This window comes from Pseudorca crassidens, chromosome 15 (genome assembly GCF_039906515.1).
Source record: "Pseudorca crassidens isolate mPseCra1 chromosome 15, mPseCra1.hap1, whole genome shotgun sequence".
Lineage (NCBI taxonomy): Eukaryota > Metazoa > Chordata > Mammalia > Artiodactyla > Delphinidae > Pseudorca > Pseudorca crassidens.
The window spans coordinates 53,170,115-53,314,293 of record NC_090310.1 but is presented as its reverse complement, the minus strand read 5'-3'; the positions used below and the strand labels follow the sequence as shown (position 1 = coordinate 53,314,293).

The following is a 144,179-nucleotide window of genomic DNA, read 5'->3' as shown; positions in this document are numbered from 1 at the left end:
CCTGACCCACAAAAGGATTACCGAAATAAAAATTGTTTTTACTCTCTAAGTTAGGGGGTAATTTTTTATACAATGATAAATAACTTGTATGCCATCTGACCCCAAACTCCACTCTAGCATAAAGATTTTGGTTTAAATGACCCTAGTAAAAGGGGTCTTCCCTCACTTGTTAGCCTTGTTTTGGATAACTCTATTTTTTCCTCCTATTGGACCAAAGTCTTCATCTCTCTAACTTCAAACTAATATTTTAGACTAACTGTCTAGTTCAGCATCAAACAAATTTTCCCTGGCTTCTTCATCATGAAAGCTTGCCACGTAGACAAAAGTACTCTGAAAATATCTCTTTAGACTTTTCTCCTGCAGAAAAACAATACTCTGTTCTTTCAGACTTGTCTCAAAAGATATGATTTTCAGAATTCTGTGTCCCTTCCTCTGAACATACTCTGATTGGAGAAGTCTGCCTTAAAGTATAATGCAAAGAGTTTGACACTTTACTCCATAAGTCATCTCACCAGAACAGTATTTGGTAGAATTTTGGTTTTCTTCTATTCCTTTTATTGTCCTAGACACAATATTTCATTAATGCAACTTAACTATTATGCTGGTCTATTTTTCTAATGGCTACCTAACACTATTTGCTTATTTTATGGTTGTCATCAAAGGGAAGTCCCAGAACCTTGCCATCTGTACTGTAGCCAAGCCAGCTCACTCTCATGCAGCTGACATTCTGAATCTAAACAGAACTTGAAATTTGTTTCTGCTTCCTTTCATTTCATTTCATTTCTTTTGGACCAGTGTGTCTCTGTCAGTTGACATCACCTTTATCATTGGCTTTGCCATTTATTTTTAGTTATGCACCCCACCTATGTATCCTTACTTCAAAAATCCTATCAGAATTATCAGTGGAAATGTTGAGCCAACAGGGCTAAGATTATAGACTAGCTAGTCACATTCTATTAGAAAATTACAGAATTATTTTTAAAAAGAAAGAAAATTACAGAATTATTTACAACTTGTAGCAGGCATACATTTAAAAGGCAGTAAATATCAACAGCTCTATCATTTAATGCACTTCCTAACCACCATGTTTTTGCAAAAGATATTGTCAGATGTGTTGATGTAATATAAATAATTGAAATGCATTTTATCCATGGAATTTTCTGTTCTCTAGAGATTCTAACAAAATGGGAAATCATGTGAATTTAGCATGATTTGTCTTGAGTGAATATATGCTAACTTCTAGAGATTATCTATAGTAACTTCCGAAGGTTCATAAACTACATGCATGGTTATCCATTCAAGAAGAGTATATTAAGCTTAAAAAGGAAAGGCAATAATTCACATGATAAGTCTTTACCACCATTTTGAAAATGATAAGTCTTTACCACCATTTTAAAAATGAAAATATAATGTTCCTAGTTCAGATTGCTGTCAGAAATCTTGTTCTCTTATATTTCTTAAAAATTAGAATGTAGCTATCTTACATAGCAGATAATGTTTACTATATGAATGAACTAATTAATAATGACTGAAAATATAAATGAATTATTTAATTATTTGGGGTTTTTCTTCATAAAACATCAATTATGAAGTTAACTTGTTCACTTATTGTTTATTTTATCTACAGCTCTCTGTCTACCCCTTGCTCATGGGTACAGATCGATCTACCCTTCTCAGTATTCACAATGTTTAAAATAGTCCCCAAGAAGATAGCTTCAAGATGGTGGAGGAGTAAGACATGGAGATCACCTGCCTTCCCACAAATGTATCAAAAATACATCTACATGTGGAACAGCTCCTACAGAACACCTATGGAATGCTGGCAGAAAACCTCAGGCTTCCCAAAAGGCAAGAAACTCCACACGTACCTGGGTAGGGCAAAAGAAAAAAGAAAAAACAGAGACAAAAAAATAGGGATGGGACTTGCCCCTCTGGGAGGGAACTGTGAAGGAGGAAAAGCTTCCACACACTAGGAAGCTCCTTCACTAGCAGAGATGGCGGGTGGGCAGGAAGGAAGCATTGGAGCCATGGAGAATAGCACAGCAACAGGGGTACAGAGGGCAAAGTGGAGATTCCCACACAGATGATCAGTGCTGACCAGCTCTCACCAGCCTGAGAGGCTTGTCTGCTCACCTGCCAGAGTGGACTGGGAGCTCAGGCTCCGCTTAGGAGGTCATATCCCAGGGAGAGGACTGCGGTTGGCTGCATGATCACAGCCTGAAGGGGGCTAGTGTGCCACAGCTAGCTGGGAGGGAGTCCAGGAAAATGTCTGGAACTGCCTAAGAGGCACAAAACCATTGTTTTGGGGTGCACGAGGAGAAGGGATTCAGGGTACCACCTAAACAAGCTCCAGAGATGGATGCAAGCCATGGCTATCAGTGTGGATACCAGAGACGGGCATGAGATGCTAAGCCTGCTGCTGCAGCCACCAAGAAGCCTGTGTGCAAGCACAGGTCACTATCCACACCTCCCCTCCCGGGAGCCTGTGCAGCCCGCCACTGCCAGGGTCCTGTGAACCAGGGACAACTTCCCTGGGAGAGCACACGGTGTGCCTCAGGCTGTTGCAACGTCACGCTGGCCTCTGCCACCGCAGGCTGGCCCCGCATTCTGTACCCCTCCTTCCCCCTCCAGCCTGAGTGAGCCAGAGCCCTCTAATCAGCTGCTACTTTAACCCCGTCCTGTCTGGGCAGGGAACAGGTGCCCTCAGTTGACCTACATGCAGAGGCAGAGCCAAATCCAAAGCTGAACACCAGGAGCTGTGTGAACAAAGAAGAGAAAGGGAAATCTCTCCATGCAGCCTCAGGAGCAGTGGATTAAATCTCCACAATGAAATTGATGTACCCTGCATCTGTGGAATACCTGAATAGACAACGAACCATCCCAAAATTGAGGCAATGGACTTTGGGGTCAACTGTAGACTTGGGATTTGCTTTCTGCATCTAATTTGTTTCTTGTTTTATGTTTATCAAAGTTTACTATTTAGAGCTTATTATCATTGGTAGATTTGTTTATTGATTTGCTTGCTCTCTTCCTTTTTTAAAAAAAATATATATTTTTTTCTCCTTTTGTGGGTGGGTATGTATATGATTCTTTCTGTAATTTTGTCTGTATATATATCTTTGCTTTTACCATTTGTCCTACAGTCCTGTCTGTCTGTTTTTCTTTTTTAGTATAGTTTTTAGAGCTTCTTATCATTGGTGGATTTGTTTTTTGGTTTGACTGCTCTCTCTTTCTTTCTCTTTCTTTTATTACTATTTTATTTTTCTATTTTTAATATTTTTTAAAAAAAATTTAATAACTTTATTTTATTTATTTATTTCTCTTTTTCTCTCCCTTTTCTTCTGAGCCAGGTGGCTGACAGAGTCTTGGTGCTCCAGCCAGGTGTCAGGCCTGAGCGTCTGAAGTAGGAGAGGTGAGTTCAGGACATTGTCCCACCAGAGACCTCCAAGCCCCATGTGATATCAAACAGCGAAAGCTCCTTCAGAGATCTCCATCTCAACGCTAAGACCCAGCTCCACTCAAAGACCAGTAAGCTACAGTGCTGGACAACCTATGCCAAAAAACTAGCCAGACAGGAACACAACCCGACCCATTAGCAGAGAGGATGTCTAATATCATATTAAGTTCACAGACATCCCAAAACACACCACCAGACATGGTCCTGCCCACCAGAAAGACAAGATCCAGCCTCATCTACCAGAACACAAGTACCAGTCCCATTCACCAGGAAGGCTACACAACCCACTGAAGCAACCTTAACCACTGGAGGCAGAAACCAAAAACAACAGGAACAATGAACATGCAGCCTGCAGAAAGGAGACCCAAACACAGTAAGTTAAGTAAAATAAGAAGAGAGAGACATACACAGCAGATGAAGGAGCAAGGTAAAAGCCCACCAGACCAAACAAATGAAGAGGAAATAAGCAGTCTACCTGAAAAAGAATTCAGAGTAGTGATAGTAAAGATGATACAAAATCTTGGAAATAGAATGGAGAAAATACAAGAAACGTTTAACAAGGACCTAGAAGAACTAAAGAGCAAACAAACAATGATGAAAAACACAATAAATGAATTTAAAATGCTCAAGAAGGAATCAATTGCAGAATAACTTAGGCAGAAGAGCAGATAAGTGACCTGGAAGATAAAATAGTGGAAATAACTACTGCAGAGCAGAATAAAAGAAAAAGAATGAAAAGAATTGAGGACAGTCTCAGAGACCTCTGGGACAACATTAAATGCACCAACATTCAAACAATTGGAGTCCCAGAAGAAGAGAAAAAGAAAGGGTATGAGAAAATATTTGAAGAGATTATAGTTGAAAACTTCACTATAATGGGAAAGGAAATAGTCAATCAAGTCCAGGAAGCACAGAGAGTCCAATACAGGAGAAATCCAAGAAGAAACATGCCAAGACACATATTAATCAAAATATCAAAAATTAAATATAAAGAAAAAATATTAAAAGCAGCAAGGGAAAAGCAACAAATAACATAAAAGGGAATCCCCATAAGGTTAACAGCTGATCTTTCCGCAGAAACTATGCAAGCTGGAAGGGAGTGGCAGGACATATTTAAAGAGGTGAAAGGGAAAAACCACAACCAAGATGACTCTACCCAGCAAGGATCTCATTCAGATTTGATGGAGAAATTAAAACCTTTACACACAAGCAAAAGCTAACAGAATTCAGCACCACCAAACCAACTTTACAACAAATCATAAAGGAACTTCCCTAGGCAGAAAACACAAGAGAAGGAAAAGACCTACAAAACAAACCCATTTCAAATTAGAAAATGGTAATAGGAATACACATATTGATAACTTCCTTAAAAATAAATGGATTAAATGCTCCAACCAAAAGACATAGACTGGCTGAATGGATACAAAAACAAGACCTGTATATGTGCTGTCTACAAGAGACCCACCCACATCAGACCTAGGGACACATACAGACTGAAAGTGAGGGGATGGAAAAAGATATTCCATGCAAATGGAAATCAAAAGAAAGCTGGAATAGCAATTCTCATATCAGACAAAATAGACTTTAAAATAAAGACTATTAGAAGAGACAAAGAAGGACACTACATAATGATCAAGGGATCAATCCAAGAAGAAGATATAACAATTAAAAATATTTATGTACCTAACATAGGAGTGCCTCAACACATAAGGCAAATACCAACAGCAATAAAAGCGGAAATCGACAGTAACACCATCATAGTATGGGACTTTAACAGCCCACTTCCACCAATGGACAGATCATCCATAATGAAAAGAAATAAGGAAACACAAGCTTTAAATGATACATTAAATGAGACAGAATTAATTGATATTTATAAGACATTCCATCCAAAAACAGCAGAATACACTTTCTTCTCAAGTGCTCATGGAACATTCTCCAGGATAGACTGTATCGTGGGTCACCAACCAAGCCTTGATAAATTTAAGAAAATTGAAATCATATCAAGTATCTTTTCCGACCACAATGCTTTGAGACTAGATATCAATTACAGGAAATACCTGTAAAAAATACAAACACATGGAGGCTAAACAATACACTACTAAATAACCAAGAGATCACTGAAGAAATCAAAGAGGAAATTAAAAAATACCCAGAAACAAATGACAATGAACACACGACCTAAAACCTATGGGTTGCAGAAAACACTTCTAAGAGGGAATATTACAGCAATGCAATCCGACCTCAAGAAACAAGAAACATCTCAAATAAAGAACCTAACCTTACACCTAAAGCAATTAGAGAAATAAAAACAAAAAAGCCCCAAAGTTAGCAGAACGAAAGAAATCATAAAGACCAGGTCAGAAATAAATGAAAAAGAAATGAAGGAAACAATAGCTAAGATCAATAAAACTAAAAGCTGGTTCTTTGAGAAACTAAACAAAATTGATAAACCACTAGCCAGACTAATCAAGAAAAAAAGGGAGAAGATTAAAATCAATAGAATTAGAAATGAAAAAGGAGAAGTAACAACTGACACTACCGAAAGAAAAAGGATCATGAGAGATTACTAGAAGCAACTATATGTCAATAAAATAGACAACCTGGAAGAAATGGACAAATTCTTAGAAAAGCACAACCTCTGAGACTGAAAAAAGAAGAAATAGAAATTATAAACAGATCAATCACAAGCCCTGAAATTGAAGTTGTGATTTAAAGATCTTCCAAAAAACAAAAGCCCAGGACCAGAGGGATCACAGGTGAATTCCATCAAACACTTAGAGAAGAGCTAACACCTATCCTTCTCAAACTCTTCCAAAATATAGCAGAGGGAGGAACACTCCCAAACTCATTCTATAAGGCCATCATCACCATGATACCAAAACCAGACAAAGATGTCATGAAAAAAGAAAACTACAGACCAATATCACTGATGAGCATAGATTCAAAAACCTTCAACAAAATACAAGCAAACGGAATCCAACAGCACATTAAAAGGATCATACACCTTGCATTTGTCCCAGTAATGCAAGGATTCTTCAATATACACAAATGAATCAATGGGATAAACCATATCAACAAAATGAAAGATAAAAACCATATGATCATCTCAATAGATGTAGAGAAAGCTTTTTACAAAATTCAACACTGAATTATGATAAAAACCCTCCAGAAAGTGGGCATAGAGGGAACCTACCTCAACATATTAAAGGCCATATATGACAAACCCAAAGCCAGCATCATTCTCAATGGTGAAAAACTGAAAGCATTTCCACAAAAATCAGGAAACAGACAAGGTTACCCACTCTCAACACTATTATTCAACATACTTTTGGAAGTTTTGGCCACAGCATTCAGAGAAGAAAAAGAAATAAAAGGAATCTAAATTGGAAAAGAAGGACTAAAAGTGTCACTGTTTGCAGATGACATGATATTATATGTAGAGAATCCCAAAGATGCTACCAGAAAACTACTAGAGCTAATCAATGAATTTGGTATAGTAGCAGGATATAAAACTAATGCACAGAAATCTCTTGGATTCCCATATACTAATGATGAGAAATTAAGGAAACACTCCCATTTACCATTGCAACAAAATGAATAAAATACCTAGGAAGAAACCTACCTAAGGAGACAAAAGACCTGTATGCAGAAACCTATAAGACACTGATGAAAGAAATTAAAGATGATACAAAGAGATGGAGAGGTATACCATGTTCTTGGATTGGAAGAACAAACATTATGAAAATGAGTATAATACCCAAAGCAATCTACAGATTCAATGCAATACCTATCAAACTAGCACTGGCATTTTTCACAGAAGTAGAACAAAAAATTTCACAATTTGTATGGAAATACAAAAGACCCTGAATAGCCAAAGCAATCTTGAGAAAGAAAAATGGAGCTGGAGAAATCAGCTCCCTGACTTCAGACTATACTACAAAGCTACACTAATCAAGACATTATGGTACTGGCACAAAAACAGAAATATAGATCAATGGAACAGGATAGAAAGCCCAGAGATAAACCCACACACATATGGTCACCTTATTTTGATAAAGAAGGCAAGAATATACAATTGAGAAAAGACAGCCTCTTCAATAATTAGGGCTGGGAAACTGGACAGCTACATGTAAAAGAATGAAATTAGAACACTCCCTAACACCATACACAACAATAAACTCAAAATGGATTAAAGACCTAAATATAGGGCCAGACACTGTAAAACTCTTAGAGGAAAACATAGGCAAAACACTCTATGACATACATCACAGCAAGATCCTTTTTGACCCACCTCCTAGAGAAATAGAGATAAAAATAAAAAAACAAATGAGATCTAATGAAACTTAAAATCTTTTGCACTGTAAAGGAAACCATAAACAAGACAAAAAGACAAACCTCAGAATGGCAGAAAATAGTTGCAAATGAAGCAATTGACAAAGGATTAATCTCCAAAATATACAGGCAGCTCATGCAGCTCAATATCAAAACAACAAACCAATCCAAAAATGGGCAGAAGACCCAAAGAGACATTTCTCCAAAGAAGATAGACAGGTTGCCAACAAACACATGAATGAATGCTCAACATCACTAATGGTTAGAGAAATGCAAATCAAAACTGCAATGCGGTATCACCTCACACGGGTCAGAATGGCCATCATCAAAAAATCTACAAACAATAAATGCTGGAGAAGGTGTGGAGAAATGGGAACCTTCTTGTACTGTTGGTGGGAATGTAAATTTATACAGCCACTATGGAGAATAGTATGGGAGTTCCTTAAAAAACTAAAAATAGAACTACCATACGACCCAGCAATCCCACTGAGCATATACTCTGAGAAAACTATAGTTCAAAAAGAGTCATACACCACAATGTTCATTGTAGCTCTATTTAAAATAGCCAGGACATGGAAGCAACCTAAGAGTCTATCAACAGATGAATGGATAAAGATGTGGCACATATATACAATGGAATATTACTCAGCCATAAAAATAAACGAAATTGAGTTACTGGTAGTGAGGTGGATGGACCTAGAGTGTGTCATACAGTTTGAAGTAAGTTAGAAAGAGAAAAACAAATACTGTATGCTAACACATATATATGGACTCTAAAAATAAAAATAAGGTTCTGAAGAACCTAGTGGCAGGACAGGAATAAAGATGCAGACTTGAGGACATGGGAGGGGGAATGGTAAGGCGGGACAAAGTGAGAGAGTGGCATGGACATATATTCACTACCAAATGTAAAATAGATAACTGGTGGGAAGCAGCCACATAGCACAGGGAGATCATCTCGTTCTTTGTGTCCACCTAGAGGGGTGGGATAGGGAAGGTGGGAGGGAGACACAAGAGGGAGGAGATATGGGAATATATGTTTATGTATAGCTGATTCACTTTGTTATACCACAGAAATGAACACACCATTGTAAAGCAGTTATACTCCAATAAAGATTTTTAAAGATATAATAAAGTAAAATAAAATAGGACCCAAGGCACAATATACTCACTACATATAGACGCAGTGAATGATGGAATAAGATTGTATCAATTGTGGCCTTAGTTCTCAAATTCAGTCATGTACATACTCACTTTGACAATATTCAGTCTACTCCTCCCAGTTAGAAAAATCTTTTCCTCAAAGAAGAAGACCGATATACAATCGAAGGTCAGTTTTTCACTGTCACTTATAAGTTTATTTTTAAGAAACACCAAATTTGTTCTTATTCTTCTGCCAATATTCTTTCAAAACTGTTTTACAAAAAAATAAAATAAGAATTTGAAGGAAGAAATAAAACTGTTATGTATGGATGACATGATTGTGTCAGTAGAAAAAACAAAGTAATAGAGTTAAAATTTCTTAGAAATTAATAAATGAATTAAAAATTTTAGACTTAAGGTTGAATATTGAAGATAAATTTTTATAAGAAAAAAAGTGATTTAATTTAGGTTCTTCACGAGGCAACATTCCAATGCAAGCAGTTTATTTTGAAGGTGACACCATGAAACACTGGGAGGGAAGCTGGGGCAGTAAGAGAGGCAAAGGAACGATTGAAGCAGTCATTCAGCTAGACCTCAAAAGTTCAGTGGAGTAACAGTGTTTCAGTGACTTCACATTTCAAAAATTTTCCCCACTTTTCAAACAAAATCCTGCCCTGTCCTTCAGCACTCTGGGGAAGACCAACTGTCTCCAGCCATGGCAGTAGGTTGACATAGCTTTAAATGGAAAATCTGCATATATCTGATATTTACATCTATTATTTTTCCCATTTTGCCTCATAATTTGCTGAAGAAGTAGTAGATATGATTCTGGAATTACTGTATTAAAAATTGGATGTTAATATACACACAAATGTATATCAAAGACTTTAAAAAACTTGAAAATTATTCTTATAACTACCCATTTCAGTAACTATAAGACATATAATGTCATGAAACTATGCTATTCCTCATTGTAAAATGAAAAGCAATATCAAAGCAGTACATATAATATGAACTCATTTTTGTAAAAATGTGTGTATATAAACATAACTGAGAGCTTTTTTCTATAAAAATGTGTGTGTATATGTATAAACAATTCAGAGTGGTATAAGTGGTAGGATTTGGGGTGTTTATTTAATTACCTATATGTCTGATTTTCTTTTTCAAAAATAAAATCACCTTTTATTTTGTAATAATAGCCAAGCAAAAAAAGTTTGGTAACTGATATAAACAAATATCCAAAATCAGAAAGCAGATAAATTAAATATATAATTCATAGATACCTATATGACAAAAAAAATCCTTACTTTATCAAAGAGCATGTCATCGACCACTGATTACTTCAAAAATAAGTTTTCATCATTTTTTTTCTGTTAGAATATAATTAGCTGATCATTAAATAGAACAATTTCATAGGTATTTTAAATAAAACTCAGGTTGCAAAATTTAGTCTACCCATAATTTTCCACGTATAACATGTTTAAAAATCTTGGATAAAGCAGAGAACAAAAAGGTGCTAGGAATTTCTATTAATTTATCTCTGGTCCTCCGATTAAATAAAAAAAAAATACAGGATACTAGGTAAACTTAATAAATCAATTTGATCCAAAAATAATCATTAATAGTTAATAATCATAATAGTCAACATCATCACACTATCATAAATAAACAACAAAATCTCTAGATATTAGAAACTATAGATTGTGTTGACCTTACACTGCTTGGAAATCTTCTTGAGCTTGCCTTGTAGTGTGTAGTCACCCAATAAAATTCAGCAAAAGAAATAAGATGGCAGCTGGCCAGGGCCAGTAGCTTTCTAGAAAGCAGTTCAGCAGGCACCATGCAGAAAACTGTCTTTGAAAAAATCTCAAAATTCCCCTCAAATTCCAGTATAACTTCTTTCATTGTCACAGAGCCTGAAATCAATTACAACTTGGCTATACACAATTCCTTATGATCTGCTTCTTTGTGGTTTGTCATCATTTACTCCAAGAGACACATATTTAGGGGTTAAAAGGAAAAAAAAGCATATTAATTGAATATACCACAGATAAACTTCTTCCCTTACTGGGTCTTCCACCTATTCTCAATTCACAACTTACAAACTGTGGCAGAATATTTTTGTGATCTCTATATTCTGCCCAGAAATTATATAGAATTCTCTGTCAATATGGTAGCCACAAGTTAAAATTTAATACAATTTAAGATTCAGCCCCCCAGTTGCAGTAGTCTGACATCAAGTGCTCAACAGCCAACAGTAGCATATTGGACAGTGCAGGGATAAAGCATTTCCATAATTGTAGAAAGTTTTATTCAACAATGCTGACTGTATATCAAATTCTGTCTCACTACATGTTAAGACCTAATGAAAAGCTAAGGCTTTGATGATATCACTAGTTTTGCCAAAAACTTTAATATTTGGCTTATGTATAAAATAGTCAGTTTAATTTAAAGTAGAATCGAATACAACTTGTTGCTAAAATATTCAACTCTGTTGCTGTGCTCTAGAATCATCTACAAATATGTGCCCAAACTGACTCCTTTACTGGGTAGCCAACGTTTACATGAGTCCTGCTGGGTTAATTATTTATTGCTGTATAATAAATTATTCCAAAATTTCGTAGCCTAAAAATCAATAATCACTTTTTATCTTTCATGGTTTCTATAGACCAGGATTTGGGGAGCAGCCAAATGATGCAGTTCTGGCTCAGGGTCTCGCATGACATTGCACTCAAATGTCAGCTGGGACTGCAGTAATCTGAAGGCTCATTGTGTTGGGTGATTTATTTCTAAGGCAACTCAGTCAAGTAGCTGGCAAGTTGGTTCATCTCCATGGGACCTCTTTAGTGTCCTCAGAACATGGCAGCTGGCTTTCAGTAGAGCTAGAGGTCCAAGATACTAAAGCAAAAGCTGTAATACATTTTACGAACCAGGCTTGGATGTCTCACACCACCACTTCTACCGTATTCTGTTGGTCACACAGGTTAGCCTTGAGTGATTCAATGTGGGCGGGGACCACATAAGAGCATGACTATTAGGAGACAAAGATCAGTGGACCATCTTAGAGGCTGGCTACCACACTCAGCCAGCAGTGAGTGTTTCTTGGTAGATTGTAAGGATTGAGAAAAGGAAGCAGAGAACAGATTTTACCAAGACGAATTTAGTCACACTGTTTCCAGAGCCTGAGCATAGATTTACCCAGTGGTCTCCAAAAGAGGCTTCATGTCTCATTTGTTCCTTGAGCTTTCCGCCAATATTCAAGATGCTGGAACTCTTCCTGCCTACTAGATTTCCCCACACAAAACATATTTAACACATAAGTGAAGGAAACTTTAGAAATTTAGACCTTCAATGGTTCTGAACCTTAATCACAAAATAGAATGATCTGGAGATCTTGGAAGAAAGAAAGAAAAAGAGAGAAAGAAAGAAAGAAAGAGAAAGAAAGAAAGAAAGAAAGAAAGAAAGAAAGAAAGAAAGAAAGAAAGAAAGAAAGAAAGAAAGAAAGAAAGAAAGAAAGAAAGAAAGAAAGAAAGGAAGGAAGAAGGGAGGGAGGGAGGGAGGAAAGAAGGAAGGAAGGAAGGAAGGAAGGAAGGAAGAAAGGAAGGAAGGAAGGAAGAAAGGAAGGAAGGAAACAAAAACTGATACCTAGGTCCCACTAGAGATTCTAATGTTATTGGTCTAGGTGCAGCTCCCAAAGCAGACCTTTTTATAGCTTCCCAGTGATTCTAGTATGCAGCAAAAGTTGAAAACCACCAAATAGAGGAAGATCCTTCTGAATGTTCTCTCCCATGATCTCTCTCCTTCCTTAATATCTCCATCCTGTTCTCACAATCATTATTTTAAAACTCAGACTCCTTGTTTCTCAACCCAATCCCTGAAAAGAACTCACCTCTTCCCACAAAAGTTGGGAGAATGTCTTAGTCCCTTTCAGGGTCTTTTTCATGCCATTAAACCCAAAATGATGGCCCATACAGACCCTTAAATGGTAGGAATGGGCTCTAGTCTCAGGACCAGGGAAGGAAGGAGAATGTGTGAATCCACTTCCAGCTCTTGACTGTGGATGGGTGCCATTGGTTTCCTCACTAATTACCTAAGACGAAAGCACACGTTGTCAAAGGGAAAATTATTTGCCAGAAACAACACAGTCTAATCGACCATGAAGAATCTAATTCCTCCTATGAACGTGACCTTGATTCTGCACGATGGTGTTAATGGCACATCTGACCCCTTCAAGATGTGGCTTATGTTATAAAAACCTCCACGATAGTAGAGAAGAACTCTGGTGCTACCAGTGCTACCATGATGATTTTAGTCTCTCTGTCTCTCCTCCTATAGGAAGGAGAGGCATGTCTCACTTTACCACATCATCAAGCAAACTCCATATGTTTACCTCCATAGATAGTTACAGAAAAAAAAAGCAGCTCCATATCTCAGCAAGTCTGAAATTTTAGCATGCATATGAATTACCTGGGGATCTTGTTAAACTGTAATTCTGAATCTATGGTGGGGCCTAAGATTCTGCACTTATTCCTAACAAGTTCCTAGGGGATGTGGATGTTGACAGTTTATGGCCACAAAATGAGTATCAGGGATGTAGATATTACAGAAAAATAAGAGTAATGACTGCAAAGCATTTTCATCTCTCCCCTTTGATCTCATGCTTCTCTGAAGGACTAAAATAGTTTGCTCTCACGTTTATTTTTTACGGGCATATTCTATAATATACAGAGAATTCTATTATTCTTATATTTTCAATTTCATCTGCTTTTGTTATGGAAAAAAGTCTTCTAAACATCTTGTATTATAAGATTATAGATCATTTTGTGAAAAAAGAACTGATAGGAAACAAATTTATATCATATAAAACTTACTCTGTTTCTAACAAGCATCACTATACTTATTGCTGCAGTTACACTTACCAACCCCAAGTCCTTTCTCTTTACTCTTCAAGAAGGAAAAAAAAGTCCCACAAAATATAATTAAATCTACTTTACCACCCAGACTAAATATTGCACAAATATGTGTTCTCTTAGAATTGTAATCATAAAACACACAGGACATAATACAATACCGAAATGATTCATACCCGGTGGTATTGTGGTTACATGTTAGTCGGAAGTTCATTGAGCTGTAATATTTTTTTTCTGTTTTTACTTTATCCTATTAGCCAATCTACTATTCAGGTCTTTAGGGGAAAAAATATATTCATTGGAAACTTAGTACTTCTTAACTTTGGGAGAAAAGAAATCTCTGTGTAGTCTAATTAGCTATGGTCACTTAGAAGAATTATCCTCATTGTTCTACTATTTCTTGACAAATGAACCCATGGCCATTTGATGTGTTATCCTCAATGATAAAGCTGATTAAAAGATCTTCTTCACCTTCCATAAAATAATGCCAGTTCAAGGTTAAAATTACTAACATACTTCGAATACTCTTTTCCCAGGGTTAATAACAGGAGAGTGAATAAGATTATGGCTCCCTTTTGTATTTTTTTTAACATCTTTATTGCAGTATAATTGTTTTACAATGGTGTGTTAGTTTCTGCTTTATAAAAAAGTGAATCAGTTACACATATATATATGTTCCCATATCTCTTCCCTCTTGTGACTCCCTCCCTCCCACCCTCCCTATCCAACCCCTCTAGGTGGTCACAAACCACCGAGCTGATCTCCCTGGGCTATGGGGCTGCTTCCCACTAGCTATCTATTTTATGTTTGGTAGTGTATATATGTCCATGCCACTCTCTCACTTTGTTCCACCTTACCATTCCCCCTCCCCATATTCTACAGTCCATACTCTAGTAGGACTGTGTCTTTATTCCTCTCTTACCCCTAGGATCTTCATGACCTTTTTTTTTTTCTTAGATTCCATATATATGTGTTAGCATACAGTATTTGTTTTTCTCCTTCTGACTTACTTCACTCTGTATGACAGACTATAAGTCCATCCACCTCACTACAAATATCTCAATTTCATTCCTTTTTGTGGCTGAGTAATATTCCATTGTATATATGTGCCACATCTTCTTTATCCATTCATCTGATGATGGACACTTAGGTTGTTTCCATGTCCTGGCTATTGTAAATAGAGCTGCAATGAACATTTTGGTACATGACTCTTTTTGAATTATGGTTTTTCTCAGGGTATATGCCCAGTAGTGGGATTACTGGGTCATATGGTAGTTCTATTTGTAGCTTTCTAAGCAACCTCCATACTGTTCTCCATAGTGACTGTATCAATTTACATTCCCACTAACAGTGCAAGAGTGTTCCCTTTTCTCCACACCCTCTCCAGCATTTATTGTTTCTAGATTTTTTTGATGATGACCATTCCGACCGGTGTGAGATGATATTTCACTGTAGGTTTGATTTGCATTTCTCTAATGATTAATGATGCTGAGCATCCTTTCATGTGTTTGTTGGCAGTCTGTATATCTTCTTTGGAGAAATGTCTATTTAGATCTTCTGCCCATTTTTGGATTGGGTTTTTTGTTTTTTTTTTTTTGTTATTGAGCTGCATGAGCTGCTTGTAAATCTTAGAGATTAATCCTTTGTCAGTTGCTTCATTTGCAAATTTTTTCTCCCATTCAGAGGGTTGTCTTTTGGTCTTTTTTATGGTTGCCTATGCTGTGCAAAAGCTTTGAAGTTTCATTAGGTCCCATTTGTTTATTTTTGTTTTTATTTCCATTTCTCTAAAAGGTGGGTCAAACAGGATTTTGCTGTGATATATGTCATAGAGTGTTCTGCTTATGTTTTGCTCTAAAAGTTTGAAAGTGTCTGGCCTTACATTTTGGTCTTTAATCCACTTTGAGTTTATTTTTGTGCATGGTGTTAGGGAGTGTTCTAATTTCATACTTTTACATGTACCTATCCAGTTTTCCAAGCACCACTTATTTAAGAGGCTGTCTTTTCTCCACTGTATATCCTTGCCTTCTTTATCAAAGATAAGGTGACCATATGTGTGTGGGTTTATCTCTGGGCTTTCTATCCTGTTCCACTGATCTATCTTTTTTGTTTCTGTGCCAGTACCATACTGTCTTGATTACTGTAGCTTTGTAGTATAGTCTGAAGTCAGGGAGCCTGATTCCTCCAGCTCCATTTTTCATTCTCAAGATGCTTTGACTATTCGGGGTCTTTTGTGTCTCCATACAAATTGTGAAATTGTTTGTTCTAGTTCTGTGAAATATACCAGTGGTAGTTTGATAGGGATTGCATTGAATCTGTAGATTGCTTTGGGTAGTAGAGTCATTTTCACAATGTTGATTCTTCCAATCCAAGAACATGGTATATCTCTCCATCTATTTGTATCATCTTTAATTCCTTTCATCAGTGTCTTATAATTTTCTGCATACAGGTCTTTTGTCTCCTTATGTAGGATTATTCCTAGATATTATATTCTTTTTGTTGCAATGGTAAATGGGAGTGTTTTCTTAATTTCGCGTTCAGATTTTTCTTCATTAGTGTATAGGAATGCCAGACTTCTGTGCAGTAATTTGTATCCTGCTACTTTACCAAATTCCTTGATTAGCTCCAGTAATTTTCTGGTAGCATCTTTAGGATTCTCTATGTACAGTATCATGTCATCTGCAAACAGTGATAGCTTTACTTCTTCTTTTCCAATTTGGATTCCTTTTATTTCTTTTTCTTCTCTGATTGTTGTGGCTATAGCCTCCAAAACTATGCTGAATAATAGTGGTGACAGTGGGCAACCTTGCCTTTTTCCTGATCTTAGTGGAAATGCTTTCAGTTTTTCACCATTGAGGATGATGTTGGCTTTCAGTTTGTCATATATGGCCTTTATTATGTTGAGGAAAGTTCCCTCCATGCCTACTTTCTGCAGGATTTTAATCATAAATTGGTGTTGAATTTTGTCGAAAGCTTTCTCTGCATCTATTGAGATGATCATATGGTTTTTCTCCTTCAATTTGTTAATATGGTGTATCACGTTGATTGGTTTGCGCATATTGAAGAATCCTTGCATTCCTGGAATGAACCACACTTGATCATGGTGTATGATCCTTTTAATGTGCTGTTGGATTCTGTTTGCTAGTATTTTGTTGAGGATTTGTGCATCTATGTTCATCAGTGATATTGGCTTGTAGTTTTCTTTCTTTGTGCTTTGAATGAGTTTGAGAGTGTTCCTCCCTCTGCTATATTTTGCAAGAGTTTGAGAAGGATGGATGTGAGCTCTTCTCTAAATGTTTGATAGAATTCGCCTGTGAAGCCATCTGGTCCTGGGCTTTTGTTTGTTGGAAGATTTTTAATCACAGTTTCAATTTCAGTGCTTGTGATTGGTCTGTTCATATTTTCTATTTCTTCCTGATTCAATTTTGGCAGGTTCTGCATTTCTAAGAATTTGTCCATTTCTTCCAGGTTGTCCATTTTATTGGCATAGAGTTGCTTGTAGTAATCTCTCATAATCCTTTGTATTTCTGCAGTGTCAGTTGTTACTTCTCCTTTTTCATTTCTAATTCTATTGATTTGAGTCTTCTCTCTTTTTTTCTTGACGATTCTGGCTAATGGTTTATCAATTTTTGTCTTCTCAAAGAACCAGCTTTTAGTTTTATTGATCTTTGCTATTGTTTCCTTCATTTCTTTTTCACTTATTTCTGATCTGATCTTTATGGTTTCTTTCCTTCTGCTAACTTTGCATTTTCTTTATTCTTCTTTCTCTAATTGCTTTTTGTGCAAGGTTAGGCTGTATATTTGAGTTGTTTCCTGTTTCTTAAGATAGGATTTTATTGCTATAAACTTCCCTCTTAGAACTGCTTTTCTGCATCCCATAGGTTTTGGGTCATCGTGTCTCCATTTTCATTTGTTTCTAGGTATTTTTTTGATTTCCTCAGTGATCACTTGGTTATTAAGTAGTGTATTGTTTAGCCTCCATGTGTTTGTATTTTTTACAGATCTTTTCCTGTAATTGATATCTAGTCTCATAGTATTGTGGTCAGAAAAGATACTTTATACAATTTCAATTTTCTTAAATTTACCAAGGCTTGATTTGTGCCCCAAGACATGATCTATCCTGGAGAATGTTCCATGCACACTTGAGAAGAAAGTGTATTCTGTTGTTTTTGGATGGAATGTCCTATAAATATCAATTAAGTCCATCTTGTTTAATGTATCATTTAAAGCTTGTGTTTCCTTATTTATTTTCATTTTGGATGACCTGTCCATTGGTGGAAGTGGGCTGCTAAAATCCCCTACTATGATTGTGTTACAGTCAATTTCCCTTTTTATGGCTGTTAGTATTTGCCTTATGTATTGAGGTGCTCCTCTGCTGGGTGCATAAATACTTACAATTGTTATATCTTCTTCTTGGATCAATCCCTTGATCATTATGTAGTGTCCTTCTTTGTCTCTTGTAATAGTCTTTATTTTAAAGTCTAATTTTCTCTGATATGAGAATTGTTTCTACAGCTTTCTTTGATATCCATTTGCATGGAATGTCTTTTTCCATCCCCTCACTTTCAGGTCTGTACGTGTCCCTAGGTCTGAAGTGGGTCTCTTTTTGACAGTGTATATATGGGTCTTGTTTTTGTATCCATTCAGCCAGTCTGTGTCTTTTGCTGGGAGAATTTAGTCCATTTACATTTAAGGTAATTATCAATATGTATGTATATATTATCATTTTCTTAATTGTTTTGGGTTTGTTATTTTAGGTCTTTCCCTTCTCTTGTGTTTCTTGCCTAGAGAATTTCCTTTAGCATTTGTTGTAAAGCTGGTTTGGTGGTGCTGAACTCTCTCAGCTTTTGCTTGCCTGTAAAGGTTTTAATTTCTCCATCAGATCTGAATTAGATCCTTGCTTGGTAGAGTAATATTGGTTGTAGATTTTTTTCCTTCATCACTTTAAATATGTCCTGCCATTCCCTTCTGGCTTGCAGAGTTTCTGCTGAAAGATCAGATGTTAACCTTATGGGGATTCCCTTGTGTGTTATTTTTCCCTTGCTGCTTTTAATATGTTTTCTTTGTATTTCATGTTTGATAGTTTGCTTATATGTGTCTTGGTGTGTTTCTCCTTGGATTTATCCTGTATGGGACTCTGTGTTCTTCCTGGACTTGATTATCTATTTCCTTTCCCATATTAGGGAAGTTTTCAACTATAATCTCTTCAAATATTTTCTCAGTACCCTTCTTTTTCTCTTCTTCTTCTGGGACCCTTATAATTCGAATGTTGATGCATTTAATGTTGTCCCAGAGGTCTCTGAGACTGTCCTCAGTTCTTTTCATTCTTTATTCTGCTCTGCAGTAGTTATTTCCACTATTTTATCTTCCAGGTCACTTATCCGTTCTTCTGCCTCAGTTATTCTGCTATTGATCCCATCTAGAGTATTTTTAATTTCATTTATTGTGTTGTTCATCATTGCTTGTTTCATCTTTAGTTCTTCTAGGTCCTTATTAAATGTTTCTTGCATTCTCCCTATTCTATTTTCAAGATTTTGGATCATCTTTACTATCATTATTCTGAATTCTTTTTCAGGGAGACTGCCTATTTCCTCTTTATTTGTTAGGTCTGATGGGTTTTTACCTTGCTCCTTCATCTGCTGTGTGTTTTTCTGTCTTCTCATTTGCTTATATTACTGTGTTTGAGGTCTTCTTTTTGCAGGCTGCAGGTTCATAGTTTCCGTTGTTTTTGGTGTCTGTCCCCAGTGGCTATGGTTGGTTCAGTGTGTTGTGTAGGCTTCCTGGTGAAGGGGACTAGTGCCTGTGTTCTAGTGGATGAGGCTGGATCTTGTCTTTCTGGTGGGCAGGTCCACATCTGGTGGTGTGTTTTGGGGTGTCTGTGGCCTTATTATGATTTTAGGAAACGTCTGTGCTAATGGGTGGGGCTGTGTTCCTGTCTTGCTAGTTGTTTGGCATAGGGTGTCGTGCACTGTAGCTTGCTGGTCGTTGAGTGAAGCTCGGTGCTGGTGTTGAGATGGAGATCTCTGGGAGATTTTCACCATTTGATATTATGTGGAGCCAGGAAGTCTCTTGTGGACCAGTGTCCTGAAGTTGGCTCTCCCACCTCAGAAGCACAGCACTGACTCCTGGCTGGAGCACCAAAAGCCTTTCTTCCACATGGCTTAGAATAAAAGGGAGAAAAAATGAAAGAAAGAAAAAAGAAAGAAAGAAGATAAATAAAATAAAGTAAGATAAAATAAAGTCATTAAAATAAAAACTAATTATTAAGAAAAAATTATTTTTAAAAAAGAAAAAAAGAAAAAACAAACAAGCAAAACACCACAGACGGACAGAACCCTAGGACAAATGGTGAAAGCAAAGCTATACAGACAAAATCTCACACAGAAGCATACACATACTCACAAAAAGAGGAAAACGGGATAAAATAATATATCTTGCTCCCAAAGTCCACCTCCTCGATTTGGGATGATTTGTTGTCTATTCAGGTATTCCACAGATGCAGGGTACATCAAGTTGATTGTGGAGCTTTATTCCACTGCTCCTGAGGCTGCTGGGAGAGATTTCCCTTTCTCTTATTTGTTCGCACAACTCCCGGGGTTCAGCTTTGGATTTGGCCCCGCCTTTGCGTGTAGGTCGCCTGAGGGCGTCTGTTTTTCGCTCAGACAGGATGGGGTTAAAGGAGCCGCTGATTCAGGGGCTTTGGCTCACTCAGGCCGTGGGTTGAGATGCAGGGTGAGCCTGCGGCGACAGAGGCCAGCGTGACGTTGCACCAGCCTGAGGCCTGCCGTGCGTTTTCCCTGGGAATTTTCCCTGGATCATTGGACCCTGGCAGTGGCAGGCTGCACAGGATCCAGGGAGGGGAGATGTGGATAGTGACCTGTGTTTGCACACAGGCTTCTTGGTGGTGGCAGCAGCAGCCTTAGCGTCTCGTGCCCGTCTCTGGGGTCCACGCTGATAACCGCAGTTCGTGCCCATCTCTGGAGCTCCTTTAAGCAGCACTCTTGATACCCTCTCCTCGTGCACCAGGAAACAAAGAGGGAAGAAAAAGTCTCGAAACAAAGAGGGAAGAAAAAGTCTCTTGCCTCTTCGGCAGGTCCAGACATTTTCCGGGACTCCCTCCCGGCTAGCCGTGGCGCACTAACCCCTTCAGACTCTGTTCACGCCGCCAACTCCCGTCCTCTCCCTGCATCCAACCGAAGCCCGCACCTCAGCTCCCAGCCCTCACCCATCCCAGCGGGTGAGCTGACAAGCCTCTTGGGCTAGTTAGTGCCGGTCAGCACTGATCCTCTGTGCGGGAATCTCTCCGCTTTGCTCTCCGCACCCGTGTTGCTGCACTCTCCTCTGCGGTTGAGGTTCCGAAGCTCCCCACTCCACCACCCGCAGTCTCTGCCCACGAAGGGGCTTCTAGTGTGTGGAAACCTTTCCTCCTTCACAGCTCCCTCCCACTGGCGCAGGTCCCATCCCTATTCTTTTGTCTCTGTTTTTTTATTTCTTTTTTCTTTTGCCCTACCCAGGTACGTGGGGAGTTTCTTGCCTTTTGGGAGGTCTGAGGTCTTCTGCCAGCATTCAGTGGGTGTTCTATAGGAGCAGTTCCACGTGTAGATGTATTTCTGATGTATCTGTGGGGAGGAAGGTGATCTCCATGTCTTATTCTTCCACCATCTTCCTCAACTCCCAGGTACGATGATTCTGGCCCGCGTTCCCCAGGACGGTTGCGGCTTCAGCCGCCAGGGCCCCTCCAGAGCTGGCAACTTCAGTGAGGCCTCCCTCCCCTCAGGCTCTGGGGCAGTTCCATGACAGCGGAGGGAAGAGACCCCGAGCCGGGAGCTCCAGCCCTGCGGAAACGCGGGCCTCCCTTTTGTCTTTAATAATTACAGAGAAAATGTCCACTGTAAAAAGAAAGAATAAAATATTGAAAACAACTCAAAGGACAAAGAATGTGTCTTTGTAATCCTGGCTACTCACTACAATCAAGCTCAGTTTTTAAAAATCTTACTTTTATCACAAAATTATTTTAACTGTATAAAGGGTACTAACTAAGTATGACTCGGTATTAAATGAATTCTACTGCTATTGAAACTATTATTTTAGCCTTACTCCAACCTCTTTCCAATGAATATTTCTTTAATTGATTCACATTTGGGCAAAAAGAGAAAATTTACCCCCAAATAGCTATAAAAGTAGTTTGGTGTATATTATATCACTTTGGAAGTAAAAAAGAATGTTTATTTGCATCCATGGTATCAACCAGTCTAATTATACAATATTTCTGAACTCTGCCTAGGCCAGAAAGAATAAATGCACGAGATGACATTGCAACTTGGAAGCCCAATATTCACAATAGCTGACTCCTTCAGAGGAGTCATCCTTACCACAATCTTTACTTTGGAAACTACATCTGAAGTGACCAGATCAATCTCTTCAAACAGCATTTGTTGAAATCTTAGTCTAACAACTCCATGGTAACCATGGCAATGTTTATTTTGTTACTAACTTTCATAATGAACATAAAGAACTTCGGACATACATATTTGGCAGCAATAATAAAATTGCCTAACTCTGGTGACTGTTGTTCTGTCGGCTCCTGGGAGACCACAGTGAAATATAAAGACCAAGTAACTATGTCCTCGATTAGACTCCATAATTAAACTACTCTACAATCGCATCATTTCCATTTGTTTAGAATTTAGAAGATGTGCATTCCTGTCCTGCTTCATCACTGACCAGTTGTTTGAATAAGATAGTCAATCTAACTGAGCATTACTTTGTTTATCTATAAAACAAGAAGTGGTTTATTAAGATATCTCTGAAGTGCTGTTCATCAATAACAATATAAATTATTAGTCTAATTCTATTTTATAAGTGAAACAAGAAGTTGACCTAAACACTGAAGCTTCTCGGGAAATTTCAGCCACTAAATCTAAATCACTATTTAAGCACCTGGCTACCCATCCCAGACAAAGGAATATACTATAGCATACAAAAGTAGCAGACTAATAATAATCCAACAAATATTCACTGAAAAGCCACTAGAGACAAAGTGCTAAGTAAAGCTGACTAGTATTGTAGCCTTATTGAGAACCAACTATGGGGCAAGTGGGTGGTGGTCTTCCCTGCACCTGGGAATATAATTAAATTGAAGCCCTCAAGTAACAGTCAAAACAGAGATAGGCAGAGTCCTCTTAAAGAGGTAGAAGAGCCCTCCATCTGGATAGTAACCAGATGGACACTGTTAGCATACTTGAAAAAGAAATGTGTCTGAACAGCATGGGTCAGCCTTAGAAGTTCAAAGGTATAACCTTGAGAATCTGTCTCTAGGACAATTCAGATCTACAAGCACCCTTTAAGAGGTTTTCAAGAGAAACAACAAGGACATACTGTATAGCATGGAGAACTATATACAATATCTTATAATAACCTATAATCAAAAAGAATCTGGAAAAGAAGAGATATACACATATATAGAGATATATAACTGAATCACTTTCCTGTACATCTGAAACTAACACAACATTGCAAATCAACTATACTTCAATAAAAAGAGTATACTATAAAATTAGTAGTGTTTGCCTTACTTAAAAGAAAAAAAAGAGAGGCCCTCAAGAATAGAAGAGATATAACTCTCGGGCTAAGTTGTAACCAGCATTTAGTTCTTCCAACTACTTCCTCTTTCACTATAGCCATGCCCACTAAACTACCTTTTGACTTCTTCCCACATATCTGTCACTGTTAGACATGAAAAATTTGGTCCCAGAATGAAGGTAATATGTTTTTCTGACTGGGATTGAAAACTCCTGCGGTATTGATAAACCCCATTTTCTGAGCTTCTTAAAACATTGGGAGGAGGAGGGGAGCACCTATAACGCATTCCTTAGGCTAACAACAGACTTTCCCAAGGAACACCGCCCACCACAACCAGGTTTCTTTCCCCTCAGACTTTACTGCATGGATTGTTTCTGTCTTCCTTATTCTTATCCTCTTCCTTCTCCTCCAATAAAGATAATGGACGGACGTGGGTCTGAGTTTTAAGAATGGTTGAGATTAGACAGAGGTTAGGAGAGGGAATTTCAAAGAGAGGAGTGATTAAATTGGGTTGGGGGATTAAGTCCACCAGTCTAGCCAGTTTAAAGGGGAACAGTAATGCCAGGTAAGATGAGACTAGAAACTGAAGCTGGATCCAGATCAGGAAGATTTCCAAAAGGCATTAAGACATCTGGTACTATGGAATTTACTATGAGAGTTTTCAGAGTTCCTTGAAAGATAATAACTAAATAAAACTTGAATATTAAGAAGGTTGCACATGCTATATATATAATCATACATGAAGTAGTCACACTATAAACTATATTTAACAGGAAAGTATATAGTTGGTACTTTGAACTTCAAAGATCACACATTTATCTTCAGTACATGGAGGTAAGACCCTTGGAGGGAAATGACTAACTCACAAAGAGACAACTGGTGGGGAGGGGTGTGGACCTGTCCATGAGTAATGGAAGGAGGAAGGAAAAGAAAGAATGGAGATGTCTCGAATTCATCTGCTACCTTTCCTCAGGGTAGAGTTCACCTTCCAAATGACCAGCAAGTCAACACTGGCAGCTGCACAGCCACCAGAGAATATTCAGGAAGCTACTGGGACTAGAGAACTTTGAAAGACATGCATCTGGGTTTCAATGTTATTCCCAAGAAATGTCTGTAGCCTTCCCCCCAACATACCTCCCTCTATGAGGGATGGTAAGTAGGGTGACACACGCAAGAAGGGATAACTGGGAACACCAGCTGAATCATACCATCTGGTGGGGACTTTTCTGCTATCATGGAACATGAGAGATGCTTAATAATGATTCCAGCTTCCAAAAGTAGCTTTTTTTTTTTTTTTTTTTTTTTTTTTTTTTTTTTACAGGAAGGTAAAATAGCCTCAGAATTCCTGCTCAGAGAGAAATGTGTCTGTGAGAGTGTGAAAGAAAGGAAACCTGTGTGAGCATATGTGTGTGTGTTCAAAGCAGAGAATTAATACACAATCACCTAGCTTTCTGGTGTGATGAGTTCTCCTGAGTTGAATGTTTCGGTGATGCAGTTTGGCACTGGAGCCTTCCTCTGAGTTGAGACTCCCTCCCTCTCTTTTTGCTTCAGCTCAGTGTTTTGCTTGAATCTGAGTCATAAGCTCCTTAAGCTGGCAGGAAGTGGATATTCGGGTTGGCAACTCCCTCTCCCCAAAAGAGAGGGAGTGTCTTGGCTGACATCTAAGCAACCTTTTTCATCCCAGACTCAGTAATAGAACCAATGAACATTAGCAGAACAGAAGGCTGGGCTACACTCACAGAGTAGTAGAAAAGAGAAAGCATCCTGTAGAAATCCATTAGCTCAAGCTATGGTTTAAAAAAAGAATAGTTTATGGAATTACCTCAGTTGCTCACCAAACCCTTTGAATATTTTGTTTATCATCCCCAAGCTGGTCTGTGGAGACTCTAACCAGGACCTGACCTGACCCCACAGGTCTTTCTTCTCCATCAAGCTCCTCACTGACTCTTCCACCAGCAATCTCCATCCTCCCTTCTATTTATCCTAAACCACAGCTAAGCTCACACTCTCTGGGTTGTTCCTCACTCATGGACAAAGCAATAAGTTGTAATCTGAAGGAATCAAGGAAAAGCCTCTTTCTTACCTAATTCTACTGGAATTCCCTCTTTACTGAGTGAGGAAGAGTATGAATGGGATCAGAGAGGAAAGAAACATGGAGACAGCTTCAGTCATCATTGACACCGCTGGCTCCAATCTGTTGTCAAAGCAGCTCCAGCAGGGATCAAGGGCATGAGCACAGAGGAAATCAGATTTGGGGGAAGCTGAAAAACTGGGAAGAAAAGTTTGGAATAAGAAGGTTGTCCAATGATTACTATAATGTGGGTGACCCTGTGTGCTGGAGTTCAGAAGAAGGGAGGGTATTGGTCTGAACACCTGGGTGGAGAGAACCTGCCAAAAGAGATTCAGAGTGTTGAAAAGTAATGGCAGAATGTTGGAAACAAACTTTACCACCTTTATAGCTTTTCCTTCAATCAGCCTGATTGCTTCAATTTAGGACTGAGCCTTAGCAGGCTTTCTGCCTGCAGACCCCAACAGAAAAAGTCTGTCTTGGCCCACAGAGTTCCAACATTCCTTGTGCTCCTTTCCCAACTCCCTCTGTGTCCCTTAAAACCTCCCACCATCATTTGTCTTTCTCTGGCTTCCATTCACCACATCTTCAGCCTCCTCAAACCCTACTTCTGACATGTGGCAAGACTCCCAGACCCAGGCCTCTGACCTGTTCCTACATGATGTTCCTCTGTTTCTTCCTGTCTGCACCATTGCCTGATGCCTTCTGATTGCTCAGACCAGAGCTCCACACTCATCTGTCAATCACGTGCTTTGACCTCCAGAAGGCAGTCTTCTACCATCCAACTTAAGGAAAGCAAAAACAAAACAGAACAACAACAAAAATCTCTAAAATATTTGAAATAGGTTCTGTTTGGAAAGTTAAAACTGGTGAATGCTGAGTGTGTAAAATAATATCTCCCACTCCTAGAGAGAACTTTGCAAAGCAGCTATATTTCCTATATTAGAAATATATGCAATTTTGTTATGAATTGGGCTCTTTCTTTTCACAGACACTAGCTCTCTGTTTATTTCAGATATGAGTAGCTACACAGCTGCTCGTCAGCTCAATATTTGCAGCATATTAGTTATGAGAGATAACATTGAATTATTAACATAAATAATGTGTTCATACTGCCCCACCTGTGTGTATAAGGGGTCTTGGAAAATAACCTCTATACCTAGTAGAAAATGACTTTCAGGACCAAATTTTCCTAGAAGAGGGCACACTCATGACCAATGGGCTCAAGTAAGTTCATTTTTCCCTTTCCAGTTGGTTCCAATGAGATGTGCCCTTCAGTCTTTCCCTGTGTCCATTCTGAACATCTGAATGCCAACCTTCCTGCAGACAGATCTACCCTAGAGTAACACACCAAACAAAAGAACTCATGGTTCAGTATTTGAGCATTATAGACCTTATCTGACAGCTTTGGTTTAGGAATCTAAAGGGAAGGAAGCAATCAATCATGCAGCAAACAACTTAATAAGAAAATCTGGAAATAAGGAAATAGAAGATAGTTCAAGAAAACTTCATTCATTCAAAAAGGTGTGAAGTATGACTTACAGAAGAAAGAGATAGATGAGACCCTCCTGAGACTCTAGATTCTTATAATTCTGCCTCCAAGATGGGTCACACAAAGCAGAATTAAATATTTTCTAAAAAAGTCCATAATTGTGGGAACTATGACATAATCCCAATTAAACCGTGAGGACTCAATGTTTTCTGAAGTCCTATAATACACTACTCTATGTTATCTCTCTGAATTCAGGCTAAGAAAATAGTCAAATGGACACAGTTCATGCAAAAATAAGAACTTTCAAATAACCTAAATTCTTTATTTGCACTTTTTTAAAATTCCTCGAAGAAGACAGTCTCCAGTAATATTTTAAGAAAAGAACTCATTTTTTGCTCTCATCCACTGACTTAAATGGAGGCCACCAAGGCACTGTCTTCAAAAGAGCAAGAGCATATTCCCCTCTGAACCTCCTTACATTCAATCCCTCTTCCCCCCTTCACTGCTTCATCATGTTAATATCATAGTTGATTGATTGATTTTTGCTAATCCTTTCCCTCCTCCTCTCAGCATTCAGGTCCTGGTCCTCCTGTCACACTCTGGTCCTCCATCACAAATTCCAGTAGAACTGGTCAGACCCTCCTAAGATGGCAGAACTGAAGGAGCCAGAGTCCTGTTCAACACGCATGTGAGAGACTGAACATGACTTAGCAGAATGGTTCTTATCCATTACGTGATGGCTTATGTATGCTCTTAAGTAGATATTAGATGAAACACATATAGTGCGTGCCAAAGCCTCTCCCAGATAGAAGTCCTAAATGTTGATGAATTACTGTGACCAGTTGTACACCGAAGCAGACTACAGAATATTTGATGAAAATTAATGTACTAGAGCTATATGTATCAGTGTGTGTGTTTCTCATGCATATATATTCCTTTCCCCTCCAGTACTATGTCCTTTTAATACCTTGACTTTCTGCTCTGTCTCCCCTAGTCAGATTATCTACCAAGCTCTTCCTGGGTTCTCCCTCCATGCCTGTTTCAAGGCAGTAAACTTGGGACAATCACAGTACTCACCACACTTGTTTTCTGTCTCTCAGGTATCACTGTCCTGCATTGCCTGATGACTAATGTCTTAAAAACTCATCTTTTCATATTTTTGGTCTTATTCTTGTTGTTATTATTTCAGTAAACAGGCAAATACAATTATTCCCTTTTAGCCAGAAGGAGAGATCACACCATCTATAAATTAAACAGAAACTCAGACTGTATTTGGTCAATTAAATTACTAAAGATCCACAGCTTCAGACTCATAATTTCTCTTCTGCCACAAAAACCAGATCTCAAAAAAGATCCAATATACCTCATTATGCTTTGTACTTTTAAAACACTGTACGATCTCTCTCAGGGTATTTTAGGTTCCCTAGGGCTGCTATAACAAGTTATCATAAACATAATGTCTTAAAAGAACAGAAATTTATTCTCTCACAGTTCTGGAGGCTAGAATTTCAAAATCAAGGTGTCAATTTGTAATTATCTTGAGAGCTAAAATACAGTCACATTTTATTTTAACGCACAGTACCTAGCTTTGTACTTTGCTCCTAAAATAAGCTCTATAGTGTTTATATAAAGTTTAATTTAATTGTAATGGCCAAAAGACTTTTCTATGATGGTAATTTTAGGCACTGGTTTTAAATGTAGGGATTCCTAAAAATAGTGCCAGCTATGCAATTCCAATATACTTATAAGTGACACCTGGCTCAGGAACAAACAGTATTTTTTCCACTTGCGCAGAAGTTACTAAAATGCCAAAGTGGAAAGATCTCACTATTTTATATTCCACAGAGAAAGAAAAAAATGCCCTATATAAAACTATCATCTAGTGCTAAGTAGTATCAATTATACACCTCTGACTTCATAGCTAATTAAAATGTGAAAGATATATGTCTTAGAATCAAATATATACAGTGTGAGTGTGTGATTTATATGTGAGTAAATGTAAACAAACTTATGTTCAAGAGATTCTTCATGGTAGCAGTCTTGCAAATTACCGTTTAACTTGTCCAGAAAACTTCCCCAGCTACCTACACTTTGAGATTTGCCCATTTCCTAACTCCTCTGCCCCCACACACCCAGCCACATTACAGCTCACTTGCTTAATGTAGTTTGACCAATCAAATTTAAAATTTAGAACAGAAGTATCAGAGGCTGAGAATCTTTGTAGACAAGTCACATTAACAGCAATCCTCTGACATATGGTGTTGGGACGTCTCGTAACCTTCCTTTAGTCTACCCTTTCCAAAGATTTAGGGATTTAATCCTGCTTCAGTTCCGCGAAATACCCCAGCATCCTTCCAGTAAATTCTTTTTTGTGGCTTAAGTCAACTGGAATTTATTTTTGTGGCCTGAAACCAAAAGAACCTTAACTAAGGCAATGCCCTAAGTACATTTTTGGAAAGATATACAAGAAATTAACACTAATTATCTCTGAAAAATGAATGGGAGTGAGGATCCTGAAGGTACAGAGGGGAACTTCCATTATCACCTTATGACACTGTGCAATTGAATGTTGTGTCATTCTGGTTTGCTTTAGTTGGATTTAGGAAGTTCATTTTCACACGACGAGCATGTGTTATGTGCAGACTTTTTTCAGCTAGATTTCTTTTCTTTCATTTCCTTTTTTTTTCTTCCTTTTTTAATTGTCATATTTGAAAAGGAATAATAAAAAAGTGTTCTAATTTTTCATGGCTTACTTTTATCCCTATTCTATTAGAGCTGCTCACTTCAGGGATGTACAAACTGAGCCCAGAATAGGTATGACCCAGTCAACCATTTCACGGCAATAGAGCCAGGAGGTTAGGGAATTCCCTTGTGGTCCAGTGGTTAGGACTCTGTGCTCCCACTGCAGGGTGCCTGGGTTCCATCCCTGGTTGGGGAACTGAGATCCAGCAAGCCCTGGCCACAAAACAAACAAAGAAACCCAGGAGGTTATTGTTTCAGACTTGCCCAGAGTTATTCTTATCTTGTCATAGGGTGAATAATAATTTTATTTTTGGAAGTGGTCAATATTAATTGATCAAACATCTTCTTCCTGTTAAGCTGCTTTAAGTTCTTTCCTTCTACTTAATACTCCAAATTGACTCAGCTTGAGATTCCTTCTGGTTAATAATCTCTTTTAAAATGAACATCAAGCTTAGATGGGTTGGTTATTGATCATTTCACAGTTAAATGTGAATTGTCTTAATCAGGTTAAATTTATCAAGACATTTGGATAAAATCACTTTCACTGAATTCGCTGGGAGTTTTGATGGGACTGTGATAAATTTAGAACATTGGAAGTTACATAAGGATCCTCTTCTTGCTCCCTCCTCCATCTTCCCCCACTACTACTGCTTTTTAAAAGAAATTAATATTGTCAGAAAAATCTCACCCCCTAGAGAGGAAATTACCACGAGTCAATGCAAATGGACCAAATTAGCCATCTGTGGAAATAACCCATCCTGGGAGGTGACCTGTAAATGCTTGTTGATGGGAGTGAAGGGATTTCAGTCCTGAGAGGGATCAGGAAACCTAGACTGGTGTGTGATAATTATAAAGCAGAAGACAGCAGTTGCATTTTACCTTGCTTAGGATGATGTCATGGTGCTTTCGCAGTTGATTTACAAATAAGAATCAGAGAGTAGGAATGTGTCAGTGTCCAGAATTGCCTTGAAAATCAGAACACCTCCCAGCGTCACTGATTCTTCAGGAGCTATCACAGTACCTAGACATGTGGCAGGTGTTTCCTAGAGTGCTAGCCTGCGGGGACACAGGCATAAAGAGAGAGAGAGAAAAGAGAGAGGAAAGAAAACGTGGAGCAAGGGGCGGGGTGAGAAAACGAAAGGATCAGAGGTAAAAATAAAAGTGGCAGAAAGAAGTATGTCAGGCGATTGCCTTCTCCAAAAACAAACAAATGAATCCAATATGTCCACTCAAAGTGTTAGAATGTTTGGGGGCGGGAACAGGTTGAATTCTGATCCTCTCCCCACAGGTCCATTGTCACAGCATTTTAACTGATTTTCCTGACACAACTTTACATTGTTTCAGAGTGAGATCTGAAATGCTAAAGTTATTACTACTTAATATAGTCTTAATATAGTTTTAGTCCTGCTTAAAATTCAGGATTAGTCTTCTGCCTCCTTTAGCATAATGTGGTTTATCAATTCCTTCTGCCTTTTCTGTCTCAGGGATCTCATCTCCAGCCACACCACTCCCCAGTCCTGGATTTTTTATCAATACTTGCACTTCCCATAAATATACCTTGCTTTTTCACACCCATGAGTCTTTTTGCACTCTGTCTCCTCCAGGTAGAATGGAAAGCCTGCCTCTTGACCCCCAAACATCACATCTCTTTTTCTTGCTGGTGAGCTTTTCAACCAGTGAGACTCTGCTCAAACAACCTTTCTTCCAGTAGTGCCCAGAATGTTCACTAAGATTCTACTGGCTTTTATCAAATGAACTATAGTTATCTGAGTCTACCCCTCTCCTCCCGCTAAATATTGAGGTCCATAAAACAGACACCTTCTCCTGTTCATCTGTGTATAACAGTCTCTAATATATGCTCATACTAGACTCTCAAAAGTACTTGAATTAGTAAGTGAAGGAATAAAGACTCTTGTCAGGGAAAATTATCCAAGACTTGGAAATGTATTTTTAAAAATTACATTCTGTAAGGGTGACTGCTAATTTTTAGAAAATGATAAGCAATATGAATGATTACTGCTCACAGAATCACAGATGAATTATTTAAGTTCCAGTAAGCCAAATTCTCATGTGGACATGTTTTAACATATTACTGGTTCCCTCATTTATTGAGTTAAACAAAATCTTTTACATGTACTCATTTTATATTTGCATGAGTCATGATTTTACCTTTTTGAAAATTATGCTTTGACACTATAACTGAATATCTTTATTTACTGTGTCTGCGCATAAACTACCAAATAGTTTAGTGTAGGTTGAGTATGTGTTAATAGAATACAGAGAATGTTTTCTATTGAACAGCCTAATACAATAGTTGCAAGGTAATATGAAAGTAAAACTACTATACCTGTTAAAATAATAACACTAAATGAAAACATCAACAGAATAATACAATAGAGCCTGGTATATATACATATTAATATACACATATTCATATACATATGTTAAAATGTCACCAATATATTGTAGCCAATATGTTTTCCATACAGTAATTCTCAGTTTGTAGGTTTCTGAATCACAAGTATGTATCACACTCTATTAAAAATGTGGTCATAAGGGCACAATGTTAACTGTGTTGCTTAATCATTATTACTCACCCTTGCCTGTTATTTGCTTTTCCATCATTCTCCCTAACTAAAGCATATGTATCATTCCCCCACAGACATGGTCCCACTTATTCAAGTAGAAATAGGAGTGTTTCTCCATAAAGGCAGCTGAGCAGATCACATTAAGCAAAAGTTCCAGAGCTAATGGCCCATTAGTCATAGTCAACTGATGATCCACCGAAATGACTGACCAGGTAACTGGTCAACAGGTCAACTAGCTCAAGGGAATAGTTTATGAAGCCAAGGAAACATTTCATTGGGTCGTCAAGGAGCCCTTCCTCACCCCATCCCCAAACACATAACCAGAAGATTTGTGCATTTGGTAGGGCTGACTACATCATTCCCTAAAATGGGAATAGCTCTCACTTTCCCAAAGACAAGTACCCCAGCTTCAGCCTCCAACTACAAACACAAGATGTGGTACCAAGAGCCTTGCAGTGCAAATTTCTCATGGAGATATGCACACTTGAAAGGAATAGGAGGAGTATACCCTCTTCCTAGGACCAGATTCCTTCTAAGAAAAGATCATTATACTTCTCAGGTTAAAAAAAAAAAAAAGCACCACATCACTTCTTAATATATATATTACATATGATTAGAACTTTATTCTATTTTTCTCCCTCTCTTAGCTGGCATTCCTCAGGAGTGGAAAAAAGAAATCAAAGGCATTCCCACACAAAAGTCCACATTGAAGTATGTTTAAGTGTCAGATTAAAACTAACAAAAGACAGGAAACAGGGAGTTAAGACCTTTCTCAGTCCTGAACTCACCCTATTGTGCCTAGGTACCAAGGGGTCAGGAAAGAACGCTTAGGTTCAGAATTAGCCACTTCTGTTTCCTTTCACTGCTGAGATATTAAACTTCAAAAAATATTAAATGGACAAGAAATCCCCAAGTGCCCATAACCCATACAGGGTGGTAATCTGTGCCTATCTCTAGCTTTGAAAGGCATGTTTCAACCTTATACATTTTCAGAATTAGAAAAACATCTGCTCCCTTTGGTAAATCCCCTTTCCTACATATCTATTTTGTGGCTGTTCTGAGTCCTTTCACTTTCATGGAAGGAAGAAAGAAAGAAAAGAAAGAAAGAAAGAAAGAAAGAAAGAAAGAAAGAAAGAAAGAAAGAAAGAAAGAAAGAAAGAAAGAAAGAAAGAAAGAAAGAAAGAAAGAAAGAAAGAAAGAAAGAAAGAAAGAAAGAAAGAGAGAAAGAGACAGAGAGAGGGAGAGAGAGAGAGGGAGAGAGAGAGAGAAAGAAAGAAAGAAAGAAAGAAAGAAAGAAAGAAAGAAAGAAAGAAAGAAAGAAAGAAAGAAAGAAAGAAAGAAAGAAAGAAAGAAAGAAAGAAAGAAGGAAAGAAAGAAAGAAAGAAAAAAAGAAAGAAAGAGAAAGAAAGAAAAGATGCCAAGAGTAGGAAAAAGTAGGGATTTCTTATCAGGTAATGACCACAACTTATTTCTTTTTAGTTTTCTTACATTGGATCTCAATTTTCTAATCTAGGATGACCTCCAATGTCACGTATGATTCTGATTTTTTCCTGGTGATACATCCTATAGTAGTAATTTTTAAATGTGTCCAGTTTAACTGTGGGGGATGGGGGTGTACCACCTCCTCTGCAAAAATAGACTTCTCTTGGAGACTGTCACATCTTTGCCTGAAGTTCCCTCACCCCAGTGCTTAAATAGACACTACTCAGTTATTTGGAACTGGGAATGCATTCTGTGTTTCGTATAATGGTAAAGCATAGTTAGCCTTCCATGATCTCTAATATTGCTGAAGAAATTGGGGGGTTATTAATACATGCACAAGCACACGTGTAACAACAAGCATACCTGGGAAGAGATGGTCAGGGTTCTAACGTCTCAGGGTCCTGAGACTCTTCTCCTTGGGTACTCTTCATGCTGCTTGAGACAGATGTTCAAGCAGGTCTGTCTCTCCAGGGATGAGAAACAGGGTTCATGTTAGTGCAAATCTCTCAGGTGAGTTTGCAGAGCAAGCCTGCACCTGCCGCCCAAGAGGGCCCAGGACCGATTTTCCTTTCCCACCACTTCTATAACTTTGTCTCCTTTTTCAATCCCCAGAAGAAGTGAGCAAATTGCCAATCTTCCTTTGGCCAAGAATCACAAAGCCTTTCTTTACATCTAACAACAGTAGGAGTAATGTGGAGTGAAAACGGCACACATCGGAACATTCACAGAGTTTAAATAAGAAAGAAGGTAGTGTCCTTTCTCAGTGGGGTCAAAGTTGAAAATTTTCCCCTGTTTGCTGGTGAACACCTCTCCTGCCCCTCTCTCCACATGCAAACAGACAACTTTCATTTTCACTTAAATCTTACAAGAGAGACGCACAGGCATTGAGGAAAATGTCATGCATTAGCCGTTCAAAGAAATAGATCGGGACTTTCAGACCATGAGAAAGTCCACAAAAAAAAAACAGTTAAAGATACAAAGTATGATCATGTAGTTTACCATCAAAACTGCTTCAATTTTGGGAGTGAAAAGGGGCAGGACAAATGCTAAACTGAACTGAGCACTAAGATAAGAGACGTAAAGTGGGAAAATCCCAGGCAAAGGTGGATGTGGGGTTTCCGTGAAGCAAAAGCGACAAAGGTGTCTGCAGTCATTTTCAGGCTTTTGTACTTAGAGAAGCAGTGAGGAGCCAGAGGGTCTTAAGCTGGACAATGCCTGGCTGAACTGAGCTTTATAAAGTGCCTACCGAATTTAGATGCAGGATGGATTTGAGGAGCCCCAAGGAAACAAGTACACATTTAAGTTATCACTCTAGACCTTTGATAGGTAATGGAAGCTTAAAACTGGCTGATATCAGTGGGATAAAAGTGAGATAGTATTGATGTGAAATGAATAGGCTTCTGCAACTTATCTGAAGTGGGAAATCTCACATAGGGTGAACCAAAGGTATTTTTCTGGATACCTGAGTGGTGCTGTTAGCAGTATTTTGGGGGAAACTAAGGCCAAAAAGTTAAAGTTAAGTAATGTGTGCAAGTTCATCAACTAATAACAATATGGCCTTCAGGTCTACTCTTTAGTAAAGATTTCAATATAATAAAAGCCAAAAAGAGGATAGGCACAGGAAATTCTGAGATCATAGGAATTGCCTCTATTTTTGCAAGCTGTGGTAAGATGCTGGACTACAAATCTGAAGATGTGCCATTGAGTCCTGCTCAATCAAGCTCTAGCTTTATTAACTTGGAAAATACCCTTCTTCTGGGCTGGGCTCTTTTAAGCATCTGGAGGCACTGGCAGGCCGGCTACTCTGGGAGGGCCTCAGCTAGGACAGCTGTTCTCTGCTTCGTGTTATCTTCCACCCTCCACCTGGCTATCTCAGACTTTTGTAGATGGCAGCAGCAGAGTTTTGAGAGAATGTGGAGTACACAGGTCTCCACCACATTCTGTTGACCAAAACAAGTCATAAGGCCAGCCCTGATGCAAAGGGAGGAGCGGAGAATTGGAGTCATTACTGCACTAAATCTATCATCCAAACATAGAGTATGAGGTTTAAGGCCTGGGATTGTGAGATTGTTTGTAACTCCTATATAGGAAGCCATCCTTAAATTTATTTTTAGCTAAATGTTTGCTCTGTTTAATTCACAGAGCTGTTGAAAGAACCTGCTGTTTCTGATTCCACAGTAAATTAAAGGGGAGGCTTTGGGGGGCACAAAGAAACAAATACTATACCACAAACTGAGTTGCTGCTGGTATAATTAGATCTTTGGGTGTACACTTGCAGGGCAAGATTTTCACCCATCTCTGGGGACTTTGGAAGGAGAGAAGGAAGGAAACCAATTGACAGAAGAGCTTCAGATCCCAGTTGATGTTTGAAAACTGAGTAAACACAGAGCAGTCCTTATCCTTGCCATCCAATAATGACCACTTATCATGTCCGGGGAGCATGTGCTACTTCTGGTTGGGAGAGTACTTATCTTTATCTGGAAGGAAAGCTTCCCACCTGATCAATGTATGACCTCCCAGAACAATCTTAATCAAAGTATCCCCACCTAGAATTTGTGAGGTGATGTTTTACAAAGGAACATTATTGACCTTGATCAAGTCAGGACTAGATAGCAGTGTGTCCACTGTCTCAAAAAACCAATGAGCACTCCACCTCTGATATGTGATCTGTCAGAGACTGGCTAGTTGCTCATTAAAGTGTTTCCTTTTCCTGGGCACACAAACAAAATACATGGGACTGGTTCTTGCCAATGGAATGTGAAGGGAAGCCATCCCTTTTGGTGGAATGTAGGGGTCAGCAAACTATAGCTTACAGGCCAAATTTGGCTTGCCACCTGTCTTTGGAACCCAGCCACCTCCATTCATTTACATACTGTCTATGGCTGCTTTCACATTGTAACAGCAGAATTGAGTAGGTGTAATAGGGAATATGTGTCTCCCAGAACCTAAAATATGTACTATCTGTCCCTTTACAGAAAAAGGATGCCAACTTTTGGTTTAAGGCATCTTAAAGTTGAGTGCCTATTCCACTCTCTCTTCTCCTTGTTTGCTGTCTAGAAGTTGTCAAGATGATTTTGAAGCCATGATTGCACTTTGCAGAGACTCATCATGAAAAAATGTGTGTCCCTGAATGACTGTATGGAACTGATGCCTATGTCCAGACAACCAGCCCACCGCCACTACTTTGAGATCCACACTGGATTATGAGATGGGTAAAAAATTTTTAAATTAGTATGTTAAGATACTGTGTGACCAGGGGCTTATTTGTCACAGCAGTGAACACTACTTACCTTGGTTAATATAAATGGAAAAAAGATAGTACAAACATGATATTACAAATTTGAGTAACTGCAGCACAGAAAAATTAAGGCATTGGTACAAGGCCTATATCATAACTTGGAAGAGACAGGAGTGGTTACCATTTCCCCCCATACTGCGATGAGATGAATTGGCAGAAAACCACTGGAGACCGATTCTAGTACCAATCTTAAGGTCTTCCTCAGGTAACATGACTTGAGGAAAATTGGAATGTCAAGCCCAAAAGAGTATTTCCCTTCTGGTTTGTCACTAATGCCTGCCTGATTTTTTTTTTGTTGTTGTTATTATTATTAAAGGCTGCCTCATTATTGTCTCAGTGCAAACATTCCAGAAAAGAGTACGTCAAAAATCATCAGTTACTCCATATTAAGAAGGACATTATTATACCCTTTGAAAAAGAAAACTAGATAAGCAAGCCAGAAATATATTTTTTATGATCTCAGAGACAATTAGAATCCTAGATACCTGGAAGAGAGGACTATAAAAAGAAATGTAGGTACTTCTTGGAAAAATGGAAAGCTGCATAACTGCCCCCTTTGCTAGGTACGGTGCAGCTCTGGACTCTGATATAATCTAAACAGGTATCAGAAACCTATCAATTGCCTTGAACTCAGAGGCCAAGCTGTATTCCTGTCCACAGCATCCTTGTCCTTCACCTACATTTACCCCTTCTCTTCACCAGGAGTCATTTCCTCTGGTAATTCTTCCCTGGCCACTCCCCATGTGTCCTTTTGTCTTCTGTAACCCCTGAAATTAATAAATGCCTCAGGAAAGCATTAATTACACTCCAAGTATCATTGTAAACACCCATCTCTCCTACCAGATGTCAGCCTGGGGCCACTCCCTGGTATAATTTCTGGGATATAGAATATGCTCAATTAATATTTGTTGAAACTGTTCTCTAGGACAGTGAGTTTCCAAATCTGTTTAAGAATTAAAATCACTTGGGGAACACATAAAAGTATGTATTCTAGACCTATTGAATCCGAGTACCCAGGAGTAAGACCATGAAACTGTATTTTTCACAAGGTGATTATGGGGCATTGATTTCCATGTTCCAGTCCTTCTAACCAGGAAATCTTCCAATCCCAGGAAACTAGTTGAGCTGTAGTACTTTCTTTTGGTGGTTCTGCCAGGACCTTAGACCATGGAAGTGAGTTGTAGAACATCATTCATGCATTCATTCCTTCAGTCACAGTTATTGAGGGTCCCCTATGTGTCAACACTGGTCTAGGCTTTGGGGTTACTGTAGGGAAGAGAACAGATAAGGATCCCTGCCCTCATACAGTTTTTCTTCTAGGAAATTAGGGGGTGATGATAAGCATGATATGTAAATATAGATTGTAATATGTTTCTAATAAGTGTTGAAAAAAATTAAACCAGGAAAGGAATAGGACTTGATTATAGAGGAGTTCAATTTTAAATAGCATTACCAGGGAAGACCACAGTGAGAAGGTGACACTGAGTAAAGATCTGAAGGACAAGAGATTAAGTATGGTATCTGGGCAAGGAGTTTTCAGGAAAAGAAGAAGTGAACAGACCCCAAGGCAGGAGCATTCCTATCAGGTTTGAGAAACAGGCAGGAGGCAATGGGTGAGTGAGAGGATAAGTGACACAAACCAGGGTCCCAGAGGTTAGAAAGGGCCACATCACTTTTCAGGTCACTGTAAGGTGTTTGCCCCTCCTCTATGGGTGATGGGAGCCATGCATGGATGATGGGTGATGGGGTCTGGGAAAAGGTCTCCTCCTCCATGGGTGAGGGGGCTCTAGGCAAAGGTCTGACTTGCCTTTTAATAGCCCCACTATGGCTACTGTGCTGAGATTACACTGAAGTAGGGACAAGAGTTGAAACAGGGAAACCTGTTAGAAAACTGATGTCCTAATTCACACAAGAGATGATGGTGGGTCAGGCCAGGGTGTATGTAGTAAGGGAGGTGGTGAGATGAAGGCAGATTCTGAACATACTTTAAAGGTAGAGTCAACAGGTTTTGCTTGTAGATCAGGTATAGGGTAAGAAAGAGGGAGTCAAGAGCGACTCCAAAGTTTGAAGCTGAGAACGGAAATGATGACTTTGTGATTTCACCAAGACAGAGAAGACAGGAAATTAAGCAGATGGGGGATGGATATCAGAAGCTCAGTTTTGGCTCTGTTAAGCTGAAACACCCAAATGGAGATCTAAATGAGGTTAGAGGTCATTATTAACCAATACATTTCTTCCTCACCAATCTCTCTGGCTTTGACCTCCAATGCCTTAATCCGAACCTCTATTTTCTAAGAAAAGGGATAATTACATATGTGAGTAAAATTGCTTTGTGAAACCATAAAGTACTGTAAAGTGTAAGCTATTACAGTTTATACGTGGAAACTCCAGGAAGATGCCATCAGACCCAAAAAGGGCCTTTTATTTGGCCTTTGGAAAAGCAGGCTTTAGGAAACACGCAAGAGTCCATAGCCCCTCAGGGTTGTGGGGCCAGAGAAGTACAAGCTGGGTTATTTGCAAGCAAATACAGTGCCTTTTCTGGAAACCTTCACAGTTAGCTAAACTTTTGGAAAATTAAACACCCACCATTAAATCATAACCTAAGGGAACCTGAAGTAACAACTGACCATCCACCCCCACCTCTTCTTATGTACAGCTAGAGGCAATATGAGTTCAATCAAGAATATCTGAAACCCATGGATTTCCTTTCTAAAGTAACCATAGTCCATTCTTTCAATCCATCTCCCACTTCCATCCCATCTTGCAACCACCAGCTCTGCCCTTGCCCCCACCCATCAAATCTTGGTAGAAACAGCTGTCACCACAAAAGTCATAGCTGGGCCAAGGCAGCCAGCTGGCTCTGTGATTCACAAACAAATTAACCTTGGGATTTTATTTTGAGCAAAGGGGCTTCCTATCCTATGTTCTTAGTGGCCATCCATATTTTTGCTCTTGGATAAACAAACACCAACTCAAATGTCACACAAGTCTGAGCCATATTGTGGGTTTTCAGGGCCACTACCCACTACTGCTTTTTAAAAAATATTCTTCTTAATTAAAAGCTTTTATCTCCTGACAACTTTTCCAGTGACCAGTTTAAATGATCTGATCCATGCCCGGGGTTTCATTTCTCAAAGGCGGAGGAGTGTGAACATCATTGTTCCATTAACAATTTAGCAATCAGTTCTCAAAGTCAAGGCGTAGAATTAACAGATGACATCATATGATATTTACAAGTTTTAGGAAATCAGCAAATACATGTGTTGCAGCACAGCACCATCTACTGACCAGATAGGGAAAGAACGTAGGAGAGAGAAAAAGAAGACAAGAAGATACGGGCACAGAAAGGGGGTGAGAAAGAATGAGAAGGCTAGAGAGGAACGGAAAAGGGGAAAGAAGAAGAAAAGAAAGGAGGAAAAGTAAGGGAAGAGAAGGGAAGGAAGAAAAAGGACTTTGGATTTCTGCTAATCCGCTAATGCAAATCTTCATTCCATATGTACAGAAACTGACCTCAGAAAGTTTAGCTGAATTCACCAAGGGTGTAAAAGACTCTCAGGTTGTCTGTTTATAAGAAAAATCATTTTCACATCTTCAAGTTTTAAAAAATAATTAGCTTGGTGTGGTATTGGCAAATGAATACATATATAACTCAAAGGAATAGAATGAAGAATCCAGAAGTAAACTCACACATTGAGTCTATTATTTTTCTACAAAGGTACAAAGACAATTCAATGGAGAAATGATAGTCTTTTCAACAAATTGTGCTGAAACAATTATACAAAACATGTGCAACCTCAACTCATACCTATCACCTTATATAAAAATTAACTGAATATGGATTATAAGTCTGAATAAAACATTTTCAAATGTTAGACTAAACTTTCATACCCAGAATTTATCCCAGGTATGAAAGACGAGTTAAACATTTGATAATCAGCTAGTGTAATATATCACACCAAAAACTAAAAAAGAAAAGCTACACCATCATATCAATAGATATAGGAAAAGCATTTACAAAATCCAACACTCTTTTATGATTAAAAAAAAAAACTCTCAGTAAACTAGGAATAGAGGGGAACTTCCTCAACTTGATAAAGAATATCTACAAAAACCTACAGCTAACATCACACTTGATGGTGATAAAGCAGAAAGCTTTTCCACTATGGCCAGAACAAGTTAAGGATGTCCCCTCTCACCACTCATTTTCAACATCATACTGTGAGTTCTAACTAACATAATAATATAAGAAAAGGAAACAAAAAAATATACAGATTGGGAAAAAAGAAATAAAACATTGTAGATGAAATGATCATCTATGTAGAAAATCTTAAAGAATCAATAAAAAACTTCTGGAACTAGTAAGCAAATATGGCAAGACTGAAGGATACAAGGTTAATATACAAAAGTCAACTGCTTTTCTACATACCATCAGAAGTAGAATTTGAAATTAAAAGCACAATGCCATTTACATTAGCACCTCAGAAATGAAATACTTAGGTAAAAATATAACAAAATATGTACAAGTCTACATGAAGAAAATTATAAAACTCTGATGAACAAAATCAAAGTAGAACTGAATAAATGGGGAGACATTCCATGTTCATGGGTAGGAAGACTCAGTATTGTCACAATGTCTGTTCTTCCAAACTTGACCTACAGATTTAATTCAATTGAAATCCAAATGCCAACAAGTTGACTTTATAGATATTGACAAACTGATTCTAAAGTCTATCTGGAGAGGCAAAAGACTCAGAATAGCCAACACGATATTGAAGGAGAACAAAGTTGGAGGACTGACACTACGAGACTTCAAAATTACTATAAAGTAACAATAATCAAGGCAGCATGGTGTTGGTGAAAGAACAGAGAAATAGATCAATGGAACAAAATAGAAAGCCCAAAAATAGACTCACAAATATAGTTGACTGATCTTTGACAAAGGTGCAAAGCAAGACTGAACTTCGCTATTAAAATAAAAAAAAAAATCTAGAAACAACTCTTACACCCTTTACAAAAATTAACTCAAAATGAACCACAGACATAAGTATAAAAAGCAGAGCTATGAAATTCTGAAAAAATAATATAGGAGAAAAATCTAAATGACTTTGGGAGTGGTGATGACTTTTTAGATAAAATATCAAAGGCACGATCCATGGAAGAAGTGATTACTAAGTTAGGCTTCCTTAAAATTAAAAACATCTGACTTCCAAAAGACAATGTCCAGAAAATGAGAAGACAAGTTATGGATTGGGAAAATATATTTGCAAAAGACACATCTGATAAAGAATTCTTATCCAAAATATACAGAGTCTTCGAATTCAGCTGTAAGAAATTTAACAACCAAATAAATAAATAAGAAGAACATGAACAACTATATTAAAAAGTGGGCCAAATACCTTAACAGATGCCTCAACAAAGAAGAAGACATATGGCAAAAGCATACAAAAAGATGGTCTACACCATATGTCACCACAGAAAAGCAAATTAAAACAACAAGGTACCACTACATACCTAATAGAATGCCAAAATCTGAAACCCGGATGACACCATATGCTGGCAAAGATGTGAAGCAACAGGAACTCTCGTTCATTGATGATGGGAAAGAAAAATGGTACCGCCATTTTGGAAGATATCTTAACAGATTTTTACAAAAGAAAATAAACATTCTTACCATATGATACAGCCATCATGTTCGTCGGTATTAACCCAAAGAAGTTGATAAAACTTATGTCCACTCAAAATCTTGTACATGGAAGTTTATAGCAGCTTTATTCTTAATTGCCAAAACTTGAAATCAACCAAAATGTCATTCAGAAGGTGAATGAATAAATAAACTGTGGTACATCCAGACAATTGGATTTTACTTAGTACTAAAAAGAAATGAGCAAGTAAGCCATCAAAACACATGGAAGAACTTTAATGTACATTACTAGGTGAAAGGAGCCAATCTGAAAAGGCTACAAACTGTGTTATTCCAACTATATGGCATTATGGAAAAGGAAAAACTATGTTGACAGTAAAAGATCAGTGGTTGCCAAGGGATTAGGTGGGGAGGATGAATAGGTGAGCAGAAAGGATTTTTAGGGCAGTAAAAATACTCTGTATGGTACCATAGTGATGGATACAAGTCATTATACATTTGTCAAAGCCCACAGACTATACAACACCAAGGGTGAACCATAATGTAAACTATGGACTTTGGATGATTATGATGTGTCAGTGTAGGTTCATCAGTTATAACAAATGAACCACTCTAGTGGGGATGTTGATAGTTGGGGAGGCTATGCATGTGTTGGGCATGGGGTATATGGGATACCTCTGTGCCTTCCTATTAACTTTGGTATGAAACTAAAAGTTCTCTAAAAATTAAGTCTTTTAAAAATACTAGAAGAGGGCTTCCCTGGTGGTGCAGTGGTTGAGAGTCCGCCTGCCGATGCAGGGGACGTGGGTTCGTGCCCTGGTCCGGGAAGATCCCACATGCCGCAGAGCGGCTGGGCCCGTGAGCCATGGCTGCTGAGCCTGCATCCGGAGCCTGTGCTCCACAACGGGAGAGGCCACAACAGTGAGAGGCCCGCGTATTGCAAAAAAAATATATATATATATATATATATACTAGAAGAAAAATCTTACATAATTATTCACAACACGGGATAGCACTGGGGGAGAAAAACAATGAAGGAACTACTGATTTACCTAATAACATGTATGAATCTCAAATGCATTATGTAAGTGAAATAAGCCAGTCTCAAAGGACTACCTACTGCATTACTTCATTTAGTGGCATTCTGGAATAGAGAAAACTCTATGGCCAGAAAATATATCTGTGGTTGCTGGGGTAGGAAGACAAAGTGACTATGAAGGGCATAGAGGAATTTGGGGGGTGACGAAACTATTTTATATCTTGATTGAGCTGGTGATTACATACTTATTTGTCAAAACTCTCAGAACTGTAAAATAGAAAGAGTGGATTTTACTGTATGTAAATGATACCTTAATAAAAATATAAAAAGTAATTAACCTTAGTCTAATATGTTACTTATATTGAAAAAAAAGATGGAATTAAAAGTATTTTCTACTCTCATACACTATTTGTTTAAACTCATTAATTTATTCTTAAAAGAAAGCACTTGCTAAACAAAAACTAATCCTGGCTCCTGTCTAAAATACCCTACATTTAAAAATAATAGAATATGAATTAGTAAGTTTTTAGTGTAACATGAACAGTTACATCATCCACTTTTAATGATCTAAATGTATTATAGAGAGTGGATTATACTGGCATTTAATGCAATCTTTGACTACACTTTTAACCTGAATGTTTTTCCTTCAGAAATTCTTTCTGGTAGCTTACATTATACAAAGAAATCACTACATAGTTCTGAAAGCTGTCCCTTTCTTTTCAAGCTCCAGATTATATCTTATCAGCCTTCCTGGAGTCATACTTTTGTTCTTACAACCCAGGTGACTTCTCAGCCCCAAAGAGAAGAGTTCAAAGGTAGCCATCTATAGGCAGAACATTTATTGTGTTGGATTTATGCTGCCAAAAGTAAGGGTCAACCAAAGGAGGAAGGGGAGGAGGGAGAAAAAACACTAAAACTCTCATAGCATCGAAGGCCATTTTGCCAAACTAATATTCATTTCATCAGTGGTTTGATCACTGCTCTTTGGATGTTTCTTCCACTAACATGATTTTGGGGCTATAAAAAATTTATTTATTTAACAATTATTTCTCATAGGTCTGATAATTATTTCTTGTAGGTGCCAGAAACAAACTTGGGATATGGTAGCCAACAGAAAGACAAAGGACCTGTCCTAAGACAGGTCACCATCTTTGGGAGAATGTAGATGCATTAAGTCAGAAATGATGGCACAGTAGGATCAGAGTTGTCATGGAATCTGAGGAGTTCAGCGAGGAAGGCAAATGCCTCAAAGCAGGGGTCCAAACCAGGGAGGCGTAGTTAGCAATGAAAAAAATTATGAGGTCAGGAACATTAACCTACTTGGTGACTATTAACCAGGTAGACTGGGGAATATAAGCAGTAAGAGGAGACAATCACAGCAAAGCTCTAAAGGTTTACAAGTCTATAACCTTACATAATCATGTAATTAAAGTTTTACCACATGAAAAAATATGCTTAGAAAATATAAAGACTCAATAAAACTGTAAAAAAACCCACAAACTTCTCCTTAATTGATTTGTAGATATCTAATTGAAGTAACCCAATTGATGCTAAGTGTAAACAGAGGGAGCAAATCTAATCTAGAGAAAATTCCATCCCCAAATAATATCATTAATTTGTCTTTAGTTGGGGAAAACATTTTGGCATTAGGGTGGCTTATGCTAGATGACCAAATTCTCATAGAACATTCTCAGTTGCATAAAAAAGCAAAGTGTATTAGTCAGCCTAACCCTTTCTAGTTCTGAAACTCTGTGCACTTGGAGGTAGACTGTGACCAGACTGATTTGATAGATTTCATTTTAGAAATAGGTAGTAATCTCTTAATTTTTATGCATTTCCTGCAACACAAATATCTTGCACATTTACTTTTACTATTTCTTTGTATAGAAGCTTATCATTCATAGAGAAAATGTTCATTCAATCCAATAAATCTTTATCTGGTGCCCACAATATGTCATGACTGAGAATCCTCATTTGTATTATGCACTTGAGTTCACATCGGTCATATATAAGTCTGAAAATGCACATAAAATTACTTAACCAGTAGCTTAAATGCTTAGGTAAGCTTTCCCTCAAACCTCAAAACCAATAGTAAAATGAAGGCTAACATGTCACAAACCTAGCCATATTTTTGATCTGTACCATTTTTTAGTATAGAGTTTCAATAAACATTATTCTTTTAGCATGCCATAAATTCACTTCTCTATAGCTTAAAAAACTTGTTCATAGTTTTATTGTTCTCAGTTTTAGTGAATTTGTCCATACTCAACCATCAGTCTTTACCCTCCCAAAATATTCATAATAAATAATTCAGAAATAGCACGCCCTTAGTTTTCCTGGATTTTTCCCTCTTCTTTATTTTAGGTCTCATTCTATCCCCATTATCCAAAGAACATTCTGATGTTTAATTGTGGTGGTAACTTAGCAAAAGGTAATAATTTTGAAGGGGCCCATGATAGTTGAAACTTAAGACCAAACAGCAACCTGGCTGACTTTATATATATATATATATATATATATATATATATATATATTGGAGCATAGTTGATTAACAATGTTGTGTTAGTTTCAGGTATACAGCAAAAGTGATTCAGTTATACATATACATGTATCTATTCTTTTTCAAATTATTTTCCCATTTAGGTTATTACAGAATATTGAGCAGAGTTCCCTGTGCTACACAGTAGGTCCTTGATGGTTACCTATTTTATACAGTAGTGTTTACATATCAATTTAGAAAGAGTTTAAGAATAACTAAGAAGCCAGCACATCGATGATTTTCTCAATGAACTGAGCAATGGTGGATAGAAGATTTCTCTTCTTCACATACCCCTATAATAGTCTGCGACATACTTTTTCAGCTATTTAGCTGGAAAATATTTCTTTGAATCCCCGTTTCTCCTAAGCAGTGATACAAGGTGGACTGTTTAAGGCATGCTTTCATGTGGATACGGTATTGCTGCAGGCAGAAGGAAGCACTCCTATAATAAATCCTCTGGGTGGGACTGTTTTATAAGGGTCTTGAAAAGTGGAGAAAAGCAAAGAACCAAGTGTGAAATTTGAGGCCATTGTCACTGACAACACATGGAGTTAAAAGCACACACCTGCCCAAGATATGCTTGGTAAATCGACCAACTTCTCACTCACCCTTTTTTATTTTTATAAACCAAGAGAGGAACACAAGAAGAACAATTCTCACTTTTATTTTTTAACCCAAGAGAGGAAAAAAGTGAATTTTGCAGATTATTTACTCTTACTTTGGGGCAGTCATTATTAACTCTTAGAAGTTAAATCAAAAGAAATACAGGATTCCATCAATCTTGGGCAGTGCTGGAGAATATTCAGTCTCTGTCTTCACTTCCTACATGCGATGCACTTTCAGAATTAGATGTCACAGCATCATTGGAAGCAATTGATTGTTGCCAATGTTGAAGGAAACTGACAAAGGGTAGTTGCTTATTGTCCCCTACCCACATGGTATCTGCAGATATTTTGTTCAAATTCCCTCTGTTAATGTCTAACACATGGTTTGGTACCTGATTTCATTCAAGTGTTAGTACTCTCTTCATAAAATCTGATTGTAAGTCTTCACTAGTGCTGAACCTACATGCCATAACCCTGAAGTCTCGCTACAACTAAGAGCTTTATGTGGAGGATGAAATAAATACCTTAATTGAAATTCCAGTCCTCAATCTCACATCTAAAATAATCTCTACCAACACCTAGTTATTCCTTAGAGAACTGGTTATAGGAAGTGGCTGCTATAGGGGACACAGCTGAGCTCCATCCAGAGGCCCTTGAATTCCCTATGCCCTGTCTATGTGCCCAACCACAAGCTTTGGTGGGCCTTGATTCCTACAGCCTGCGCCTGTGACTTCCTTCAGAAGGCTGACCTTGGACTATTGGAGCCACTTTGTTGCCCTGAGAGCCAGAAGTACCTGGGAATTTGCATCTTCCAAGGGTGTCCAACCAGCCCAGTTTGCTGGATACTGAAGTGTTTCCCAAGATGTGGGATTTTCAGTGCTAAAAGCAGGACAGTCCCAGGCAAGCTGAAATGGTTGGTCACCCAAAACACCCCGTCACCACTAGCAGGCAGTCCTTAGTTAATTTTCTGACTAATGCAGGAGTATGAAAGCCCAATTCCCTTGTCTCAAGTTGGGACAAATATTCAGGTACAATTATGTTCCAGAGCTCCTTGCAAGATCCAGCTGAGGCTAAAATTTCCCTTACTTGGCATCTTCCCTTCTGTATCTTGTCTTTCCTCTGTCACTTCCCCATGTCTCCTAGAAGCACTTCCTTCATAAATCATTTGTACCCCATCCTCATCTCAGTGAAGCACTTCTGGATATCCCCACTGAAGTCACCTGCCTTTCTGTGAGTGTGAGAAAATTACAGGATGTATCTGTTGTTGAAATCCACAAGGCAGTCACAAATTTAACTTCAGCCAAATTTTTGAGCTTCCTCTCCTTAATTAAAATTGATTATAGAGGGCTTCCCTGGTGGTGCAGTGGTTGAGAGTCCGCCTACCTATGCAGGGGACACGGGTTCGTGCCCCAGTCCGGGAAGATCCCACATGTCGCGGAGCAGCTGGGCCTGTGAGCCATGGCCGCTGAGCCTGTGCATCCGGAGCCTGTGCTCCGCAAAGGGAGAGGCCACAACAGTGAGAGGCCCGTGTACTGCAAAAAAAAAAAAAAAATTGATAATAGAATTATGAGCAGGTGGAAAGCTTATATCATCTTGGTGAGTTTCCTTTTCTTGTTTCCACAACTGTGGTCAACTTGAAAGTGGTAAACATGGCAGAAATGGCAGCAGAGGGTAAAGGTGGCTCTGATGGGCAAAGAAACAGTTAAAAGGAGAGAGACACAATTTAAATAATCAACTCCAAGTGATTAATTTGATTATTTATTATTTAGTGGGGCTCAAGGGGCATTTTTTCTGAAATAAAACTAAAACCTCTAGCACATTGTAAAAAAATAATTTTCTCTACTAGGATATTAGTAGAGTTATGTAATTCTATCATTTATGTATACTTACAGATATTCTTCTGAAACCATAACTCAATAAAATATTAACCTGGCCTGGCACTGTCTTCTTTTGTGTTTAAAAGCTCTTGGTCTCTGACCTGCTCTTTCTTTGAACCGTTGAAGTTACTATATGATGAGGAGCAATTTGCAATAATTTACCAAAATAAATAAATAAATATAAAGAATAATAAGGTAGCTCTATATCCTGTGTGTTTGATTTAAGGAAAAGCGTTTTCCTTTCAGGAGCCTATGAATGTACAAGGTTCAAACAAAGTGCGGGGTGCTAATGAACAGACTCTTCCTGTGCCGGGCCCCTGAACAGAATGACTTCATTCAGGGCTACTGCTCGTGCATGGAAAGTGCTGGTAAAAAATCCCACAGAGTTCAGACGACCTTTTCCTAACTTTCATTTTATTTTCCCCTGTTTGTCTTTCGGGTCTAAGCCAGGGATAACATAAATATTCATCAGCTGATATTTGCGGTAGCTGTGAAGTTATGAATGAGGCCATGCGGCTTCCCTCTTGTCCCATCTACAGAATGGCAGCATCTCCACTCAGCTTCCAGCCAAAGGACACTTTCCGAAATCCCCAAAGTGTACTAGTAGGCTTTTCAAATTCAGTCTTTTTTTCTTTTTTCTTTAATGCTGAAAGCATAAATGCTGTCTGCTTAATATTTACCCTGGGATTATAGAAGAAGAAAAAGAAAAACACTACTTTGCCAAGTTTTAAACTTTCAGATGCCTTGACATAACAGGCAAATGTGTTAGTAGCTCAAAATATTGGTGGCATATATCAATGGTTATGATGGTTGCAAGTTTTCTTTTTATATTAAACGCCAGACAGGTAGCTGAGGCATTTATTGTGTGATGAACAGGGAAAATAATCACAGCTTTGATCTGTTTCTGTTGCTTTGTTAGTCACCTGGGCAGGTGTTGGAGAGAGATGTTGGAAAACACTTTTGAATAAGACAACTTCAAATAGGTGCTTGATGTTGAGACATAAAAATATAAAACCTGTGTCTGTCATACAGCCCAGAATGGAGCTAATCTTCTTGTAATCCAGATTTCCCATAAATCAGCCCTTTAGAATCTGGACTTTTTTTTTTTTTTTGATTTTCCCGGGCCTCTCACTCAAAAAAAACCTAAGTAGAAAGAGAGTTGTAAATGGTAACGAGAGACTGTGCAATAGCAAAGAGCCAATTGATGAATCAACCCCCAATGGCTAATAAACATAAGTAAAACATGTTTTTATGGGTACAGGATAAATGATGTTGATGTTCAATATTATTTTTTGATTTTGCTTACCAGAGTGTTTTATTAAAAACCCAACATTTGGTCTGTCCTTGTCTCTGTAGAAATGTTCCCTACATGTATGAGTTAGCTGGGTGATTCTAGGACATGAGGATCATTTTTAAGAAGTATTACTCCAAGAGCCATACTTGGAAGAATCTACTTGGGAATGTACTGTATTTCTGAATGTTAAATAACAATTGCAGATCAAAATCTCCTACCATCACTTTTCTGTAGGTTTCCAGGTTCAGCCATCTAGGATAAGATGACATTCTTGACAGTGGATATAATTGTCTAAACCACAAAACCATAGAGATGGAAGATAGAAGAGCAGGAACTCAGGTGTTCCAATAAGGACCAGATCCCCACCTGGTGAGAAATCTGACTGGAACAGATATTCATGGCTGGATTCCCATCTCCATCTTCATCCTGGAGTCCAGCCTTGCCAGGACTAGAATGGGAGCCAGAGGCAAGTGCACAACTGTATTCTCCCTGGCTTCAGCCCTCAGCAGAATAAGACCTGATGAAGAGTTATTGGAGAGAATCAAAGGCAATGACCTTCTGCAGGAAAAACTAGACAGTAGACAGGAACGATGGATTGTCATACATGCGCAGAGACATTTGGGAGGTCAGATGAGTTAGAGCAGGCAAGAAAGCATTTCTTCTCCCTCTCATCCTTTCCCAGCACTGAGCATTCTGATCTGGAAGTAGCAGAAGGGACAAATAGATGTTGATCCCTCTCTATGAAACTCTTTTTCAAAGCACATTGGATTGCAATGTCAGAAAGAATTCCAATTAGAAACTTGTTACTCTTATCACAGAAGAGAATACCCTTATTCAACAATTCAGCCTGTAAAATCTTGTGTACAAGTGACTCTATATTTTGATCTTGAGCACAAGCAACCAGAGATATTTGCTTGAGTATTTTTCTATGGTTTTAAAGGACTATTTACCAGTTAAAGGCCACTTCCTGAGTTCTAGCTTTCCTTTCTTCCCCCTGGCCTCTCCAGGAACACTGCATTTTTCCCACCAATACCTCATCTGTTTAAGTACATACTTAGAATTTTCAACAGTACAAGACAACTTCAGGTTAGTCAAGGCACATCAAAGTGCCTTCATCAGTCCATATTGTTCCATCAGAGAGACCCATGTAATTTATATTCCAAATTGGGAGAATTTGGGAGTAAATGGGGCATTTACACTGGGAGAATGAATATAAAACCGGGACTGCTGTGGGCAAACAGGAGCATATAATCACCCTATACATGGAGACTTCTGGTTGCTTCTCTCTACTTTTAGCTTCAGTTTCCACTTTTGTTCTCTGGATAATGATTTATTTTCCTATTAGGAGATTTAATGTCACTTTATTTGGCTGCTATTCCAAATTATCATCGGTATACCTTACTCAACCTACATCCTATTGAAGTTGCTTTGGGAGATGTCATCTTCCTTCTTTCTTTCCGTTGATGGTTTTAATGATTTCTAAAGCATATCCCTTAAACAACTGTGCACCTGTCTGTATGTAGGACAAGTACTATCCCAAGAAAAATAAGATTAGATTGCTGATTTCTCTTGTTTCTGAGAGATTACTTGGTGGATACTGGATAACCTACTGTTGATTCTCTACACTGAAGTACCCTCAGCTCCTAATAGTAGGATACAGATAATTAATTTACAAAGGGGCATCAGACTATTTCCATGGGCTCAGTGTCCACGGATGTTAGAGAAGAGCACTTTGGAGGAATAGCAACTCCAACACATTGGTTTTGGCTTAAGGGCTTCGTGATGCCCACTTATTTCCAGCTCCTCTGTGGTGAATTCCTTTTACTCTTTGGTGATCGTGATGAACCATTGTACCTCTTTTGCTTCATAAAGTTCCATCAGTATTGCAATGTGGAAAATAAAATTGCACCACTTCAAAGTTCATAATTTTTTGAAGTAATAATTACCTGAAGTCTACAGATGCTATTTAAATGGATGAGGAGTGTTCTGACAAGAATTTGTATTAAACAAGTTTTTTTTTTAATTTCTTACCATTTAATTTTGATTTATTTTGTTATTAAAACTTTATCAATTATCTCCAGTTCTGCCACTATTAGTTGACTGGACTTGGGTAAGTCATAACCTTCTTGGTCTGTTTCCGAAACTAAAGATGAATAAGTTGGATTTTTAGCATTTCTTACATTGCATTCCATAGAACTTTAGTTCCATATTATATTAATTGTAGACATACCCGAAGTATTTACGGAAAATACCTGATTTAATAAAGGTAAGTAGATTTCTTTAATATAAGATTTGAGATACATTAATAAGCAGATGTGTCTTATCAAACCACAGGACAACTTTAAATTACTATGATTAATTTATGCACTTCAATAATAAAGCAATCAAGAAGTTAAATTTGCAAGAATGAACACACTAGCCTTGGAATAACATGTTAAACTTCCATCAAACATTCTGTGGTCTGAAACTGACAGTATGTTTCTGGATCACTGATGTGTGGTCAAGCAAAGAAAGTAAGACACTACGCACAGTGGGATTCAAGGTAATTCCCTGGGCAGTTTCAAATTTCCCAGTTGCCAAGTGATGCTATACCCTTCAGGTGTTATAAGCTTAAGGTCAAAGAACTCATACGTTTCCTAAGTTTCTTTTTTAGTAAAAATATCTCCAGAAAACATTAGTTAATTTGTAAGGAGGCCCACAAAATAGCACACACACATACAAAAAATATATAGAATGCCAAGTTAAATTTGAATATCAGATAAAGAACACATTTTTTTAGGATAAGTATGTCCCAAATGTACGGGGTATACTTATAGTAACAACAACAACAAATGCATTTGTTGTTTCTACAAGGAACACCTATTGTTTTGTTAGCCACCAAAATTCCTCAAAATTTCTTACTCTGGAAGCAGCAGCACTCTTTCCCTTCCCTCTTTTCCACACTACCATATTTAGGATTCACAGCATCCCCATATTCATATTGTACCTTTTCTCCCTGACTGTGTTCAATTGATCAAGGGGTGCACAAGTTAGCAATCTGCTTTCCGATAATCTTGAACTGGAACTAGAACATGAATTCTTGGTGGCAGAGCCAGGGGATGTGAATCCAAGGGGCTGCTGGTAGCCGTGTGACCTACCAAGATGAAGTTGCCCATCTGCAGTGAGAAAGTAGTGAAGCCAACATTCTGGGAGAACCAAAGGGAGAAAAAAGCAAAACAAGTCCTTGGAACTTTTAAATCCCTGGAACCAAGTTTCTTAAGTCCCAACTGCATTCATATTCTTCCTGAGGCTTGGCGGTTCAATGCTTCCTGTGATTTAGTGAGATACTTAAAAACCCCTCCTATTGCTTGACCTAATTCAAATTGTGTTTTTTCTTTCCAACGAAACGTCATGAGCTATAAAATCTTAATGGGACATTGTTTAGGATGCTTAAGCAAAAATTAATTTTCTCAGAAGAACTAAAGAAATATTAATTACCCTTTTTAGGGATGGACTATTGTGTAATTGAGATGTGGCATACCCACAACACCAAATTTGTGTGGCCAAGACTGATTATGCAGGGAGTGCATCATAGGGCTTGCCCATAGTACACATGTGAGTAGTATTTGGCCACATGGTCTAACATATTCCAAGCAACTCTAAAATTCTATGACTTGGTGACATTTCAACAATTTCTCTTACTCAACTTGGTAGTTATTTGCTACAGAAACGTAATCAAAGAAACAGTGCTGTTTACAAATAGCAAAGACATGGGAGCAACCTAAATGTCCATCGACAGATGAATGGATAAAGAAGATGTGGTACATATATACCATGGAATATTACTCAGCCATTAAAAGGAATGAAATAATGCCATTTGCAGCAACATGGATGGACCTGTAGATTATCAGACTAAGTGAAGTAAGTCAGACAAAGACAAATATCATATGATATCACTTATATGCTGAATCTAAAAAAAAATGATACAAATGAACTTACAAAACAAAAACAGACTCACATTCTTAGAGTCTTATGGTTACAAGGGGAAAGGGTGGGGGGAGGGATAGACTGGGAGTTTGGGATTGACATGTAAACACAGCTATATTTATTTATTTATTTATTTTAGGATCTTTTTATTTATTTATTTTTTAGAAATTCCATGTAATCTCTGAAACACTTATATTAACATATTTCCATACAAATAACCCAAAGAAAGTTTAGTATTAGCTGTTTTTTTGTTTGTTTGTTTATACTGCAGGTTCTTATTAGTCATCAATTTTATACACATCAGTGTATATGTGTCAATCCCAATCGCGCAATTCAGCACACCACCATCCCCACCCCACTGCAATTTTTCCCCCTTGGGGTCCATACGTTTGTTCTCTACATCTGTGTCTCAGTTTCTGCCCTGCAAACCGTTTCATCTGTACCATTTTTCTAGGTTCCACATACATGTATTAATATACGATATTCATTTTTCTCTTTCTGGCTTACTTCACTCTGTATGACAATCTCCAGATCCATCCACGTCTCAACAAATGACTCAATTTCGTTCCTTTTTATGGCTGAGTAATATTCCATTGTATATATGTACCACTTCTTCTTTATCCATTTGTCTGTCGATGGGCATTTAGGTTGCTTCCATGACCTGGCTATTATCAATAGTGCTGCAATGAACATTGGGGTGCATGTGTCTTTTTGAATTATGGTTTTCTCTGCGTATATGCCCAACAGTGGGATTGCTGGATCATATGGTAATTCTATTTTTAGTTTTTCAAGGAACCTCCATACTGTTCTCCATAGTAGCTGTATCAATTTACATTCCCACCAACAGTGCAAGAGGGTTCCTTTCTCTCCACACCCTCTCCAGCATTTGTTGTTTGTGGATTTTCTGATGATGCCCATTCTAACTGGTGTGAGGTGATACCTCATTGTAGTTTTGATTTGCATTTCTCTAATAATTAGTGATGTTGAGCAGCTTTTCATGGGCTTCTTGGCCATCTGTATGTCTTCTTTGGAGAAATGTCTATTTAGGTCTTATGCCCATTTTTGGATTTGGTTGTTTGTTTCTTTAATATTGAGCTGCATGAGCTGTTTATATATTTTGCAGATTAATCCTTTGTTCATTGATTTGTTTGCAAATATTTTCTCCCATTCTGAGGGTTGTCTTTTCATCTTGTTTATGGTTTCCTTTGCTGTGCAAAAGCTTTTATCTTTCATTAGGTCCCATTTGTTTATTTTTGGTTTTGTTTCCATTACTCTAGGAGGTGGATCAAAAAATATCTTGCTGTGATTTATGTCAGAGAATGTTCTTGCTATGTTTTCCTCTAAGAGTTTTATAGTGTCCGGTCTTACATTTAGGTCTCTAATCCATTTTGAGTTATTTTTGTATATGGTGTTAGGGAGTGCTCTAATTCCATTCCTTTACATGTAGCTGTCCAGGTTTCCCAGCACCACTTATTAAAGAGACTGTCTTTTCTCCATTTTATATCCTTGCCTCCTTTGTCATAGATTAGTTGACCATAGGTGCATGGGTTTATCTCTGGGCTTTCTATCTTGTTCCATTGATCTATGTTTCTGTTTTTTGTGCCAGTACCATATTGTCTTGATTACTGTAGCTTTGTAGTATAGTCTGAACTCAGGGAGTCTGATTCCTCCAGCTCCGTTTGTTTTCCTCAAGACTACTTTGACTATTTGGGGTCTTTTGTGTTTCCATACAAGTTTTAAGATGATTTGTTCTAGTTCCATAAAAATTGCCATTGGTTATTTGATAGGGATTGCATTGAATCTGTAGATTGCTTTTGGTAGTATAGTCATTTTCACAATATTGATTCTTCCACTCCAAGAACATGGTATATCTCTCCATCTGTTGGTATCATCTTTAATTTCTTTCATCAGTGTCTTATAATTTTCTGCATACAGGTCTTTTGTCTCCCTAGGTGGGTTTATTCCTAGGTTTTTTATTCTTTTTGTTGCAATGGTAAATGGGAGTGTTTCCATACTTTCAGATTTTTCATCATTAGTGTATAGGAATGTGAGAGATTTCTGTGCATTAATATTGTATCCTCCAACTTTACCAAATTCATTGATTAGTTCTAATAGTTTTCAGGTGGCATTTTTAGGATTTTCTATTTATAGCATCATGTCATCAGCAAGCAGTGACAGTTTTACTTCTTCTTTTCCAATTAGTGTTCCTGTTATTTCTTATTTTCTCTGATTGCCATGGCTAGGGCTTCCAAAACTGTGTTGAATAATAGTGGTGAGAGTGGACATCCTTGTCTCGTTCCTGATCTTAGAGGAAATGCTTTCAGTTTTTCACCATTGAGAATGAGGTTTGCTGTGGGTTTGTCATATATGGCCTATGTTGAGGTACGTTCCCTCTGTGCCCACTTTCTGGAGAGTTTTTATCATAAATGGGTGTTGAATTTTGTCAAAAGATTTTCTGCATCTATTGAGATGATCATATGCTTTTTATTCTTCACTTTGTTAATATGGTGTATCACGTTGATTGATTTGCATATATTGAAGAATCCTTGCATCCCTGGGATAAATCCCACTTGATTGTGGTGTGTGATTCTTTTAATGTGTTGTTGGATTCTATTTGCTAGTATTTTGTTGAGGATTTTTGCATCTATACTCATCAGTGATATCGGTCTGTAATTTTCTTTTTTTTTTTTTGCAGTATCTTTGGTTTTGGTATCAGAGTGATGGTGATGGTGACCTCATAGAATCAGTTTGGGAGTGTTCCTTCCTCCACAATTTTTTGGAAGAGTTTGAGAAGGATGGGTGTTAACTCTTCTTTAAATGTTTGATAGAATTCACCTGTGAAGCCATCTGGTCCTGGACTTCTGTTTGTTGGAAGAGTTTTAATCACAGTTTCAATTTCATTACTTGTGATTTGTCTGTACATATTTTCTGTTTCTTCCTGGTTCAGTCTTGGAAGGTTATACTTTTCTAAGAATTTGTCCATTTCTTCCAGGTTGTCCATTTTATTTGCATAGAGTTGCTTGTAGTAGTCTCTTAGGATGCTTCGTATTAAAGCATTTCTGCAGCATCTGTTGTAACTTCTCCTTTTCCATTTCTAATTTTATTGACTTGAGTCCTCTCCCTCTTTTTCTTGATGAGTCTGGCTAATGGTTTATCAATTTTGTTTATCTTCTCAAAGAACCAGCTTTTAGTTTTATTGATCTTTGCTATTGTTTTCTTTGTTTCTATTTCATTTATTTCTGCTCTGATCTTTATGATTTCTTTCCTTCTGCTAACTTTGGGTTTTGTTTGTTCTTTTTTCTCTAGTTCCTTTAGGTGTAAGGATAGATTGTTTACTTGAGATTTTTCTTGTTTCTTGAGGTAGGCTTGTAGAGCTATCAACTTCCCTCTTAGAACTGCTTTTGCTGCATCCCATACGTTTTGGATTGTCATGTTTTCATTGTCATTTGTCTCTAGGTACTTTTTGATTTACTCTTTGATTTCTTCAGTGATCTCTTGGTTATTTAGTAACGTATTGTTTAGCCTCCATGTGTTTGTGTTTTTTACTTTATTTCCCTGTAATTCATTTCTATCTCATAGTGTTGTGGTCAGAAAAGATGCTTGATATGATTTCAATTTTCTTACATTTACTGAGGGTAGATTTGTGAACCAAGATGTGATCTATCCTGGAGAGGGTTCCATGCGCACTTGAGAAGAAAGTGTAAACTGCTGTTTTTGAATGGAATGTCCTGTAAGTATCAATTAAATCTATCTCATCTATTGCATCGTTTAAAGCTTCTGTTTATTAATTGTCATTTTGGATGATATGTCCATTGGTGTAAGTGAGGTGTTAAAGTCCCCCACTATTATTGTGTTACTGTCGATTTCCTTTTTACAGCTGTTAGCAGTTGCCTTGTGTATTGAGGTGCTCCTATGTTGCATGCATATATATTTATAATTATTATATCTTCTTATTGGATTGATCCCTTGATCATTATGTAGTGTCCTTCCTTGTCTCTTGTAACATTCTTTATTTTAAAGTCTGTTTTATCTGATATCAGTATTGCTACTCCAGCTTTCTTTTGATTTCCATTTGCATGGAATATCTTTTTCCATCCCCTCACTTTCAGTCTGTATGTGTCCTTAGGTCTGACATGGGTCTCTTGTAGACAGCATATATATGGGTCTTGCTTTTGTATCCATTCAGCAAGCCTGTGTCTTTTGCTTGGAGCAGTTAATCCATTCACGTTTAAGGTAATTATCGATATGCATGTTCCTATGACCATTTTCTTAATTGTTTTGGGTTTGTTTTTGTAGGTTCTTTTCTTCTCTTGTGTTTCCCACTTAGAGAAGTTCCTTTAGCGTTTGTTGTAGACCTGGTTTGGTGGTTCTGAATTCTCTTAGGTTTTGCTTGTCTGTAAAGCTTTTGATTTCCCCATTAAATCTGAATGAGATACTTGCCGTGCAGAGTAATCTTGTTTGTAGGTTCTTCCCTATCATAACTTTAAGTATATCATGCCACTCCCTTCTGGCTTGTAGAGTTTATGCTGAGAAATCAGCTCTTAACCTTATGGGAGTTCCCTTGTATGTTGTCATTTTTCCCTTGCTGCTTTCAATAATTTTTCTTTGTCTTTAATTTTTGCCAATTTGATTACTATGTGTCTCGTTGTGTTTTTGCTTGGGTTTATCCTGTATGGGACTCGCTGAGCTTCCAGGACTTCTGTGGCTATTTCCTTTCCCATGTTAGGGAAGTTTTTGACTATAATCTCTTCAAATATTTTCTCAGGTCCTTTCTCTCTCTCTTCTCCTTCTGGGACCCCTATAGTGTGAATGTTGTTGTGTTTAATGTTGTCTCAGAGGTCTCTTAGGCTATCTTCATTTCTTTTCATTCTTTTTCTTTATTCTGTTCCACAGCAGTGAATTCCACCATCATGTCTTCCAGGTCACTTATCCAATCTTCTGCCTCAGTTATTCTGCTATTGATTCCTTCTAGTGTATTTTTCATTTCAGTTATTGTATTGTTCATCTCTGTTTTTTTGTTCTTTAATTCTTCTAGGTCTTTGTTGAACATTTCTTGCATCTTTTCGATCTTTGCCTCCATTCTTTTTCCGAGGTCCTGAATCATCTTCACTATCATTATTTTGAATTCTTTTCTGGAAGGTTGCCTATCTCTCTTCATTTAGCTGTTTTTCTGGGGTTTTATCTTTTTTCCTTCATCTGGTATATAGCCCTCTGTCTTTTCATCTTGTCTATCTTTCTGTGAATGTGGTTTTTGCTCCACAGGCTGCAGGATTGTAGTTCTTCTTTCTTCTGCTGTCTGCCCTCTGGTGGATGAGACTATCTAAGAGGCTTGATGGGAGGGACTGGTGGTGGGTAGAGCTGACTGTTGCTCTGGTGGGCAGAGCTCAGTTAAACTTTATTCCACTTGACTGTTGATGGGTGGGGCTGGGTTCCCTCCCTGTTGGTTGTTTAGCCTGAGGCAACCCAACACTGGAGCCTACCTGGGCCCTTTGTTTGGGGTAATGAAGGACTCTGGGAGGGCTCATGTTAAGGAGTACTCCCCAGAACTTCTGCTGCCAGTGTCCTTGTCCCCACAGTGAGCCCATAGGCCCCCAGCCCCGCCTCTTCAGGAGACCCTCCAACACCAGTATGTAGGTCTTGTTCAGTCTCCCCTGGGGTCAGTGCTCCTTCTCCTGGCTCCCGATATGCACACTACTTTGTGTGTGTCCTCCAAGATTGGAGTCTCTGTTTCCCCCAGTCCTGTTGAAGTCCTGCAGTCAATTCCCACTAGGCTTCAAAGTCTGATTCTCTAGGAATTCCTCCTCCCATTTCCAGACCCCCAAGTTGGGAAGCCTGATGTTGGGCTCAGAACCTTCACTCCAGTGGGTGGACTTCTGTGGTATATGTGTTTGCCAGTCTATGAGTCACACACCCACCAGTTATGGGATTTGATTTGACTGTGATTGTGCCCCTCCTACCATCTCATTGTGGCTTCTCCTTTCTGTTTGGATGTGGGGTATCTTATTTGGTGATTTCCAGTGTCTTTCTGTTGATGATTGTCCAGCAGCTAGTTGTGATTCTGGTGTTCTCACAAGAGGGAGTGAGAGCACGTCCTTCTACTCCACCATCGTGGTTCCTCCTCAGCTATATTTAAAATAGACAACCAATAATGACCTACTGTATAGTACAGGGAACTCTGCTCAATATTCTGTAATAATCTAAATAGAAAAAGAATTGAAAAAAGAATAAATACATGTATATTTATAACCAAATCACTTTGCTGTACACCTGAAATGAACCTAAAATTGTTATGCAACTATACTCTAATATAAAATAAAAATTAAAAAATATTGATAACCAAGGCCTATTTTATAGTTTCTATAATTAATTATATTAAAATGAACTTTGTAACTCACAAAAAAGAAATTTTTACATGACAAAATCTATCCGTGAGAAAATTATACTTCTTAATATTTTAATAATTCCCCTTTTCATTTCTGTTTTGAAAATCAAACCATTTCACAATAGCAATTTATGATCATAAAATGCTCATGTATAAAATCAGTGTTCTCAAAAGACCCCAAATTTTCAAAGCAATCTTGAGAAAGAAAAATGGAGCTGGAGGAATCAGGCTCCTGGACTTCAGACTATACTACAAAGCTACAGTAATCAAAACAGTATGGTACTGGCACAAAAACAGAAATATAGATCAATGGAACACAATGGGAAGCCCAGAGATAAACCCACACATATATGGTCACCTTATCTTTGATAAAGGAGGCAAGAATATACAATGGAGAAAAGACAGCCTCTTCAATAAGTGGTGCTGGGACAACTGGACAGCTACATGTAAAAGAATGAAATTAGAACACTCCATAACACAGAACACAAAAATAAACTCAAAATGCATTACAGACCTAAATGTAAAACCAGACACTATAAAACTCTTAGAGGAAAACATAGGCAGAACACTCTATGACATACGTCACAGCAAAATCCTTTTTGACCCACCTTCAAGAGAAACAGAAATAAAAACAAAAACAAACAAAAGAGAACTAATGATACTTAAAAGCTGTTGCACAGCAAAGGAAACCATAAACAAGACAACCCTCAGAATGGGAGAAAATATTTGCAAATGAAGCAACCGACAAAGGATTAACCTCCAAAATTTACAAGAAGCTCATGCAGCTCAATATCAAAAAAACAAACAACCCAATCCAAAAATGGGCAGAAGACCTAAATAAACATTTCTCCAAAGAAGATATACAGATTGCCAACAAACACATGAAAGGATGCTCAACATCATTAATCATTAAAGAACTGCAAATCAAAGCTACAATGAGGTATCACCTCGCACTGGTCAGAATGGCCATCATCAAAAAATCTACAAACAATAAATGCTGGAGAGGATGTGGAGAAAAGGGAACCCTCTTGCACTGTTGGTGGGAATGTAAATTGATACAGCCACTATGGAGAACAGTATGGAGATTCCTTAAAAAACTGCAAATAGAATTACCATATGACCCAGCAATCCCACTACTGGGCATATACCCTGAGAAAACCATAATTCAAAAAGAGTCATGTATCACAATGTTCATTGCAGCTCTATTTACAATAGCCAGGATGTGGACACAACCTAAGTGTCCATCGACAGATGAATGGATAAAGAAGATGTGGCACATATATACAATGGAATATTACTCAGCCATAAAAGGAAATGAAATTGAGTTATTTGTAGTGAGGTGGATGGACCTAGAGACTGTCATACAGAGTGAAGTAAGTCAGAAAGAGAAAAAACAATAGCATATGCTAACACATATATTGGAGTCTAAAAATAATAATAATAATAATAATTCTGAACTACATAGGGGTAGAACAAGAATAAAGATGCAGACGTCGAGAATGGACTTGAGGACATGGGGAGGGGGAAGGGTAAGCTGGGACAAAGTGAGAGAGTGGAATGGACTTATATGTACTACCAAATGAAAAATAGATAGCTAGTGGGAAGCAGCCACATAGCACAGGGAGATCAGCTCAATGCTTTGTGACCACGAAGAGAGGTGGGATGGGAGGGTGGGAGGGAAAAACAAGAGGGAAGAGATATGGGGATATATGTATATGTATAGCTGATTCACTTTGTTATAAAGCAGAAAGTAACACACCATTGTAAAGCAATAATATTCCAATAAAGATGTTAAAAATAAATAAAAATTTAAAAAAATCATTGTTCTTAGAATATTCCATCAGATATTGTGATTTAAATTTTTTTAATGGAATGCTTTAAGTATTTGCTATATTTTGATGTCAAGCATAGAATGTTAGAGTTCATTCTTAAAATTTTCTATAATATCCATGACAAATTTTCATTCATTACTGAGCTGCTTCAGTAGTGCAGACAAGGGCTGATTATGAGCATTTTCCAAAAGGGTCTGATATTTCTCAGTTTCATTCTTAACCCTTCGTTTGGTGGAAGCAAAACTATAAATGAATCTAGACTAGGAAATCACCTTGGCTTTTACACCGGATTGGAATGCTTAGAATACCTAATTTATGTTTTGTTTCTGAATGAGTGTCAAAAACTCCAAAAGGTCAGCAGTCCATGAAATAAACTGAAATGGATAGGAAAAGATGGATTCTTGGAAGATGTGAGTCTTATCTATCATCTCTCATTTCCTTCTATTGGGAAAGGTAAAAAATTTGGAGGACCACATGAACCTTCATCATCAGGAAGTTTTGGATAAGCAACAAAAATGGAAAATTTTATAAAAGTTATTACAGTTGAAAATTTTTAATTAAGTTATCATACATCTTTTCAAATTAACTATTTTTTAACTTACCTGAAGCCTTTGAAGAACTTTGGAAGTACAAGTGTTAGCAGAGAGGGTATTTAGTAGAGGGGGAAGAGCTTTTCTTTCTTGAACTCCTGGGAGGAGGCATCTCAGATGGAGAGGCAATTTGGGCATTAACCTCCTGTGCCCTCTTAACCACCCCCTTCCTGAGAAAGAACCAACTGTGGGGAGTGTCTTGCTTTCCAAAGACCTTTCTTTCTATGTTTATTTGCTTGCCCTTGCATCATTTTCTCCATCATTTGCCTGCCCAATAAAGGATGAGCAAGAAATGGCAAAAGAGTTGAAAGGCAATCAAATCATCTGGATAAATTGTTAACAGACCTGGAATAAGATTAGCCAAGAAGCATTTAGCTAAAATAAGGTTTGGGGGGAAATATGTGGATTTCATTTAGATTGTGTTTACATGACAACAAAGCATCTGGTCAAGTTAGTGGAAAGTAGGCAAATTGTTTATGCAGTTGTGTAGACAAAACCACCAGTTGATCCAATAATTGCATTTTCAAATTTATGGATTCTGCCTTTCATATACACTGCTATGCCCATAATCATGAATATCTAACAGTTGCATAAATTATTATTTTTTCTTTTTTTGGGTAGATTAACAGTTTACTAAAATCTCAATCTTCAAATATTTTTGTTGGCTTGTTTTATTGTTGCATTTTTTTTCGTAGCTATATGATTGGGAGTGTTGGAAACAGTGAATTTTAACTTTATTCAGTTAGTTTATTGAAGAATTGTTTAACAGAGTTTCTTTCTCACTACTTTTTAGTGGATTCTTTTTTAAAAATCACTACTTAAGACAGAAATGTTCATGTCATAACACATATTATATTAAATTACTGTTATTCATAAATTCTCCAAAAATTTGGAGTTATATTGCTCATTAATATTTCAACTAGGGGCTTCCCTGGTGGGGCAGTGGTTGAGAGTCCACCTGCTGATGCAGGGGACACGGGGTCATGCCCCGGTCCGGGAAGATTCCACATGCAGCAGAGCGGCTGGGCCCGTGAGCCATGGCCGCTGAGCCTGCGCATCCGGAGCCTGTGCTCCGCAGCGGGAGAGGCCACAACAGTGAGAGGCCCGCATACTGAAAAAAAAAAAAAAAATTCAACTGGATAGCATGGTTATAACAACTAATATTCAAACTAAAAATATATTCTTGACTAGGGCAAAATTATTGTCTACTATTATTCAGAAACTTTTTAAAAATCTGAGAGGTGTGTTCGTTAATATTAAAACCAGATAACATGATATCAACAATAAAGGAAAATCTCAACCAAAAGTGTGTTCTTGACTTGGGCAATGCTATGTGTTCATTTGGTAAAGAAATCTGCGCTCCTGGATCAAAGAAATGCCAAAGTTCCTTAGAGAAAGGCTCCTTATTGGTGCCAGTTGGCTATTTAGGATACAGGATTTTATCTACTCAAAAGGACATTATTTCACTCTGTCAAACAAACTTTGCTCATTATTTTCAGATTTCCAAGATGTCAGTCATTACACTACATGCCAAATATTTTTATTACAAGTATTTATATAATAGCTTACGCATACATCATTTCTTAGTTTAAAAGAGCATCACTACTCATTAGTACATACTACTAAATAGTGTTATGACTATTCCACCTAAAGGATGAAAATTTATGTTCAAGATTATTTTCTCACGATGTTGTGTTCAGTCCATGGCTAGTCTGAGCCATGAACTCAAGACTTCAGACAAAATTTCTGGGATCTTCCCAGTAAATCATAAATGAAAAGATTAACAAGAAACACAAACAAAAACCAAAGCTGCTTTAGATCAATATAGTATTTTCTTCCAAATAATTGTAGACATTATTACATTTATTACTGTAATTGAAGTGCCTACAATACAGATAAGAGCTGCTATAACATTTTATTCTTTAAATTGGACTACATTGAAAAGACTTTACATCACTTGCCCAGGGTAACAATGTAGCAAGGTTGGTCTTGAGTCTATTAAATAGAGTTTCTTCTCGGCCTAAGATTGTTCTGCATGTCTACATTTGGGTTACCCAGGACTATACCAAGTGGCCACATGCAACTACTTAAATTTAGAATAATTAGAATTAAATGAAGTTAAGCATTCAATGCTGGGCACATTTCAAGTGCCCAATAGCCATATGTAAGTAGTGGCTACTATATCAGATGGCACAGAAATACAATATTTTCATCATCACAAAACATTCATGGGGTAGTGCTGGTCTAGATAATAAGAATCTTTAAATGTTTGTTTTAACAGAACAAATGTACCAAAATTTATAATAACCACTGATGTTACTATTGTTATAACATTGTTAGTAAGGCTAACATAGAAAATAGAGGACAATGTTAATAATATATAATAATTCATATGAGACATATACTAATTAAGTTGGGACTTTTTTTCATATTTAAATTAAAATTAAAGCAATGTGCTAAGCATAGTCCTGTTTTTAAATTGTGAGTCATGGGGCATGTAGCATTACCTCAGCTGAAGGTGTTGAAATTCAGAGATAAAGAAATCATTTTTCAGGCATCAGGTTTTTGTATTTGTTTTTGTTTTTTTGGTGGGTGGTGTTAGCAAGAGGAAGAAAGCACGCCAGTCTGGATTTTGCCAGATGCCAGATGGCAATGCAAAATGTCTGACAAAGGCAAGTGTGACCCCAAAGTATTATACTCATCTCAGTTACCATTCAAATATAAACACATCAGGCCAATTTTCAAACATGCAGAAACTCAAGGAATACAGTTAATTTTGAAAATATAATTTACCAATGAAATCGAAGTTAAGAACCAAGGAATAGAGAAGCTCTGAAGACTATTGTAAGCACTAAACCTATTTCAATGAAAACTAATAGTAAACAATTTTGGAAATTATTGTTACAGAGGAAGATGCTTTATACTTTGATAGTAGACAAATATTAAGAAAATTGGGAGAGAAAGGGAGAAAAAAGAAAAGAGACTAGGTGTAAGGGCTAATTTCTTCATTTTTTACAGTGATGAGTTAATTGATACTGTCTGAAATTGAAATATGTATATGCCAGGAATAACAAATTACTCCAACCTCTTAAGTTTTAAATAATTTTCAAAATGCAATGAACAAAAACTTATATGCTATATTTCTTTTTGGACGATCATTTACCTTAATTTTAAGAATTCCTTCAATTTCTCTTTCCCTTCTACTAAATTCAAGTAACACTAAATTGAATATTTTACTTAAATGTAACATTTATTGTGTAGTTCTATTTCAGCAAAGCCATTTCTATCTATGTATCCAGCTGCTATTTATTATATATATATATATATATATAGCAATGTCTGAAATGGTATTCATCTAATATAAATAATAATTATCTCTATGTGGTAAAATATGTGATTTTTTTTTACTCTGTTGAATTGCTTGGAATACTTAACATTTTCACAAAAAGTCAAAGTTTTGAAATAAGTAATATAAAAACAAAATATGTATTTGAACTTATTTCTCCTGATAATAATTATTATGAATAAGACTTTGAATCTCAACTTATAATTCACGATACATTCTCACATATTTCACCATGCTGTGTTCTCATTTCACGGCTGAGAATCTGAGGGTGCAAAGGTTAAATAATGCTTCATATAGCTAGTTACTCAGATCTTCAGGATCCTAACCCAGTGCTTTGGGGTGGGTTGGCTTTCAACTTCATTTAGTGAAGTTGGTAATAAAGCTTTAATATATAATGAAAAGCATATTGCTATAAACTAGTCCATCAATAAGAAGATCCCCATACTGTTAGACTCAGGAGTTTGACTATAATGGAAAACAAATCAGCTTTAAAGACAGATGATCTAACCAGAGGACACAGGTAGGAAACTGAGCCAGAGTCTTTTCCCCAATGAGGCTGAATCAAATGAACAAACAAAATCAAATTTATTGCTCACTTGAATTCCAGCCCTTGCATTGACATTATTCAGGATAACACAATTCTTGGTTTTCAGAAGATCCTGGAAAATTTTTAGTTGAACCTATGCTCATTATCTAAAATGATATTCAGGAAAATATCAGTAGAAAAACAAACAGATAACTGGATAAAAATAAGCTTTCTTATTTCCCCCAAACAACTATTAGTGAGGAAATAAGATACTGATTGCTCAAGTTAGATTTGGATAAGGACAGGAAATTACATCTTTTTAAATAGGTAAGATTTCCCATCACACAAACATATAATAATACCCTTCTGTCATTTGTGTTAACATTTGTATTATCTAAAATAAACTCTCAACCTGATGTTCTTCTATAACTGGCATGTGACAGAGCACACATTGAAGAAAATATAAGTTCAGAAAGCATCCTCTATCTTTATGTTATAAGAAAACTTCAGTCTTTCCTAAACAGACAAACTTTATTTTGTTGCTATGCAATGGACATGCAGTACAGTTCATCAGACAATAAATAAATTATGGATTTTACAATGAAAGATCTTTTCTCCTTATTTGAGAACAAGCCACCACTTCCTTTCATGCTATACTAATCCACCACAGCCCTCTAAAGCTGTTTCACAAATGTTAATGTTTTGGCAAGATAAACGAATGAATAACACAGCAATGACATAGATGCAGTTTGCAAACTGCAGGATAAGAAGCATCCATACTACTTGATTTATTCCTACAGGCCTGGGATTCTGGGCTCCCCAAGCCTGGTGGAGACAAGGAAGTTTATTTCACACCCACGTTCTTCCACATAGCAGAATATAAGCAAGCTTAAACAAAAAAGAGTCTGATTAATTCTGTTAGCAGGCACCCATTACTGCTACATATCTCAGTCATGATTCTGTGTAGGGGCATAAGAGTGATTTTAGCCATGAGGGAAAGATCTGTGAGGCCAAGATGTTACAAGAGTTGAGAACTCGTGCCTCATGCACCAGACATGGGCCATGCCCATGTTTAATATGACCCGCTCCATGTTTAGATTGTTAAATATTTGCCAGCCTTAAAATCTTCACATAACAATGTTGATGTCTAGCTTTTCTTGAAAAATCAGAAAATAACACTGAACTTGCATTTTCACTAAAATCAGTGGGAATCAGCTTCCAGCAGAAAAAACAACCCAAACATGTAACAATAGGAGAATGAATCAATAAATTGTGGCATGTTCATGCACTGAATAAACAGAACTAATTACTGATATACTCAACAACATGAATGGACTTCACATACAAAACAAAAACAGTAGTACATACTGTATGATCCCACATATGAAGTTCAAGAACAGCCAGAACTAACCAATGGGGATGGAAGTTAACATAAGTTTATTTCTGGTAGAGGGGGTCATTTGGGGATGATGGAGAAGCTCCAAATCTTGATCTGGGTGCTGATGGTCACATGAGTGTATGTGTAAAGTGTTTAAACCTCTGACAAATTTGAGCACGTAACACACATCACTGTAAGTACTTTGTGCCTCTATAAGAAATAAATTTCAACAAGAAGAATCAATTGGCTGAAGAAAAGGTGGCCTTTTTAGGTGGGGTGTCATCCATATGCAACAGCTGGCTCATTACATGATCTGCTTGGCAAATAGGAATTGATGCTTCTTGCTCTAGACAAGACCGGTGGTTCTCAAAGTGTGTGTCTACAAGAGTGGTATCAGCCTCACCTGGGAGCATGTTAGAAATGAAGATTCCCAGGCCACACCCCAGACCTGCTGAATCAGAATCTATGAGTGTGGCCCCAGCAATCTGTTTTAACAAGCCCTCCAGGTGATTATAATACACTCTCCAGCTTGAGAAGCACTTCTTTAGGGCACCATATACATTAAACACACAAGAAAAGCAGACTTGGCCTATATTAAACTATCTGTTCTCTATTATCCCCTCCCTCAACATATTTTAAGAAACTCAGGAACAGAAAAATCAGTTGTCTTCCTCAAAGAACTTCTTTCAAGTTCAAGTGAGAAAATACCCAGCAAGGGATGTGCAACAAACACGCCCCCCTTTTTGTCTCAGACATCAGACAGATTTGGTTTTAACGTTGTTACAACTGGACTGGAGACACTCTCAAAACAATGTAAAAACAGCTTTATGTCTTCCTGATTATGGAAACAACACTCATCATGAAGCATTTAGTTGTATTATGACTCTGAAGAAAAAATGGATATCTACGTTGAAGGAGGTAGTGTGGATCTGGGGGGTCATAAAAGTGTTTAGAAATTCACAAATTAAGACCATTCAGGGGCTTCCCTGGGGGCACAGTGGTTGAGAATCCGCCTGCCAATGCAGGGGACATGGGTTCGAGCCCTGGTCTCGGAAGATCACACATGCCACGGAGCAATTGGGCGTGTGAGCCACAATTACTGAGCCTGCGCGTCTGGAGCCTGTGCTCCCCAACAAGAGAGGCCGCGATAGTGAGAGACCCGTGCACCGCGATGAAGAGTGGCCCTCGCTTGCCACAACTAGAGAAAGCCCTCGCACAGAAACAAAGACCCAACACAGCCATAAATAAATAAATTTAGGAAAAAAAAAGATCATTCATCATCGTTCTCATAAGACTCACTTAAAATGCCATTGTGAAGATCTCCATTTGCTGAGAAAGCTATCAAGTTTTTAGCAACCACAAACTATAATGTAGCCAAAGTGGACATTCTTTGCAAACAGCAAAGGCACTTCTGAATCAGTTGGTGGGATCAAAGAAGTGCTTATTATAGACCTATTAACTGATCAATATTAATTGGAAAAGCACAAAACAATTACGTGATATGACAGTCATATTCTTTCTTAGTATTTGGAGAAAAATTTAATTTCTTTTTATCAGATAAAATGATTCTTTTTTTAACTTTTTTTAAAATTTATTTTTAAATTTTTTATTGTATTTTATTTTTTATATTTTTGACCGTGCCATGCAGCATGTGGAATCTTAGTTCCCCAACCAGGGATCGAATCCGTGGCCCCTGCAGTGAAAGCATGGAATCTTAACCACTGGACCACCACGGAAGTTGCTAAATGATTCTTCTTTATCAGACCTAGATATAAGTTCAAAAAGAAAGATATATGTTTGTGTCCATCATAGTATTTACAAATATCTTAGCATTTAAAGGAAAAGAGAGAAGGAGGGAAGAAAGGAGAAAGAGACAGACACAGAGAGAGAGAGACAAAGAGAGAGATCTGAGAATGATCAAACAGTATAATAAAACAAGAAGACATAATATCATGGTCATATTTCAAGGTAGTGATTCTCTCAATTGTTTCATTCAGTACTTCACACTAAATGAACAACCAGAGAGATGGTGAAAAGACAATTTCAGACTCACCTTGATTACCAAGTTTACCTATAATCTGTCAAATACCTGGTTGGGGAATAAATGTAAAAGTCACGTGACAAGGGCTTCCTGGACAGTTCGCCAATACAGTCACACAGGACTCCAGGCTCCAAAGGGGGCCTCAAGCGTAAGTTTAGTGTTCTGTTGTTGGCTTGAAATTCTTAATAATCTTATCTTTAAGTTTGTGTTTTATAATAAAGGATGATGGGACCATGGAACACGTGCTGGGGCCTGGGAGTCTAGAATCACACATTATCCCCACCCCGCACCCCCTCCACCCTACCACCCTGCCACCACCTCCCCACATTTCCTGAACGAGTCCTTGGCTGCTGGCTGAACCACCGGCCCAGTGGCAGTGCCGCCATCCACCCCCAGCAGGAGTTGGGACAGATCACAGGGTGGTATTCAGGCACCGGTGAGGATCCCCGTGCCCAAGGAAACATGACATTAAATAGCAAAGAAAAGAGACCTTGACAGGTTAAGAGAAAAACCTTGAAAGAAAGGAGAAGGCCTTTTTCCTGCTTTTTTGAACAGGGGGCCCACATCTTCACTTGGCATGGCCCTCACAAAGCATGTAGCTGGCCTGGTACATGACTATGAGTGGAAAGAAGCAAACGAGTAAAGAAGAGGAACTAGGAGGTATAAGAGAATGAATGGGTATGCACAGGGAACAGAGAGGTAGTTCGGGCTCAGAGATTAAAATAGTTGAATTCCACAGTTACAAATTGACCCGATATCTTCTTTTCAAAAAATGCTTTATTTCTCTCTGAATAAGAAGCAATCTATATCATAAAATACTCAGATATATTCTGATACTAAAGCTGTGAATGGAAATCTACATTCAAAGAAGTAGAATAGCCCAGGGTGTTAAAAAGTATCTAGAAAAAACACAAATTACCACCAACTTATCCTAATTCTCTCAAGTGCTATCTCCTTAGTGTTGTGAATTCAAATCTCCTGTTTCTCCAGGCACATCAGCCTTCTGAACCTGCGCTTAGATTTTAAGAACACAGTTTTAGGGATATCCACACACAATGCAGGTTAATAAACAGGGAGATCATTATCTTTTTACCTCTGCACTAGCTACGTCCAATTTTACCCAAGGATATCTTTTGTTTTGTAGCACGTGAGGCTGCCAGGGAATGACGTTGTCTAAATCCATTTTCAATGTTTTCTTTTTAACAGTTAATATATTTCCAGGATGCTAGTCCATTTCTTTCTAAAAGGTTCCTAGGACACTCATTGAAAAGTCAAAAGCAATGAACTTAAAATAGCAAGGGATTGCTATTTTGTTGGAGAAGAACGACACCCTTTGTATCGAAGTGGGGAATTACAGACTGTGGTCACCCTCTGCACAGTGTCTCTTTGTCAAGTAATACACGCCAAAAAAAAAATAATACAGATGGGAAAATATTGTGCACTGTCAGATCTTGGAAACGGCCAAAAGATTTTTCCTCACCAATGTCTTGTCGATGACTTTCACATTCTGGCACCCTGAAAAAATAATGCATACATTTAATATGAAATGAATGCAATAATAATCAGGCAGGTAATCGTTTTCCCAAGGAATGTAAAACTTGACAAATGTAAGGTTTATGATTCAAGGTAAGCTTGCCAAATCTTATGTGGCATGAGACCATTTTTATTACCTAAACAGTCCTTAACACAAAATGACTGGCACATATTTTTATTAACACAAAGAGTATATTCTTTTCTGCCACATTTAATAGAGAGTCAGTGGCTGAAAGCTCTCTTTTAGGATATGTCTGTAGCAAATTAAAATGCAGAGTGAGGATTCAGAGAATGGCGTTCTTCTCACTGATGCTGTGTCCACACAGCCTCAGCTCAGGAGAGTGTAGACCACTGATCTCCAGAATTCTATCTGTGGGGACAATCTGAGTGACACGAATCACAGAAAAGGAAGCCCTCATTACTTTCAGAAGTGGGGGAGGTGATAATTGACTCATGGTGATTCTTTGCATCTAGAGGTCCATTCTGAGTCAAATTCAGTCACTAGGAATAATGGTGATTATTTACTTGTTCGTTCCTTCAGCAAATACTTATTATTTACGTGCTATGCACGGCTCTAGACACTGGGGATACTGCAGTAAAGATAACAAAGATCCCTGCCTCAGGGTTCTTACTTCCAGAGAGGAAACAGAAAATACATAATGCATGTAATTAAAAAATTAATTATGTGATAGATTATCTATAGAAGGTGTTAGGTGTTATGGAAAAATAATGAAATAGTAACAGGGAAAAAAACTGGAAGTTGAGTGGGTGGAGGACAAATTGCCATTTTAAATACGGTGGTCTGGATGGGACACTGTGAGAAAGTAGGATGTAAGTGAGACTTGAAGGACATGGGAGAGTTAGCCACGTAGATATATGGGGAATGAGCGTCCAGGTAGGAGGCGCGGCCAAGGCCAAAGCCCTAAGGCTGAAATATGTCTGACATGGTCAAGGATAATCAAGGAGGCAAATGTGGCCTGGGTGGAATAAGCAAGAGTGAGAGTGGGAGGAGCTGAAGTCAGAGAGGTGACAGAGGTCAATCACATAAGACGTCGTAGACCATCGTAAAGACTTCAGCATTTACTCTGAATAAATTGAGAGCCATTGGAGGGTTCTGATCAGAAGAGTGATATGACCTGAGTTCATGTTTAAAAGGATAGTCCTGATGCTGTGATCAGAATAGACTGGGACAGGGATGGAAGCAACGATAGACAGGCTGACCCGAAATTCCCTAGGAAAGAGAGACAACGATGGGAAGGATACACAGGAAGACCATCACAATATCCAAGATGAAGAAAGATCATGAAGGCTCCAGACAGGCTGGTGGCAGAGGAGGTGGTGAGTAGGTCTCTTTTACAGAAAGCACCTCTGTGGATGTGAGGGTATGAGAGACAAAAGGAGTCAAAAGTGACTTAAGATTTTTGATCTGAGCAACTGAGATAATAGTATTAACATGAACTGAGACTGGAGAGTTGGAAGGTAGAGCAGGTTTAAAGGGGAAAGTTGGCAGTTTAGTTTTAGACAGGTAGACTTTGAGATGCCCCTTAGACATCCAGATGGAGCTGTTGACTAGCCAGTTAGATTTCTCATTCATGTGTTAAGAGAGGAGGAAGGGTTCAATGTAGTGTTCACCATTAAGGTACTAGTAAGACTCACCAAAATATCCCTGAGAAGACTGTCAAAGGCTAAGTGACCACTCCAGACAGCACACACTGTGGAGTTTCTCCGTCCAGAGAGCACTCTGCACTACAGCTGTGAGTATGCAGCCAACGTTAAATTGAATTACACTCCAAATGATTCCATCCTCTTCCCCTTCAAATTCACTTCTCTCCACCAAGGAGCCTGGCCTAAAGACACCCAGAAGAAAAGAAGTTGTAAATGAGAGCACCAAGTCTTACCACTCAGAGCCATGGCCAACCAGAATTCTTCCTTCAGTATCTCAAGGACATCCTGAACGCCTTTCTCTCCCTAAGCAAATAGAAGACACAGATCTTTTGAGTAAGTCAGTCTGAATGGTTTCACAGATTTATTTCACAGTTGAGTCATCCTGTTTTATATATTTATTGCTTTGTCCTCTCATTACCTGCAAAGCCAGGCCCCAAATGATCGGTCTCCCCACAAACACAGCCTTGGCTCCCAGGGCCAGAGCTTTCAGAATGTCGGTCCCCTTCCGTACACCCCCATCCAGGAAGACTTCCACCTTCCCTTCCACAGCCTCCACAATTTCTGGCAGAACGTCAATCTGTGGAGACAAGAGGTCAGTAAAGTGATACTATGCATGCTGAATTGTTCTCCAATTCAACTTCCTCAGGCCACCAACCACCTGACAGGGCTTAGAGTGAAAGAGGCTAGGTTTAGAATCAACAGTAAAGCTATTCCCTCCTAAAATAAGAGGTGCAAATGCTAGTAATAAAAAACCAACTAAATTTGGAACTGACTTATTTTTCTATCAAAATCCAAGGGTTTTATTCTATTCCTGATATTCAAATTCAAATATCATGATCCAAAAAATATATAAACACAATTTAAAAGCACGTAATGATCTTAAAAGACACAGAGCTGTTTTTTCATTAAACACATAAATATAAATGAATTATCTTGCTCATATAAATTATTCTGAACATTATTTACTCATTGAAAAATGAGTTGTTAAAATTCATACTCAGGTTGTGGTAGAAGAAATGGTATATAAAAATGCAAACACCACCAGTCACAGAAAATCTTAGTCTCTGATTTTCCCATCCAAAATACGGGAATATGTACAATAATGTAGCAAATATATATAATAATATAGGAAACATCCAGCTGTACATTAGAGAATTCTCCCTGATAACATTTTTCTTGCCTTTAAGGAAAATGACCACATGAAACTTGAAGATCCTCATCTTGATTGGCAATTGATGATAGGCTTATATCAGCACTAGAGAATATAAGATCCTCATTGAGGTCGATCTGGTAGATTGCACTATTGTTCTTAATTCTTCACACCACTTTGAACCCACTTTTTCCAAGACCACTTGGCAGTGTTTCCTACTAAAAGAAACAGAGTGCACTTGCCACTACTCGACAGTGGCCTTGGCCTTGCAACTACTTTGGCCAATGACACTTGAGCAGAGGTGGCAGAGTGCCGTTTCTGGGCATAGGCCTTAAGAGACCTCGTGCATTTCAATTTTCTCCTGCACCTTGCATGGGAGGAGAATCCCCCAGGCAGTGCTTTCCCTTTAGCTAGACCCAGAGAAAATATTCAGCAAGCAGAGCTGCCCCATCCAAGCCCAGCTGGACCTGAAACTTGGAGCACAGCCATCTAACCAGTACCAAATCTAGATCGGCAGACCCCCAGTTGACACAAAGATTCATGGGAATAAAGACTCTGTTGATTTAAATCACTGAGTTTTTAATCTTTTGTTTTCTAGCTCATAACGTTGGCTAATAGCCAACAATTTTAATAGCTAGTAACTGATACAATTGGCTACTTTGATGTGAATCTTTGCACTTGAGGGTGGAAACAATCCTCAAGGTGACCTGTAGATCAAAATCTGTAGAAATTATCCACTTTCATCCCCAAGTATTTAAATATAAAATTAAGTCCATACATTCAAGTGCAGTTTTTCTAGAAATAATTGTGCTGAAATCACTCAAAAGCTTTCCCACTTCTCCCCTAAAATTTTAGAGGCTCAACTTAAAGAGAGTTTTGTGTAAAAGGTTGAAGACCAAACCTGACTACAGATTAGGAGGAAGTGAAGGCAACAGTTGGAGCAGGGCCCCTAAAACGTTTGGCAGGTAGTGTGATTTTCCCCTTTTCCTTTTGGCTTTTCTGCCTGGCCAAACATGCTTTGGATCCATTTACATACGTCCCTTTACCTATACATAGTCCTCTTTTTACAGTCAGGCAAGTTACATCAACATATAAATGCTACAATTTCCAAGTGATGATGCAAGCTATAATTAAGCATATTTCCCCATTTGAAACCAAAACCAAAGAAAAATATTAGCTAGCTTGGGTTCAATACACATTTTCACAGTCACGCAAATCAAGTCTGTTTAGGATATTTCCAATGCCCAAACTAGCCTAAAAAATAAACTAATAAGGGTACTTAAAATGTGAATCCTGGGTTATAAAATTTAGTCCAGATTGGTGTTTCCTGTGTCCTTGGACAAGGATGTTCTATCCATAGCTGAGCATTTCTATCCTCCCTTTCTTCTTTCTGGAGCTGCAGTTTTACTGTGTATATATTATGCAGAATAATTCTGATCAGAGCAGATTAAATAACTAAATGTAATAGAAAAATCCACTATTTTATGACTGTTCTGTTTCCCTTTTTTTCAGCTTGCTACACATCTAAGAGACAATTCATTTCAGCTTTTCTTTCCTTAAAGGTTCTTTAGACAACTAATTTCAGGCTTATCTCCAGCAGAGTTAATCTACAGGAAAATACGGTAAGATTCCAATGTACTACTACTCACTCATCCATCCATTCATTGATTTTTTTTTTAACATCTTTATTGGAGTATAATTGCTTTACAATGGCGTATTATTTTCTGCTTTATAATGAAGTGAATCAGCTATACATATACATATATCTCATTCATTGATTTATCAAACACTTTATTGATTACCTGGCAGATTCCAGGCATTATGCCAGGCAGTTTAAGGAATCCAAAATGAATCCCACAGGGATCTGACTCCCAAAGAGCCCCCCTCTTTCCTGTTCCTGCTCAAGGTACACACTTCCAGGTCCCCCCTGTCCCACAAAACTTCCACTCACAGGGGGCTTCCATCTTTCTACATTCTTATAGCATCCAGTCCTATACTCTTGATTTCCAAACCAAAGCAGTTGAGCACAAACAAAAGCAGAAAAGCCAGAGGTGCTTTAGTTAACAGTGAAGGAGACAGATTCCAGGCCATTGCCCACAAGTCCTCCTCTGACTCTCTACCCATCACGCTTCACCAGGCAGCCCTGCCTGGGGGTGGGGATGTGAGTTCTACTAAGCACGTTTAGAAAATCACTGGTCCATATAGGTCTGGCGATTGTTTGCAACTGTAAAAATGACTGCAACTATTTCCTTCCCTATCTCCATTTCCTTGCAACATGACATTTCCGCTCCTCCCATCATGAGGGAGAAATGGGGCCAGAAGAGTCTACTTCCTCACCCCTTGAATCTAAACCAGCCTTGTGACTTGCTTTCACCAATAGAACAAGAGAGAAGTGACAGTGTGCCTGTTCTAAGCCTAGAGCTCAAGAGGCTTTGCATATTTCCACTTGCTCTCTAGGAAACCAGGCCACCTAATATGCTAGATGTGAGACGATGCAGAGTCATCCCTGCTGATGTCATCGTACACTAGTCTGCCCTAGTAGACCCAGCAATGGACCACATACGCATATGAGTGAGCCCAGCCAGGACCAGAAAAACCTCCCAGTGGATATCAGCTCAAATTGCCAACACACAAAGTTGTGACATGAATAAATGGCTGTTGGATTTTAGCCAGTAAATTTCAGAGTGGTTTGTTACACAGCAAAAGCTAACTGATATATCAAGTGTCTCTCAAAGGTAGAATTTCATGAATTCCTTTCAGAAGGAAAAATGAAAGATCTCATAGAATATGCCCAAGGACTCAACTTTAGAAACACTGATTTAACAACCCAAAGTTTATTTTCTGAAAAGGTTTTACAGTTGAGAATTTTGACTAGAAAGGAATGTCATATTTTTAAGTTTAAGGTATTTTGGGTCCAGTTAGCATCAAAACAAAAATGAAAAAAGAATTCTCCTAGGGTTCAAAGATCCAGAGAATTTGTCTTTAGACCCCAGTTTGAGATGTTCCAGTACTGTGGATTTTGGAAATTGATTTGATTCTGCCATATCATTCGCTAATTACTCCAAGACAAGTCTTGGCCACATTATTACCTTCAGGGTAAGGATCTTAACATGAACTTATTTTTAAACTCTTTGCTGTAGCAGGGGTCTGGCAGTGGTTCTTGGTAGCGTTGCATTAAGATGGACTTAAGTCAAACTCCTGTTCTAGGACTCTTAATGATAAGTATTTCTCCATACAAAGAAACTCTGTGATTTATAGAAATGTAGAAATCATATAATCCAGATGTTCTATTTTTGCAACCAACACAACGTTATGAAGAGGCTCAGGCTGAAAAGTTTGAGCAACTTGCTCACCCAGCTCTCACCCCTCAGAGGAGGCAAGACAAGGACTTGAACCCAAAACTCTGGGTTCATTTCAACGCTCTGCCAGTGAAATCATGTTGCCTCTTTGGCTCTGAATTATGATGTCACAGAATGTGCAGGAGAGCAAGTCCTTCTGTGTATCTACTGAAAAGTTCTACACCACAGCATCCTCCAAGCCTTTTGCCACACACCTCAAAATCACCATACTGAGAGAAAAGCACCTTCACTATAAACTCAATACTGTTTCACATTCCTCTCATTGTCATGCACCTTAAATTTGCTCTAAAGTAGGAGGCAAAACTCAAGCAAGCATCTCCTCTCATGCACACATCATGCAAAGGAGAGGGTAATTGTTTTTCTTAAAATAGTCTCTGAGACCACAACTCAAAAAACTCTTTTAGATAAGTTTCCATATTCCCTCAGCCAGAAGGAAATAAATCACACCATTTAGATATTTTTCCCTTAAAATCTAGTTAGATTTGATTTCAGTAGATTTAAATTTTATTTTTAGAAAACAAACTGAATTTGGCCTGCACACTAAGTCTACATCTTCATACAAAAGAGAGTCATAAATCAGCGGAAAAGCCTTGAACTGTGACCATCTTCTCCCTGCCCAAAGGAGCTCTTCACCCTCCACTGCAGGCAATGTTTAATATCACCTAAAAAGATGGGTCTTTATAAGTAATGCTGAATTGGAAAGAGCTGACAACTTCCAATTTTATGATTTTAATTATTGACTGCGTGCAAAGACTTGATTCATTCCTATCATTAGCCCATTAGTGCTTCACGAAAAAGTCTGAGTGCAAATGCATATACCCAATAGCTCCCTGTCATCATTCAATCTGCCCTAACCTATACAGCATCCGTGGCTTTAGCTAAATCAGCCTGCTAGTTTAATGCAACAGTAATCCACTACTACTTTACTAAATTATTTGAATAAATTCAAATATTCATCCCAATTAAAGCCATCCACTATTAACTATGACTAAATGGTTCTGACAAAAGGGGGAAATGCATATGATGATCCAGCTCAGAAATGATGGCCTAGGAAGTCCATCCACATTATTTTGTAGATACATATTTATTTAAGTTTTGTTACATGATGCTAGCTTACTTTGCCTATGATAGATAATTGAGATTATAGAACACTAAAGTTTAAAGGCACCAAAGAAGTAATCTAATTGATTTTTAAACTTTAAAAGATGAAAAAACTGAAATTCGGAGGGACTATTGAGTCCTTCTGCCCCATAGCAGGTCAGGCCCTTCTCTCTTTCCTTGGCTCTCATAATTATGTGGGCCACCTCATTGATCTTCCTGTCCCCTGTAATGCCACAGTCCAATTTGTGATACTCGTTGCTGCTAACTCAGGGCTTTGCTATTGCATATTCAATGACATAATATTAAAGGACCTCCTCCCAGACCTCTCCTAGCAGGTGTATTTCCCAGGACTCCCGACTCCCACCAGGTAGTGCAAACAAAATGGATTCCTTGGTATTCCCCAAACACATCTCACTCTTTCCCATTCCACTTTTAGACTCACACTCGTAAAAACAGGGGTCCACATGAGAACAGAGCAGAGGTGAAAGGCAACTGCAGTCCCATTGCCTCATCTAAAAGAATCTTGGTCATGTTCCCACAAGTGGACAGCCTGTAAGGGGACCCCACCCCACTCCACCTACAGCTTCTGGCCTCCATTCTAGATCATGGATCCATGAAATCCACCCCTAGATATGTGTCTTCCTCCATGACTTTTGGTCCACTTCTGGGCCCACCAATCCTTGATCTTAAAATCAACCCCTGGTTGGACTCCTTGGCTCTTGGCCTTTTTGGAGCTAATTGCTCTCCTTTACAGTTTTAACTCCATCCCAAATCATTCCAACCAGCTTAGTTTACTTTTATATCTGGATTCTGGACTCTTATTTGCCTAGCACAGTGTGTACAGTGTATACAAAACATAGATTCACATTGGATCTCCTGGGTAGCTGTCAAAAATACTAGTGCCTCTGCCTCCCCTCGTCCTGCAAGATTCTGATGGATGGATCTAGGGTGCAGCCTGGGAATTAGGATTCTTTACAGTTTCCCAGGTGATTCCAATATGCAGCCAAGGTAGTTCACAGCTCCAACAGAATAGCTTGTTTGCAGCAGACATCTCCTCACCTGGACCACAGGATTTCTACCTCCTTTCCCCACCTGCCCTCACTCTGCAGTTCTTCAACTCCCACCTCCAGGAAACTCATGACATAATATTTTCTTTCATACTCCAATTTATAATATACTTATTGGTATATTTATGAAAACAGGAATAATCCCTGCCTACTAATGGCTTGGTATTTAACACAGACTTTTATAAGTTTACAAATAAATAGACCGAATAGTGATCTAATTTAGGTAGTTACTTGCCACTAAACTTAAAATCTGAGCTCTTACCTATATTCATACATATTTTACCTTGAGTATTCACACAAAAATATATACACAAGGAAAGGCAGTCATAGAGATAGCCAAAAGTGGGATAGAAATGGGAATACCAGTTGAGGCATTTGCCAAAACTCACAGTGGCTGGCACCCCGTCGAGCTGTCGACCCCCATGATTTGACACCAAGATCCCGTCCAAACCATGTTTAACTGCCTCCCTGGCATCATCACCTAGAAAGAGCAAGACAACCATTGTATGGAAAAGACAACTTAATAAAGGCTTGAGTTCTGAGGCCAAAGCATCCCAGTCAAAGGGAGCCTGACCTCATACATACGTATCTTGCTTGGAAATTTTAACACAGAAATACACTCAAGGGTTAAATCTGGAATTATAGTGATGGCTTCTTTGGCCAAAAAAGGTTAACACTTAGAACAATTTAATGATAAAATAGAATTATCAATAGACAGAAAATTGACATGCAGTTAAAAATGTATTTATCCTGAAAAGTAAATACTCTTGCTAAGTAATTTTGTTATTAACAAGATCATATTATTTAGCATTTAATATAAATATTCCTCTACAATTTAATAACATAAAAGAACATCCAAGTAGCAAGCACTTTCAGTACAACAGGTGATGAACAAGTCTATTTCCAAAACATTCCTTAATATAAAGATATAACTTTAATAATTATTTTAAGTAATAGTGTTCTATAATTAAATGTATTTTTCCCATTGAAATATACAAAAATGTAATATTAAAATTATATGCTACACCTCTAATCATGCTTCAAAATATATTGGTTTCTGAAAATATAGTTTTAAATAATAGATTAACATTTTCTTAAATCAGTTTCCAACTTTTTTTATACTTTATATTTTAACTATTATTTTCAATATTCTCCCAATAAAAAACATTTTCTAACAGAATTACAAAAATAACACTGGTTCTCCAATTTAACACTCAAAGATAGTCCAAGGTTGTAGTGAAATCAGATTTTGGAAACTTAAGCAGATAGATACAGAACATTGTATATATTCATAAATTCAGCAATGGAGATCAAAGGCAGACCTGACAAGAATAATAAAAAAAGATTCACAGGAGAATTTATAATTCTGGTTGTTGGAAAGTTTTATGCTAAATCACCATCTTCCAAACTGTGTTTCATGGAATACTGCTTTTTAAATGTTCCCATTTTTCAAAATAATGCTAGAAATATTTTTCTTCTAAAATTATAGGTACATGGAAATGTTAAACCCATGTGGTATAGACTGAATATTTGTGTCCTTAAAAATTCACATGTTCTAGATTGGTCCAAGATAGCAGAGTAGAAGGATGTGCATTCACTCCCCCTTGCGAGAGGACCAGAATCACAACTAACTGCTGAACAATCATCGACAGGAAGACACTGGAACTCACCAAAAAAATACTCCACATACAAGGACAAAGGAGAAGCCACAACAAGATGGTAGGAAGGGTGCAATCACAATAAAATCAAATCCCATAACTTCTGGGTGGTTGACTCACAAACAGAAAAACAATTATACCATAGAAGTCCACCCACAGGAGTGAAGGTTCTGAGCCCCATGTCAGGCTTCCCAACCATGGGAGGAAGAATTCCGAGAGAAGCAGGCTTTGAAGTTAACTGGGATTAGATGGCAGGACTTTGACAGGTCTGGGGGAAACAGAGACTCCACTCATGGAGGGCACACACAAAGTAGAGTGCACATCAGGACACAGGGGGAAGGAACACTGACCCTATAGGAGACTGGATCAGACCTACCTGCTTGTGTTGGAGGGTCTTCTGCAGAGGCAGGGTGCGGCTGTGGCTCACCACAGGGACATGGACACTGGCAGCAGAAGTACTAGGAAGCACTCCTTGGTGTGAGCCCTCCCAGAGTCCACCATTAGCCCCACCAAAGGGTCTGTAGGCTCCAGTGCTGAGTCATCTCAGACTGAACAACCAACAGGGGGGAACTCAGCCCCACCCATCAGCAGACCAGCAGATTAAAGTTGTATTGAGCTCTGCACACAAGAGCAATGCCCAGCTGAACCCACCACCAGTCCCTTCCATCAGGAAGCTGGCATAAGCCACTTAGACAGCCTCATCCACTAGAGATCAGACAGCAGAAGCAAGAAGAACGACAATCCTGCAGCCTGTGGAACAAAAACCATATTCACAGAAAGATAGACAAAATGAAAAGGCAGAGGACTATGTACCACATGAGGGAACAAGATAAAACTCCAGAAAAACAACTAAATGAAGTGGAGATAGGCAACCTTCCAGAAAAGAATTGAGAATAATGATAATGAAGGTGATCCAAAACCTTGGAAAAAGAATGGAGGCAAAGGTTCAGAAGATGCCAGAAATGTTTAACAAAGACCTAGAAGAATTAAAGAACAAACAAACAGAGATGAACAATACAATAACTGAAATGAAAAATACACTAGAAGGAATCAATAGCAGAATAACTGAAGTAGAAGAATGGATAAGTGGCCTGGAAGACAGAATGGTGGAATTCACTGCCATAGAACAGAATAAAGAAAAAAGAATGAAAAGAAATGAAGACAGCCTAAGAGACCTCTGGGACACCATTAAACGAACAAACATTCACATTATAGGGGTCCCAGAAGCAGAAGAGAGAGAGAAAGGACCCAAGAAAATATTTGAAGAGATTATAGTTGACAACTTCCATAACATGGGAAAGGAAATAGTCACCCAAGTCCAGGAGGTGTAGAGAGTCCCAGGCAGGGTAAACCCAAGGAGAAACACACCGAGACACAAAGTAATCAAATTGACAAAAATTAAAGACAAAGAAAAATTATTAAAAGCAACAAGTGAAAAATGACAAACAAAATACAAGGGAAGAGGCTGAACAGGATGATGGCAGAAGAGTAAGATGCAGAGATCACCTTCCTCCCCACAGATACACAAGAAATACATCTACTTGTGGAACAACTCCTACAGAACACCTACTGAATGCTGGCAGAAGACCTCAGACCTCCCAAAAGGCAAGAAAGTCCCCACGTACCTGGGTAGGGCAAAAGAAAAAAGAATAAACAGAGACAAAAGGATAGGGATGGGACCTGCACCAGTGGGAGGGAGCCGTAAAGGAGGAGAGGTTTCCACACACTAGGAAGCACCTTCGCGGGCAGAGACTGCGGGTGGTGGAGAGGGAAAGCTTCGGAGCTATGGAGGAGAGCACAGCAACAGGGCTGCGGAGGGCAAAGCGGAGAGATTCCTGCACAGAGGATCGGTGCCGACTGGCACTCACCAGCCCGAGAGGCTTGTTGTCTCACCCGCCAGGGCGGGCGGGGCTGGGAGCTGAGGCTCTGGCTTCGGTCGGAGCGCAGGGAGAGGACTGGGGTTGGCAGCGTGAACACAGCCTGCAGGGGATTAGTGCACCATGGGTAGCCGGGAGGGAGTCCGGGGAAAAGTCCTGACCTGCTGAAGAGGCAAGAGACTTTTTCTTCCCTCTTTGTTTCCTCGTGTGCAAGGAGAGGGGATTAAGAGTGCTGCTTAAAGGAGCTCCAGAGACGGGCGCGAGCCGCGGCTAACAGCGCGGACCCCAAGAAGGGCATGAGACGCTAAGGCTGCTGCCGCCGCCACCAAGAAGCCAGTGTGCGAGCACAGGTCACTATCCACACCCCGCTTCCAGGGAGCCTGTGCAGCCCACCACTGTCAGGGTCCCAGGATCCAGGGACAACTTCCACGGGAGAACGCATGGCACGCCTCAGGCTGGTGCAACGTCCCGCCAGCCTCTGTCACCGCAGGCTCGCCCTGCACTCCGTACCACTCAATCCCCCTGGCCTGAGTGAGCCAGAGTTCCCGAAGCAGCTGCTCCTCTAACCCCGTCCTCTCTGAGCGAAGAACAGACACCCTCCGGTGACCTACATGCAGAGGCGGGGCCAAATCCAAAACTGAGCCCTGGGAACAGTGAGAACAAAGAAGAGAAAGGGAAATCTCTCCCAGCAGCCCCAGAAGCAGCGGATTAAAGCTCCACAATCAACTTGATGTACCCTGCCTGCACCTGTGGAATACATGAATATACAGTGAATCATCCCAAATTGAAGAGGTGGACTTTGAGAGCAAGATTTATTATTTTTTCCCCTTTTCGTCTTTTTGTGAGTGTGCATGTGTAGGCTTCTGTGTGAGATTTTGTCTGTATAGCTTTGCTTCCACCATTTGTCTTAGGGTTCTATCCGTCCGTGTTTTTTGTTTTGTTTTGTTTTTTGGGGGTTTTTAAAAATTTTTTCTGAATAATTACTCTTTATTTTAATTATTTTATTTTATTTTATCTTACTTTAATTTATATTATTTTATCTCTTTCTTCCTACCTTTCTTCCTTCTCATCTTCCTCCCTCCCTCCCTCCCTCCTTCCCTCCCTCCTTTCTTTCTTTCTTTCTTTCTTTCTTTATTTATTTATTTCTACTTTTTCTTCCTTTTCTTCTGAGCCATGTGGATGAAAGTCTCTTGGTGCTGCAACCAGGAGTCAGTGCTGTACCTCTGAGGTGGGAGAGCCAACTTCAGGAACTGGTCCACAAGAGACCTCCCATGTCCACATAATACCAAATGGTGAAAATCTCCCAGAGATCTCCATCTCAACACCAGCTCCCAGCTTCACTCCACGACCAGCAAGCTACAGTGCTGGATACCCTATGGCAAACAACTAGCAAGACAGGAACACAACCCCACCTATTAGCAGAGAGGCTGCCTAAAATCCTAATAAGCCCACAGACACCCCAAAACATACCACTGGACGTTGAACTGCCCACCAGAAAGACAAGATCTAGCCTCATCCACCAGAACACAGGCACTAGTTCCCCCCACCAGGAAGCCTACACAACCCACTGAACCAACTTTAGCCAATGGGGACAGACACCAAAAACAACAGAAACTATGGACCTGTAACCTGCAAAATGGAGACCCAAAACACAGTTAGATAAGCAAAATGAGAAGACACAAAAACACACAGGAGATGAAGGAGCAAGATAAAAACCTACCAGCCCTAAGAAATGAAGAGGAAATAGGCAGTCTACCTGATAAAGAATTCAGAATAATGATAGTAAAGATGATCCAAAATCTTGGAAATAGAATAGACAAAATGCAAGAAACATTTAACAAGGAACTAGAAGAACTAAAGATGAAACAAGCAATGATGAACAACACAATAAGTGAAATTAAAAATACTCTAGATGGGATGAATAGCAGAAAAACTGAGGCAGAAGAACGGATAAGTGACCTGGAATATAAAATAGTGGAAATAACTACTGAAGAGCAGAATAAAGAAAAAAGAATGAAAAGATCTGAGGACAGTCTCAGAGACCTCTGGGACAACATTAAATGCACCAACATTCGAATTATAGGGGTCCCAGAAGAAGAAGAGAAAAAGAAAGGGACTGAGAAAATATTTGAAGAGATTATAGTTGAAAACTTCCCTAATATGGGAAAGGAAATAGTTAATCAAGTCCAGGAAGCACAGAGAGTCCCATACAGGATAAATCCAAGGAGAAATACACCAAGACACATATTAATCAAACTGTAAAAAATTAAATACTAAGAAAACATATTGAAAGCAGCAAGGGAAAAACAACAAATAACACACAAGGGAATCCCCATAAGATTAACAGCTGATCTTTCAGCAGAAACTCTGTAAGCGAGAAGGGACTGGCAGGACATATTTAAAGTATGAAGGAGAAAAACCTACAAACAAGATTACTCTACCCAGCAAGGATCTCATTCAGATTTGAAGGAGAAATTGAAACATTTACAGACAACAAAAGCTGAGAGAGTTCAGCACCACCAAACCAGCTTTACAACAAATGATAAAGGAACTTCTCTAGGCAAGAAACACAAGAGAAGGAAAAGACCTAAAATAACAAACCCAATACAATTAGGAAAATGGGAATAGGAACATACATATTGATAATTACCTTAAATGTAAATGGATTAAATGATCCCACCAAAAGACACAGACTGGCTAAATGGAAACAAAAACAAGACCCATATATATGCTGTCTACAAGAGACCGACTTCAGACCTAGAGACAACTACAGACTGAAAGTAAAAGGATGGAAAAAGATATTCCATGCAAATGGAAACCAAAAGAAAGCTGGAGTAGCAATTCTCATATCAGACAAAATATACTTTAAAATAAAGACTATTAGAAGTGACAAAGATGGACACTACATAATGATCAAGGGATCAATCCAGGAAGAAGCTATAACATTTGTAAATGTTTATGCACCCAATATAGGAGCACCTCAATACATAAGGCAAATACTAACAGCCATAAAAGGGGAAATCGACAGTAACACATTCATAGTAAGGGACTTTATCACCTCACTTTCACCATTGGACAAATCATCCAAAATGAAAAGAAATAAGGAAACACAAACTTTAAATGATACATTAAAAAAGATGGACTTAATTGATATTTATAGGACATTCCATCCAAAAACAACAGAATACACATTTATCTCAAGTGCTCATGGAACATTCTCCAGGATAGATCATATCTTGGGTCACAAATCAAGCCTTGGTAAATTTAAGAAAATTGAAATTGTATCAAGTATCTTTTCCGACCACAACGCTTTGAGACTAGATATCAATTACAGGAAAAGATCTGCAAAAAAAACAAACACATGGAGGCTAAACAATACACTACTTAATGACGAAGTGATAACTGAAGAAATCAAAGAGGAAATTAAAAAATACCTGGAAACAAATGACAATGGAGACACAATGACCCAAAATCTATGGGATGCAGCAAAAGCAGTTCTAAGAGGGAAGTTTATAGCAGTACAATCCTACCTTAAGAAACAGGAAACATCTTGAATAAACAACATAATCTTGCACCTAAAGCAATTAGAGAAAGAACAACAGCAACAACAAAAAAAAAACCAAAGTTAGCAGAAGGAAAGAAACCATAAAAATCAGATCAGAAATAAATGAAAAAGAAATGAAGGAAATGATAGCAAAGATCAATAAAACTAAAAGCTGGTTCTTTGAGAAGATAAACAAAATTGATAAACCATTAGCCAGACTCATCAAGAAAAAAAGGAAGAAGACTCAAATCAATAGAATTAGAAATGAAAAAGGGGAAGTAAAAACTGATACTGCAGAAATACAAAGGATCATGAGAGATTACTACAAGTAACTTTATGCCAATAAAATGGACAACCTGAAAGAAACGGACAAATTCTTAGAAATGTACAACTTGCTAAGACTGAATCAGGAAGAAATAGAAAATATGAACAGACCAATCACAAGCACTGAAATTGAAACTGTGATTAACTATCTTCCAACATACAAAAGCCCAGAACAAGATGGCTTCCTAGGTGAATTCTATCAAACATTTAGAGAAGAGCTAACACCTATCCTCAAATTCTTCCAAAATATAGCAGAGGGAGGAACACTCCCAAACTCATTCTATGAGGCCACCATCACCCTGATACCAAAACCAGACAAGGATGTCACAAAGAAAGAAAACTACAGGCCAATATCACTGATGAACATAGATGCAAAAATCTTCAACAAAATACTAGCAAACAGAATCCAACAGCACAAGAACACCTACTGAACGCTGGCAGAAGACCTCAGACCTCCCAAAAGGCAAGAAACTCCCCACGTACCTGGGTAGGGCAAAAGAAAAAACTAAACAGAGACAAAAGGATAGGGACGGGTCCTGCACCAGCGGGAGAGAGCTGTGAAGGAGGAAAAGTGTCCACACACTAGGAAGCCCCTTCGCGGGTGGAGACTTCGGGAGGCGGAGTGGGGGAGCTTGGGAGCCGCGGAGGAGAGCACAGCAACAGGGGTGCGGAGGGCAAAGCGGACAGATTCCAGCGCAGAGGATCGGGCCGACCGGAACTCGCCAGCCGAGAGGCTTGTCTGCTCGCCCGCCGGGGCGGGCGGGACTGGGAGCTGAGGCTCCGGCTTTTGTCGGAGCGCCGGGAGAGGACTGAGGTTGGCGGCGTGAACACAGCCTGCAGGGCGTTAGTGCACCGCGGCTGGCCGGGAGAGAGTCCGGGGAGAAGTCTGGAACTGCCGAAGAGGCAAGAGACTTTTACGTCCCTCTTTGTTTCCTGGTGCACGAGGAGAGGGGATTAAGAACGCTGCTTGAGAGAGCTCCAGGGACGGGCGCGAGCCCCGGCTAGGGGTGCGGAGCCCAGAGACAGACATGAGACGCTAGGGCCGCTGCTGCCGCCACCGGGAGGCCTGTGTGCGAACACAGGTCACTAGCCACACGCCCTTCCGGGGAGCCTGTGCAGCCCGCCACTGCCAGGGTCCCGGGATCCAGGGACAACTCCCCCGGGAGAACGCACAGGCGCACCTCAGGCTGCAACGTCTCGCTGGCCTCTGCCGCCGCAGGCCCGCCCCACACTCCGTGCCCCTCCCTACCCCCGGGCCTGAGTGAGCCAGAGCCTCCGAATCAGCGGCTCCTTTAACCCCGTCCTGTCTGAGCAAAGAACAGACGCCCTCCGGCGACCTACACGCACAGGCGGGGCTAAATCCAAAGCTGAGCCCCTGGGAGCTGTGAGAACAAAGACGAGAAAGGGAAATCTCTCCCAGCAGCCTCAGAAGCAGCGGATTAAAGCTCCACAATCAACTTGATATACCCTGCATCTGTGGAATACCTGAATAGACAACCAATCATCCCAAATTAAGGAGCCCTGTGGATGAAAGGCTCTTGGTGCTGCAGCCAGGAGTCAGTGCTGTGCCTCTGAGGTGGGAGAGCCAACTTCAGGACACTGATCCACAAGAGACCTCCCAGCTGCACATAATATCAAACAGCAAAAATTTCCGAGAGATCTCCATCTCAACGCCAGCACCCAGCTTCACTCAACGACCAGCAAGCTACAGTGCTGGACATCCTATGCCAAACAACTAGCAAGACAGGAACACAACCCCACCCATTAGCAGAGAGGCGGCCCAAAATCATAATAAGTCTACAGACACCCCAAAACACACCACCAGACGTGGACCTGCCCACCAGAAAGACAAGATCTAGCCTCATCCACCAGAACACAGGCACTAGTCCCCTCCACCAGGAAGCCTACACAACCCACTGAACCAACCTTAGCCACTGGGGAGAGACACAAAAAACAACAGGAACTACGAACCTTCAGCCTGCAAAAAAGGAGACCCCAAACACAGTAAGATAAGCAAAATGAAAAGACAGAAAAACACACCGCAGATGAAGGAGCAAGATAAAAACCCATCAGACCTAACAAATGAAGAGGAAATAGGCAGTCTACCTGAAAAAGAATTCAGAATAATGATAGTAAGGTTGATCCGAAATCTTGGAGATAGAATGGACAATAGAATGGACAAAATGCAAGAATCAGTTAACAAGGACCTAGAAGAACTAAAGATGAAACAAGCAACGATGAACAACACAATAAATGAAATTAAAAGTACTCTAGATGGGATCAATAGCAGAATAACTGAGGCAGAAGAACGGATAAGTGACCTGGAAGATAAAATAGTGGAAATAACTACTGCAGAGCAGAATAAAGAAAAAAGAATGAAAAGAACTGAGGACAGTCTCAGAGACCTCTGGGACAACATTAAACGTACCAACATTCAAATTATAGGGGTTCCAGAAGAAGAAGAGAAAAAGAAAGGGACTGAGAAAATATTTGAAGAGATTATAGTTGAAAACTTCCCTAATATGGGAAAAGAAATAGTTAATCAAGTCCAGGAAGCACAGAGAGTCCCATACAGGATAAATCCAAGGAGAAATACGCCAAGACACATATTAATCAAACTGTCAAAAATTAAATACAAAGAAAACATATTAAAAGCAGCAAGGGAAAAACAACAAATAACACACAAGGGAATCCCCATAAGGTTAACAGCTGATCTTTCAGCAGAAACTCTGCAAGCCAGAAGGGAGTGGCAGGACATATTGAAAGTGTTGAAGGAGAAAAACCTGCAACCAAGATTACTCTACCCAGCAAGGATCTCATTCAGATTTGATGGAGAAATTAAAACCTTTAGAGACAAGCAAAAGCTGAGAGAGTTCAGCACCACCAAACCAGCTCTACAACAACTGCTAAAGGAACTTCTCTAGGCAAGAAACACAAAAGAAGGAAAAGACCCACAATAACAAAACTGGTCGTGGAACCCTCAACTCTAAGCCCCCAGGTCTATATAATTATAGAGATAGAAAGGAAGGCATAATCTTTGGAATCTTGGCCTGTAGGATGTACTTGCTTGAGGTGAAAGACTTTTTGCTCCCCATGAAGTCAAGTGAAGGGACCCTGAGAGACTCCCTTGTGGAGACTGGGGATGCTTGCAAGGAGGGGATGTGGGGCATTTTGTACCAGCAGACATTCCACTCCCCTGTGGTACTGATGGAGTGGATTGGACTTGGAGGGCTTGACATGTCCTCTGGAGTTTGAGGCAATGAAGATATACAGCCTGGTGGCTACTTTGAGTCTAGAAATTTTGACAGGCAGGAGGCTTAATGGAGTAGCCCATGCTAGCAGGGAAACATGCATGGCAGTAAAGTGCCAAGGGAAGAAAAGAACCTTTTTCTAGCCCATTCATTGAGGGCTTTGGAAGGTACAGAAGGCTCCACGGGAGGAAGCATAAAGCTTAGGGGAGGGGCAGGGACACACTGGCTGATCCGCTTGGGGCTCCCAGTGTTTACTCCTAATCCCCAGCTTCTGTCTGGCCAGCAGCAGATGGAATCCTCTGTGGGCTGCTCAGCCAAGATGCTCCATTGTTTTAGGATAAGGTGGGGTCCAAAATAAAATGCTGGTACAGAACATATCTTTGCAAGGAGCAAAGGGTTGGCATTTCTAGGGGAGGAAGAGTTTCCCGATGGTAAGAGCTATCTTTTTCATCATAAATCTTTTCTTAATCTCAGGGAGAGATTCAATGGCTAAAGTGGATGTGGAAAGAAGGTAAGATGTACCTAAGGTAGTCAGTCATTTGAGATGTGAGTACAAAGCTATGGTGAGCAATTCATTTGTTCTCATGTTTAAGTCTGGGCTGCTTGGTGAGCTGCCTGAATTTAACAAATGACAAATCCCACTTCTGGCTCTGGTTGTTATGAACATATTCAGTAATACACATAAGGTGACTTATTCCAAAATTTGTGTTAGCAAGGAAATTTGAAATTACCCAAATCTATTGGTGAAATCAGTGACTATTTAAGTTTGTCATCAGGTGGTTGGTTTCCTCATGCTTACTAATTTTTTTTCTGATTGAAAAGTAGTACTTGTTATTGAATAAGATTTGGAAAATAATAAAACTTATAAATGATAAAAAAAAAAAAAAGAATCCAACAGCACATTAAACGGATCATACACCATGATCAAGTGGGATTTATTCCAGGAATGCAAGGATTCTTCAATATACGCAAATCAATCAACGTGATACACCATATTAACAAACTGAAGGAGAAGAACCATATGATCATCTCAATAGATGCAGAGAAAGCTTTCGACAAAATTCAACACCCATTTACGAGAAAAACCCTGCAGAAAGTAGGCATGGAGGGAACTTTCCTCAACATAATAAAGGCCATATATGACAAACCGAAAGCCAACATTATCCTCAATGGTGAAAAACTGAAAGCATTTCCACTAAGATCAGGAACAAGACAAGGTTGCCCATTGTCACCACTCTTATTCAACATAGTTTTGGAAGTTTTAGCCACAGCAATCAGAGAAGAAAAGGAAATAACAGGAATCCAAATCAGAAAAGAAGAAGTAAAACTATCACTGTTTGCAGATGACATGATATTATACATAGAGAATCCTAAAGATGCTAACAGAAAACTACTAGAGCTAATCAATAAATTAAGTAAAGTAGCAGGATACAAAATTAATGCACAGAAATCTCTGGCATTCCTATGCATTAATGATGAAAAGTCTGAAAGTGAAATCAAGAAAACACTCCCATTTACCACGGCAACAAAAAGAATAAAACATCTAGGAATAAACCTACCTAAGGAGACAAAAGACCTGTATGCAGTAAATTAAAAGACACTGATGAAAAAATTAAAGATGATACGAATAGATGGAGATATATAACATGTTCTTGGATTGGAAGAAACAGCACTGCGAAAATGACTCTACTATCCAAAGCAATCTACAGAGTCAATGAAATCCCTACCAAACTACCACTGGCATTTTTCACAGAACTAGAAAAAAAATTTCACAATTTGTAGGGAAACACAAAAGACCCCGAATAGCCAAAGCAACCTTTGGAACGAAAAACAGAGCTGGAAGAATCAGGCTTCCTGACTTCAGATTATACTACAAAGTTACAGTAATCAAGACAGTGTGGTACTGGCACAAAAACAGAAAGATAGATCAATGGAACTGGAGAGAAAGCCCAGAGATAAGCCCACACACATATGGTCACCTTATCTTTGATAAAGTAGGCAGGAATGTACAGTGGAGAAAGGACAGCCTTTTCAATAACTGGTGCTGGGAAAACTGGACTGCTACATTTTAAAGTATGAGGTGAGATCACTCCCTAACACCATACACAAAAATAACCTCAAAATGGATTAAAGACCTAAATGTAAGGCCAGAAGCTATCAAACTCTTAGAGGAAAACATAGGCAGAACACTCTATGACATAAATCACAGCAAGATCCTTTTTGACCCACCTCCGAGAGAAATGGAAATGAAAACAAAAATAAACAATTGGGAACTAATGAAACTTCAAACCTTTTGCACAGCAAAGGAAGCCATAAACAAGACCAAAAGACAACCCTCAGAATGGGAGAAAATATTTGCAAATGAAGCAACTGACAAAGGATTAATCTCCAAAATTTACAAGCAGCTCATGCAGCTCAATAAAAAAAAAACAAACAACCCAAGCCAAAAATGGGCAGAAGACATAAATAGACATTTCTCCAAAGAAGATATACAGTTTGCCAACAAACACATGAAAGAATGTTTAACATCATTAATCATTAGAGAAATGCAAATCAAAACCACAATGAGATATCATCTCACACCAGTCAGAATGGCCATCATCAAAACATCTAGGAACAATAAATGCTGGGCAGGTGTGAAGAAAAGGGAACACTCTTGCACTGCTGGTGGGAATGTGCGTTGGTACAGCCACTGTGGAGAACAGTATGGAGGTTCCTTAAAAAACTACAAATAGAACTACCATATGATCCAGCAATACCACTACTGGGCATATACCCTGAGAAAACCATAATTCAAAAAGAGTCATGTACCAAAATATTCAATGCAGCTCTATTTACAGTAGCCTGGAGATAGAAACAGCCTAAGTGTCCATCATTGGATAAATGGATAAAGAAGATGTGGCACATATATACAATGTAATATTACTCAGCCATAAAAAGAAACGAAATTGAGCCATTTGTAATGAGGTGGATGGACTTAGAGTCTTTCATATAGAGTGAAGTAAGTCAGAAAGAGAAAGTGAAATACCGTATGCTAACACATATATATGCAATTTAAGAAAAAAAATGTCATGAAGAACCTTGAGGTAAGACAGGAATAAAGACAAAGACCTACTAGAGAATGGACTTGAGGATATTGGGAGGATGAAGGGTAAGCTGTGACAAAACGAGAGAGTGGCATGGACACATATACACTACCCAACACAATATAGATAGCTAGTGGTAAGGAGCCACATAGCACAGGGAGATCAGCTTTGTGACTGCCTGGAGGGGTGGGATAGGTAGGGTGGGAGGGAGGGAGACGCAAGAGGGAAGAGATATGGGAACATATGTATATGTATAACTGATTCACTTTGTTATAAAGCAGAAACTAACACACCATTGTAAAGCAATTATACTCCAATCAAGATGTAAAAATAAATAAATAAATAAACAAAAATACAAGGGAACTCCCATAAGGTTAACAGCTGATTTCTCCGCAGAAACTCTATAAGCCAGAAGGAAGTGGCATGATATATTTAAAGTGATGTAAGGGAAGAACCTACAACCCAGATTATTCTACCCAGCAAGGATCTTATCCTGGTTCAACAGAAAAATGAAAAGCTTTACAGACAAGCAAAAGCTAAAAGAATTCAGCACCACAAAACCAGCTCTACAACAAAGGTTAAAGGAACTTCTCTAAGTGAGAAACACAAGAGAAGAAAGGGACCTACAAAAACAATCCCAAAACAATTAAGAAAATGGTAATAGGGACATACATATCGATAATTGCTTAAAAGTGAATGGATTAAATGCTCCAACCAAAAGACACAGGCTTGCTGAATGGATACAAAAGCAAGACCCATATATATGCTGTCTACAAGAGACCCAGTTCAGACCTAGGGACACATACAGACTGAAGATGAGAGGATGGAAAAAGATATTCCATGTAAATGGAAATCAAAAGAAAGCTGGAGTAGCAATACTCATATCATATAAAATAGACCTTAAAATAAAGAATGATACAAAACACAAGGAAGGGCACTCCATAATGATCAAGGGATCAATCCAAGAAGAACATATAACAATTATAAATATATATGCACCCAACATAGGAGCACCACACTACATATGGCGACTGCTAACAAATATAAAAGAGGAAATCAGCAATAACACAATAATAGTGGGGGACGTTAGCACCTCACTTACACCAATGGAGAGATCTTCCAGACAGAAAATTAATAAGGAGACACAGCTTTACATGACACAGTAGACCAGATAGATTTAATTGATATTTATAGGACGTACCATCTGAAAATTGCAGAATACACTTTCTTCTCAAATGCACGTGGAACATTCTCCAGGATAGATCACATCTTGGTCACAAATCAAGGCTTGGTAAATTTAAGAAAATTGAAATCATATCAAGCATCTCTTCCGACAACAATGCTATGAGATTAGAAATAAATTACAGGTGAAAAAACGTAAAACACACAAACACATGGAGGTTAAACAATACATTACAAAATAACCAATGGATCACTGAAGAAATCAAAGAGGAAATAAAAAAAGTACCTAGAGACAAATGACAATGAAAACAAGATGATTCAAACCTATGGGATGCAGCAAAAGCAGTTCCAAGAGAGAAGTTTATAGCAATACATTCCTACCTCAAGAAACAAGAAATATCTCAAATAAACAAACAACCTTTACAGCTAAAGGAACTAGAGAAAGAAGAACAAGCAAAACCCAAAGTTAGTATAAGGAAAGAAATCACAAAGATCAGAGCAGAAAAAAATGAAATAGAAACAAAGAAAATAATAGCAAAGATCAATAAAACTAAAAGCTGGTTCTTTGAGAAGTTAAACAAAATTGATAAACCTTTAACAAGACTCAGCAAGATAAAGAGGGAGAGGACTCAAATCAATAAATTAGAAAAAGAAGTTACAACTGGCAAAGCATCCTAAGAGACTACTGCAAGCAACTCTATGCCAATAAAATGGACAACCTGGAAGAAATGGAAAAATTCTTAGAAAAATATAACCTTCCAAGACTGAACCATGAAGAAATAGAAAATATGAACAGACCAATCACAAGTAATGAAATTGAAACTGTGATTAAAAATCTTCCAACAAACAAAAGTCAAGGACCAGATGGCTTCACAGGTGAATTTTTTCAAAATTTAGAGAAGAGCTAACACCCATCCTTCTCAAACTCTTTCCAAAAAATTGTGGGGGGAGGACCCCTCCCAAATTCATTCTACGAGGCCACCATCACCCTGACATAAAAACCAGACAAAGATAATACAAGAAAAGAAAATTACAGAGTAATATCACTGATGAAAATAGATGCAAAAATCCTCAACAAAATAATAGCATACAGAATCCAACAATACATTAAAAGGATCATACATCATGATCAAGTGGGATTTATCGCAGGGGTGCAAGGATTCTTCAATATATGCAAATAAAACAATGTGATACACCATATTAACAAATTGAAGAATAAAAACCATACGATCATTTCAATAGATGCAGAAAAGCTTCTGACAAAATTCAACACCAATTTATGATAAAAACTCTCCAGAAAGTGTGCATAGAAGGAACCTACCTCAGCATAATAAAGGCCATAAATGGCAAACCCACAGCAAACATCATTCTCAATGGTGAAAAACTAAAAGCATTTCCTCTAAGATCAGAAAGAAGACAAGGTTGTCCATTCTCACCACCATTATTCAACATAGTTCTGGAAGTCCTAGTCACGGCAATGAGAAAAGAAAAAGAAATAAAAGTAATCCAAATCAGAAAAGAAAAAATAAAACTGTCACTGTTTGCAGATGACATGACGCTATGCATAGATTATCCTAAAGATGTCACCAGAAAACTACTAGAGCTAATCAATGAATTTGGTAAAGTTGCAGGATACAATATTAATGCACAGAAGTCTCTTGCATTCCTATACACTAACAACAAAAGATCAGAAAGAGAAATTAAGGAAACAATCCATTTCATCATTGTAGCAAAAATAATAAAATACCTAGGAATAAACCTACCTAAGGAGACAAAAGACCTGTATGCAGAAAACTGTAAGACACTGATGACAGAAATTAAAGGTGACACAAAAAGATGGAGTGATATACCATGTTCTTGGATTTGAAGAATCAGTATTGTGAAAATACTATACTACCCAAAGCAATCTACAGATTCAATGAAATCCCTATCAAACTACAAATGGCATTTTTCACAGAACAAGAACAAAAAATTTCACAATTTTTATGGAAACCCAAAAAAACCCAAATAGGCAAAGAAATCTTGAGAAAGAAAAACGGAGCTGGAGGAATCAGGCTCCCAGACTTCAGACTATACTACAAAGCTACAGTAATCAAGACAGTATGGTTTTTGGCACAAAACCAGCACTATAGATCAGCAGAACAGAATATAAAGCCCAGTGGTAAACCCACACACATATGGTCACCTTATCTTTGATAAAGGAGGCAAGAATATACAGTGGAGAAAAGACAACCTCTTCAATAAGTGGTCTGGGACAACTGGACAGCTACATGTAAAAGAATGAAATTAGAACACTCCATAACACGGAACACAAAAATAAACTCAAAATGCATTAGAGACCTAAATGTAAAACCAGACACTATAAAACTCTTAGAGGAAAACATAGGCAGAACACTGTATGACTTACATCACAGCAATTTCCTTTTTGACCCACCTCCTAGGTTATGGAAGTAAAAACAAAAAGAACCCAAATAGGACCTAATGAAACTTAAAAGCTTTTGCACAGCAAAGGAAACTATAAACATGATGAAAAGACAAAACTCAGAATGGGAGAATATATTTGCAAACGAAGTGACTGACAAAGGATTAATCTCCAAAATATACAAACAGTTCATGCAGCTCAATATCAAAAAAACAAACAACATAATACAAAAATGGGCAGAAGACTTAAATAGACATTTCTCCAAAGAAGATATACAGTTTGCCAACAAGCACATGAAAGGATGCTCAACATCACTAATCATTAGAGAAATGCAAGTCAAAACTACAATGAGGTATCATCTCACACTGGTCAGAATGGCCATCATCAAAAATTCTACAAACAATAAATGCTGGAGAGGTGTGGAGAAAAGGAAACCCTCTTGCACTGTTGATGGGAATGTAAATTGGTACATCCACTAAGGAGAACAGTATGGAGGTTCCTTAAAAAAACTAAAAATAGAACTACCATACAACCCAGCATCCCACTATTGGGCATATACCCCGAGAAAACCATAAGTCAAAAAGAGTCATGTATCCCAGTGTTCATTGAAGCACTATTTACAATAGCCGGGACATGGAAGCAACCTCAGTGTCCATCGACAGATGAATTGATAAAGAAGATATGGCACATATATACAATGGAATATTACTCAGCCATAAAAGGAAATGAAAATGAGTTATTTGTAGTGAGGTGGATGGACCTAGATTCTGTCATACTGAGTGAAGTAAGTCAGAAAGAGAAAAAGAAATATCATATGCTAACACATATATATGGAATCTAAAAAAAAAATTGTTCCTGATGTACCTAGGGGCAGGACAAGAATAAAGACTCAGATGTAGAGAATGGACTTGAGGACACGGGGAGGGGGAAGGGTAAGCTGGGACTAAGTGAGAGAGTGGCATGGACATACACACTACCAAGTGTAAAATAAATAGCTAGTGGGAAGCAGCTGCATAGCACAGGGACATCAGCTTGGTGCTTTGTGTCCCCTTAGAGAGGTGGGATAGGGAGGGTGGGAGGGAGATGCAAGAGGGAGGAGATATGGGGGTATATGTTTATGTATAGCTGATTCAGTTTGTTATAAAGCAGAAACTAACACACCATTGTAAAGCAATGATACTCCAATAAAGACGTTAAAAAAAAACAAAACAAACAACAAAACAAAACAAACAAAAAACAGATCGGGAGATATACCATGTTCTTGGATTGGAAGAATCAATATTGTGAAAATGACTATACTACCCAAAGTAATCTACAGATTCAGTGAAATCCCTTTCAAATTACCAATGACATTTTTTACAGAACTAGAACAAAAACTCTTAAAATTTGTATGGAGACACAAAAGACCCCGAATAGTCAAAGCAATAGTCAAAGCAATATTTTCTGAGGGGAAAAAACAGAGGTGGAGGAATCAGACTCCCTGAGTCCAAACTAAATTACAAAGCTACAGTCAGCAAGACAATATGGTACTGGCACAAAAACTGAAATATAGATCAGTGGAACAGGATGGAAAGCCCAGAGATAAACCCACACACCTATGGTCAACTAATCTATGACAAAGGAGGCAAGGATATACAATGGAGAAAAGACAGTCTCTTTAATAAGTGGTGCTGGGAAAACTGGACAGCTACATGTAAAAGAATGAACTTAGGACATTCCCTAACACCATACACAAAAATAAACTCAAAATTGATTAAAGACGTAAATATAAGGCCAGATGCTATAAAACTCTTAGAGAAAAACATAGGAAAAACACTCTTTGACATAAATCACAGCAAGATATTTTTTGACCCACCTCCTAAAGTAATGGAAATAAAAACAGAGAAAAAATAAATGGAACCTAATGGTACCTAAAAGTTTTTGCACAGCAAAGGAAACTATAAACAAGACGAAAAGACAACCCTCAAATTGGGAGAAAATATTTGCAAACGAATTAACGGACAAAGATTAATCTCCAAAATATACAAGCATTTCATGCAGTTCAATATTAAAAAAACACAAACAACCCAATCCAAAAATGGGCAGAAGACCTAAATAGACATTTCTCCAAAGAAGACCTACAGATGGCCAAGAAGCACATTAAAAAGTGCTCAACATCACTAATTATTAGAGAAATGCAAATCAAAACTACAATGTGGTATCACCTCACACCAGTTAGAATGGGCATCATCAGAAAATCTACAAACAACAAATGCTGGAGACGGTGTGGAGAAAAGGGAACCCTCTTGCACTGTTGGTGGGAATGTAAATTGATACAGCCACTATGGAGAAGAGTATGGAGCTTCCTTAAAAAACTAAAAATAGAATTACCATATGACCCAACAATCCCACTACTGAGCATATACCTAGAGAAAACCATAATTCAAAAGGCCACATGCATCCCAATTCTCATTGCAGCACTATTTACAATAGCCAGGTCATGGAAGCAACCTAAATGCCCATTGACAGACAAGTAGATAAAGAAGATGTGGTACATATATACAATGGAATATTACTCAGCCATAAAAAAGAATGAAATTGGATCATTTGTAGAGACATGGATGGACCTAGAGACTGTCATACTGAGTGAAGTAAGTTAGAAAGAGAAAAACAAATATTGTATATTAAATCAAGGCATTCTGAAATGCCTTGTGATGTTAAACTTTCCACTTATATACAAAGAAGAAAGACTGGGGAGCTAATATAGTCTTCTGGAGCTGTTTTGCAAATCAATTTTATTCCTGCCAAGTCTTTGCCTGGAGAAGAAATTCTTGGAACTCCATGTGGGACAAGACAAGGAAAGTCAACTGAGGGGCTACTGGACTGTGAACTTCAGTGTCAGAATAAGGACAGTATCATGGCATGTTGTGAAGGTCATCCACCCATAGGTTGTCCCAGCACCCATTTAGTTCATTAAAAAGGAGCAAGCTACTATGCCAAGTTGCCTATTATTGCACTAGGGGGACAGGATTATTGGCTGGTATGTGAGCTTCACAAACAGAACTCCAATTAATCCCCTTGCTTTTCAGTTTCCACTTTTCATCCCCCATCTCTGTCACACTAGACACCCAGAGCCCCTTGAGGCATCCCATTATATGACTTGCTCCTGCTGTCAGGGTTCCCATAAAGACTACCTGCAGAGACAGTTTTCTTTTCATTTTCCTCCTGTCAACCCGACCTCTTACATTTTGTTTCTTTCATAAATTTCTTGAGGTTTCTCTGCTGTTTGTGCCTCTTATTTTCCTTTGCTTTTTTGTCATAAGTGTTATGTATTTTTGGACTTCTATACTTTAATTTCAGTGGGGTCTTAGTTTTGGTAAGAGTTTTTTGAACCAAAAGCCCAATATACCATCATTTAAAACATGTTTGGAAAATGGTTCTCTAAAGACACAGCCTTAATACAGTGCAGTCCAATCAAACTTTGCTGTGATGATAGAAATGTTCCAGATCTGTGTGATTCCATAAAATAGCACATGTAGCCATAGAGTAATGGGAGTGTGGCAGTGTAAGTGAGAAACTGGAATTTTACCTTTATTTAATTTTAATTAACTTGAATGGCCACATTTGGCTAGTGGCTGCCATATTGGCTAGCTCAGCTTTAATGTCTGCATGAGTTTACTACTCTGATAAAGAGATGTAGTGTGGTATTTTTCTAAGTCTAGATATAACCATAAGTAACCTTAATGAACAATGTAAAATGTATTTGGAATTGCCCTGGTTATCTAGTTGTGTATGTGATACCAAACATAAAATCAAAAGTTAAAAAATCAAAATATATGAACTATATATGAACCCCGTGATTGAAGATGTACGAAATCCTCCTATGTATATGCAGATATCTGCCACCATGTAGCTATAACCTGTGTTTTGAGATATTGAATACTGTCAATAAACTGATCCTACACAGTATGAAAAAGAGATTACACTTTAGGCTTTGTAATAAGACCACTTATATTTGAATCCTGTATCTGCTACTTGCTTGCCGTGTAAGTGGCAAGTTATTTAACTTTTTCTTGTGCATCAGTATACTAAATTACAAAATGGGTATAAAGATGCACATAAGATTGGTTTGTGGATTAAAGGAGTTGAATGAATACTTCGAAAGTGCCTGACACATGTTAAGCACTCAGATGAATATGCACTATTATTATTATTATTTTCATCTGATGGTGCAGGGAGCGTTAACTAAGAAGATGAGTAGATAGAAGAAGATTCATTTGCTGGATACTTTTGGCAAGTTTGTTTGAGTTTTGTTTATAACAATAAATTTTCATCCTAGTGAGGATTATGGTTATTATGAGCCTTTCATTTTGAAGTAAGTGCTACTTAAGTCATAGTTTGTTGTTTTCTATCATTTCAAGTGGTTTTCTGTGTCCTTCCAGGCAATGCTGGGAATGTAGGGAGAAATGACAGAGTGATTTGCTCAGAAGATAGGATCATGAGTATCTAGAGAAAAAAAGAAAGTAATCATTTAGGACCAGATACGAGCCCCTTTCACTACTTGCTTATGAAATCTTGTCCATAGTTTTACATTTTATTTTAACCCAGAGAGAAAAAATGTTTCCTTAATGAGAGAGTCAAAATGGCTTTAGCAAAATGTTGATGAATCCTTGATATTTTCATTAATCCCTAGAGTTTACTGGTATGCCATTCCACATTTGTTGATTTGCCAGTTAATACACTAATTGATAGACAAACACAATAGTCAATAGTGAACAGCACTATTTCCTATCTTATTAACACATTATTTCCATACTTAATCTAAAATACCAAAGTGAAATGTAAGTACTCAAGATTTACCCTCAAGCCCTTGGAGTTTCTAACTCAGGACTCTGTGCTATCTCAACAGGAGTTTAGTAACTAAATCCTAGCTCCATGGCAGCAGCTTTAAACACAATCCAGGAACACTGAATATTCTTTGAAAATGTCTTTAAAAACTGTAGATAGGAAAATAATGAGTTAGAGAAGTTTCTGAGAGACGAAAATCCACTACCGAAGTGAGACAGCCTAGTTTAATTTTTTTTTAATTAAAAAAACCCACAACTCTAAAAAGCATATGTCTGCTCAAATGCCATTTGTTAGTGTGAGTTCTGGCAAAGACCTAATCCTGCTTCAAGTACATGTTTGGAGTCTGTGTTAGTTTTCCAAAGGCAGAGTTTAACCACAGCAAGAGATTACATCTTGCAGTCCAATTTGCATTCATTAGAATGCAATTCTTAAAATGGTGGTAAGGGGGGATGTTTCACTGAGATCTTCTCAGTTGCCCATGATTTCATGTTCCTACAAATATAATCTGTGTCTTTCTGGGAAAATGGAAATGAAGGAGGATAGATGACTCTCAGTCAGTCCATGTGACTTCTGGATGAAGATCTGTGAAATATTGACACCTGGATTTCCCACAACTGGCCTTGCCACACCTGTCTCCCCTCCACCCAGATTGAGCATGTGTACCACCTGATGTAGCTGTTGTCATAGTGATGATCCTTGTTTGTTAAATAAATGAAATGAATAGTTACAGAGAAACTAGACAATGTAAACTGTACATGTATAGATAAGTTATTTCCTTTCAAATGCCAAATGCCCTATCTCTCCTTCTCTTGCTTTTGTGCTCTCTCTAATTACAGACATTCATGTAGTTTTCACTGAGGATTTTACTTAACAAACATTTGGACTGTGTACTGGGTGCAAAACATAATGAAAATATGACAAGCAAGTAAATAATACATATGGATAAGAAGAAAAAAGAGAGGTGATGGTGGTGGTGGTGGTCCTTGGTAAAAATGACCATAGAATGAAGTTCTAGAAGCCAAAGTATTTATTTTTTATTATTATTATTATTTTTTGCGGTACGCGGGCCTCTCACTGCTGTGGCCTCTCCCATTGTGGAGCACAGGCTCCAGACGCGCAGGCTCAGCGGCCATGGCTCACGGGCCCAGCTGCTCTGCAGCATGTGGGATCTTCCCGGACTGGGGCACAAACCCATGTCCCCTGCATCAGCAGGCAGACTCTCAACCACTGCACCACCAGGGAAGCCCCAAAGTATTTTTTTAAAATAACACATGATAGTAAAGTCTAATTCAATAGATTTATGTCATATCCTAGAGGACAAAGTTGTAGAAAATTATATATACTGGGAATTCAAAATTGAAAAGTTGGTTAAAAAAATTAAATGACCTTGGTGTTTTTAAGCCAGCTTCTGTGATGAGAGTGAATTAAATACTTGAAACAGAACTAATTTTGTAAAATAACTACACTCTCTCAGATTCCTCACTGCCATTACTGGAGGTCAGCCACAATCATCTCTTGTCTGGGCAACAGCAGTTTCCTAAATAGCCTCCTTGACCACAGCTTTGCCACCTCCATTGAGAAGGTCCATGACACAAAGCATGATTTTTCTAAGATGCTAATCTGATGAGGCGGCTTCCCTGATCAGTATTCTTAGTGGTCCTCAACAATCTTAAAGTCTACATTCTCTAATATGGCTTATATGTTTTAACATTGTTAACTTGTGACTGCTGTGTTTTGTCACGATTGAAGTCTGAAAAAGAGTCTTTTGACCTGATATCATGGCAAAACTCAAGGATCAGCTTTCATTCTGTAATGAAACCTTCCCTAACTCACTTTTATAATTGTCTAAACCCTATTTTCACCCTCACCCTTATGCTGCATAGATTTCAATCTCAGCACCTGTTAACATCTTATTGCACCCAAATTCTTGCTTTTATGTCTGTCTCTCACAAGAATGGGGTGTCCTTTAGGCCAAGGACCTCAAATTATTTTATTTTAGCACACAGTAAGCATGATAAATGTTTATGAAATGAATAAGTGAGTGAATAATTGAATGGATGAATGAAGAATGGGGCAGATCTTCAGGTTAATACTTTAGTATCTACAGTTGAATATAGCTACAGGAAGTAACACTAACAATCATGGACTACAATATGGATGCAAGCAAGGTCAGTGAAACTGTTGTTTAAAGGTGTCTGTAATATCAGGGTATGCTCAATGAAGTATAATCCACAGAAATTTTGAACTAAGACAATGGTCAACAGGAAATAATGTGACAATTTTGTTTTAAAATCACAGATTAAGACAGATCTGGATTTAAACATATCTCCACTACTTAAAAGCTTCATTAGGTCCATTCTTTTACTTGTATTAGCTTATTTTTGTGTACAGAATATTAAATAAAGTCGAGGACATGCCTAGAGTTTTATAAATAGGGGCTATGGGACTCATACATATTCAAGTAAAGCCTATGAAAAAGTTTTGATTCTATGTCGTTGTTAACCCTGAGATAAGTTAATAGAATCTCTCAACCCAGAGACACTAACTTAAACATTTCCATTTAAAATAATATGTTTGGGGCAGTTATTCATATAACAGTACTTAAGGAATGTTTTCAAAGGCAAGAAAACATTTTTGTGGGTGAACACATTTACACTCCAAATTATTATAGTCATTGGTACCTCCCTGTGGGATTTGCATACATGTGGATACTGGGGAAGTGGTCAAGTTCCTTAATACCTATGGCTTGATATTTGAGGATTTTAATGTTCTTGTCAGCCTTTCTTTAAAGGGAGGTGATGTGGGATTCACCACACTCAGAAAGTCAGTTCTAGTCATTGGTACTGGGAGGGAACAGGACAAAACTAGAAAATGTTCTTTAAAAAGGCCTGGCTGTCATAATATCATCCTTGGGCTTTTTGTTGTCTTAGAGCAGCTGTTGGCAGCTTTCAACCAAAGCAATGAACTCAAGACCTTCTACCTAGATTTTGCCAAGCTCTGTGATTTGATGACAGTTCCGAAATAAGGCAATGGCATCCCAATTCTTTAGAAAAGGTAACTTCTTAATTCATGAGAATCCTGTTCTCCTTCAGAATACTACCTAAGAAGAAGGAAATATTTACTCACTAACACCAAAAGGGAGAATTGAGAGATAAGATGTCTCTATTTCCATACTCATTTTTCCTGATTATTTTCCCTGAAAAAGTATTATGATCATATCCATAAAGAATCATAAAATCATGGTGAACTCAAGTAGAGAAATAAACAAACCTCTCAAAATGCCTTTTGCAACAATGGGCAGGGATGTCAGTCTTCTCAGCCATTTAATATCCTCCCAGCTGATAGATGGGTCTATTGCTTTAGCCACATATGCAGCAAGTCCACTGTTGTCTCCAAAATTTTCCTTGGGAGAAAATGCTAAATCATTGGTTTCAAAATTTTTCATTCTGAAATAAAGAATTGCATAAAATGAGATATTTCCCAAAGTTAAAGATATCTTTACAATGACTCATTCAATGAAAAAAAAAAACAGGTTCCCTTTTCAAATCAATGGGCTGTTCACTCTTCAACCATCTACAGATTGATTGCATTTACATTTTCCATGTTTTGGTGGATGATTCCAGGCTAAATGTGACAATCGAGTGGACTTAATTGGTCACTTACAGTTTATTTTACATCTTAGGTTTTTTACATAAATAAATCAGTTTAAAGGAGAAATGTTTGGCCAAGTTTAAATATCTCTACATTTTTAAGCCACTTTATGAATATAAACAATAAATTTGGTGTTATTTTCAGCCAGCAATGCCTACTAAGCATAAAGATGAACACTTGCTTGGTGCATCACAATTTACAAAGGGCATTCATATAGCCACAATTTTAAAAGCTTCTGGAAAATAAAATTGATACTCTATAATTCCTATTTTATGTAGAAAATAAAACCAGAGCTGCAGAATGAGATGCCCCCAAGTATAAAACTAGCTAAGGCAGCATTTGAGTTCCAAACTTGGTCTCTTGACTCCTAATTACATTTTCTTCACTCAGATCTCAATTGCATTCTGGCAATTGCATTTGACTTCAGAAATCTTTCAAAGTCCTTGTGGAAAATTCTAGAGGAGACTGGAACTGCAGTAACATGTGTTAACAACTTCTGTCTGTTGTTGCTGTAGACTCTTTTCCCTGTCCTACTATTAGCGTGGTGGTGGTGGTGGTGGGCATAGGGAGAATTGGGAAGTGTTTCCCAGCAAATGAGTTGTCAGCTCTTGCTTTTCCCTCCGCCATTTAGTTGCTTTCTCTGAGGCTCTCTCCCTGCTGACTCAGACTCCCAAATCTTCCAGAAAATCCTGAACAAGACATGAGTTTTCCAATTATCAAGACCTTCCTTACTTTGCCTGTGATGTGATGGTTAGTTTTGTCAGCTTGACTGGGCTAAGGGATACCTAGGTAACTGGGTAGAACATTATTTCTGGGTGTGTCTGTGAGATTAGCATTTAAATCAGTAGACTGAGGAAAGATGTGGGTGGGCATCTTACAATCTGTTGAGGCCCCAAATAGAACAAAAAGGTGGAGGGGGGACAAATTCATTCTCTCAGTTTGAGCTGGGACATCCATCATCTCCTGCTCTTGCACATTGAAGCTATTGGTTGTCAAACCTTCTGGCTTGACCAGGACTTACACTATGGGCCCCCAGTTCTTGGGCCTTCACACTCAGACTGGGACTTATACCATTGGCTCCCCTAGTTCTCAGGCTTTCGGATTTGGACTTGAACTACTCTGACTTTCCTGGGCCTCCAGCGTGTAGATAGTAGATTGTGGGATTTCTTAGCCTCCATAATTGTGTGAGCCAATCCCTCATAGTAAATCTTTCTATAGATATAGATACTAATATATAGATATGGATATCCTATTGGTTCTGTTTCTCTGGAGAACCTGACTAATACATATGACTTTTTCTTGCTCTTGGAGCCTGAGTCCCCATCTACGCAGAGGACTCAACTTGTCAAGGGTGTTGGTATATAAATACCCCAGCTTCTTCACACATAGGCAGACTAACTCTGAGAAGTATTCTACAAGATCTCCCAGAGTTTCCCAGCAGGGTTAAATTTTAGTTGCCCATAGCTGTAGCTGTCTTGAAAACATGCCCATTGTTCACTACCTCCCCTCCCTTGCACCTCTTCCTTATTCCTTTCATCTTCCAAAAGAACTACTTGTACTTAAAACAGTGCCTCTCACTCTGCTCCTAAAGGAACCCAAACTGAGACACACCCCATTGAGTTGCTGCCTTCTCCTATGTCTAATTTTGTTAACCCAGCTTAGAACAGTATTTTTCTAATTCACCTGCAAGACTCTGCTACTGGCTTACTCTATACCTGAAGTCTTTTCTCTTAGTCTAATATACTGATATCTTGACTAGATTTTGCCAGTTCTCCAAGCTAGGGATAAAGTCTTTCCTGCCTGCACCTCCGACCACTAACTGGATTGATGGCCATCTGGATACACAATGGCACCATCCATGTGACTTACCTGCCCTACAGACCCAAATCCAATTACCTACTTCATTTCTCTAAAAAGCTGATTTTGAATGATGACAATGATCTGGACTCACCTTGTTGTTCTGCACATTATAAATTACCATGCTAGCAAATGTCTTCTTTGCATAAAAGTACAACTGTATCTCTCGCTTAGTCATAGGTTTTTATTCCCTTCCACTGGCTCTGCCACTGAACACAGAAAGGATCTTGGAGCCAAGGCTATAGCAATTTTTATATAAACTTAGAAGCACATAGGCACACTATTTTTAAATTTTTTAAGAGAATCATAAGACTTCAGGACTTCCCTGGCGGTCCCGTGGTTAAGACTCCATGCTTCCACTGCAGGGGGCATGGGTTCAATCCCTGGTTGGGAAATTAAGATCCCGCAAGCTGCACTGTGCAGCCAAAAAAAAAAAAAAAAAACAGAGAGAGAATCATAAGACTTCAATACAAAATTAGGTTTAATGCTTTTAGTGTGCTTTCAGCTAAAATAGCTGGTTGTGTAGCTTGGGTGACATCTATTAACATAAGGACATGAACATTCATATCCTAAGTAACTCTTTTCAACCACTGGCAAAGTTTTCTCAATAAGGATTGAATAGTTAGTCTAATAATTTCATTGACTCAGGTGGCCATTAAATATCACAGAAAATTCCAACTCCATGAGAGTCATACTGGTATCCATCTATTTGCTGAGTTTTGGTTTGGATTTTAGCTGAAATACTTGGGTTTTTTTTTAATCAACCCACTTATGGTTGTACATTTTATCAAAGACTTTGGTCTTCTGTGGTCATCCTAACTTTAATTAAGCTAACCTTCTGATCAATAAACATACCTTTACTATGGAGAGCTATTCCATTACTTAGAAATGATATTAAGTGATATGAAATGCCAAACTCCTAAATAATATTGTTAATAAGAAAAAGGTCCAGTCTGTCTATCCTATAGCAAAACCAGGGGGAAAAATAAGAATAATATCTGTATGTGTATATTCTCTGCATAGCACCCCACCCCCATCCCAAACAAGCTGCAGTGTTTCAGCAGGGGTGGGGTGAAAGGGTGAAATGGATAGGAAAAAACAGAAACATGGATAAAATTATATAAATAACTGTTGTTATTCTTGGATGGTGAAATGCAGATCAACACTTGAATGAATGTTGCCTTACAGAAATTTCAGGGCACAATGAAGCCTTGTTGTTACTCTAAAACGTTGTTCAAAGCCAGAAGCCAAGAAAAAGTTTTCAGATATCTTGACAGAGACCCACGATGGAGTGTTTTACCCATGGCTCTGAAGGAAACCTCCATGAATGCTATTTTTATTAGAATTATGACATATACACAGAAAAACACTTAAAGCGGCTTCTGATAACCAAAGTACTCCATTTCATAAGGAAGGAAAAGGGCAACATCAAAATAATAACATGATTACTTGGGACTTAATTCTCCAAATCACAATCTGTTTAATGACCCAAAGGCAAGGGATAGTATTTCTTCTTTGTAAGAGACTCATTGTGCCTTGAATGGCCCCCAAATATGCTTTTTAATCTAATATAAAAATGATCTTAGTTTTTAGTAAGTTAGTATTATAAAAAGGTAACAACTACTAAAGAAAGTTAACTTTATTAAATAACCAGTTGTAACGTTGATAAAGATGACTATTACTGAGAAATATACAATATTTTGCATTGTAAGTATTGATAATGTGACATTAAAGATATAAGATAAAGCCATATGTCTCCACTGTGGGAAACAAACTATAAAATAACAAACGGTATAACACACGGTATCAACACAATATGAGAGAGAGACATTCATAATACATTATAGAAATTGGTGCATGGAATACTAGCGTTTAATTCTGTGGTTAGGAAAACATCTCTATTGATTGCATAGCCCTGCTAATTTCTTCTTCAATGTGGCTGGGCAGTTGGAAGAAAGGTTCAGGTCAAGGATTTTAAGTATGAGCCCAAACCCTTGTTCAACTTCTTGCTTTATTGGGTAAATCTCTTATGATTTAGCACATTTTTATTGACTGATTCAACCTTACTTATTTAGCACCTACTATGTGCCAGTGTTTTAGTAAAATGGTCAAAAATGCCTGGGCACCTAGGGTTGATATTCTAAGCAAGGGAGACAGAAACTAAACAAGGAACATAATAAGTAATTTATGGAGCATGTTAGAATATAAGTGCTATACAAAAGAAAAGGAAAAAAAAGAGCAGAATAAGAGGAATGCAATCTGGTAGATGCTTAACTTGAAAGTTTAAATATGGTAAACATGGTCTCAATGAGAAGATATAGAGGAAATTGGCAGATCTGTGCTTTTGTAGTTGTGTCCTGTTGCTGCTATAACACACACACACCTACAGGCTTTAAAGTGACACAAATTTATCATATTACAGTTCTGGAGGTCAGAAGTCCAAAATGTATCTCATTGGACTAAACTCAAGGTGTCGTTAGGGCTGTTTTCCTTCCAGAAGCTGTAGGGGAGAATCCATTTCCTTTCCTTGTCTAGCTTCTAGAAACCACCTACAGTCCCTGATTCCCGATGCTATCACTCATATCTCTGCTTCTCTCATTGCATCTCCTTCTCTGACTTTGACCCTCCTGCTTTGCTCTTATAAGAATGCTTTCCATTACTGTGATAATCCAGAATAATTATCCCATCTTGAGGTCCTTGATTTAATCACATCTGCAAAGTCCATTTTGCCATGTAAAATATTAATAACATATTCACAGGTTCTAGGGATCAAAACATGGACATCTTTGGGAGGTCATTATTCTGCTTAATATTATGTGAATTATACTGTGAACATTTTCCTAACCAAATAATTCAGAGGCTGTTGGGTCATGTACAAAGTCCTCCTTCAAATCCTTTTCTCCCCTCCACCTCCACAACCCAGGATCCCCACACATATTGTGTCTCTATTCTGATCTCTACTGTTTAGTTTTTATTTTTGTTTCCCAACATAAAGACATGTAGAGTCACCTCTGATGTCAAAATGTAAAGGAAGTGAAGTTAGTTATGCATTGATTTGGGGAAAGAACTTTACAGGCAGAGGGAAGAGTCAATTCTGAGGCTCTAAGGGGCAGGTGTCTTTGGCATGTTGAAAGAACAGTAGGAAAGCCAGAGGTTCTAGGAAGAGTGAATGAAGTTGAGGGAGCTGGGCAATGAGATCAGAGAAGCAAGGGGGACACTCACTGGCCACTTTTATCCAGAGAGACCGGGGAAGACAGTGCATTCTGATCTCTTTTTGTGGGCTGTGCTCTGGCTGTTGTGATGAATACATCATTTCAGGGCATAAGGAAGCATGTCCCTGGGCAAATCATCAAAAGTGTAGGTGTTATGATTTACCTTGATCTTAGTCGATGATTGGAAATTTCTTTTCTTTTAACTGCCTTGATGCTGCACTGAAGAGCCAAATCTTAACCCAGGATAAATGAGCCACCTCTGTGGGGCATGGAGATGGAAGAAGGTCCCTGCCTCAGAGCCTCAGGAACCAGTCTGGTGAATTGGCTTCAATCCTCTCCTCTGCCGAGAGCAGATGAGAATTCGCTTTACTCCCCCTGAGTTTCGGGGACCTCTGGGCCACTTATACTGCACACATATGTGTGTTTTGCATATGGACCAAGCAGAGATTACCAAACTCCTGAACTCTGGCTGGTCCCAGACGCCAGGAGTCAGGTCCCGCCCCCTCCCCTCCAGGCAGAGGAAGCCGTGAGGGTTGGAAGGAGCCGCCGCTTTACAGACTCATTCTCCTCTGGATTTCCTGCCTCCCTTGCCTGCCAAACCTCATTCTGAACAGCCCGGCTTCACCTTCTGTGAGTCAGGTCAGTTGAGGAAAGAAACCTGATTTCATATCAGGCTGTAACAGATGAGCTTTTTGGTAGCATGTGGCCTCCAGCGGAAGCCTGGGCCTCCCATCATGTGCTCTGCCTTCACTGCTGAATGTGGGCCCCAGGGTGCTGCCCCCCTGAAGCCCACAGGGACAAACAGGGCCAGTGTATGCACTGGGGGCCAGGGCACCAGCAAGGGGTGTTTCCTGTGTTCCCTGTAGCCTGGATGTGTGGCTCATTATTTGATCATCTTCAGACGGGAGATGTGACAAGCTGGGGAGCCGTGGCCACTCCTGTGCACATTGACAGCTGAAAAGGGCCTTTGTCTCCCAGTCCCTCACGTCATCTGGGCAGGAGCCTGGGAGTAAAAAGGGGGAAAAAGCAAAGCAGCCTTCCCATTCCTGGCTAAATGGCCCTGGCACCCAGGAGCAAGAGATACCGGCCAGAATTAACACATGTCATCCCCCATCTAAGTAGATACCGCTCTGAACCACTTGTTATCCTGAGCAAGAAACTGTTTCCTAAGCTTAAAGAAAACCTACTGTATTATTTATTATTGTTGTTCTTGCTAGTAGAAGTGGTAAGAGGAGGAGGAAAAGGAATAGTAAATTCCTTTTTAAACGGCCAAAGCAAAACAATGAGGGACACTTCCTGTCAGAAGCCTAAATACTGGGAAACTAATTATTTTAGAAAATCTAAAAATGAAAGCAACCAAAATAGAGAAATAATGTGAATACAGGTTTCATATTAAGGAAATTTGAAACCATCTACTTTCTGACGAATTTGGCAAGAAGTAGGAATATGTCAGGGACGTTTGTTTTTGTTTTTGTTCTCTTAGAAAGACAGGATGTTTGTGCAATTCAGTGTCTGGGATGCATGGAGCGGGGTGATTGACAGCTGTCGGGGGAGCACTTTGTCATTGGGCCATTGACAGTATCCCATACAGAAATAGTATCTTAAACCTACCTAGAAGTGTCACGGAGATAACATCACACAGCTCATTTACTTATGGTTTAACAGCAAGATTTTATGCACAGTAGCTTATACTTAAATAAGTTTACATACAGCAGAGCTATATGACAGTTATGTGACACTTACATAAGGCTATGGACTTATGTGATGCATGAGAGACATCCCATTCTCTAATACATATGGAATTCCTGGCTTCCAACAATCATTGTCCTTATGTGGAATGCTGATTTGATTTTGAATCTTTTAGATTTTGGATCTTTTAAAAGGATTAACTTTATATGTAGACAAAATAAGCAACAGTCCGTTTGAAGTGAGGTCTAGGATTCCAAAGAAGGCATCCCTCATTTCCTGTACTCTGATGGATGCTTTGAAATCCCATCATCAAAATGTCCTCCATTAAAACTAAGATTTGAGTTCCTGGTCAAAGAGTTTTAGCCCTATGAAAAACATAAGGGCAGATTTTGGTGGGAACTGAGGGAAGGTAAAAACGAAGGGGAGGGGAGATCTGTAGCTTAAGGAGGTTGGGGGTCTTTCTCAATAAACTCCATTGAGTTTCTAGTTTTAACTCAAGATGATTCTAATCTTTTACAGGGAAAAGGACAACAATTCCCTGCTGATGGATGGGCTCACAGTTTAGTTTTAGATTACTAGATACATTGTTTTTGCTAAGATGAATGAATGAGTAAATGGATCAAAGAATGAATGAACCAGTGAATAAGTTAATGAATCTTGATCCATGGGTGAACCACAACAAAAGAGGAATATTGCTGAAAGAAGAAGTAGTAGATGAAGGAGCAAATGTGTGGCTTCTTTTGTCTCCATTCTTTTAGCTTTCTTCAATCTTCCTTGCCAGAGTTGTTCCAAATACAATAAAAATAAAATTAAAAGGGTGCTTTTTTATTTCAGCAGACAAAGAAATAGGGTATTAGGATCACAATAACAAGCTGTTGTTTAGTTTAAATTAAATATCTTCTGTCTATATGGAAATTCATCTTACTCAAAGCCCTTAATGCACTCTGAGACATAATTTTTTTTTGACTTTTACAAGTATACGGCAATTCCTATCTCTGTTTTTATAGCTCAAGTACGTGACACCCATATAAGGGGTGTGATTTGCTGAGGATTATGTGGATATTGGACAATGGCACCATCTCTAGAATCCAGACCTTATCATCCCTAGACAAATCCCAGTCAACCATACTTTGGCACCAACATTTTGTGAAGATCTAATTCCCCAGGGCACCCACGTAGAAACTGGAGAAAGTCTTTAGAGTTGGATCATGACAAGAGCAAAGAGAATTAGAAAACCAGCTCAGGGACCCAGTGATCAGAGACCCATTATTACCTGAGTTGGGGTGGCAGTTTGAACCTGTTACGCACATCATCGAAGCGGTTGCCCAAGTAAGGTGTGTCCACCGTCACAAATATGGCCTTGTAGCCCATCCACTCAGCCCGCCGCACCAGCTGCTTGGTAACCTCACGGTCCTTGTAGATGTACAGCTGCAGCCAGCGAAGTGCCTCAGGACCAGCTTCTGCCACTTCTTCAATTGAGGAGGTGGCCCAGGAGCTCAACAACATGCCCGTTCCCAGTGACCTGCAAGCTTGGGAAGAAAGGAGAAGATCAAGGTCAGTCTGGCATTTTCCCTACTCCAAAGTCTTCAAGTTATGGTTCCAGGGGTAAAGCCATCTACAAGGGCAATTTGGAAATAAGAAGTTAAGTCTTTAAAAGTAAGAAATATGCATTCTTTTCCTCACTCTGTGAACCGATCTTGAAGACAAAAATGACTCAAATAGCCAAAGATGTGCTATGTATTTGGATAAAAAAATTGGAAGCAACTTGAATCTCCAACTTTAGGGGATTAGATAACCTATAGTTCATAAATAAAATGAAATATACACACCCATGGAAAGTAATATTTTTGTGATGGTTAATTTTATGTGTCAGCTTGGCTAAGCAATTGTGCCCAGATATTTGCTCAAATATGTTCAGGATGTTGCTGTGAAGATATTTTTTTAAAGGAGATTAGCATTTAAATCAGTGGACTTTAAGTAAAGCAGATTACTCTCCATAATGTGAATGGGCCTCATCTAATAAGTTGAAGGCCTTAAGAAAAAGATTGATTGTTCTTGAGGAAGAGGGGATACTGTCAGCAGACTGCCTCCAGACTCAACACCAGCTCAGCTATTCCTGGGGTCTCTAACATGCCAGCCATAGATTTTGGACTTACCAGTCTATACAATTGTATGAGCCAATTCCTTAAATCTCTCTCTCTGTCTCTCTCTCTCTCTCTCTCTCTCTCTCTCGTGCGCGCACGCACAATCCCCCTTTCATTCCACCCCTCTTCTTTTTCTGACTATGACAGTTACAAAAGAATAACATTGACAGACATAGACAGTTTTTCAAGGTATATTAAGAAAGCAGGGAATTCCCTGGCAGTCCAGTGGTTAGTACTCTGCGCTCTCACTGCTGGGGCCCAGGTTCAATCCTTGGTCGGGGAACTAAGATCCACATGGCACAGCCCCCCCCCCCAAAAAAAGAAGAAGAAGAAAGAAAGAAAGAAAAAGAAAGCAAAAATCCTCCAAAATAACATATATAACATGATTTGTACAAATGTGATTATTGGTGTATGAACCTAAACAAACTAATTGTTAATTATAGGTGGGGAAGTTTAATTTTTCTTCCTTTTTAACTTTTTAAATGTTATCTTTTAAGCTTTTGTTAAAGGTGCATCTACCATTTATGTTGTCTTTTAAAATTTTATACAATTCATATGTTAGACATTTCAAACAGACATCAGTTACCTCACAATCTTTTAAACAAGATATCAAAAAATGAGCAAATAACTGAAAAATTAGATAAAATCATGTAACTTATTGTCTTAGAGAACTTGAAAGAACATGGGTGATAGGCTTTTTTCCAAAAATAGGTAGTCAAATTGGGGTCAGCTTTAGTGCAGGAGAAACTGATAAAATGTTTGTATGCCAAATGCCAAACATACCAAGAGATAAATAATAAATATATAAAACTGACTGTGTGACCCTGGGTCATTCGACTTACCTGTGTCCCTGCCATATATCAATTGTGAGTAAAAGTCATCCAAGTGACACTTACAGGGTGATGATAAGAATTAGATGACATGCTGTTTATAAAGCTACTCTGAGAGGTTAAAATGCTTTCATACTTCTTGAACTTTAGCAGGCAACCAAATCCCCTGGAGTATTTGTGAAAACACAGGTTGTGAAAAATACCCCTAGAGTTTCAGATTCAGTCGGTCTGAGATGGGGCCCAAGAATTTGCCTTTCTAACCAGCTTCCAGGTGGTACTGATGCTGCCAGTCCCTGGACCACACTTTGACATTTAAATAGCATTGTCATTTGATAGTAAAACTCTAAGTTCACCTGGTAACAAAGTGGATTTTGTTTTTGATAAATGTTACTTTTCCTATGTCATTGAAGGTGTTTTTCATCCCTATTTTTCAGGTCACAGGTCAAATAAAGAAGACTTAAGCTGGAGATTATATTATCTATGGATCACTAATCTGTTTCCCCCAAGTGTTCCTTTGAGAATTTCTCTCATAAGGACTCATGATTTGCAAAATATTGTCCAAAAATACCACATTTTAAGTAAGTAATAATAAGTAGTGATATGTATGAACATCCTGAACCATAGTGTTATTTTCATTGAGTTGTAAATATGGAAAATAACTCTAGGTCATCCAGTGCTGTTTGGAACAAACACTAGAGGACAATGATTGCTGGGATCAGAATCTCCTAACCATCAATTTACCACAAAGAAAATGTGTCCTGAAGAGGATGTGGCCTAAGTAAGGTCACAGAGAGATGGGCAACTGAGTGAAACAAGAATCCAGCATGTCTGACCACTCCTGCAAGGCAATGATTTTCCTAGAATTCCCAGATGCTCAGAAGACTCCCCTGGTATCAAATATGGATAAATATACTCCTCCAATCCTTCAGGGCCATGACACCCAAGGGACACCCACAGTTTTCCATATGCCTGAGGGACAATACCATGGCCAGAGTTCTGTGAAAGCATGGGAATTTGGAAACCAGTGGGTAAGGCCTGCCATTGGTTTCCAGGTGCAGACTGTGGCTGCACAAAGTGGTCCAGCTAAGAGGACTAGCACATGATAAGGCACCTTTTTGTAGTTTATGAAAAAGCATCATGCAGGCAACAGCAGCTCTGCTAATAAGGATCAAAAATCCTCAAACAAATCTCCTTGAATTCATAAGAAATATCTACAGACATTCCACACAGATTGTTAAAACGCTACAAACCAATACACCAATAATATTTACTTTACTTAAACTATCAAATTAGCAGGAGGCTTCAGCCTTAACAAGTATTTTGCCCATTTCCCTTGGGTAAGCATGTCTGGAGTAAGGTAAGGCCAGTCTGTGCCATCTGGTTCCTGAGTCTTCTGGCTTTGATACTAATGGTTCCTGATGCTATTGGTGCTTGAGGTTCATTTTCCAAGATTAAATCATACAGGACTGAAATTTTGAATCAGGTTCCCCCCAAATTCTAAGTTACCATTGTTTCCAGGTATAGGCATTCAGTAAATACTTGGTAAATTAATAGGTTTACTCCAAGACAGTCTCCTGGATGCAGGGGGAATATCAGAGTCTGTGCTGACATATTATGAGTTGAGGCTAAGATGCTACTCCCAAGAGAGAACAGGAGCAAAACTGAGACAGCTCCATGTTTCTTGGAACATATATTACCAATGTGCTATGATCCCCATTAGCTTGTGATTATTTGCTGTGATAAAGAAAAACATTACTCTGAATAGCCAAAGCAATCCTGAGAAAGAAAAACAGAGGGGAGGAATCAGGCTCCCTTGACTTCAGACTATACTACAAAGCTACAGTAATCAAGACATTATGGTACTGGCACAAAAACAGAAATATAGGTCAATGGAACAGGATAGAAAGCTCAGAGATAGGGCTTCCCTGGTGGTGCAGTTGTTGAGAGTCCACCTGCCGATGCAGGGGACGCAGGTTCGTGCCCCAGTCCGGGAAGATCCCACATGCCACAGAGAGGCTGGGCCTGAGAGCCATGGCCGCTGAGCCTGCACGTCTGGATCCTGTGCTCCGCAACGGGAGAGGCCACAACAGTGAGAGGCCTGCATACCGAAAAATAAAAGAAAGCTCAGAGATAAACCCATTCACATATGGTTACCTTATCTTTGACAAAGGAGGCAAGACTATACAATGGAGAAAAGACAGCCTCTTCAGTAAGTGGTGCTGGGAAAACTGGACAGCTACATGTAAAAGAATGAAATTAGAACACTTCCTAACACCATACACAAAAATAAACTCAAAATGGATTAAAGACCTAAATGTAAGGTCAGACACTGTAAAACTCTTAGAGGAAAACACAGGCAGAACACTCTATGACATAAATCACAGCTAGATCCTTTTTGACCCACCTCCAAGAGAAATAGAAATAAAAACAAAAATAAACAAAAGGGACCTAATGAAACTTAAAAGCTTTTGCACAGGAAAGGAAACCATAAACAAGACAGCCCTCAGAATGGGAGAAAATATTTGCAAATGTAGCAACTGACAAAGGATTAATCTCCAAAATTTATAAGCAGCTCATGCAGCTCAATATCAAAAAAACAAACAACCCAATCCAAAAATGGGCAGAAGACCTAAATAGACATTTCTCCAAAGAAGATATACAGTTTGCCAACAAACACATGAAAGGATGTTCAACATCACTAATCATTAGAGAAATGCAAATCAAAACTACAATGCGGTATTACCTAACACTGGTCAGAATGTCCATCATCAAAAAATCTAGAAACAATAAATGCTGGAGAGGGTGTGGAGAAAAGGGAACCCTCTTGCACTGTTGGTGGGAATGTAAATTGATACAGCCACTATGGAGAACAGTATGGAGGTTCCTTAAAAACCTAAAAATAGAACTACTATATGACCCAGCAATCCCACTACGGGGCATATACCCTGAGAAAACCATAATTCAAAGAGTCATGTATCCCAATGTTCATTGCAGCACTATTTACAATAACCAGGACATGGAAGCAACCTAAGTGTCCATCAACAGATGAATGATTAAAGAAGATGTGGCACATATATACAATGGAATATTACTCAGCCATAAAAAGAAATGAAATTGAGTTATTTGTAGTGAGGTAGATGGACCTAGAGTCTGTCATAGACAGTGAAGTCAGAAAAACAAATACCATATGCTAACACATATATATGGAATCTAAAAAAATAAAGGTTCTGAAGAACGTAGGGGCAGGATAGGAATAAAGATGCAGACGTAGAGAATGGACTTGAGGACACAGGGAGGGGCAAAGGTAAGCTGGGACGAGTGAGAGAGTGACATGGACATATATACACTACCAAATGTAAAACAGATAGCTAGTGGGAAGAAGCTGCATAGCACAGAGACATCAGCTCGGTGCTTTGTGACCACCTAGAGGGGTGGGATAGGGAGGGTGGGAGGTAGACGCAAGAGGGAGGGGATATGGGGATATATGTATACATATAGCTGATTCACTTTGTTATACAGCAGAAACTAATACAACATTGTAAAGCAACTATACTCCATTAAACATGTTTAAAAAAAGAAAAAACATTGATGAATTACATCCACTGTTTTCAACGCAGTTTTATGTTAGAAGGAGATAAGGGAGCCTGGGATTTGCAAGGACCACTCACAGAGACAGTCAAAAATTTTCCTACCTCCACTAAGGACAGATCTAAGATTCCGTTGGTACATACCAGCATGACAATTCAGCTTTTTGAAATATTGAAATACTTCCATTCCTGTTTGTAAATAACCATGGCTCCAAAGTAAATGACCCCTCTTCCTGAGTCCCTTCAATGTGACATCTCTCTTTTCTCTCACTAAGGAGTCTCTGGATTCCCCAAACTCCACACACCCACACAATACAGCAATTTAAAGGCTGGTGTGTGGCAGAGCTGGGTACATCCACCACCATTAGAGCACTAGAGAAAAACATCTGAGCATCTCTTGCAATTGGTCAAAGTCTTTGCTCTACAGGTTGTTAAATATTTCAAATATCACCTTGGCCTCAGAGATAAACATGTGTCCTTCCAGCTCATATTATTCTTTGGGGGGCAAAAATTATAAGCTTTTGAATTTTGTAAACCACCTAGCATAGTCAGATTTTGTTGAGAAATTCTAATTCGAGTTATCCTAGTCTAGCGTCAAAAGCTCAAAATGGTTGAAGTCCATTTTCTCTCCCTATTCATTTTCCACAAAGAAACTCTCACCTGCTCTCAAAAGTAGCAACTGTCAGATTTCATTTTACAAAGGGCAGGGGTCAACTTTCATAGACCTCCATTCCCAAAATGTGGTGCAGCAACAGAAAACTCCAAAGCATGTCGCCTTTTCCCAACACCTGGCAAAATGGAGATCATCTCTGAGGTGATATTATTGTAAAGGCAAGGCCTGGCTCTTGCCCATGATGAGGATCCCCAGTATTTATCCAAGTCTAAAAATCTTGGCTTTCATAATAGTGAGGGTATCCTAGAAACAACGTACCCAGGAGGCTACACCATTAAGTAAACATTGATCCCATATGACTATTTCCTTACTTCCACAAGCTCTTTGTTTCATCATCCCTAAGATATATCTTCAAGGATAGACACCTAAACTTTAAATGCTCTAGATATATTCAGACTTTGTTTATATTTGACATTTCTTTTTCTTCTTTATTTAGAGGCAATAGGAATACATTATGCCATTGCTATTAAAAAATGCATATCACTCACACACACACACACACACACCACTAAATGAGACACTAGTAAGGTTTTGGACCTTGAAACATCAAAGATAAAACCCTGTAAATGACCTACATGATAACATCTATCTCTCAGAAAGACAAGATCCAATGGATTGAGAGTCAGAAGGCCTGGGCTACAGTCCCAGCTTTGCCAACTGAGGCACATTTCATCTGCAAAGTTTGTCTAACCACAGCTGCTGCCCTGCCCACTTCATAGTGTTGTCAGATGGTCCACTGAGACAATGTTTGTGGATGTTTTCTGGTAAACTCTAAAGCTAAACAATTGTAAAGGGTTAAGTGAGAGAATGTCTAATACTATTTGGGAAAAGAAGTTCTAGATAGCTTTTTAAATTTTCCGAATTTTGCCGAGGACCTGGATTTCTCCTCATTATTCACAATCTTCTCAACACACAGCTTTCCTCTGCAATGGTTTTGATGCGTAAGACACTCATTTATCCTTGCAAATATATGGGCAAATTCTCACTACCTGAAGCAAGAAAGCACTTAAGAGAGAGAGGAAATTTCTCCAGGCCAAGGAATTCTGGGCTAGGGCTGATCATTTCCATTAATACATTACGAGGGTGTACATCTTTTTGGAAAGTCAGGGACAAAACAAAAGCAAATAATCTAAGAGGTGTAACAAAAACATGCATTTCCCCACTCCTCATGCCTACCCTTTATTTGCCTACAGACTTTCATGGAGAGAACTGTGTGGTAAATCTATGCGGCTGCCAGCTTTTGCTAAGTCCAGCCATCTAGCAGTAATACCTAGAAGCAATGGTTTCAAATTCTCCCTACACTTTTTGGTTTCTCTCCTCTTTTATTTGCAATACAACTGCAAATATAATGATATGGAAATAATGAGATTAGCATCATTGTTTATTATCAGCTATAACCCCTCCCCCAACCCCAAAGTGGGCTATGGGCTAGTGGAAAATGTTGGTGCAATGTGTTTAACAGAATAAAAGTTATCCTCAGACCTATCCAAATGAAGTTTCTTATTAGAATTAAATCACATGCCCTAGGCTGGGGAAATGCTTCAGGGTTTGCAATAATCTGACATAAGATCAAGTTAATTCTTCCTCCCCAGACCACCATTCAATAGAAATAACTCAGTTTCCTACACTATGAAACCTGTAATCAACTACCAAGGTTTACATCACTTCATATTAGATATGAATTCAGCCACCCCTGGGGTTGATGCAAATGCTAAACTCCGATGTTTAGCGATTTGGCTGGGCTAGAACAGGTAAATAGCTTTGCAAAGCAGCACAAGCTGGCAAAATCCTCCCTGTGGCTACGGAATGCAATTGTACTTCTAAATTTTGCCAAGGTTTCATTTTACATCAAGCCTAATGACAACATTTATTTCTAATCCAGGTAATCTGGATGTGAAGTAGAGAAGACAGGAAACCTATCGTGGCCTTAAATTTTAGGGATGCTAAGTCTGCCTGTCCCAATTCTTTAATTGAAAACTGCTTTGTACACGTCTCTCTTGTGTATCTTAGAGTCTGCTTCGCAGTTCCTGCTCATTGCAGGCAGTCATCACGAAATCAACTGGCTCTCAGAAGGTCTTAGAGGATCTTCGGATGGAAATGATATTCATGCTACACCCAAAACTGTTTCATCTTTGAGGATTTAAGTTATGCCTTTGGCTGGGAACCACCAGAAACTTTCATTCCAAGTCTTTGTCCAGTGCTTCTCAAGATTCGACATGCACAGGAATCACATGGGGATGTTGATAAAATTCAGATTCTGACTCAATAGGTCTGGGATAGGACTTAGATTCTATATTTCTAACAAGCTCCCGAGTGATGCTGATGCTTGTTTCATGGACTATACTTTAAGAAGAATGAAGTAGATATCTTCTTTCACAAGGACTCATGCAAGTTAATTGGATATATCTGATGGCCTGAGTAATGACAGGACCTTATAGGAAACAGGAGGGAGAAACTGACCAGTGGTGTTACGGGGGTGGGGGGGGGTGGGGGGGTAGCAGCTGGCTCCTGTCTTGTCAGTTGCCAGCCACATACTGCTGAATCTTTCTTCTCCATTGTTGTCCCTCTGGAGAGGGGCGCAGGTACCTTTGCAACATTTTCTTATGCATTCATCTTTTGCTAGATTTAAAGTCAAGGAACTAAATTGCATTACAGTAACAACCTCTCAGCACACTTAACCATTATCAGACATACTTTATAACCTTGCTTATCCAAGATTTTCCTAGCTTCCTAGATTTCAAATTCAAGGCAAAATTAAGCAACAGAATAAAAATAAAATGACAGAAGAAGAGGAAAAAGAAGAAGATGTTTCTCAAAGTTAAGAAGGCACAATTTACCAATATAAAATAGCTTCCAAATGTTTAATGTCAGCACCAACAACCTTACATATATAAATAAGCTGCTGAATCATCAAATAAAACTAAAGTTCATCATGCTAGGCTTGACAAGGGAGAGAATTATAATACATTTGAGAACGATGTTTATTCACTACCACAAAAAAAAAAAAAAGAAAAACAACAACAGAGAAAATGTAAACTATTAGTTATCAATGGGAGTCAATGTCTGATATTTGGAACATTAATTCATGTGGGATAAGTCATATATCCAGATTAGAGCAGAGCAACTAAGCAATGTGCTACTTTGGGTACAAATTATTTCCTTGAAAATAACTTTCCTATATGGGAAAAGTGAGTTAAGCTTCCAAAATTATGTATTTAAAGGAAAGGGGATAATATGATGAAAGGGCCCAAAGGAGATTTTTTTAGGTACATTTGATTAAAAAGCTCCTGCAAAACTTAGTCATCAAAACAGCTGTGCTGAAAATTTTGCTGAGAAAACGCATTTTGTCCTCTGCACAGGAAGTCATTATGTAATGGGGAAAATATGCAATGACAAAGTACCAAGCAGTTGTGTGGTTCTAAACTCAGGGTCTGACACACTGAAGTGTTCTCATCCTACCAGTTTACCCTACCAGCCAGTGAGTGGGTCAGCCTTTCTTTGCACAGGAACTATTATTACACAGGTTTGTTAAAGACACAATTAACGTTATTGTCTTAATGTCTAAAGTTATCATTGAGATTACCCAGAAGAAGAATGTTCTGAAGTCAGTCATCTAAGGGAAGAACAAAACTTCTACTATAATCATAAGTGAAATACTTAGAAGTGGTCAAACAAATATTCATGTACGATTTAGAAAATTTAACTGATTTAAATACTGCCCCAAAAGGCCAAGAAACCAGTGTTTTCATGATGGTTCATCGTCTGAATTTGGAACAGTAACCTTGAGCAGTCATAATGTCACTACACCTCAAGAACTCTTTTTCATTGTATGGAAATATTTTCAAGGAACAGTTAGTCCAATGACATCTTAGCCCTCCCTTCCTTGCTCCTACTTTATCTCTGGGGCAGAATTCTGCAATAGACAAAAACATTAGCTTTACTATACCGACTCCCAGGTTATTATTCTGTCATTTTATTCAGTCGTCAGGTCCTGTCATAACTGGCTGATGGCATGGAGATGACACCACAGTGAGATGCCTTTTAATGATGGTTTCAAGGAGTATCAGGGTTGCACGTGGTGACTTCAATCAACCTCTCTCAATTTAACAACCTCAGTATTGGAATATATATGTCAGCCTCTGACTTCTCACTGTCACATCTTTAAGGTCATCAGGCACACTAATAATTTGAGAAGAAGCACTCTCATGCTCTTGAGAAAGCTGATCAATAGCTGAAATTCTGGTGCAAAATACTAGAAATTATTTCATTTGATGTTGGTCTTTAAGATAGCTGGAGTCTAATTTTTTAATAGCTGTTTTGGATTAATGAAGTTTGTCTCATTGCAAAGTGATTTCAACACTGAATCTATCACTTTTTGAAAAATTTTATATATGAATTATACATTTATATATATGCATATATAAGATGTCCATAATCATTAATATATATGCATGTGTATGTAGATGTAACATGTGTGAGTGTATGTACAGAAAGAGCATGTCCACTGACTTTTTTTTTTCTTTTTGCGGTACGCGGGCCTCTCACTGTTGTGGCCTCTCCCGTCGTGGGGCACAGGTTCCGGACGCGCAGGCTCAGCGGCCATGGCTAACGGGCCCAGCCACTCCGCAGCATGTGGGATCCTCCCAGACCGGGGCACGAACCCGTGTCCCCTGCAATCGGCAGGCGGACTCAACCACTGCGCCACCAGGGAAGCCCCTACTGACTTTTGATTATCGAAAAAGAAGGTCCAGAACACAAAACTGAGATAAAAGAGTTTGAAAATAAAAGCAAGAAAAGGTATGAATTGATTTTTTTTACTACAATGATGCAAAGAGATATCCCCTTCCAAATGTTTAACTAATGTAATTTGGACAAAGTTTTAGTGAACTATCCTTTCTCCTTTATTCCTCCCTACTTTTGTTTCTTCTCTGTAAAAGTGATAAAATAATGGATGAAGACAAATAACTGGGTTAAACTCTAGAGTGAAACAGATCAACAACCTCATCTTAACCACTCACCAACACTAGACATTGGTCAAAGGTGTCCTTCTCCTCCACTGTCAGCTGAGGAGAATGATAAATAATAATGACCTCACAGATCTATTGCGAGGATTAATAATAGGGATGAAAAGTCCAAGCACCTGGTGCATAAAAGGCACTCACCTCAGAAAGAGTAAAATTTCATTTAAAGCAAATCTGGTGCTTTTCCTGGATTTAGATAAAATTAAGAATAATGGTGATATTTTCCTTGTAGGTATGCTGAAATGTATATCTACTTGATCACCTAGTACAACACATAAATATATCAATAAAGCTTTCAAAAATACATCGTTTGGGTCTGGAGTAAAGGAAATGACAATTTTTCCTGCCGAATGGTCTTTCACTCAGTGTTAAGGCTGATCACTTAATCTCGGAAAATCCAGAAAATTCAACAGCTAAAGCTCTCACCTACACCCTAATTCAGTTCTTTGGGGTCTTTGTGTTACTCTGCAATCTGTTCCACCTGCACCTTAATAGGTGGCCAAGTCATAGCTGAGTCCCAAAACTTCACTTTGGAATGTTCTGGTCTTTTAGGCTCAAAAAGAAAGTGTTTAGACTTAATGGTTTTATGACCCATCAAATTCTGTGTGGTAGCCTCTAATTGCATCCAGGGGCAGGAATTTCTTTTTTAAATCTTTTTTTTTCTTTTTTGACAGTTTAATAAGAATTTACTAATATGCCGAGCATTCCTGGAATGCATTAAGTGGGTTTTAATTTTTCTCTATTTGAGGTCCCAGCACTCCCTCATGTGGCATTTGTCCACATAACAAGTCAGAAGCAAAAGGATAAGTAAATATTTAATCTCCTTTTTTCTCTTTCTTTTTGATTTCCCATGATTAAATGGAGCAAAAGAGCTAATGCATACCTCCATGGAGTACAAAATAAAATTTTATTACAGCTACTGTGCATAAAACCAGAGAGATTTTCACCATAATGTCCTAAAAGCCTCAATGCTATAGTAAGCATTTTGTTAATTGGTTCTTTGAGAAATCAGAAATGTTCTACTTATTTTGCAAGATGGAAATTTAACCTAATGAGACCACCTCCCTTATGTGCTACTAGCATTTATGTTTATTATTGCTATTTTCTTCAATATTTTAAATATTTTGGAGAAATGATTCTGTATTCATCCCTGAGGCTTATGTGAAGGATAAAACTTAAAAAATCAAAAACCAATCTAGTAGAGTTTCAAACGATATGCCATTATAAGTAGAGGCATTTATCTGACTGCTTAAATATTATAATAATGGTCAATTATTAAAATGTTGACTAAATCATCCACTGCAATAAATCTCTTATTCATAAAACAATGCATAGCAAACTGCTCTCCACTGAGTGTTTTCTGGTTATTTTCCTTCCATCTTAAAAGAGTTTTAATTTTCATTTGTTTAAAATTCAAGCCCCTTTATTTATGCTCCTGAATTTTGCACAAGGCTCTTATTTCCTAATAAGTTTCATATTCTGTGGCTTATTCCATACTCTCAAAATTAAAAGGATAAAACTGTAAAAACATAAAACACTTATAGTAAATATTACAAGACTATAGCATACAGCTTGCCTTAGGGGTCTTGCTGCAGTTAATGACATTTGGAAATATCAGCAACTGACCAGTGTATTATAGACAGCATTGTGTAAGTGATTAATAACCTTGAGCAAGGTATTTAATCTCTCCAAGCCTCAGTTTCCACATGCACAGGAGTCAGAGAAAGATCCTCAGGGCTTGGGGCTCACACATTTTAAGACAGTGGTCAGGGATAGATGAGTTAATAAATTCAAATTGCCTGGCACACATTAATTGCTAAATAAATGGTCGTTATCATCATTTTCCACAAGACTTTGAAGTATCACTTTTAAAATTTATGTAAGCATTTATTAAACACCTATTTGTTTTCAGCAAGATCTAGAGATCAGTAATTATCTGATCGTTCTCTTCTATCCCAAGAATGCAGTTTTGAGAAATGAAAATCCAATGTAGGCAGATGCTCACTCCACAGTCTATATCCTCCAGGGCTGGCATAGAGTGGAAAGTAAAGGAGAGAGGGGGGATTTCAGCAATGTCAGGAGGGGCAGGTCTTGACTTTGGTCTCTTTTTTTGTATTTGATGTCATCTTAAATGGGCACAAAACCAGTTATTTGTATGCTGAAAAAAATTGTAAAGATCATCTACTCCTGTTGGGAGTTTTATGTTTTTGAGTATTCTTTTTTGTTTTTGTCTTAGCAGCAGAACTTTTTCTTTAAAGCACTGTTCTTTTCAGTCCCAACAAGCAACACAAGTAGCTGTGTGCTCAGTGACACACTTAACTTCCTTGAGATCATTGGAAACAACTCCAGCCTCCTTGCGACACCAGAAGTGAACCACTGATCACATGTAAGCAGCTCACTTTATCAGTGAGGAAACATAATCCTAGAGAGTGAAACTAGTTAGTGGTGAATTTCCACATAAATCAGATGCCCCAGCTGGACAGCCCAGCGGACAGTTGTAGCCCACAAAAGTATTTGCCTTGGCCCACACATTGTTGCTCCAAACAGTGTTTTAAAGAATTTTGATTTATTTGCCAACATTTAAAAACCAGGACATTGCACATTAAAATCAAGATTTCTGGCTTCTCTTAAATTTTTGAAGATTTGGCAACCACCCCACATCCTCACTCCCATGGGGCATCAGTTAGCTAGTGCCAAGATGTGGCTGCCCTCCTTCGATGGAACCTGCAATCTAGGTTTGGTACCCTCCCCACCACTAAGCTTGCATTATTGTTTTCTTAACTTCATCCCTCCTTGGATATTTACATTACCAGCCTGGCCCTTAAAGTCATTTTTTGAGGTTCCTGCATAAAGCTTAAAACAAAAACATCTTTAACAAAGTAAAAAGAGCAATTTTTTACTCCCACTAAGATATTATAAATGGAGTATACTTTTCTGAAAGTGAGTTTTTAATGTATGGGAGAGAAATATTTTAGGGACTTGGAATCTCAGGGGCAAATAAAAATTGAGCCCCATTTTGGGAAGCTTTTCCTAGTATTTATCTCATGTGACCCTCACAAGAGCCTCTAGAGGTAAGATCTCTCATTTAACTAGGGTTGCCGGCTGTAGCAAATAAACATAGGATACCAGTTACAAATGATTTGGTTTTTATCTGAAATACAACTATAACTAGTTCCCTGTATTTTATTTGGCAACCCTATACTCGTTGCCATTTAGAAAATGAAGAAAGAGTAGCTCCATTGGTCACTCTACAACCACACAGTCATGTAAAGAAGAAAGCTCTGCTCTTGGGCTTAGTTCAAAATGCGGACATGTCCTACAGTGGTGAGGAGAAAGACCAAATGACCCCTGAAGCAAGTCTCTGTGAAGAAGTCTGGAGAACCAGCTGCGAAGGCAAGACCATGGTACCACAGCAACTTCCAGAACTTTCTAGATGCTCATTCTAATTATTCAGGCCAGACCATTCCCTGGGGATTTTATTTCACCTACTCTTACTGACCAGGCTAACAGGAACACTTTCTCCAGAGATGGCTTCTAACTAACCCCTACCCTCTGAACTTGGCCCCAGTTTCTCCTTCTAGCTAAGGACAAAGACCCTGGAAAAAAGAAAACTTGATTAGGGGCCAGATAATTAGGAGGGTGGGGAAAAAAATCCTCCACAGCAACATCCATGCATAGATCTCACAGTTTCCCCAAGGATCAGGCTAGCTTGAGAGAGTTTCCATATTTGGAAATGATAGAGTAAATCAAATATCAGCAGCATAATTCCATGTTGATTTTCTGAGTTTTGAGAAAAGAAAGCAGTGTCTACCAAATACGTACGTTCCTCCACTCTTCCTTAAATTTGCCTGTGGCTGTACAAATACTCAGTTAGTCATTGTCTTGGTTTGCATTCTTCCAGAAACTGACAATGAGACAATGCTATGAGCCTGAGTCTTGTATTTGGGAATGATGGCAAGGTGAGCTGACGGAGTAGGAAAGTGAAAGAGGGATGGGAGGCAGCCAGTGAAGGGTGTGCTAATGGGCAGGTAATTTCTGAAGGCAACTGGGGCTCAGTCTTATTAGGGAAACCCTGGGTGATGGGATTAGAAGATGCTTCAGTTATCCTGATCAAAGAGAGCTGAGGTATTTATCCACCAGCCAGAGGGATGCCCTTCCACTCACCCACTTCCAACCACCACCCCCATTCATCAGCTCCTGCTGCCAGAGAAAATGTTAGGCAAAAAGCTGCAGGTTCTGATAAAAATGCGAAGTAATAAGGGAATATATCCTGGGCACCAATAGCATCTGTTCCAGGCACACATTCTTTCCTTCCAAGTAACCTACCATCAAAATGTATCAGCCAAGGAATACTCTTTGTTATGAGCGGATCAGCACCTGTTTGGGGGATTAATCTTAATATTAAAAAGACCATCAATCCATAGACAGTAATTGGAAGGTCGAAGAAAACCTTAAGAATGTTGAAATCCTTGAGGGATGATTCTACCACAAATCTGGAATATAAACAGTCATGTCACTGCCCTGACAGGAATGTGTTCAGGATCTTGGCTTCTCCAACCTGGTGTGTATAACCTTTCATTGCCAGTTCCTCTGCGTCCTCAGTGTCACCACGTCCTCTTTGTTCTGCCTGTTCTACCTTATGCTAATGTCTATCAAGTATTTCAGTCTCCTGCACTCCCCCGGCGGGGTCTGCTCTGCGTGCACCTTAAGTGACAAATTAATTACTTTTAGGGAATGTGATTTACAGATACATGGGCTTCCCTTCATGATACTTATGGGATTTTCTGGAAATTAAAAGCAGCACAAGGTGGTTAAGAGCCCAGACTCTGGAGCCAGACTGCCTAGGTCTGAATCCCATCTCTATCATTTATGAACTGTGTGACCCTGGGCATCTGCCGTGTGCCTCTGTTTCTCCTATATAAAATGGGCTTAATAATAGTACCTACTTCTTCGGACTGTTCAGGGGATGTGATGTTTTGTTTTTGTTTTTTGGGGGGGTTACGTGGGCCTCTCACTTCTGTGGCCTCTCCCGTTGCAGAGCACAGGCTCCGGACACGCAGGCTCAGCAGCCATGGCTCACAGGCCCAGCCGCTCCCCGGCATGTGGGATCTTCCCGGACTGGGGCACGAACCCGTGTCCCCTGCATCGGCAGGCGGACCCTCAACCACTGCGCCACCAGGGAAGCCCGGATGTGATGTTTTAATACTTGTAATGTGCTTAGAAAAGTGCCTGGAACATGGTAATCATTTTATAAATAAATAAATCTAAAGGGATAAGACTCCAATAGGCATTTAATAATGTTTCATGGTTAATGCTAGAAGGAAATAATGTTAGATAAAACAGTACTGCCTAGGCTGTCAAATTATAGTTTCTAAGTAAGCTTTCTTCTCATTTTTCTTTCCACCCCACCCCCAGCAAAAGTAAGGAGCCATCAGAGGTGATTTGGAGAGTAAGTCCTATCAATTACTAACTATGAAAACCTGCTTTCTATGGAACTAGCTCTTTGCCCATAAAATGGGGACAGTGACACCTGTCAAATAGCAAATAAAATGATATATGTAAAAATACTTTACAGGCTCCAGGGCATTTTACCAAGTGAGCTTTGCTTATTGCCTTCTTCACTTCCTTTCGTTCGCTTCCACTCCATGGTTCCTTCTCCAGTTTTCTCTCTTCTTTTAAATTTAGCTTTTATTGGTCTCTTCTTGCAAAATAATTCAAAGAAAACTGTATACACATGGACCAAAATAAGAAGACTATAGAGTCAGGAATAGTCCCATCACTCATAAATAAAAATTTGTAAAGTGTGGTCTACGTTCTTGGTCTTCAAAAATAAATATATTATATGACCTTATTATTGTTTGTAACTGCTTTTTAAAAATTATTATATTGTAACATATTTCCATGCCACTCAACTCTTTCTATAATATGATTTTTAAGTGTTTAGCCCATATTTATGCATCCTATTTTTTGCAACCAATCTCCAAATATGGGACATTCGAGTGTTTTCCTGACTTTTTTCTTATTAAAAATAACAGGCATGAAAATCCCTGCAAAGATGTCATTCCTCAAAATCATAATTATTTCCTTGGCATTCCTAGAAGAGAATTCATAACATCACTTGGAATTCATATTTTCTAAGCTTTGATACATAGTGTCAAATTATTTTCTAAAAAGATTATTCTATTTTTCACTCTTCCTACCAGTATTTGAAAATGCACATTTTCAACATGCGTATAACCTAATCACCCTATGTAATCTTAAAATAATAATCTGATATTCAGAAAATAAAATTATAATTTTATATTTGATAATTATGGATGGGATAAAAATTGAATGCTTTTCATACATTTATTTGTTATTGTTATGCCTCCATTTGTGAATGTCTTATCTGCCTTTTTTCAATTGCATCTTTTACTCCATTTTTGGGTTATATGTTATTTTATTATTCAAATAAAAGAGCTCTTTACACAGGAAGGACATTAACTCTTTGCAGTCTCATTTTTCAATTCATTTTAGTTGGTCATTTGTTTTAAACTTTTATAGATATTTGAGAGTGTGGAAATTTCCATTTTTGTGTGTGTGCTGATTTGTTTGCTTTTGTTTCACTGGTTGCTATCTATAGCATTCTTGGAAAGTCCTCTCTTATCCTAACTTTAAATAGACCGATACATTTCCCTTTTTTCCCTCTCCTTCTCAATATTTCAGGATTACTGTAGACAAATGGCTGTGGCCACACTTATCTGTGTGTGGTCCTAGAATTAAAGCGACTCCAGACTCTAACCTAAGTCTCTCTAGCACAACCTCACTGTGTCATGCTGACAGTCCAGGCAGTATTTTGTGAAAGACATTTCAAGGAGGGAAGCGAATCCACAAGATCCTTAATTCTTAAAATGAAAATGTTTTAAAATAGCATTTAGTTCCTGCTCTTTGGTCCTGAATTTCCTGCCTTGCTCAGCATCAAAAAAAAAAAAAAAAAAAAAAAAAAAAAAATCAGATAGACTTCATTACCAACTTTTATATGTGTTTCTGAAGCAGAATGTGGGGAGATTTATCACTGCACATATCCTTTCAAACATTCATAGTTGCTAGGGGACTGGGAAGTTAATAAATTAGCCCTAATTAGGAATTTCTGCATATCATATTTGAATTTCTCATCATTCCCTCCTAAGGCAGTTGGAAATGCTCTACTGGGAATATAACCTATCAGTAAATGAATCATGGTCCAAAACCATGGCAGAAAACACAACCAAGCCACTGCATTTGCTCTTTGATGGTGAGAATCATGTGGTTTGGGGGAAGCAGCAAGGGCTTTGAAATTAGGTAGCCATGAAGTTGAGCCCATCTCTGTACTGCCTAGCTGTGTGACCACGGGTGAGTCCATTTCTCAGACCTCGATATTTTGAGATATTGATATTGATACTCATAATACGACTAAAAGTCATTGAGCCACTACTCTGTGCCAGGCACTGTTTTAGATACTTTATATATGTGAACTCAGTTAATCCTCACAGTAACCCAAGGAGGTAGGTACTATTTTTATCTCCATTTTACAGCTGATAAAACTGAGTATCTTGCTAGAGTAGTACAGCTAGAAGGTAGAAGAGCAGGACATGCAAGAACAGCATTTTGATGCCAGTCAATGAGCTTAACTTTTGTGAGTATAAAGACATCCAGGGAAGTGTTTGCTTGATGCATACAGAGAAGGGAGTCACTAAATATTAGCCCATTTCTGTCCCTTTGAGTGAGAACCTTGTTCCTACCTCGCACAGTTGCAAGCTCCCCATCCACGTGAGCCATGCGCTGCATGGCAGTAGCCCCAACGCAGATTGGCATGCTGACTCTCTGCCCTAAAACAGAAGTCGACAGGTCTATTTCAGCAACGTTCCGGAGCATTCGTGGATAAAGTTTCCACCTAGAATGTTTGAAAAAGAAAAAAAGTTTTTAGAATTTCAAAAGCATAACCAAAGCTTTGACATTACATTTGAGTTAGAAAGAGAAAACATTCTTCTATTTTTCCCAGTAAGCAAAGTCCTTTACAAAGCTCAAGGAAATGCGGTAAATCTTAATAGTTGTTAAGATGGAGAGTTAACAATAAGATGAATAATAAACTTCTCAAGCCATTATTCTTAGTAGGTATAACTGACATTTTATAGAATTAAACCATTTGAGTGTATGGTTTTTTGCCCTTTGAGAAACGCATGAAGTTGTGTAACCAGACAATCAAGATCTAGAACAGTTCAGTCATCCTGAATATTTGCCCCATTTCCTTTTGTAGTGGAACTCTCCCCCATCCAATCCCCTAACAACCACTGATCTTTTTCTTTTTTTGTCCCTATAGTTTTACTTTGCAAGAATATCATACAAATGGAATCATATATAGTCGACCCTTGAACAAGGCGGGGGGCGGGGTGGGTGGAGGGGGTCAGCCCTTTGCACAGTGAAAAAACTTTACAGTCGGACCCTCCCGATCTCCAGTTTCACATTCACGGATTCAAGCAAAGATGGATCGTGTAGCACCGATTCAGTGAAAAAAATCTCTGTATATGTGCACCTGCTCAGTTCAAACCCACTTTCAAAGGTCAGCTCTAGTATGTAGACTTTTGAATCTGGCTTCTTTCACTTAGCCTAATGCTTCTGAGATTCACCCATATTGCTGCATGCATCAATAATTGTTCTCTTTGGTTGATGACTAGTATTCCACTGTAAGAAGGTAGCACAGTTTGTTTATCCATTCTCAAGATAAGAGACATTCGGAATCTTTCAACTTGGGGTGATTATAAATAATGCCACTATAAACATTCACTTAAAGGTTTTTGTGTGAATATAGCTTTCATTTCACTTCTTCCAAGCCATTTTCAAGATGGTATAGAATGGCATGGAGGTTAGATTAGAGTTTAAGAAGATATCCTATGTCTACTTCAGCAGTATTTTTTCTTACAGACAGTAGCTTCAGGGAACTACTTTTAAAATTTGATGTGGTTTCTTCAGAATCCTTGATCTGAATTCAGTATCCATTGAAATATGATGATAAGGGAAGTTTTTATTTTAGTTTAATTGAGCATTTTCATGAACAATGTTATTTGGCAAAGACGAGTTTTTGGCTTGAATTTTTGACCCCTGAACATTACCTTAAGTTACTTTTTCTGTAATACTTTTGTGTAGCAATGAAAGTTACTAACAAACCAAGAATCAAACTAGTAAATTTTACAGGAAAACTAGTTCTCTTTTCTCTCAGCAAAATTTGTATCTCTTATTTGTTCAGGATTATTTTCTCCTCATTAGTAACTGATTAAAACTGAAAAAAATACAGCCCCATTCCTAATGAGCACTAAGGCAATAAACATGTGAGTACACACACATACGTACCTAACTAGCACTTACCTTTCAGGACCTAGATTTAACTCTGCTTCTAGATAGATCAAGATTTTTTATCAATACAGTGAAGTGTGATTTAGTAAGGGAGTCACCAAAATAAATCAAACCTCCCAAGTCTTAACTGAAGCCTACTTCCTGTAGCAGAAGAAGTTCTGTCTTCGTGTTGCCTTGAGGAATAGCTAAGGGTCTGTAATATAACCCTTCCTCACATAATAAAGTAAAAACATCCAGCCCTTGCAAGCATAATAAAGAAGTTTAACTGTGATTTCTCTGCAATTCCTTTGAACATCATAATTGTCATGATTTTCTGTCACACCACATGCTCTGCTGCTGGAAGTCTGTTCTTCTCGACTGACCCTCACAGCGTAATTCTTTGATCTCCATTCTGATGGGGGAGAGGCAGAAGCCTTGAAGAGAGTTTTTTACTACCAATCATCTCTAAGTGTATTATTAGAATGAGAGAAAAAGATTTAATAGCAGCCGTTGGCACGCTGGCCTTGGAAGGCATTAATATTTACATAGAGCTGAGGAAACAATGAAAGCTTTTATGAAGCATACACACAGAGCTGCGGGGCATCAGCCGTGTGTGTGTGTGTGTGTGTGTGTGTGTGGCAGAAAGAACATTTTCAAATATCCAGTTCCCCTTTTTAAGGCAAGGTTCCCCCTTTTAAGGCAAGCTACTTCCATCTCCAGGCAGTAGCTTTAGGCTTGTCCACTAGGTGGCGCAGTCACTTAAATAACTGTTCTTGCTTCCCACACACGTTATTTCCTGCCTTGAGGATGGCATTACAGACACCCGTCAACCAATGCACAAAATGCAATTCCTAGGCCAAATTAGATGAGATCAATGGAGTGGGAAATGTATGTTCTCTAGAAAGTCCTCCATATTTTGAAATCTTCCAAAGAGCGATTACAACTAACCTTGTCAGGTAATTCCAATAGCTCTCCAAGCCCCACCCAATCCCATCCCCCAATTTAAGAGATTTTTTTCCCACAGTCTTACATAAAACAGTAGCTGACTATAACCTTGGACTCTGCTCTTATAGGACCTCCACTTTGGAAAAAGTTATGAAGATTGACAAAATAATCGAGCCAATTGAATAATAAACCTCTTTCATAGGTTTCCTGAGTTAAAATAAGTGGGAAAAAAGTTGGGATCCATTTTGTTAGGGAAACCACTGACTGAAACAGCCTGCCCTGGCCAGGCCCAATAGTAAACACTTGCATGAGTTTTATTAAACAGGAGGTCCTGGTAAGGAACGCGAAACTAACAAGCCACCATCAACCGGAAGAATTCAGGAAAAGTCGAAAGGAGAGGAGACTCCAGTGATCTGTCCTACCAACTTCACAGAATCCTCCTCACTGGAATCCATCTTCGCTGAGTGATGCGTGCGCCACCAGGAAGGACCCTGAGTCAGAATGATTGGCCAGAGACAACGCGGAAACTAATTCCATCACCGTAAAACCCAAGACTGCGAGCCACGTGGCAGAAAAGTCCTCCTGGTTTCCTTTACCCTGCTGCTCTCCGTCCGGGCGCCCCTTCCCAATAAAGTCTCTTGCTTTGTTAGCATGATTGTCTCCTCAGACAATTCTTTTCCAAGTGTTAGACAAGAGCCCACTCTCGGGCCCTGGAAGGGGTCCCCCTTCCTGCAACATTTTCACATCCAACAAGGACCTTGATTTTAATTTATCATAAATCAGGTGATACACACAGTCCTCAAGAGGAGGTACAGTGATGAAAGAAGACACCTGCTCATCACCCAGCTTTGAAGTCCTGTGCTGTTATTGAATCCCACCAACTCAACACACTGAATTAATAAGTCCAGTAAGATGATCATATTGCATCTTAATTTCTCGAAATTAGTTATTCTAAGCATTAAAAACACATGAAATATATGTATAAACCTACAGAATGTGTGTATATATGTATATAAAATACACCACAGTATTTGTAACCATACTTTTTACCATTCATTTGTAATATCGAGAGATCTTTAAGATTATTTAACTGAATTATTATCAACCTCTGAGGCACCCTGGTAAAGGAAGAAGGAGGGCAGGAATTTAAGTCTGAAGAAAACACAGTATGGTAAACATATTTAAATAGTCAAGCCATTTTTGGAAAGGCTCCGTGTGTAGTTAAGTTTCAGAAGGCCTGTGAATCTCCTGAAATGGTATGTGTGTGTGTGTGTGTGTGTGTGTGTGTGTGTGTGTGTGTCTTCAAAAAACAAGAGACAATTAGCTGCTTTTCATAATGCAGGAGAAAAAGCAGCTTACTTACCTGTTGTGCAAATGAGCTGAATGATCCTGTGACGTTTACACCTATGAGAAGAACACTGCCAGTGCCACTGGTAAGTGTAGATTGCTTCTCAAATATTAAAGAGAGGGAATGATTTCACTTTTACCATCTGTTATTTGAAAGAAAACCACACAATTTTCCGGGTCGCTAAGTGATCTGCGAGGGACGAGGAGAGCTTCCTTTTCTAATATTACAGGACTTCTAAATACCCAAATCAGAGAATTATATTCCATCAGTGATAATTTCACAAGAAGCCGCAAAATATGTGCAGATCACGGTTTAGAAAGATACCCTGAGTTAATGTGTAAGAGAAACAAAGTACTGTTCTTTTGAAAATTAACTCCAATCAGGTCGGGCCCCATGAAACCTAGCAAGCTGACATTTTTCTCTGTTCCTGTTATAATTGCGATAGGAAACTCTTCTTCTGGGTGGTTCTATCTATTTGACTTTATTTGTCCTTTTTTATGTGGGGAGTGGACACAGTAGGATTAGAGCCCCAAGTCTTAGCCAGAAATACCTCCAAGCAACCATTTGGTCACATAAGTGGCCTGTGTCCCCAGAACTCCAAATCGTGGTTGTCAGGGCTGGTACAGAGATAAAAGGTGTCATTGTGAATGACCATTTGCTACACTTGTGGCATGGGGAGGGGTATAAATGTCATAACTGTCTTTAAAATACTCTGTCATTGTGTCACAAGGGGTTATCTGGAGTTTGTTTATTTTGCCATCTTCATTTGAATCAAATGAGACGTTTCCGACTGATTGCCTTCATCCCATCAAGCCAAAGCCACCACCACCTCTGCAGAACATCTATTTTTAGTTCCACCTGATCAGCTTGATGACACAGGGTGAGGACTGAAAGGCCACCCAGCAAGTTACACAGCAAAGGAGGAGCTGGGATGTTAGATAGGCAATGTGTGCTGCAATAAAAACTCCTCAGGTGGTTGATAATAATCCTCTCTCCTCCAGAGAAAGTTGATTAATACATTTTTCCCTTCTTTAAAGCTGAACAAAATTGAATGATCAAGGTTCGTGGAAAAGGTGGCATTGAAACCTCATTCTCATTATCTGTGTCTTGACCCTAAATTACTCAGTACTTAGGCTGAGTAAGCTGAGAATACTCACTGCAGAACCAGGTAATTCACAGAAGTTGTGAGGTACTTTTCCAGTCCACATCTTGGAAGTCACCACAGTCTTCTGTGTCTCACCGGGTTTCTAGAATTTCTAGGGTTGAAGAGGTGTTCTGTCTGCTTTGCTACACCCCTTTGCTTCCTCTTAAAGACCTCCAGTGGGCCAATTGTTTTGGGTCCAGTTTGCATCAATTCAACCCACCAGCACTATGGAGGCCCAAGGTCAATGTGCATCCACTGGAATGTAAGCTCCTGTGGACAAGAATTTTCTTCATCTGGCTTACTGCTCTATCCTCAGCATGTAATACTGAATTGAGCCCATTGAGAGTCTTAATGTGTGAGGTAATTAATCAACTAGCATGGGGTGAAGGGTGGTAAGGGGTGAGGAAGGCTGTGTATAAGTGGAGTAGGTGGTCACCTGAGCATTGTGCCCCAAGGAATGCTGAGGGACACCAACTCCATCATCCTGTCAAGGCCCTGAAATTTCCTTGGTTAAAATTACCTATTTGTGGGCTTCCCTGGTGGCACAGTGGTTGAGAGTCCGCCTGCCGATGCAGGGGACACTGGTTCATGCCCAGGTCCGGGAAGGTCCCACATGCCGCGCAGCGGCTGGGCGTGTGAGCCATGGCCACTGGGCCTGCGCGTCCAGAGCCTGTGCTCCACAATGGGAGAGGCCACAACAGTGAGAGGCCCGTGTACCGCAAAAAAACAAAAAAAAACAAAGTTACCTATTTGTGTTCAAGTGTTGCTTTCAGGAGACTACTAATAGGCAAACCACATCACCTGGTGATGAGTTGAGATGGGCCCAAGAAGGGGCATCTTCCAAGAGCAGAAAATGTTGAAGGGACCCCAAAATATTACATAACAGTTGGAAAAAATCATGCAGAATTTTAAGCCGCTCCACTCTTTGCCAGCTTTTCCCTTCCCATAGCTCTCCCAGCGTCCCAGAAAAGATCTGAGACAAAGCCAAGGCTTGAAGGAGTTTTGGGAAGCCCCCCACCCCCTTTCACCCCACTCTCAGGCTCCTGCATGGATTTGCAGATGAATCGGTGCTGCTTGCCAGGAACCACCTTGGTTAGAATGATTTCATTTCTCCTAACTTACACATAGAAAAATGATTTTGAGTGATTTTGCTCTAGGCTAAAGAAGAAATGAGGAAGGCAGGCAGATTCTTTCCCCTGGATACTTTTTGCCTGTTTTCTTTAATTTTTCATCCTCCATGAGTGCCCACGACATTTGCTGGCTTCACTAAAAGCTATTATATAAGATGAATGAGCCCCAAAGACTATAGTATATGGAGGGCTCGCCTCCCCTGCTCCAGCAAATAAACCATTTCCTAATTGCTGAGAGAAAAAGGGGTTTTCCTCCTTTAAAGTTATTTTGTTTCTTGTTTTTATTACAAACAGAAAACATAAACCATGATATCTACCATCTTGGGCTTTGAAATATGAAAGTCAAGGGAAAACTAATTTGGGAAGAGAGATGAAGCACTTTGAAGGAGAGATGGAACAGCAAAGTTGAAAGAGTAATGCTATATGGACAAACTGGAATCTAAGGTGAAAATTTAGACAATGGTAATCAAAATGAATGATAGTGGAAAGCCAGCAGGATGGGAACATCTGAGGCAACCATCCGATCTGGTTTGACCAGATAAGATGGCTATCTTATGTTTAATATTAATAGTTTCCTACACCATAAAATAGACCATCACTGTCATACTCAGAGAAAAAGAAAATGGAGTCATCAGAATTTGTCACCATTTTTATACACAGTTAAATGTATAAAAATGTATGTATCCACATAATTCCAAGTGAGGAAAGTTAGGGTTAGCTTTTTTCAAGATTCCCAGGCTTGGAATATGTTCAAACAAGTTTAAAGCCCAACATTTCTCACAGCCCTATGAATTTCGCCTCTCTACTAAGCATAATATCTAGACAAATAATTCCACACCATCAACATTAAAGCTGAAAGATCTTGTTTTGATAGAATGTCTCTGTGTAATTTTTTTTTATTGTCTATCTCCTATATTTATTTATCTCTGTGTAATTTTTAAATATGATTTTAAAAAATTCTTACCTGGAAAATGCTGCAATATTATCAGCCAAGGTTTCCTGATCATTTGCCCCAGATTTATAATAGTCATATATAGACTTTGGAAGTATGGATTTTGCATGTTGTTCATAATCACTGATGCAAACAAGCCGGGTGAACATTTTCCTGTTGCGAACCCTGGGATATTTTTCTTTTTTTTCCCTGTGTTGCTTTCTACATCCTGACAATTCTGTTATTTGTCAATTATTAATAGACTTTTTCCAAAGTTCAGATTTAGTTTTCTGTTGTGTACATTAAGAGAGCAAACATATGCTTAGACTTTGAAATTTTATTTGCAGCTGTCTGCCAAAGAAGAGGTAGTACACCTAAGCCAGAAGAAGTTGGGTTGGGGAGGAAACAGGAGGGGATTAGGTGTTTGTCACATTAAAAAGGCAGAAGAAAAAACAAACAAACAAAAAAAGGCAGAAGAATGAGTAAAAATTAAAAACCTAGAGAAGTACTTGCCTAAAGCCGCTCTTAGCTCAGTTCTGCCTAAGGCTGCTTCTTCCCCGGGGCATGTGCCTTTGCTGCCTAACTGGTACTGGAATAGGCTGCCCATTCATTTTCATTCCATGTTAGCATCATGCACATATATGAAAAAGAGCTTATGAAATGAATGGGGCATGTGTTACTGGAAGGGGGACCCCTTCCAGGGCCCGAGAGTAGACCCTTGTCTAACACTTGGAAATGAATTGTCTGAGGAGACACACGTACTGACAAAGCAAAAGACTTTATTGAGAAAGGGCGCCCAGGGGGAAAGCAGCAGGGTAAGGGAACCCAGGAGGACTGCTCTGCCACGTGACTCTCAGTCTCGTTTTATGATGATGATAATCTCATTAGCTTTCCAGATAGTCTCTGGCCAGTCATCTTGCTTGTACCCATATTTGGTCTGACTCAGCATCCTTCTTAACTCTCCTCTTGCCTTCTTGGCTCGCACCTCTCAGCCAAGATAGATTCCAGTGCAAGGTTTCTGGGAGTGTGGCAGAACATATTATGGGCTGGAGTCTCCTCCTTCTTTTTGGCCCCTCTCGAATTCTCCTGGTTAGTGTTCGGCAACAGCACTGTGTTCCTTATCAGGACCTCCTGTTGAGACAACTCATGCAAGCCATTTATCATCATGCCTGGCCAAAGCAGGAGGTTTCAGTCCGTGGTTCCCTTACACATCCAGTAAATGCAGGGTGTCTACACAATATGAAACTCAGCCGATTATAAACATTTGGCTTTAACAAGGAACATTAAGGCCAAATTTACAGTTAATTCTTAGAACTTTTTCTTGCTCTGGAGAGGATGCAAGCAAGTGCCAGTCCAAAAGATCATGTGATCTCAATCCAAATTTCACTCAGTCATGGAACGAACACCTGGGGCAGATTCATATTAGTAAGAAATGACTCAGAAAGCAATGGCTGTGACATCAGTTAGACCTGGTTTTCAAGCTGGGAGCCCCCACTTAAAACTGCTCACGTGCTGTCCAGCAGCTGAATTCCAACTGCCTACACCTCTCTGAGAATGCTCTTTTAAATTTGGAGCCTGCTTTTCCATCCACATGGCATGCTAAAGTGTTATGGAATCAATGCGCCTGGAATAATCCTCCACCGAGGGCTTAGTGGAACTGGTATATAAATACCAAATCCCTCACTCCTCTGGGGGTTAACTCGTAGGTGTGTGTTCTACAGTGCAGGCTTCAGTTGCCCGCAAGTGTTAGTAGGTTGCTAAGCCACCCTGTGTTGGCTGCCTTCCCTTACAATCTCACTCCCCTAACAATCTCACTCCCCTACCCTTTAATTTAATCAAAGAGCTGTTAGGATTAACATTGAATTATAGATAGGTTTATTCCTAAAGTTCACAAATGCTTACTTTTTGCTTCAGTGTAGTGATAACTAAATTGACCCTAAAAATACTATTGGAATGTGAAATTCTGTTAATATGTTAGGGGAGTTCTAAAAGAAATAACTCCATCGCACAGTTAACAAAATCATTATGAAAATTGATCTGAGATCTTACCTGCTGCGAGAACTGATTCAAAAGTTGCATATTAAAGCAAGACCTTTTATTTACATATTCATTTATTTGCAACTTCGACATATTAAAACTTTTAACACCTTGCAATTAAAGTAATTTTGATGCAGAGGCAATTTATCATTCTAGAATGAACCTTAAACAGGTCAAGTGCTTGAGAAACTAAAGGAGATAAGGGCCAGTGGTTCCCAAAGGGTGGCCCTAGACCAGCGATGTCAGCCTCACCTGGAAACTTTTGTTAGAAATGCAAGTTCTCAGGCCCCACCCCTGTCCTGCTGAATCAGAAACTCGACAGCCTTTTGTGCTGTAACAAGCTTTCCAGGTGACTCTGATGTACAGTATGGTTTGAGAACCACTGCTCTGGCTCGATTGAGAGTAAAGGAGGATTTATTTTAAGAAGCTCGAATTAAAAGAAAAAGAAAAAATTCCACTCTCATCTGTACTATTGCAGCGGCAGCTGATTTGGTGTACAAACCATCTTTGCAGATAAACTAAATATAGTCCCCAAATCGTTTCATGAATCTCTTGGTGGAGAGAACTAAAAGAAGTGGGTGGAGTTTAGAACTGCTTCTGTTAATTTGTGATAATTACATTGTTTAAATATCTCACATTTTTTCAGAGACAATACATTCTGTAAAACTCCGCTCTAGGCCTCTGTGAAGTGAGAAGCTTGTTCAAGCTGCTAAAGGTTGCACTTGTCCATCGCTGCCAACCACCCAGTTTGGGAATCAGGATGGTAAATGGCCAGGAGATGGCCTCTGCTGCTGGATTTGAGCTAAAAGATAGAGGGGTTTTTTGCTTTTTTATTTTTTTTTACACTGGACTTTCTTTATTCATGTCAACCCTTCTTAACATCCCAATAAAATGTTCAGCAGAATAATGCCTCTTATAAGGATAAAAAATATTTCATTGTGAGTTTGTTAGCCGGAAACTGGGTTTGCCTTTTGGTGGGTGTTGAGACAATAGACAAAATCAAGCCAACGATCTGGAGAAGGAAGGATTTATTATTACTTGCAGAAAGTAAGGGAAGATTTATTATTACTTGTGGAAAGTAAGGGGGTCTTTCCCAAAGCAGTGTCTCCCCTAACAGCAAAATTGGGGAAGTTTTTTTTTGGAATTTTATTTTATTTTTTTATACAGCAGGTTCTTCTTAGTTATCCATTTTATACATATTGGTGTATATATGTCAATCCCAATCTCCCAAAAATTGGGGAAGTTTTAAGCAAAGGGTAAATGTATATTCATGAAGGAGCTGGAGCAGAGAATTCAGCATAGAATTAGGGCAAAGGTCGACAGAGTCCAAGTTTTAGTTGATTGAAGTTAGGAGGGTCAACTTAATCATTCCATCCTTCACCTGGGGGGAGGGGGGCTTAGTTCCTACAGAATTCAAAGATACATTATTACATATATCCCTTGAGGAGGAACTAGGACTCTGCTTTATCACTGCACTATTGTTTGACTGTCTTTTCTCTGTTCCTGCATTCCTTTGTTCCCTTGAGATCATTAATTACCGAGACCTTTTCAAGGGCAAGCACTGCAGCCATGCTTAGATCACTAAAATGGCTCAGGCCAAAATGGCTTCTTTTATGCCAGAAAAAGAGAAGCCAAATGTGGTCTTTTCCTCTGGGGACCCTCCTACCCTATCTGCCTACAGTTTTACTTTGCATTTTCCTGATTATTAATGAATTTGATAATCCTTTTATGTTTGTTTATTGGCTTTTTATGTTTCCCAACTTGTGAAATGCTTGCTCATGTCTTTGGTGAATTTTTATATTAGATTTATTGTTGCCAGGTAGAATTTCTTTATATACTTTGGATACATCTTTTGTGGTTATACATATATAAGGTACATTTTTACTAAGTTCTTGACATTTTTCCCACACACAAAATGCCAATGTCAGTCTCAAAGCTGCCTGATTGAGGGCAAGTGTTTAGATAGTTCCCATTTTCCATTTTCTTTCTCTTCCTTCTTTCCTCCTTTTCTTTCTCCCTCTCCCATTCCTTCTCTTTGACTTCATCTTTAACTTCATTTTCTTTCTCTTCTTTTTCTTCTTTTTCTTCCCTTTCCTCTTCTTCATCCCCCTCATTCTCTTACTTTTGTTCCTCTTTTATCCCTCTCTTTCTAATTAGAGTCGAGTTCTAAATGGGCAAGTTGCCTCTAGCCAGGTGAATTTTTTTTTTTCTGGTTCATCCACTAAATGTGTTGCCCTTTGAGGTCCTGGCTTTGAGCTGCAATGAAAGCATGCACGACTGTTGCAAGCTTCTGGAAAGTTTCCCTCTTTCATTCTGTGCAAAAAGGCAGGACTTTGCAACAGTCCCTGGCAGTGGTCTGAAGATGGAGATGATGTGCAAAGAGTTTTCTTGTGCTTCTCCACTACACTGGTTAACATCTTTTTGAGTATCCACCTT

General features: G+C 38.7%; 1 protein-coding gene across 2 annotated transcripts; it reads right to left on the bottom strand.

The window, feature by feature from the left end:
• Window positions 1–70,917: 70,917 nt before the first annotated feature.
• Window positions 70,918–139,891, bottom strand: HAO1 (hydroxyacid oxidase 1). Of its 2 annotated transcripts, XM_067705161.1 has the most exons (9): window positions 139,740–139,891; window positions 132,621–132,772; window positions 113,879–114,134; window positions 105,467–105,642; window positions 80,415–80,506; window positions 73,767–73,925; window positions 73,582–73,651; window positions 73,340–73,435; window positions 70,918–71,665 (listed from the first exon to the last, which is right to left on the bottom strand). In XM_067705161.1, exons 1-8 carry the CDS (start codon window positions 139,874–139,876, stop codon window positions 73,362–73,364), a joined length of 1,116 nt encoding a protein of 371 aa, XP_067561262.1. In that variant the 5' UTR covers window positions 139,877–139,891; the 3' UTR covers window positions 70,918–71,665; window positions 73,340–73,361. The 2 variants fall into 2 exon arrangements, with proteins under 2 accessions (XP_067561262.1, XP_067561263.1); XM_067705162.1 differs by lacking the exon at window positions 73,340–73,435.
• Between the last annotated feature and the right edge of the window lie 4,288 nt (window positions 139,892–144,179).

Excerpts from the sequence above, each read along its gene's own strand:
- HAO1 (XM_067705161.1), bottom strand. The coding sequence starts at position 139,876 with ATGTTCACCCGGCTTGTTTGCATCAGTGATTATGAACAACATGCAAAA. Across the intron at positions 114,135-132,620 it reads GGAGCTTGCAACTGTGCGAG|CTTGCAGGTCACTGGGAACG; the intron begins GTAGGAACAAGG and ends TTTCTTCCCAAG. Across the intron at positions 73,652-73,766 it reads TTTGGGGCCTGGCTTTGCAG|GGAGAGAAAGGCGTTCAGGA; the intron begins GTAATGAGAGGA and ends CTATTTGCTTAG.